Here is a 103,186-nt window from a genome sequence, read left to right on the forward strand (position 1 = left end):
TACAAGTTTCCCTACAGAGACAGTGGAATCCTGATGTTACGTACAAATTGTAATGCCTAAATCACCAGGTAAGCCAAACTGAGCGACAGACACACGGACACACAGACAGACTGACAGACTACTGTAACCGAGGCCGCTTACGCGCCTCGGGTTAATTATGCATTGAAGTGCTAACCCTTGGCTGTTTACACAAAATAATATATATAGCAACCAAAAGGGTGTTATACAATAAATACTGGGCAAAGCAGCAAGAAACAGGAGCAATGCTGAAACTTTTGTGTATGATATATGCATTGTACTATAGGGTCACAGCAAAGTCAGCAAAGAAGCCTGGAGTTTTATAAATAAGGCTCCTGGTATGTTTTGGGGGCTAGGATAAGTAAAGAAGCAAGCAAAGAAGCAACAACCACAATCATAATTCTAGCTTTTAGTGACCCTGTTCCATTGTTCCTGGTATGGGGTCACTTCAACTGTAAATACGTAGTCTACCTCGAATAAAGGCCGCGCGTAGCTAGCTGCTAGCGTGCAAGCAAGTTTTTTATTTTGCTCGACTTTTAATCTACCACTATTAAAGTTGTGTGGAGGCTATCCATGCCGTAAACGCTGAGTATAGAGTCAGATGTCACACACAAACAAACAAACAAACCAACGGATACCCGTGGCCGCTCGCCCATGCACCTCGGGTAATGATGACTAACCTCGTCTTTGCTTTGTAAGTCACACTCAGCCACTTGAAAAGAAAGTTTAAGCTCCTTCAGCAAAAATCGTATTAAATTTGGGCTACCAGTTGCAGCAGCAAAATGGATAGGTGTAATTCCATCGATGGCCTTCTCATTTACATCGAGTAGTTGGTGCTGTTGAATCTCAGACATCAAGTACTTTACTACATCGACGTTCCCACTTCTGCAGGCATTGTGTAGTGGAGAGCAATTATTGTTGTCCAGACTTGTGGGATCTACCAGCTGAATGCCGACAAGGTACTTAACGATATGCAGATGTCCATTGAGCGCAGCAAAATGAAGTGGTGTTTCTTTGTTTGTGGATTCAGTTGCCGCATTGAGTTTCCAGTCTTCAATGAAGTACCTAACAATATTGAGATGTCCATAAGCTGCAGCAACGTGAAGTAGAAAATGACCTTGCTCAACAGAGTTGCAGTGTAGAACTTCAATCAGGAACCGAACTTGGATTATTTCTCCATTGAATACGGCTGAATGAAGCTTGATTGGTGGTACTTCATTCCATTTGGCATGAAGCTGTATGTATGCTGGGAAGGTAATGCCTGATAGCAAACTTCTCAAACGCGTAGCTATATAGTTCAACTGCAGAAGAAAAACATAATTATGATCGACAAACATGGGTAGGTAAATATACCTCTGGGTCTGCGTCGAGGTCAATTTCAAATTCGGCATGTACTGTTGATGAGGTTTTGCTAGGTGGATGTTTTGATGACACAGTGCTATATCCAGAATCAGAATGAGAACTCTTTGATTTCGCAGCTATTGACTCATCATCGAGTTCCAGAGATGGCTGAGTGCTTTGATTGTCATCGTTGTCCGAGTCAGCATCTGAGAGTACAAGAACAGAAACCGTACAGCTGATTATATTCATGCCCAACAAGCAGCTATAGTATTAGCCTCGATCCCAGGCCGAGTTTTCGCTTTTATAACGGTTAGGTGAACAACTAGTTGTTCGCCTAACCGTTATAAAAGCGAAAACTCGGCAACCGTTATAAAAGCGAAAACTCGGCCTGGGATCGAGGCTACTATAGTATATAAAATTAAGGTATATCTGTCAATGTGACAAGAAATGTATGTAAAACTTACCACTATCTGAACTGTGAGAATTGGCATCCTAATTAAAAAAGAAAGACAGTAAGTACATGACTGATGTACATCATAAATATCGGTGATTGCACACAGTCACATGCATCAATGATAACATTACAGCACTGACAATATCCAGCTTTACATCTGAATGGTACATACCTGTACTTGGAAATGATAGTCCCCGCAGTCCAATTGGATCACCCCAAGATCCTTTAGTTCTGCTTCTTGATTGGGTGTGAGTGGGAAGATGTCAAGAGGAATGAAAGAGGGTACCTCGAACATAAGTTGAACACAACCCTTGTTAATTTCGCGAAGAAACAAAACTTTCATATCAACTTTGAGAGTTTTAGAGATTTTTTTTTGAAATTTTCTCAAGTGTTCAATCTCACATTTGTCATAAGTAGAGTCGAGCTTCACAATCATCTCAGTACTATCATTCCCGGAACCAGAACTAAACTTAGTCGGAAACTGAATCCTTCGTTTCGCATATTCTTTGAAATCTTTCACATACGCTATGAAGTTGTCCTTGTCTTCTTTGTTTCCAAGATTATCAGTGAGATACTTGATCAAATCATACGAAAAATAGGAAACATAGTCTCGAATAATACGCCATACAGCATGGATATTGCTTGCTGCTTCTAAATCTTGTCGTTTGTCCTTGAAAAAACACTGTTTTTCACCTTTGAACACTGGAGTGTAGCAACTCAGGTTCATTAAGCAAGACTTTAAATCCTCTAAATCAATTCTCTTGAAAGATTTTTGAAGGTTTGTCTGCAAACTTCCAAACTTGTCATCCATTTCTTGTGAGTCTATCAGCCACTCAGAAGAGAGTGTTTCCTGGGTACAGCCTCCTGGTACACTAAATTCTGTAAATAATAAAGAAATGAGTGACCGTGTGAAGCTTAATGATCTAAGAAGTGTGTAGAAAGATAATTATAGGTGCCACGTGCGACGTACGTTAATTATGATCTATGAGGAAAATTGGAAAGGAGCTTTCCGCTAAATTCAGTTGGGTCAGATGTTCTTGCATACACACATGTACAATTATTGAACCTAAATTAAGTAATTCCTTCCAGGATAGAGGAGGCCCTGATTTTAAACGGTGAGCAAGCATTTCACGAAGACAGGTGCTGTCATCATTAGCACACTGCTTTCTGGTGCTATCTAGTGTGACATCATCAACATGTAGAGCTTGTCCAATCTCAAACCATCTGTTCCGAGAGTCGTATAGTTTAGTGTGAGCTTCTTTTAAATCACCAAGTGTCAGCGTCTCGTCTGTATAATACAGCTGTTAGTGAGCACGTTATTATAAGTATTTACCTGACACGACAAATCCCTCAATTTCATCAGCCACGTCGCTGCGTCCTATTGTGACATGTCTAAGACTGTTGCACAAATCTCCCCAAGTCAGTGAATCTGTTGCCTTGATACAATGAGCCAACATTTCTCGGAGACAGTCACCATGGTCACCAGACTGCTTCTGACTAATAGCAGTAAGAGTGTCGTGATCGACTTTGAGAGTTAGCCCAATATTGAACCATTCTGTACGAGCCTTGAACAGCTTGCTGCAAGCGTTCTTCAAATGGCCATGGAGAGTCAGAACTTCATCTGTAAACAAGATAGGAAATTCAGTTTCCAGGAACGAAATCCACCTCTTCACAATTATACTAAATCTTACCCATTCGAGGCCCAGGATTGCTCTCAACATCTCCAGCTAGCAGCAATAGGTGGGTAAGAGAGTGGAGCAACACAGCAATGGCAATCCCCAGGACACCAGCATTCCTTGTATGTTTTAGTAAACGTGATTTATCTTGAGAGCTCAAAAACTTAAGAATATACAATAAAAGCAATCCTCCTTGAATCACTTTCGCAGTAGTACCCACTGTATCACTAAAGTGTAGAGGCTGGAGTTTTGTCGAGGGAGCTTTACTGTGTGGTCGTGATCCCCTCCCACCACTGAACAGCCCAATGCGAGCTCTCCACAACTCCACGGTGATCCCCATATACGTAGCTGCATAATGGAGTTTAATATAAAGAATTCAATGACAGTCTGTAGACCTATAAATCAGGTAACTAATGTGAGTGAGTGTGTTCACAGATACAGACACTAAATACATGGCATAGATCTATTATAATCAACCTGTTGTATATCTATCAAGGTATTATGATTAAACGTAAGTTCTCACCTCTTTGGTTGGATGTTTAACTAACCACGCACATGCACACACTTCCGCAACATTTCAGACAAGTACACAACGCATGGTTCTTTGTCCTTTGTCACAGAAAATTAGAGGAACAAAGAAAGAAAGAAAGAAGCGACGTCTCTTCCTTCTTTCTTTCTTTGTTCCTCCAATTTGTCCACTGCTGTGACAAAGAACAGAAAAAGGAGAGGCTGCGAAGGAGGCTAGTGCAATGTGTGGGTAGACAAAATTAATGTGTGTGGGGGGGGTACGGGTAGACTAGACTATGTGGACCTGGTCTTATGACGTTTTTTGCTACAACAATAATAATTATAGATCTACTCAGTGCCAGTATTGCTCTAGAGTCCAGTGGCGTAGCCAGGATTTTGGGAAGGGCAGAGCTGAAATCGGTTGAGCAGGGCCAGAGCAGGCGCTGAATAGCATGAAATTTTACCTAGGTCATTACTATCACGGTACGGTGATTCAAGCTGATCGATGAGTTGGAGTTGATGCAGCACAAAAGGGGGGGGGGCTCTAGCCCCGTCGCCCCCCTCTGGAGTCTAGATTTCCAGACTGAGCTATAAATCGTTGCATGCGTTGACCTTCACTGATAATAAACAGTAAACAGATAAAAATACTTTGTTGACACGGAAAAAAAAAGGAAACAGTCACAATAGTCTGTGTCGCAGTGGCATTACAAAATTATAGTCTCTGACAAACAGTCAATTAGTAGACTAGGAGTGTTCTGAACTTGACTGTGACCTCACTGAGAGTTTCCGATCATTGATTGTATCCTCCTGAGCACCTGCATACAACAAACATGGGAAGTTCAATATAAATATATTCTTCATGTAAATTAAAAAATGACTGTAATCTAGAGCGATAATTGTATAATAATTATTATATCTACAGTTAAAAAAATCATTATATATAGTACTAGTACTAGAAAAGTTTCTTATACCTAGTGCTTTCCTCTGAGATGATGAGCGTGTGGGGGAGGGTGGTGGATAGTAGGGGTCTTGATACCGGTGGGTGTGTCTGTGTTCACTGGCTTGACGAAATTCCTTCAACTATAATTATAAGAGAAAAATGAGTGGAACAAAAATTTAAATGGTGACAGACCAACTAGAGAACATTCTTTTGAAGCACGTAACAATAAAATACAATCTTGCGGTGTTGAGCTATTTAGCTGTACACAGGGGCGTAGCCAGGATTTTGGGTCGGAAAAGGTTAGGGAGTGCTATTTATAAATGAAAGAGGGCGTGAAGAGCCCGTTTTTTGAGCCGTGCAGTGTCTAAATTTTGTTGACCAGAAGCCCCTGGCTCTAGATCTAACATTGATCTGTACATGCATGCATGCGCAGTTACAGTGAGTGCAACTAGGTTGGTACCATGGCTAGTTAGAAGTTGCCATGAACATCAGAGGATATGAAATAACAATTGACATTTTTTAGTAAAAATGTACAGCTATAATTTTGCGACCCCTATAAACCTAATAAGTTATCCACGGCTCTGATCTGCCTAGTTGGGCATGGCCCAATCTTGTATCATTAGAGAAACCTATTAAGCTTTATAGTACGAAAGAGAACTAGTCTATAGATTTAGGCCAGAATAGCTCACAGTTTAGACTGAATAGTTTTACTTGCCTACTATAGCTAGCTAACTGCAGCAAGATATGGAAGAGAAGGGGGTGCTCAGCTAGATAATCAGATACACTAATTTCTTTGTGTTTTGTACTAAATCAGGTTGGCTCAAGCACCCCAAGCACCCCAAGCACCCCCTGGCACACAATAAAATCACTGTAGTTGGCCAAGCTCCACAAAGTGAAACTTATACAGTATAATAATCATTAAATTCCATACCATTATTTGCTGTTTAGACTTGAGTAGGGAGTTGTCTGAGAACTTGGGAACACCCCACCCTATCTCTCCCACCCTGGCCGTCTTTGGAGGTGGATAGGGACAATTCTGTATCGGGAAATGAGCCGTGAATAGAAAATTTCCAAGCCAGATAATGGAGGTTCTACAATAAAATACTGATGTTCACTAACAGTTGCAGCTCTGCAGAGGTACTTAGTATCACTAGAGGCCTCAGGGGACATGGAGCCGTGACCCACACAGAATTGTTCCTCAACATGTGTCTTGAAGTCACTGATTCCATCTGGACCTGTGGTATAAAAAATTATTTTAAAGAGGACATCATTAAGAAGGCTTTTCCTTGGATGATCAATTCTCACCAGTAAATAATACTGCTCCATTTGGTTTCCTCTCTGCACTAACTGTGCTCATTTTTGCTGTATGGATCTCATGAAGGTAACATAGCAACCGAAAAACGTTGCCTCTTCCTTTATTCCTCCGTACATTGTGCTCTAGCCTCGATTCCACGCCGCCCATAGCTTTACTGGCGGCCTAAAATCGAGGCATAATCGTGGTGACAGCTTGCACATGCGCATGAATTCAGTCCACTATAATTATTACCACTGCAGGCTGTCCTTAGTCCAGTCAAAGCACCTCTCCACAGTACCACTAGATGATAAGTCAGCCAGCATATCTGTGGGTCGGGTCAAAGGTCCCAGAGATTATTTAACACTCTCCGGAACCTCCGGCTCCGACACACCGACATGCTAGGCAGTTGCAGTGGATTTAGCGGCCATGTTAACATCTTCCCTGCTGATGGCTAGTAAAGTCTTGAGTCTCTGAATAATCTTTTTAATGAATTTCTTGTTATAGCTGTAGTCACGCCATTGACAAGCTGTTGACGAATGAAAGCGTATCGATTAATGATTCCACTGATATTGCAGTACATATATACTGTAGAACTATAAGCTGTACTTAATCAACAATCAATTCATGTTGGCTATGAACTCACCCGGTTACAGTGATTTAAATTATAGCGGCTCAGCTGAATTAAACTAGGATAAACAAGCTGACTATTTCCCTGCAAGGGTAAACCATAATAATATAGGTTTATAGGGAGTTAGGGTGTGTGTGGGCAAGGCACTCTATATGCCACTGTGACAAAGGATTCCTATAGCCACTGCATGCCTTTGTGTCAATTGTTGGATGATAATAGGAGTAGTTAGATGAGCCAAACTATATCAATGCAAGTAAATACAAATAACTCACCTTTTGTTGTTAACTTGGCTGTGTGAGATATTCGAAAAATCAATGACTTTTCATTACTGGTCGAAGACTTATATGCACAGCTTATATTGAAACTATACAGTCAGAAAGTTTGATCTAACTAATATATAGGCTATACAATAATAGTCATGCAAACTGCTCGTTTCATGTGGGTTGAGTTACTTTCATTTCCAACAACAACAATGAGAGAGCTTGGTGGGCGTTCAACACAAACAACTTTATCATTATAGGAACATATAAATGAGCTATAGACCTTTACATTTCCAAAACTCCTATGTTGCTACTATACTTAGCTTTCTAACTGACTATCAATACACTGTCAGATGCTCTGTTGGATTATCTTTCATTTTTGATTGCATATATACCCATCCAATGTCCATATGCTTACTGTTAGGCTTTCAATTATGTACAGAAACATTCAACAACTGGCACCAACTACACCATATGCAATGATAATACTTGAGTAGTGCTTACACAGTTATCTCAATACAAGCATGTATAGCAACAAGCTGAAGGCATTTGTTGTATATAGGGACAAGGGAAAGTACAAGTTTACCTTGCAACTGAACGCATCTTATACATGCAGCGCACATGCAACATTGAGTACATGCACAATTGCTTTCACCAACATAATTCTACACGTGCAATGTCATGTATAGCTCACCTTAATTAAAATATAGATTCTTCAATTTCGATCAATCTTTGTTCAGGCATAAAATCCATGTTACACTAGTCTACATATACAGTAGTACACTGATGAATATTGTGATTTGTCACAAAGCCTATAGCTGTGTGTATACAAACGACATTCCTGACAAAGAGGTATTTGGACTACATTAGGTTGGGCTTGGCGACCACATGAAGGCAAAACATGTCGACCCTAATTCCATAACAGCAACTCCCATGTTTTTTTTCTAATTCTACTGTACAGCTCCCCTCCGCAACATCATACCATACATTGCATGCCTATATATATGCATGGACCTTTCTAATCATCGTATAATATTATTAGCCAATTATTAATTGCCTAACTTGGCTACGAAATGTTTTGAGTTGGAGGGTTTACAGAAATACTACCGCCATATAGAACAAACCCACTCATTATTTTCCAGTTAAGAGCAGTATAATTGCACATTCATGTATACAAGAGAACCTGATTACGAAGACTTGCATGCACGATTGAATTCTGCACTGAGTCTGCTCAACTGGGCTACAGTATACTCATCCTCATAACTTTAGTGCAAAATATGCCATGTAATTTGTGATTTCCATGTAAGGCAATATTTATATCTACCTTAGCTTTCTAAACCCTCTGTGCTCAAAGCCACAAAACTGCCAGTATAGCCTCGATTCTACGCCGCTTGAATTCGCTTTCAATAAAACCGCGGTGTTTATCAAGACCGATAGGTCAAGGTTCACTAACACTGTCAATCACATGACAGTCATGAGTTCGAGTGTAAACAAAACTTGTGCTTAGTTCCAATGACTCACCAAATACAGTGACTGCAGTACTTTATAGGGTAGGTTATGATCTTAGCTCGATCTGAATAAGAAGACTTGTATTTCAGAGACAGGAGAAGAAATCATTGTGAGTGCCTGGTTGTATAATAATTATAATTATCTGTCTCTGTACAATTTAATTATAATAATATAGTCCTTGTCCTGGGTCTGTAAGACAGAACATGATTTACCATGGCGGGTTACAGTAGGTTTACTGTACTTAATATATTCCCATACTGTCCTGTAGATATCAGTACAGTACAATTTTCAAGTGTGATTACAAGCAAGGATGGCTCTAGCAGCACTGTTTGGTAAGAGGAAGACTCCTGAGGAGATGCTCAGACAAAACCAGAGGGCTCTCAACAAGGTAAGTACGTGTGGTGGGGAGGAAAGTGTGTGTACAAGTGCAGACGACAATCACTGAGAAGAGGTGCAAAGTATTTGATCATTGGTAACTTCTAGTGTCTATATTATAAGCTTTAAAGCGTTATTTTTCGGGGGGCAGGGTTTCATCTAGTGGGGGGGCACGGGTGAACCTTCCCCCCCAAAAAATGCTCAGCTTCCCCCCAAAATGTTGTAGAAAACGACATCATCCCGTTAGTACTGTCTATGATGTGTAACTACATCTACTGTGATGCACTAGCATGTAATAGGGGTAAGGGGTGTGTGATCAAACATTTTGCAGCGTGTTTACGCGTGCCCAAACCTTCTCCCCCAAACATTTAATCCTAGATGAAAGATTTATTTTCACCAATGTTGCTCAGAAGCAGAGATACAAGTCAGTTTTCTTGTGCTAGCCTCGATACCATGAGTGGCTTATTGAGATACAAGGCTCGCTTTGTGTTGACCTCGAGAACAAGCCGCTCACGGTATATTGAATATTGAGGCTAGGAAACAAAAATATTACCCCCTGAAACTACAGTACACTAATAATTATCTCGGCTAGAAGTAGTCTGAAAGAGAAGTTAGGAGACCAATTAGTTACCTTAATTAGCTAAGATCAAGTACTTCGCTCTGGATTAAGATTAGATTGTCGATTAATTTATAGTTTCCTCTTGGGACGTACATGGCACATGTACCTCAAATTCAATACCTCTGACTTGCAAAAATTAATCATTTTTTAATAGACCCTAGTCAAAAAAGGGTATCCTTGTAGTGCTAATCTTTATACAAAGGAATTGTTGGTCTACAGGCAGAAATTTTCCCTTGACGTTATTGATCTGCCCTGTTTCCATCACACACTCACTCTCTGAAATAACTGTTACGTTTGCCCGTGTGTACATTAGGTGATTCGTGAATTGGACAAAGAGAGGACGCAGTTGGAGAGACAAGAGAAGAAGTTAGTCACAGACATCAAGAAAATGGCAAAGAGTGGACAAATGGAGGCAGTGAAGATTATGGCAAAAGACCTAGTGAGGACGAGGAATTTTGTCAAGAAGTTCATCCTGATGAGGGCGAATATACAAGCAATATCTCTCAAAGTGCAAACTCTCAAGTCTCAAGCAGCAATGGCTAATGCTATGAAAGGTGAGTGTGTGTACAAGTATCTGGTACGGCCACCATTTATAATCATGGTAAAGTTCTTTCCAGTACTTTGTTGATTGTAACCATAATTATTAACCATCTTGCTTGCGTCCTTTTGGGGCTGGAGCCGAACCCCATTCTTTCATAGAATGTTTTTTGCACTTATATTTGGGAAATTTTCACGGGTGCAAATTTTCGCTATTTGGCTACAGAGCCTTCAGCAGAAATTTTCGTTGGTTCTAATATTCGCACTTCAATATCAGGAAACCACACCCACCAATAGCTTTGCATGTGAAATACCGGTGCGTAGGAGTTTCTCCCAGTTTTAATTTTCGCGTTAATTGCTCTGCCCTTTAAAAAACTCAAATTTGCACCCCACAAAAATTTCCCGCCATTTGGTAAGAAGTTGGGCTTTCTATGATGCCTGTACTGTGTCCCCTGCATTAGCTAGACTAGAGAAGTGGCACCCTAAGTATGGACGGCCTAAAGTACATGTAAGGACATCTCAATAACACTCGATCTGTACACATACGTACTCTGATTTGTAGTTCCCAAAGGTGGCTGCATATTTTACCACAGTAGAGCAATACACGATAGATATAGGATGCAGTGGTACTTAATTGTAATTTGCTGTACCTCGATATAATTATAGCTACACCTATATCCGGCTACATACATGTATATATCTAAGCACACACACGCACTGTGCAATGTTATGAGTGGCTGTTGATGTTACTCCTCTCTAATGCCATGCAGGTGTGACCAAAGCTATCAAGAACATGAACAAGCGTCTCAACCTGCCCTCTCTGCAGAAGATCATGATGGAGTTTGAGAGGGAGTCTGAGATCATGGACCTCAAAGAGGAGACCATCTCTGACACTATCGATGATGTCATAGGAGAGGGTGATGATGAGGAGGTGGGTGGGCGCTGTTTGTAGTGTCTAGATTGTATCCATCTTATGTACAGTATGTTGCAAGTTGCAAAGAGCAAAGCACATAATTATGTGGATGCTGTAGGCTTAATTTAAAAGTTTGCCCGCTTCGGGTAGCTTCGTGTAGCTTCGTGTAACCCTAACCAAGGAAGGCCTTCCTGAAGATAATGAAACTACGAAGCTTTATAACTTCATGAACCTTTGCAAGTTCACATAAGATATTCGTTAAACTTTGCAAACTTTTTTTCTTTGCAACGTACACTGTACAAACTAAACCTCTCATGTTGTTGAGGGACAAACTTCCCCAGCTTAAGTGCACTATGTACAACGTCATGTGCTTTACTATACTGATCACCCGTCTTAATATATTGGGTTTCCAATGCGTACTTAATCTTAATAAATTGCAAATGACATAATTGTTTGTAAAAGCCTTACTGCTTTTCCTCTCATGCTAATTGTATGCACATGGCATTGCTTTGTTCATTGCGAGTCTTTCATTTAACTACCTACATGTATGTGAACACTCGCAATTAGCAATAGAAAGAGTTTCGCATTCGGTATAATGATAGTATCGAATCTACTGCACGCATGAGGAATTTGAGTGCAAACTGAGTAAATTCTTCCATACTGCTGCTATGTCACACATGTACATGAACAACTGTACAATCATGTATGTACTATGTAATCGTGTGTGCTTTCCTCTTCACTGTAACTGTGCTATCCTCAGTATGCATGCTTTACTCTAACCGTACATGTAGCCGTACATCACAGTACAGAGTTGTTACATGTATCAGGAATTGAGTCCTTAGCTTTTGAAAGGAATTAATAATTATCCCTTGTACATGTATGTATTGTATAGCGCAAGAAATTGGGTCTTAGACATCATCACAGGTGCCTTTTCATCATTTATACGTGTAGCTATATCCGAAATACTATTACATAATGAGACATGCTTTACAAAACTGGTAGGTTACTTTATTGATTCACAACACCACTCCCCTAGCACTGTGTATACCACTTACTTATTCACCATCCCAACACACGTACAGGAGACGGACGTGATAGTGTCGCAAGTTCTGGATGAGTTGGGTATCTCACTGGATCAGGAGCTTTCAGGGATCACACCAGGACTGGATAGACCTCGCATTCAACAGTCCACTGGAGGAGGGGTGAGCATACGCTAGAGTCGGCTATGTACATGTAGACTATACGATTGTCATAATTACACTGTAAACAGGATGTACCAAACAATAAAATTATAATGGGTTTCGCGTTACACGGCAGGCACTCTCTACTTTCATGTATTGCCATACATTGTACGTACTTTACCATGCATATAGACACATTTGGAATGAAATTGTGACAATATATTATTGTACTTTTGTTGAGGGGTTGCTTATAATTATAGTACATGCACACTAACTGTTTGACCTGTGTCTCTGGCTGAGTTATAATTATTGCATGCAGTTGGCATTTCTTTACACCCCCCCTCCCACACACACACACCTTTACAGAAGAAAGCAGTTGCTGCCGGACCCTCAGCTGGAGACGACGACCTCCAGGCACGACTGGACCAGCTGAGAAGAGGAGACGATGACTAGAGGACATTAACTCATTACACAACTGTATAGTTGTTCGATGTCAGTATTATTTTATCGTGATTATAAAATTATCGCCAGTTTTATTCTTTGTGCACCTATAACGTTAATATTATTATGGTGGTTCTCTTGATTGTTTTATATTAAAGTGACATCATTCTGTAATGGCAAATTTCCCCGTGTATACAGTCATGTAATTACAATTATTATGCATGCATGTGCGCTGGGATTTATAGCAAAAATCTATGATTATAATACCAAGCTATAGCTAATAAGAGTTCGATCATTAGGAATTAAGAGTACAAACTCCAATAGACTGTATACATACATCACAGATCCTTGCAATTGTACGTTATGTGTTATTTTATTGCACACGTACATGTACAACATAAATGATATGCATAGACCATAGAAATGTAACATTATTAGGGGTGTAAAGTAATTAATATCGTCACTAACACCATGCAGTGCATGGCCTTATAATTATATATAATTATGTACATGCATGCATGAATGTAAGGAACAGCAAATGAATAAAATATAAAGTCAGCTTGTTCTCCTTCTCTTGTTAGGAGGGACATCGAGACAACTTCTAACGACTTCCCTGTATAGATCATTCTGGTCCTCCACTTCAATCCATTCTTCTCTCTCCATGAAAGCCGTCAACGATTTCGAGATCTCATTGATGCAAGCATCCTTTAGGCTGTCCCCATTGTACATGTGACCCTTGCAAAGCATGTCGATTGCATTGTCCGAGTTTAAACACTTGATTAGTTCACTACAACAGATTTCCTTCAGTTGTATTAGTTGGTATTTCTCAGCAGCATTCAACAGTTTTTCCGCCATATTTTCTTCACCAATATTGGGAGTAGTTCCACTGTAGATAAAAGTAAGCATTTCATGTACAACTTCTGGATCTATATCACTGATTCTGATCGAATTAGTTGCTTGCTCTAACATTTCTGAGGCCAGCATCGCTTTGAAAACTTCACAACGACTGGAAAGAATGATCCTATGTACTTTAAATTCTTTATCACCAGCGATTAGTTTGATATCGCTGCCCTCTCCACTTGCCAACAAACTAACCAGGTCATCTTTTAATTCTTTTTCTGCCCTGGGAGTGACATTGGGCTCTTTAACAAAGTGCAATGGAGTAGATTCTTCTTCTAGATTAAGAGTAACTGTCACGTCCGCCTCATCATAATGGCAAGAGAACAATTCAATAAAAACTGCGTTTTCTTTGTCAGGTTCGTAAACAAAGATGCGATTTTTCCGCCAATCTCTGTTTTGCAAATCGTAATCATCGTCATCCATGTACAGAAAATTAGAAGGAGTGAATTCCAATTTAAACTGAGACCATCTAGTCGTTTGTGATTCTCTCGAAATGACAATTTTCAGTTTGTTACCTGTAAATTCGTCATTGAAATCAAGGTTAGAATTATCTATGAGAATGTTGAGTTTCCATGTGGTACCACGACAACTAACAAAAGTCGGACTTTGAAGCTCTCGACAGTTTGTCGAGGGATGGAAGAAAATGTTGCCAAAGTCCTTGATCTCCCAATCAAATTTGGTTCGCTGAACCAGATTAGATGTACAGCTAACCTTCTTGTGGATGAGTTTGGGAATATCCTTAGTGGAAGGAGTAGTTTCATCAGTCATTTGTAATCGTACGCAGAAAGTTAAGTGGATTAACATGTACAAGTAGTTTTAATTTTATAGCTAGCTCAGCTAAAAATCAGAGGAGGTGCGACAGGAAGTGATGTCAAATTAGGTTCTCCAGTTGACTAACTTCGTTCTATTAAAGAAAATTCCGCTTGGGAACGATCCCAGGCCGATCCGTCTCTAATTGAACGCTAGGTCGGGCGACCTAGCGTTCAATTAGAGACGGATCTGCCTGGGATAAAGAGGCTAGCATACACCAGGAGTGCACTACTCCTGATACTACTAAGAGAGCTGCAAGGCTCTGCTAGGTCCCCACTCATTTTAGACTTGGACTTTTGACATCGAGAATGCTGGCAGTTTTGACATCTAGCCTTTATTGGAGTGAAATGCAGATATCCTTATAATTATGTAGTCTCGCGGGCCATAGTCCACAATCTGATTGTGGAGTATGGCCCGCGAGACTAATAATTATGCAGGTATACCTTTTAATATAGCATACTATAAACGGATATGCAGTAAATTTTACCGGTATATAGGTATAATTATATGACATTTTTGCAATGTATGAAGGGCAATGCAACATCAACGAACTGCTCTGATAGTTTTGATCACAAGCTCAAAAGCGTGCTGAGTGCATGGTGCATGTGCTTGTAGGTGCATAGACGTATAAATGAGAGCCTCCTGACTATAATTATAGTCTTCAAAGTGAAACAATCTATAGACTGCATGACGCAATAGATGCATGGGATTGGCAGAGTCATAGCTTCACGGTTCAGTCATGGAGCCTGGGTACAAATCAAATGTACCCTTCTAGGGATGCGTACATTAATATACCCTATATATGGTACATGGCTATGGTTATATAGCCTGTAGCCCTCCCACCACCTTTAAGGACCATCTCTTTTAAAGAAAAGTACCATAACATAAATTGTGGAAAATTGTGGAAAACACAAAATTGTGCTGGTGTTGAAGTTGTAAATCCATGGTACAACTATTACATGTATCATATCTAGCGTTTGGTTTTTGAGGCTTGAAGCAGTTGAGAGAGAGAGCAGATCGAGGTGTCCTATTGAAATCGTGTACATCAAGCACACCCACACTATCTCCACCATGCATGCATGCACCATCAGAGACAGTCATGCACATTATGCACTATATAGCCAAAGGTGCATGGCACTGCAGGCCAGGAAAGTGCACTTACTGTACTAATAAGCTTCATTCCGGTTATAATTATTACTAGAGAGTAAAACCAGTAGGTTTTACATAGGATTGGCAGTGGGTTTGCCTGCGTTCTTCACTTATTTTTAACAACTGTTCTATATATCTCTGCATGCAGGGAAAGGCCACATCAAAAAAGTGGCTGTATATAGCGCTTCCATACAAACACATGCATAACCTGGATTAAAAAAGTTCTTCAGATTTGCGATTGCTTCCACAAGGCAGATGACTTCTCAGGCTCTGGCAGTGATCGAGCAATTTTATTATTATTGCAGCTCTATAGATACTCTATCGTTGAGCGTTGGTGCATGCGTTGGTGCATGCAGTATACTTGGTGCATGCATGGTGTGCATGATTGGTCATTGACTATTATTAGTCATGCACTGCAATACTTTTAATGTCGTTTTGGTGGTTATTGTGAGGCATTGGATCAAACATATATAATTCGTGAGTTTACCTCAATACTTTGATATAGATCTATATAGCTTCGTCTCATCACCACATTTTTTCTAGTGGAACGCTAGGTCGATATAGCGTTCTAGTATAGATGAGGCTATAGTATAGATTTACCTCTTTAAATAATTACATGTATATGCAGGCAGTCGGATATTGGTGGTCTAAACAAACTCCCTAATCGTGGCTATGATTAGCCTCGATCCCAGGCCGAGTTTTCACTTTTATAACGGTTAGGCGAACAACTAGGCTATATGATTACATTCCTGTCGCTTATTATAGGCATAATTACACTGCAAACATTTTTATACCGACACATTTTATAATGCATGCGCATGCTGCAAAAGGCTGCATGCTATTCCGCGAAAACCTTTTTTACGGAAAGTTATACCCTTATACAGTATTCCTCAGATCACCAGGACCACTAGGAAATCATACCACTGACACCACACATAATTATCATGCATAATTATAGAGAGAGAGAGAGAGAGAGAGAGAGAGTAGAGTATCCCTATAAGCAATGCGGTTTATATCTTTCCAAAGGCACTTCCTCACATGCAGTGCAATATACCACTCACCGCAGTATCGGCTAACATTGCAAACAACTGACATTTGCCACAACACATAACTCTATATAAGTAAAGCATTCATATAATGGGTTACTACTTAGTACTATCTTTTTGACATTCTCTTGAGCAAGTGTTGAAATTAGGCCTTGGCAGATTTTGCTAATATATACATATAATTAACCTATTCTTTTTCATCAACCTGTTTCTTATATTCTATATACTACATGCATATGCATCGTCAATATTCTAATCCAACCGTAAGTTGTCTTCTATTAGCCTCGATTCCAGGCCGCAGGGAAAGGCGCACTATTGAAGGGGCTGGAGTCGAGGCTAGTCTTCTATATACAACCGCCCAACCATGACTGGGAAAATTGCCGCTGTTATTCTTATTGTTTCCGGTCCTGGTAGCTTAGCAATAAGCGATAGTGAGAAATGGACGATCATAAATGAATGCCAAACAGGGCTTAAATTCTGGGCTGACTAAGCTCACAATAATGGGGTTACAACAATCACTGCTTCCAACCCATCCTATTGCTCTAGCGCTCCATCTTGCCACGACAAGTTTGCTAATTACAGTATAGACTCTCGCTATTCCGGCTCTCTGAAGTACGGCCACCTCGATATACCGGCCATTTGGCTTGGCACAGAATGCTAGCTATATATATGTTTACTGCACAAAACTCACCCTGAAGTACGGCCACTCGCTATTCCGTTTACCGGCTAGTGCTGGCTGTGTCCCAAATAGGCCTGTGCCAAATATTCAAATTTTTCACCTATTATTCAAATTATTTATTCACACTTGATCAGCCTATTATTCAACTTCAGCAGCAAATTGATAACACCTATTATTCAACATACACAGCAGCGAAATAAACACCTATAAATTATATAGCACAGGATTAAGTCATTACTTTTTGCTTTCAGCAGTGAAATAACAAACTTTAGCACAAAAAATGTGATCAACACTGATTTGGAAACAATCATAGTTTACTGCCATGTAAAATGTGGGCGTGTTCTGAGCTACTGCGCATGTGCAACTCAATGAATATCGTTAAACTGTTTTCACAGTGCCTATTATATCAAATTGTAAAAAAGACTGCCTACCGTATAGCGCGAAATGTTCAAGGGGCTTAATTTTCGCGGATTTCGTGGGTTAGAATTCTATACGAAAATTAAGTCCACGAAAATTGTTCTTTAATTAGAATTACCTGTTATCGTGCAAATATTTAAAGGCGTGGCTTCCGGTAAGCAGTCATTGTGCAACGAAATGGTTTTTAGAGGCCAATCCACGAAATATAAGTGCCTCGAAAATTTCGCGCTATACGGTATTATTCAAAAAATTATTCCGGAATATTTGGCACAGGCCTAGCCCCAAACAAGGCTTTCAATGTAATTTTATATTACGGCCGGATATGACGTTTTGGGTGTGGTTTAGCAATGGAATGATTCATTATCCTACATTATCCTCGAGACAAGAACCGCAAAAGTAGTCATTAGATTCGAGGTAAGGTCGTTTTTAAGCCGCGGCTATTTACTGAGCTACAGCCACCTCGCTATTCCGGCCTAGATGGGCGTGGCCCGCCTCCAAAAAGGGAGATGGGTTGCAGCCCTATCTAGCATTCGTTCTTGCTGCAGAAAAACATGCAGCACCAATCAGATTTTGCACACACATCCTTTTACAGTATAATTATATAGGATCACCTTGGGATATAATAATTACATAATGGTTCTGCGAGTGGGCACCAGCTATTCGGGATAATATGAGGAATATGAAGTCAACCATATCAATGTGGTATTGGCCTCCAATTCGGCTCAATCAGCTTTTTTGGATTACACATTTGTTTAAATACTCAGTTGCGCTAAATAGAAATTTGTGTACTGCCCACGTGGTATTCACACTATAAAAGTCTCGCATCCCTCATAATCATTGGCCTTTTGAAAGCCTCAGCAATTAATGTGCTTATATAATCATAGGGTGGTGTTGGGTGGATGATTGACATCCAGAATCGCTGGATGACAGCGTTATTCGGGCCTCGAAAAGTTTGATGCACCTCCTTTGGAAATGTGGGGCTCATTTTTGGTTTACATATGCTTTGGGGTTAGGCTTGCTTCGGCTCCAGTATAACGATTGGAAATTCAGTGGTTATCGCATATCAAATTTTCCCATGCACTGGTTCTCTTCTTTTGAGTGTACTTGCTCCCAGAAACACTTCTTTGTCACTACCATAATCTTCTTGGCCAATGTTCTTCGTTCTACACTCCACTGATAATGGCCTCGTTTGCGGCTGGACATGCATTGCCTACGACAATCTTGTCTCTGATCATCTCTTCCTTCAAGGCTCCGTACTTCTCATAATTATAATGGAGTGCTGTTATACAAGTCATTGACTGTTTCGCCCTGATCTTCATGATTTTCACACAGATGTGAAAATTCGTGACTGACTATTGTGGCAAATGTCACACGCAAAAACAATTGACATTTGCTACAATAGTCAAAACATTTTGCGTGAAAATCCACACATCAGCTAGCTAGTGTTATATTATATAGGAGCAAGTGGATAATATTTGTTGGAACAACTATATAATAGAAGGTTATAGCATACCATCCTTATGCCATTCTCCTGAGCAAGTGTTAAACTATGCAAGTGACATCATTGAATTATAACCTGATCCAACGCTAGACTGGAAACTACTCCCTTCGCTTCTGGGCTCTGGGGACTGGCAAGTTTCCGTGTTGAGAGTTGTCCTGTTGGAATGCAATTAGAACAAACCACAAAATGCGCAATACGTGGGTGATATTAGTTCAGCCTCGATAACAGACCGCCAGTGAATGTACTTATACTCGAGGCCGGTAATATTTTGTGCAGTATAGTTAGCGTGTGGGCGGTGGCACATGAGTATTTGTGACGTATACATTCTTGTGGCAGCGTGACATTCCTCACGCACTGGGACAACTCTCAACACGGCAGCTAGCCAGTCCCTTTCTCCCGAGAGAAGGGGAGTGGTTTCCAGTCTAATCCAACGCAACGGTCACAGCATGTGCACGAATGCATGATGGGCTGCAAATCAACTACATCTAGTCAGTAAGAGTTGGTATATTATGCTGGCATAATTTGAGCACAATCGGCATGCATCTTTATAACAATTATGAGAATAATAATTATAGGCAGGTTTTGGAAATACAGGTATAGGCCCTGATAAATTATGCTCGGAATAATTTTAGCATAAAATAGGTGTCTAAAGAATAAATAGGCATCAATGTCCATTAAATTTTTTGGTAAAGATCAATACATTAAGTTTTGCATAACGATGTTCTCACGGCAAAAATGGTTGAAGGTGAATATTTAGTCTCGAATCAGCCGCCCTTCTTTTAGGAAGACCTAATTTTATTAGGGAATAAATTATTATGGATCAGTTCAACATTGAGTTATAGTGAGATAATTATGAGAATCATGAGAATTATATTAATTAGCTATGTCTCAAGTCAGTTGTTTATTTCTACGTCTTAACTTTACATTTTTTGGTAATCAGATTTTATGGAATAATCACAGAATAATCAGATTTTTTATGAGAATAATAGGCACTCTTTTCAAGAATTCAAGAATGGAGTAATGGGTGAAAAAAAAGCATAATTTATCAGGACCTAAATACAGGTCAGTATGAATCATAATTATAGTATAAACATGTGTAGGCCTGAAGTGCTGATGGTTTTATTTTATTATGGTGTTAAGAGATAGAGTCGTGTGGCTATAATTATTATTTTTATTCGCTACGTATTTTCTCCATCAGCTAGCTGTACATCTCTCGTGCATGAGTAATAACCTATTATACTGTACTTCTTCTATGTTGAAGGTACAGTGACACTGAGTATACACAAAATGATGTGTGACTGACTATTGTGGCAAATGTCACGCAAACAACTGACATTTACCACAATAATTATATAGTCAACACATTTTGAGTGAAAATTCCACGCATCATTTTACTGTGTGTATATATATATAGAGCAAGTTAGAACATTCTAGATAATTAGTTGCTTTGTTGAGATAACTAGACTTAAAACATTCATTGGTTAGGACCATCCTTTTGATATTCTCCTGAGCATGTAAGTGTTAAAATTATAGGCCTTGGCGGATTTTGCTCAATCGGTTATACATTCTTCTCTGTATACCTCATCAACCTGTTTTTCTCTATTCAATATTCTTCTACATAACATCCAGCTGTAATTTGTCTTCTAAACTGCATACTGACAGTTTTACATTTATGCCTATTTTTCTCGGCAAATCGAAAATGTTATATATTATACCTATTTTTCCAGCATTTTATCTATGTTCATAGGACTCGAGTATACCCATTTTTCCTAGCATAATTTGTCAAGGCCTAGTTGAAATTCAGGTGAGATAAGACCCACGCAATACATGACCAACATGTATATGATGGGGCTGCAATCATATATAATTATAGTTAGTGTGTACGTGACTTAATTGCTATAGCATAAATACATCACCTTTTTAACATGGAAATACAGGTCAGTACGAATCATATAGTATAAACATTTGTAGGCGTGACAGAAGTAATGGTAGTCCTTGGCATTCTAGTGAAATCATGCACGTGGCTATTAGATGTTATTTGTGTGACGACATGGGGTTTATGTTGTGCTTTTGAGGTGGGAATAATAGGCTGTTATTTACTCGAGCATAGATAATAGGTCATAATTTTATCTCGAGCATAATCTACCCAACCCCTATATACAACAAAAAAACAAAAAAAACAAAAAGTAAACTGGATATAATTATGTGCCCCTTTAGTCATGCATCAGGCACTTACAGTGCATCCAGTCTAGAGAGTAGAATACCAAAATAGGTGAGTATTTGTACTTAAATGTATCTCAAGATTGGAACAGTTCTAAGAAATGGTGCTGATACCATAACTATTACAACATTATTCAAAAATATTTCCCCAAAAGTTGTTGTATAGTGGGAAATAATTTTAGGTGATCATAAAAAAATGTATGTAACATCAATTATCTCTGGAACTAAAGTATTTCTGGACAAAATTTTCTTAGTTAGACAATTAATTTTATTTAAGCTTACTCTGTGTAATTTTTGGACATTATAGCCAAATCTCTCCCTAACCGAAACAGCACTAAAAACTAGCAATTTTGAGCACTGTAGGATGTGTACATATTTAAGCAACATCGAACCTTTCGTAAGATAGCCTATAGATGTTGTGACAAAGTCCAGACCTTAGCCGGAAACCGTTGGCCTTTTCTCTCCCTAACTGATTACCCACTATAACAACTGTTTACTGTTTTATTAATCACCACAAACCAACCACCTTATGTTGTTATGGAAAAGTTTTTGGGTATGTTGTAGCTTATATTCATTCACTTAAAATGGTATCAGCATGTTTTCTTAGAAATGCGTAAGATATTTACATTTAAGTACAACTACTCACACATTTTTGGTATTCTATACTCTCTAGACTGGATGCACTGTAGCTTGATTCTGAATCAATCTCTATACAATCTATTTCTCAATAAATAATTTACAATTAGTGATAGAGATGGTAAATGTGCCTTGCTAATGACAACAAGACATTTGAGAAACCTGGATACAATAGATCACATGCAGCTATATAATCTTTTTATTGGTGTAATTATTCAAACGACAATATGAATTTCTGCATGCGATAGTAAACCTCACTTCTAGACTATTATAATTATGTGGAACGGTACTATGTAAAAAAAATAATGCGTGATTTTCACGTGGAAATTGTCATGCATAACAACTGACATTTGCCACAATAGTCAACGCATCTTGCGTGAAAATCCATCATTTTACAGTGTATATATAGGAGCACCTGGAACATTCTAGGTATAATTTAGCTAATTAATTTGTTGCGAGTGGGACATTCATAAGCGTTAGTACCATCATTTGATATTCTACTGAGCAAGTGTTAAATGAAAGTGAATTACGAGCCTATCCTTTTACGCAATAGTCACGCATGACCAACAATGTGTATGACTACATCGATAGTCAGTGGTACGTGACTCTCATGGTAAGCGCACATAAATTATAGCTGTGGTGTTCCCGCTTATAGTCTAGATGATCATGCATGAGACACTTCACTAGCTTGCTCAAGTTTTTCTAGAATCCATTTCTCCATAAATACACAATAGTTATGGTAACTGTGGCTTGCTAATTATTATGCAGACAGAATGCAGTGAAATATATATAGGGATTGGTGCAATACTTTCTGCATTCAAAGGTTAAGCAGTTGGGCGGAGTTGTCCAACCAACGCGAATGCGTACTCTGTATGATAAGCCTCACTTCTATACTATAACTATAAATGTAGAACAGAGCACATAGGAGAACTTATAGTACAAAATGATGCGTGATTATTGGGCAAATGTCACACAAACAACTGATATTTGCCACAATAGTCAACGCATTTTGCGTGACAATTCCACACATTATGTTACAAGCACGTTGGAACATTCTAGATAATTAGTTGCTTTATAATTTGTTGGAGTGGAACATTCATAAAGGTTAGTACCATCCCTTTCACATTCTCCTCGGCAAGTGTTGATGCAAGTGACAAATAATTATATAAAACCCAACCCTTACGCAATATAGATCTATAGTCGTGTACGTGACTCAATACAGCTCTGGTATATCCCCGCTTAATAGTCTAGATGCATGCAATAGAGATTGTACCTGACTCAAGTGTATCTATATAAAGTACTCCTGATAATTCTTTTTTCACTATACATACAGAATTAGAATTCTTACTTAAAAGACCATAATATATACATTATAAGATGGTTGCTTCAGGAAGGGCAGCTAATTCGTGAGACTTACTCTGCTATCTTCTCGCTGTGCATGCCTTTGACTATACTTGTGTTGTAGTGTTGGCGGTCCCCCGGACATTCTATCTTACAGCTATAATTATATTATAGAATAATATCCATGGGCCTACATGCAGCTATAGTCGATTAAATAGTTCAGGCTGCTTATAATTGTTGATCATAGGCTGTGTATACATACATACGCCTTGTTGGTTTATAGTTATTATGATAATAGGCACATTTTTGTGGTGAGAATTGCGCTGTCATAATGGGTATATCCTACAATGAGAAGGCTTTGGAAACAAATGTCTGAAGCAGGCCAGATAATGATGGTAATATTCTGCATTGGTAATTTCTCGTAGTGAATTTGTATATAGCTAGAGGTTGGTACCTATATAATTCTATTCTTAGCGTACACCCTCGCCTATTCCTATATCCACCCTAACCTATATTCCTATCCACCCTCACCTATACCTATACCTATACTCGCCAAATGACGTCTTAGGGGTTTAAACTCTTTATGTAATTGAGCAACCCCCCACCCCTGTGCAGTGTGTATGAGCACTGAAAAGTTAAAAGTGCCAAACCAAGGCGGGGACGATGATCTCTTTGACATCCATTTACTATTTATATGCATGTGGCCCTTCAGTAATGTTATACTTATAGTGGCATCAAGATAATTATATATATCTAGTTGTGCTCATGGTGGGCCGGTTTACACCGGAAAATGTGGGAATTATAATAGGGAATTTGAAAAGTATAATAGGCAATTTGAAAAGTGCAATAGGCAATGTCTTGAGCATACTATAGCTATACTATGACTGTATATAGGCCTTGCATGCATAGTCTATGCGGCCTATAATTATATACACATGTATGCGTAAGTAGTTATTGCATTAAGAGAATAAATGAAGACTGATCGACAGCAACAAATCTATATTCATGTTCCACGACAACAAGCAATCATAGAATGAATGGATGAGCCAATTGTCAACTAGATCAAGTGACAGCAGCTGTATGGCCATGGAAGTAGCCCTTTTTCTACCTTTAACACACTCTACACTTTTTTGAGAGCTCATTTTAGAAGAACCATGCAGCTGGTGGTGATAGTATATAATATTATTATAGTTATAGATTCTAGATCTACAAAACTCACTGCAGAGCTCGAGACAATCATCAATTCATGTCTCTCTTCTATTATACCTATATAATTATATGCACTGCACATGTGCAAGCAAAATAATTATTATAGGGGGGGGGGGATTCTACCCTTACAAAAACTGTGCATGTCTATAAAAGCACGCTCTTCAGAGCTTTCTTCACTTTCTGAGATTTCAGACATCTTCAACAACAAAGGACAAGAAAAGCCCAACAGAAGGAAATGAAGTTCCTGCTGCTTGTGATTTGCTGTATGATTTCCACATCACTAGCTGGTCTGATTGACAAAGAGGCTAAACTGGAAACAGTGCTCAAGTGAGATTATACTTTCAATAATATTCAACAGTTTCATTATACCATGCATAATTATACTGAATTTTGCATGAATGTCTCTTTGCTTTCATTAGTGAAATTGATGAGGTATTGCGAGACCTGAAAGCTGATGATGACAAGCCTCAGCCTGGACCACTCGGAGACATTCAAAAACTCGATTCGATGCTCAATGATCGGTATAATAAAATATATTATGCGGTTACCAACATGTGCATGTTACGTACACGGTACATATGTGCATATAAGGACTGATATTGTTATTTGTACAGTGAACTTCAGGCAGTTTCGAATGGAGCAGTGATCGAGGGAGATATTTCACCAACATCCTACAGACAAGACTCACAAGGGTAAATTGCTGTCCGTGGCAGATTTCATTGTATAATGAAAGCAACGCGGGCGGGTGCTGATGCCTCAGTGGATGTGTCAAAGCTACATGCCAAAAGTAAAGCTAAAATGAATGGCTACATGGACGAGTTTTGCTACGCACTTTTCTGAAAAGGCTGCATGCAATAACGTTCCAAGTAAATAAAACTAGGCTAACTTGAGGAACAAAGAATTATTTTTTGCAATCAAATCCAAAAAAACATGACTAGAAGCCTATAGAGAGCACTTCAATGATCTATACACCTACACACACACATACAGACGCACACACACAAACACACTACCGTATACCTCGCTTGTGCATGTGCACCGAGGTATAATTATTACTCCATGTCTATACAGGAGTCCTGCCGCCATGGAAGAGATGTTGCTTCACACTGATAACATTGACAAAGCAACTGCTGAAGTGGAAGCTGCTGGGGGCCGCATTCTACTCCAACTTGGTCACAACCTCTTGGTTGCAAAAGTCCCCTCTCATATGGCCAAGCAGAATAGCTTCAGTCATGCTTCAGTCCATATTCCGAGCTCAGCATCAGTGCAAAGCTTGAGTCATGCTAATGCCTACTGGATGGCACGAGAGAATGAGCTGAAACCACAACCAATGATTCAAAAGTGGACAGAAAGAACGGCTCCAATGGCCTTTAAACGAGAATATTCAGACGAAAGTTTTCAGGGAGATTCACCATACCGCCAAACCATGACTGGGAAGATTGCGTATGCTATTCTTGTTGCTTCCGGTCCTGGTAGCTTAGCAATAAGCGATAGTGAGTTACAGAAGATTAAAAGTGAATGCATAACAGGGCTTAAATTCTGGTCAGAACAAGCTCAGAAAAACGGGGTTATTTTGTCGTTTGCGATGTATTGGGGGAAGGCAACAATCACTACTCCCAACCCATCCTATTGCTCTAATGCTCCATCTTGCCACGACAAGTTTGTTAATCCTACACTCCAAGCTTTAAAATTTTCGACTGGTCAAGTTGGAAAAGACCAAGTAGCACAATATGTGAAAAACGATGCTAAGGCTGATGGTGCTTTCCTTGCTTTCTTCTCTAAGTACAAGCAAATTCATTTTGCGTATGCTTACTTTGGTGGCGGACCTTTGTACATGCAGTACAGCAATGACGGTTGGGGTTCTGATCAGATTGACAGGGTTTTCGCTCATGAAGTTGGACATGTTTTTAACGCTCCTGACGAATACACAAATTGTAAGTGCTACACAAATTACGGCAAGGGAAGCTGCACTGCTAGAAACTCCAACTGCAATACCTGCACTTCTTCTCAAGGTGGCTGCATTATGGACAGCAATGATCTGGGCAACCTTTGCCAGAGCAGCAAGAAGCACGTCGGTTGGTGCTAAGAGATTTAAAATACTTCTGGACTGATTTTTACGGACTTGACCTATCCTAATAGTGTAGCTATAATTATACTCTAGCTTGTATAGTATTATAGAATTGTTATTAGTGTGATTGACATTATGACATTTTACCTATTGATTTTGTAGCTATGATAAACATTTGCAATTTGAAATGAGGAGTCTGAACGTATATACACACAAGTAAAAGTAGTGCCCAGACTACCTTTTGTATAAACATGAACATTTGCAATGTGGGTCTAAACGTGATGAAAATTCCAAGACAGACCTACTAGTGCTAACCGAAGTTGATCAAGATGTACTAAAATGAAGTACATGTGTCCAGTTGTTAAAGACGAGCTTCTTATGACCACATCCACCGCTACAGAGTTGTGGACTGCATGGGTACCCACGTTATGATTGGATCCCTCTGATGGCTTGTATTGATGAGCGTAATGGTGAGAATGCTATATCTGCATCATAGCCAGCGTTGTGTATTATTGTAGGTCAGATCCCATTTGGAGGAAAGCATGGAGGCTAGTTTCTTATAGAAAGTAGTGGCCTCAGCTTCCTAGCTAAACCTCCAGTAGCGGAGAGAACTAGTAGGGAAAATGTAGCATATTCAATTTCCCTTATCATGCTCTTTTTTGATTAGTTTAAGGATCCGTGTATCTGTTAGATAAGGCATGGGGTTAAAACTCTAAAGTCAAAATATGTACCCTCGACAAACACGGCCGTTATATAGCAGCAATGTTCAAACACTCCCGCTTGTGCGTTAGCACTCGCTCTTCTCTGGACCTCTCATGTCACTGGCTGAAGTTCCGGTTTGATGCATACATTGTTGCATACATCAGTGAGCATAATTATATATTTAGATCCCACTTGTGTGTGTTTAGCAGGGAATTATGAGCCATAATCTCATAGTTTCCCAGGGAATTATAAGCTTGAGGGTATAAAGTACAAGTATAATTTTTTTGAATGCACAGAAATGATAATAAAGCTGTAGCTAGCTGCATGATAATTAGCTATGGCTGTTCAGTTTTTTCACTACCAGTTTCTATAGCGTTTGCTGGGTTGATGGTAGGGTTCACCAGTATCTTTTCTTGTCTCTACGAGGAACACTAAGAGCGAATGATTATAACAGTTCTGGGTCCATTGTCACAAGCATGAAAGCATTTGTCAACTTCGTCCTCCTGACTTCTGTTTCTATCCTGCAGCCATGTTTCAAACAGGAGACTCCTGTGTCTTTTTGGAAACGATAATGCACTGTAGCATTGCTGCAAGCTGTTCCTTGCTAGCTAGCCGTACATATCAGAACAGTTTACTGAGAAGCTTGAGCTGGGGGTGGGGCTTGAGTGCAGAGAAAAGAGGAGGCTGGGCTCATTTGTTGCAGAGTGCTTCCTGCACAAGGTGGAGTCACTATAGTTGTCCATTCCAATGTTGAAGCAAGGCCAATGCAAAGGTTTTTTAGCAGAGAAGCAGAAATCCGGCATCTAGCTTGTCAAAACAGGACATTTTCAAAAATAAAGCTGTTGCTAAGGCTTGCTGCTTTTATAGATACACTTCTTGCCTGAGGCAGCCAATGAAAAGTGGGATCTAAATCAGTTAGCACATGTGCATTCGGGATCTATGGTTATAGTGTCCCTCATCCCTCGGGCAAAGCCCTCGTGATATGGGACACTATAACACATAGATACCTCATGCCCATGTACTATCTATAACTTATTTACTGATTCAGTCCGTATCCTAGGTGATGTCCAGTAATTATATTATATAATTACTTCCCCCAGGCACTATTCTTATAATCTACTTCCTCAGCAGATTTGAATTGATATGATGCATCTTGACAAAATTTGGTACATTGCACGCAATAAAATTCAAAAATGTTGTGTAAGCTTGACAGTATTGAACTGAACTAGCTGAAGCCTGTAGCTATAGTCAAATTCTTGCTTTGTGCTTTCTCAGTAGTCAAGGCTGTGGCTCAGAAGTAGAGGATTACAAGTAGACTGTGGTGTTGTTGACAATAACAGACTAGTTCAGAGCTACAGTACAGGTAGCTAGCTAGCTACATGTACGTACAAACCTCGCAGCTGCATTTAGTGGTGGGCGGGTCTGGTCAAAGTTTATGCATGGCTTCCAGCTAGCTGAACCTAGCTAGCTAGCTAGCTCATGTAGCTCCACAGTAGTACTGCTAGTTCTATGCCTGTAACTGTTCTAACTGCATAATTCTGAGGCTGTGAGAGCAAGTTTGACTGTCTCCACTGATGTTCAAATGACTGTTTTGCTGTTTTTGCAGTAAATAAATCAGTTGTTGACTGGTTGCCTAGTAATTATGGTTTATAAACAACCTCAGCCTCGGGCTGCGCCCTCGGCATTGGTTGTTTATAAGCCATAATAACTATAACATATATACAGTGCCTTCAGCTTTGAGAGTAAATTTAACCACAGAGTGAGTAGTTGTACTTAAATGTATCTCAAGATTGGAACATTTCTAAGAAATTGTGCTGATACCATTGTGTATAGGTGAATAAATAAGCTACAACCTTATTTGAAAATATTTCCCCAAAAGTTGTTGTAGTGGGAAATCATTTTAGGTAAAAATGGGGGTGATCGTAAAATATATGTGTAACATGAACTAAAGTATTTCTGGACAACTTTTTTGTATCAAAAGATAGAAAATTTATTAACAATTAATGTGCAACAACAATTAGACCCTTAGCCGACAAATTTGCTTGAGTTCTATCGCTAAGCGAAAAGGCACCTAAAATATCCCATAATTGAGTATTAATCAGTACGTGTACTTATGTAAGCTATACGTAACCATGCATATGTTAGCTAAACTATTCAGGAATGTTGTGCCAAAGTTCCATACCTTAGCCGAAAACAATTCATAGCTAAGCGATTGTCCACTATAGAAAAATGTTGGTGTTTTATAAACCACCACATACCCACCACCTTTGGTTGCCATGGAAATATTTTTGAATATGTTTTAGATAATTTGTTCACCAACACAATGGTATCATCATATTTTCTAGAAATGTTCCAATCTCAAAATATTTACATTTATGTACTAACACGTACCAAATTGCGTTATTTACTCTATAGACTAAAGGCACTGTATATGCTGTTAAATCATTGATCAGGATAGAACGTGCTCCACAGTGAATACATGTGCATTTGGTGGTGGGTTCAGGGGGTCCAGCCTACCACTGACAGTGGTTTATGGCTGGACCCCCCTGCACCTACCATCGAAGGCACAGCACCAGCTAGTGCGTCTTAATTGGAATGCTTGCTTGTGCAGAGTAAATTCGTTCTCTTTGAGTGGCAGCAATGTGAGCCAAGACGACGACCTCCTTTGCCAGTCTCACACAGATTTCTGCATGTCAACTAGAAGTTAATAGTTTAATTCAACTTCAGAGATTCTCTCTTTGTTCGAGCATCGCACATCCAGTTTCATTGGTCAGCAAATAATAGCTTGCCTATATACAGTGGTCATCTTGGGCTAGGATGTGACCCCGAAGGACCACTATTATATGTCTGCTGTAGTTCATCGTCTCACTCACCGTCATGTGACGACAGTCCACTTGTATTTTCCAATATTTACACTAATGTTAATTTGTGGTACATGTATATAGAACTATATATGTATCTAGTTAATCTGTTAAAGACCATGGCTACATGATTCAGTTCATCATAATTGTTCATCATAATTATTTTGCGTTGGAAGTCATTAATTATTGTATCATTAAACACATTTGGGGTAACGTAACCTCATATATATATAATTATACGGTATAACCCCCACCCCCCAATAAATGACACCTCCGAAAAGCGGACAAAACCTCCTGCACCAACCTGTCCGTTATTCGAAGATTCCACTGTAGTACCCCCCCTCTAGTCTGCGAACAGCGAATAGACTTCTTATAAGTCTATCAGTCGACGAGAATACTTAAAATGCAAGTCGAGTATCAACCAAGAGCCAGCTTGTTTTTGCTGCGAACATGCATAGAGCTATATATATATTATAGATCTATATAGGTGCACAATTATGATCTAAATATTTTTCGTCCTTGCAGCTAACCCTATAGGGGCAACAACGCACGGAGCGCATGGAGCCAGAGGGGCGGCATAAGGTAATTAACAATCATAAAAGTCAAGGAAGCAATTAACCCAGCATAAGTTATAGTCATTCATTAACGTGTTTTATACTACAGCACAGAACAGGAAATAAAGAATTCTAGTCTACATGGCAGTCATCTAAAACCTAAAAACACATGCAAGAATTGTACAACTACTATTAAAGTATGAGCTAAAGACACTGTTGATCAGCCGTAGTCTAATAAAAATAATTGCACAAGCTAGTACTATATTAAAGTACGAGCTAAAGTATATATATATAACACTGTTATCAGCCGTAGTTTAATACAGTTACACCTCTCGCGCCTCCTGTACAGAGATTATTTATGCTTAATTTGCATTATACGTGTAACTATTATATATGCACTTACAACCGAACACACATTACTTTATAATAATTATGTATAATTTTATGTATACTAACCGCTAGAATCACTCGCAAAACGTTAGCAGCAATCTCTTCTACACAACACACTTGCCATTATTTCAAAATTGCTTTAGCATTTTAACATGCAGTATAGTCTGTATGCATGCACTTACAACCAAAACACAAATTATATATACGTATACTCACCGCTAGAATCACTCCTAAAACATTAACAGCAATCTCTCCTTTTCCCAGTTTCAGTAACATCTCTAAAAGGTTTATATAATTATTATGTCGCATTGTATTTCTCTCCAGGATTGAAAACACCTCATCATGCCTGCCTGAGTATCGTTTTTTGCATCGTTTCTCACGTTTGTTTTATCAGCAGGGTTTCATCTAGTAGGGGGGGGGGGGGCGGGGGGGAAGCTTCCCCCCCAAAATGCTCAGCTTCCCCCCCCAAAAGAGAGGGGAAAATAGGAGAAAGAAGAGGGAGAAAGAGGGGAAAAGGCCGGGAATGCACATTGCCAGGAGTCAATTGCTAATAGGCACCAACAACAAACAATATAGGGGGTGTGGTAACCAAAAGTTGGCGTGGCCTTCAATTTTTTGCACTGGCGCGTGCGGTTTTCCCCCCCAAACTTAAAATCCTAGATGAAACCCTGATCAGCATTATTCAGTCCCATCATATCAAGAAGCAACTCCACATTGTCAAAATGGCCAGACAAGAGAGAAAAATGAGCTGCCGGAATTTCACAGTTTATTTGTATTTGTTCCACACTGTGTCTACTCATTAGCTCTTGAAGCGCTGCACCTGGTTCATAATCTGCATACGGAACGTTGTTATAATTATTTTAAGTCAGCAATTGCAAAGTGTAGCACAAAGTGTAGCAAAAAGCTAAATAACCTAATACAAAGTGTTAAGTAGAAATGTGTACGTCAAACTCACTTGATGCTTTGGGCTCTTTATTGGCTCTGGATCCTTCTGATGGTGCTGGTTGTTTTCCTGATACGGAGCAAATAAAAAGTACATCAAGCGGACGGATATGCAGTTTCAGTCAGTTATTATACTTAGGATGTTAGGTACTGTCTGGAGTTTATTAAAAGGAGTAGTGTCCAACTCCCACGCACATTCCATTCTATGTCTATAGGACTGAATTCGTCACTAACACAATCATGTAGTTGTGTAACTGTTAACCATGAATTGTGGGTTGGAGGTACAAACCACAGCATGACCATGCATGCGTGTGTGTGTGTGTGCTGCATGATATCTTCTTTACTAATTAACCACCACACCTATACGCACTCCCCTAAAAACCGTAACGTGGTTTCTACTACAACTGCCATTGTTGGATACCTAATAAACTCCTGGATTAATTTTTTATGAACCATGCACTATATCCAAGCCACCCCACCTCCAGAAATAGGGTTGGCTAATCCGAATTAGAACCCCGATTTGAATCACATGTCAAACACTGCTGTAGAAGTTCGAAAGAGTCGAACCTCGTGGAACACATGTGAAACTACATGCACAGTGGTGAACTTTGAAGAACTCGAATAATTATAAGTCGAACCACATCAAACACATGCATGTAAAACTACGCTAGTATATAGTTCGAAAAAGTTCATGTTAAGCAAACATGCAGTTTTGTGAGAATGCTGCACATGTTCGATGTGGTTCGACTTTTTGAACTACGGCTCAACTTAGTTAACCAGTTTTGTAAGAGTGTGTTCAATGAGATTATGCAAGAACACGAATTCTAATCCGGATAAGGCCTCGTTGTAAATACAAAATAGACATAATTATTTCCATGACATACCCATTGGCAAGCTAGAGGCGGTAGAGAATTCTTCTTTGAATGCATCATGGTCCTGTAAAGAGTATAGTATAGTTTCACAGTCAATGCTCACAGCAAAACAGTCAATGCTCATTGCTTGTACTATAACTATAGCATGTATACAAAAGCTTGCAAAACGTTGCAGGAATACAATATAAATTATCATCATAATAGTCTCATGAATCAGCCGCCCTTCCAGGATAGTGCCAGTGGTAGCCTCTATATAAGAGCTCCTTTCTTCGTTCCTCTGCATGGTATGGCATTATTAAGTCAATTAGTGCACTTTGACCTCGGCTAACCTTCTGTATTTAACGCCACTAGACATGCCGCCTGTGCCAAATATTCCGTTCGTTAATGGCTAGGATTGGTTACAGGTTTATGAGCAGTTCTGCTGCTAAACATCAACTTCACCTCATTTTTGTGGCCATTAAGGACACAGCACACTACGTTATAGTTGTGACACATGCACGAGTGCGGCCCTCGGGCCTACGTCACTACTGAGCCAATATATCCCATGTGCGCACGAGTGCTGGGTGTATAACAACTGATTTGTTGCATCCTGTATAATAGTTAGACACTGTTTAGGAAGTTTCTACATAATTTAGAAGCCCAAAGGGCTGGTTGTAGTATCCCGAACGCAGTGAGGGTTCTACTAGCCCTGAGGACTTCTAAATTATGTGGAAACTTCCTAAACAGTGTCTAAGATTTTAGATCATAGCAACCGTGAGTATTTAGCCAATCAGATTTGAATGTTCTTATCTAATCTTTGCTATATGATTTTCTAAGTGAAGTACATGATTTTATAAATAAGTACATGATTTTCTAAGTTGGATAGAACACTTTCTTTAGCCAATCAAATTGCAGTATTTATGGCAAACATGATCTAAATCCATATATATATGGTCTGTAAAAGCTTGTAACACTAGTTAAGAAACTAGATTTATCTTGCAACCAGTTCAGCTACTAGTGGCTAGTGAGCTATGACTATGTGAGCGATGGCTCTAGATTTGGATTCGCTACTAGTGCCACAAGATTGTTCGCTGCAAATGTTCCAGAGAAGTTAGTAAGCTGAACGTACACTGGTCATCGCAGTACAGAAGGTCTACGAGTGTATGAACATACTTCCATGGAACAAAAACAGTCAGTGTCTGATATCATTGCTTGTTCTTCTAAACAGGACTTCAATGTCATTGCAAAAGAAGAGACTAGCAGACTCACTAGCTCTGGAAATCCGAATAAAATTTCTTTTGACAACTCAGGTGAAAACTGCACTTTCAATGTACAAATTTGTCCAAAAACAGTGATTGTTATTATGTTATGTGTGCTTGATGGTTCTTGTTATTGAAAACCAATTGTTATGATTCAAAAATGATTTTAAAGTATAATTCACCGGAAGTCATGAATACTTAATGCAAACCACAAGTAACTGCAACGGTGTTATACTATAAAAGGAACCGTTTCAGGTTACTGGGTGGGCTTTAGGTAACTTAAGCCACACTATGCCAGTATCCAGATATTGGCACAGTTCACCGTCTGACCTGTGCCATATGGCAGATATTGGCACAGTGTTTCCTTGATCTGCCCACTCAAAATGCAACAATTACCTTAGCTATATAGGTGCTATAGGAACACAAGCATGAAAACGTGCTCTGTGTACCTCTAGCTACTTCACGACAATCATGATTATGCGTTCTTCATTTCCAAATAATACTCACCATCAGGGGGTATAATTATGTTTAAAGTGTTGGAGGGGTCATTGGAAACATGCATTTGATACAATAAGTTCCCACGTTAATTTTCGCAACAGTTTTAGAGGCGAAACACGGATGGTTTCAGGTCCATCTGTGCATTCAATATGTAAAAGCATCACGTGAACTGCCTCTGTTGCCAATCCCTCTCTTCAATCTATGGTTACATGAAACAACCCAATTTTGCCTGACATCTTTCTTGCCATGCACAGGGCCTTGTTGATATCATAATGAATAAAGGGTACAAAGGTCAATAATGGAAAGTGGGAAGTTGAAAAAGCATGCACGCTCAGGATGGGAAACTATAAGTTCTATGTTGGTAGCCTAATTAATAAAGGTTTGGTGCCTACACCGAGGCATCAGCACCCACGGTGCTTTCATTCTTCCTAACGGTTTTGAACTCACTTCAATTTATCACTGTTCATATCATTTATCACTGTTCAGCCTCATATAATAACGTAGAAAAAGAGACAGAAATTCTGTTAGTAGAAATGTCATACTATACATAAATTATTAAATTATAATGTGGAATTGAATATAATTATACATAGCCAAGGAAAAATAAACCAAGAAAGTATCTATTATTAGTTCTACAGCTAGAACATACAGAAAGAAAAAGTTTTATAATTAAACATCAAGAACTGTTACATAACATCACATCAACAAAAAACAAACAATCACTGCACAATTAATCGTCAAATCCCATGTATATATACATGACATCTTCTATCTATGATACTAACACAAACAGCTCACAGTTAACTCTGTTACAATAATGAAACTAAACTGTCAACTTAGAATATCAGACTAAATACTAGCTATTATGTGCAGTAGGAAAGAGTGGCATGTCCAGGCCAATGCATACGAATGTTCCCCAGAAAAACCAATGGTCATACGATGACTCCATTTTCATCATCCTTTTCGCATGTGCAAGAGCGTGAGAGGGTGGGACACCAGGTTTGCAAACTTCCTGGTAAAAATGAAATGAAAATCTAGCAGCGCTGTCATCAGCTAAAGGCCAGAGGGTAGCAATCACGGTTTGAGCACCAGCAGAACGAAACGCTTGAGCTATACTATTGATTGCTTCTCCATAAGAATAGAAACCATGAGAGGACACACAAGTCGAAAGGTACACAAGACGTGTGCCACTCAGTTCCATTCCACAAGCTGCAAGAGATGTCAATGTTCCTGTACCAGCAAATGGATGAATTCGTGATAGATTTCCAGCCTGATATGTATTTGCACCAGCCAGGCGAAGACCAGTTTCTATGTCATCTAAAAAAGAACTGCGAACGCCTCTGGGCTTGGGAAAGGAGAAACCATGTGTTGAAAAGTGAAGAATGAAAGGAGATTTGACACCTAAGACTGAGCTCAAGGTGGCATCATCTAAGAAGTGAGTACAAACCACAAGTGGAGCACCAGCACCAGAGAGGACTGCACAGATTTCATCAGCTTCTTGCTGGCTACCAGGCAGCATTGGGACCATTGGTTTTTCAGGTAAAGGTGATGAGAAAAACGAAGTAAGACTAGAAGCTATCCCCCAAAACACAGAATCATTTTCCGATAATGGCTTTTCCAGATTGAAATTTGGGTTCGCAAAAATAATACATTGTTTTATCTCTGATTCTTTAGAACTAGGGCCCAAGATATTCTGACCTCTAGGAATAGCCGCTATAAACATCTCTCGAAGAAGTTCTCTTGCCGAAGAGAGGTAGACGGTGTTGCATTTCTCGGAAAGCAGTTGCCCATCTTCAAGTGGCAAGAACTCAAGTGGCAAAACACACAGTGCACCATCTGGACAAATGAATAGCCGCTTTGTTTCTGATTTGCTAATTATCTTGCACACGTCAGGAGGAAGCAACAGCTTGCTAAGATCACAAGCAACTGTCTTACTAGCCTGTTCGTCTTTGACATTGGAGAGCATTTCAGACCATTTCTTGCACAGTGGAAAAATAATCTGAGGGTCGACAGGTCGGACTATTGGATCTTCTTCAGGTTGATGTAGTACTAAGAAGCCTTCATGGGCCTGTGGGTCACTGGATTCACCTTCTCTCATATCTAGAAGATATTCAAGAACAAGCTGATCAGGTTCCAATACCGATTGAAGTTGCACATAGTTTTGCCGCAGCAGGCAGAGAATAACTTGCTGGCCCATTTCCAAAACAACTCGGTTCATCTCCTTCTTGTGTTCCTCGGCAATTGCTACTATGGCATCATTTCCAAGTTGCTGCTCAGAGAGATCCATTCGTTCAATGGCTTGGAAGGTTTCGAGATACTTGCTTCCTATTCCAAATCGAATCAGCATAGTACGAAATTCTGAGTAAATGCATTTCCACCTGACCAATACATCAGCAACTAGGCTATCTTCTGTACCAATGAATGCTTTCACATTCATAAGAAGGATACTTTGAGCTGTGTGAAACATCATCCCAGCTTCATCGAAGCTAAAGCTGCTGCTGTTGATTTGCTCTTGGAAAAGCCGTAGATAGGCTGACTCAGCTAGCTGGAATGCTTCTACTGCCATTTCACGCATACCAAGTTTCAGCAGTCTATCTGTAATTGAAGTTGGTAAATAATTCATGTGCATGGGATATAAACTAGGAGAATGTACAACATTGTGGGGCGAGCGTGTGTTATACCGCTGTTTATTGATGAGAATATATATAGAGTATAATATCTAAGATCAGCAACCAAGTATTATCATCAATCACTGCTACCAGCGTTTGTAGAAGGACAACTATAATTATACAACTATATACGTGACAGACTCTTTTTCAAACCTATAGCTATAATTATACCAAAAATTAATTGCAAGTGAAGTAAAGAAAACAATTTACCTGCATGGCCTCACCTGGAGTATTGTGCTCCAGTATGGGCAAACACAATTATGTATTCTTAAAAAAGTTTAAAGAAAAGCAACTCGATTTGCTCTAAGTGGATTCTCACCATCAGAGGTGAGATTGGCCACGAGATCTAGCACTATATAACATTATAGTTTCTTAGTGATGATTTGCTAAGTGACTCGTTTTGTGGTGTTTGTGACTCTGTTTAGGGGTTGGTAGAGTCAGGAGCCCATAAATAAGAGAAGGAGCGGCTGACTACGGGGATCACGTTTCGTAAGTGGTTATGACCGCATTTCCATATATGCAGAGTCACTTAAGTGGTTGAATCCCTACACGTGTTATACACAATACAGGGCTGCGGTTTGCAAGCACTTAGTCGCTTCCAAACAAGGAAGTGCGGTTTCACCGGCAATTATGAGACGTGATCCCCGAGTATACGTTGAAGTTAGCCGCTCCTTCTCTTATTTATGGGCTCCTGGTAGAGTTAAGCTCAAGATATTGCTATTCTTTTATCAGAGTGTCATACAGGGGGGGAAAGGGGGGATCCTAGCTCCAATTCCCCCCCCCCCTTTCAAGTACTAGTTGTATGACTGAGTGTCCATAGCTGGTTACTTTTCTCGTTTCCCCCCCTCTACTTCAAAATCCTGTATGACACCCTGTTTATTATGTTCAAGTTAACAGCCGATTATTCTTTTCAAATCGCCTATTATTCCCACCATGTCGTGGCACACTGAAGTAACATCAAACAATATATAAACAATATAATAATAATGGCCATATGACTCTTTAGAAAATGCTTGTCACAAATGGTGCAATCTGATTGGTTACTGAGAGGTCCCTTATTTCACTTAGAGACCTCAGTAGAGGTCTTCGTTCATTATATGTACTTGCTTATGGAAATTTATGTCATAGTAACCATGATCGATGCAGCGCATCTTTAAAAAATTAATTTTTTAATTGTGTTCTGCAGTGCAGCTTTGCAGCTTTTATCTCACTCTTGCAGCTACCAATAGCTAGTGCTCTAGTGCAGAGCTAATTACTAAGTAGAATAGCAACTTTCTATTAGCAGTTTTTGCTATGCATGATTCTCAAGAGACGGAAATGGCCTTCAATGTGAGTTTTTTATGTAGACTTAGCCAGAGCGAAGCTTTAACGTTCCTTGAGGCTTGTAGAAACTCTAGCTTGGTTGCAGAGTCTTCTTTGTGTTAATGTTTTAGCTTGCTTAGCACTATTCAAATCAGTTATAGGCCTCGTCCAATGGTCATGATCATTATGGGATTATGAGACCCTCAGGCACTTAGTAGCGCCCTCGCTGCGCTCGGGGGCGCTACAGCCTCGGGCCCTCGGGGCCCATAGAGACCTTGGACTCACAGCTATTATAGAATGCCAAGGATCGAGATAGTTAACCACTATGCATACAGTACTTCCGTCAGGCCTAAATGTTGGCTCGTATTGACCTGTATACTTTCAAAACCTGCCTATTATTCTCATTTATGTTATAAAGGTAATGCCAGCATAATTCTCACTAAAAAAAGTTCCTATCATGCTTAAAATTATACCAGCATAATCTACCAACCCCTACTCTATTTGCAGTTTTACGATTTTTTTTTTACCTACAACCCTAGCTGGCCTATTCTTGGGGCATAAAAACCAATTTGGTGCGGCCCTAGTTATAGTATTAATAATAATGCTACTGCGAAATAAACGTCAAGCTCATATTTATTACTGCTGAAAAATTAGCCAAAATATGGGCATGGCTCCGATTTTTGATGATTTTCCTCGTGGTGCTGCAGTGTCTAGCAATTATAGGGCCAGTACATACACTAGTTGGGCCGGAGCCCAACCCTTCACACCTGCGTAAGGTTGGGAATAGGGATTGATTATGCTAGCTAAGCATATGAATATAATAGGGAGACTTCTAGGAACTAGCATAATAGGGGACTAAACTAGCTTGTTGCCCAGTGAGTGGGTATACCTGATGGCATGGTATATTTTTTCAGGTATTAACTTCTGCTATTTCTATGAATGAGAGTAAAAGCGCGAACATTTGTATATTCACAGAGAGTGAAAATTTATTGACAAACGATATGAATATCATTCACAACTTGACTACATGTACCAGCAAAATGGGGTGCATGGAAAAGCAAGAAACGGAAAACGGAAATATCTGATGAACGCCACTACCAAATTCTGTGCTTTTTACAATGAACATAAGAGCGGAGGTGTAGGAAGATGTATTTGTAAAGGGGTGCTGGGGGGAAGCTATACTATTGTTATTAAGATGCAGGCTCTCTTTCTCCCTACTACGTTCCTCAATTACGTGCATTATGGGTGCATGCAAGATCGTCTCAAGGCCACCCCATTAAATTAAACGTGCTGCCAATGGACCTAGTAGCCCAAGAATCAAATCTGCTCATTCTCATCTAACAATACTTTTAACTTTTAACTTTGAAAATTTTTGCCGTAAAAAAAACAAACTATTGTTATTCAAGTAACTAGGTAAGGTACTCCAGCACCTGTGCTTCCTACGCCCCTGGAGTGAATGAAGTGAACCTGTCTGAACATGAAACCTGGGTACATGGAAAAGCAGGAGGAAGGCATGTTCTTTCCAGTATCTGAGAACTGCAAATGTCAAAGGACTTAAGAAATTGAATACATGCAGTGTATTACTCCCATTCATCCAGGTTTCAACTGTTCTGAAATATGACGTTAGTATATAATTGCCCTTACGAACGCTGATAGCAGTGATTGCTTATATACGTGGTTGCCAATCTTTGGTATTTTACTCTAGTTATTTTCATATCAGAAGCCTCTGTTCGTATTATACTGTTTACCAAACGCCATCACTGTGTTGAATTTAAGAGTGCATGAACTTATGCCTGGTCTGTGATCTGTGGCACTGACCGCATGTGTGTGCAATTATGAGATCAGCATGCATGCATGCATGTGTGGTTTGTGGGAAGTGTTGGCTAAAATGTTTTTTATAATTCTACTAGCTATCTATGTGTGCGGTGGCATCCAGAATTCAAAATCGAACAACATGAACAATTGTATAATAGTATCATTTGCTTTACATTAATTTGTCTCTGTACAATGTTCTGTCTCTCTAGCTAGTTAGCTCTGTACAACATTTTGGCTCTCTGATCGAGGGTCAAAGATCAATCGCGTAGGCGATGTTGCTATAAAAATAGACACCTATGCATATAATTTGCATTCGATGATATCGAGTTGCATGCCATATACTGGCAACTATACAAAAATTATTTATGAGAGACGTGTAGGAATGATCTGATGAACAATAGCATACGATAATTATACCAGAGAGTATAAATTTTTGTGTTATTCATTGCATGATTAAGCATGTAGCGTGAACATTTATACCTACGAACATTAATAATGCATGCACCAAAACCGATACCGTATTACTAGAGTATTTTACGGGTGAAAACCCTTTGCGAATGAGCAGAAAATTTGACCCTTTGCGATCTAGCTATTGCGTTCTGGCAAGGACATGAAATTTCCGGATTAACGGATGTCATTAATTGATTACGAATATCATTAACGAAAACACTTTTATAAATGTATTATGATATTACTGTGGCCAGAAGGGAAGCTGCTAGCTAGAATTGTCTATTTACATTAGGTTTTGTGGATTTTATTGTTGCGAATTGATCGACAATCACAAAGTCCGCAAATGTTTGATGCTCGCAAAACATTCTAGTAATACGGTAATCCACGAAAATTGATTCCACGAAAATTTACACCCTCGAAATATATCCGCTATATATATACGGTAGTAATTAAGGTTTAGGAAAGGGGCACTAACAGGGGTGGATCCCGGAAAATGAAAGGGGGGGGCTAGTAGAAGAGGAAAAGCCCTGTACGAGGGTGGCGGAGCTACCCAGGGGGTGGGTACGGGAGGAGCTTTTTTAGCTTTTTACACTTTGCTCACAATTTGACCTTCGAAATTTCAGTGAATACTGAATACGAAAAAGTTAATACAAAAAACTCGTTCTAATCAACAAAAGGATTGTATGTACCGTAGATGTTACATGTACATTAAAATTAATGAAAGAATCACAATGCCTACCCAGACTGCACTGAGAATGAGAGGGGGTGAGGCTGCGGCTGCTTCCTCGCAACTGGCTGAAAAAGTCTGAGAACTGTGCTCCAGAATTCTATGTTGCAGTTGCAAACATTGCGCAAGGCTTAAATTAGTATGCTTTATAAAATATAGTCTAGCTAGCTAGCTAGGTCCAGCTAGCCTTTACTCTTAGTAGCTAGACCTGGCTGTTGTCTAGCATCTCTTAAGTCAGTGAGTCTACAGATGCATAATGCACTTGTCAATATAATGCCCCACCCCCCCCCCTACCGGGGATAGGTGGGGATTAGACCAATCACAAGATCTAATACCCCTACCTTTGGGCATGTTTATTTGGTCTAATCCCCTGGTGCAACATGGGGGTTATGTGGGGATTAGACCTGTATCACACTATAGCTATTTCTTCATGGTTTCACTGTAGCGAGAAGATAACAAGTACAGAATCACTATATAAATATTTTCTTACATTGACAGCTATAAGCTTACTCCTATAGAGCTAGTGAAGAGTCAAGGCAGAGATTGCTTCAGGATTAAATTTTGCTGTCACTGTATATGTGTTGGAAGGAAGAGTGTGGGCAGATATCATGTGATCTTTAATTGACCTTTGACCCAATGCATGCATCAGGTGATTTCTAAGTGATCTGTCTAAGTCCCCTAGGTAGGGGAGCAAATTCAAGTCTAATCCCCAACTAATCCTCACTTATCCCTGGTAGGGGGGAGGTGGGGCATTACTTTGACAAGTGCATAAGTATTAAAGGTTGGTGGCAAAATTGTTGCATAACCTCAGACTACATACGTAGTTTTTTCAAAAGGGGGGGCCTAAAAACCACCCCCTGGATCCACCCCTGCTTAATACAACCAAGAATATAACCTTTGATACATAATACTGTTTTGCTGTCTCTCTATACACTTACCAATGCAAAACAGAACATCCTGAGCATCTTGACCAACGAAGGGAAGTGGGCTGCCCAGTGGAGAGCGCACTGTAGCTTCCAGGTACTCAAGCCTCTCTTTAACGAATTCTGCAACTTCGTCAGGTGATGTTCCTACCATTCTGCTTACTGCCTTTCCATGCTCAGGAGCATATGACACAGGGTCAAATCCAGGCTCCTTTCCAAGCCGTATTTGAGCTAGAGCAATCGACACCATGACGAGTTCCTTGTATGACTCAAGTCGTTTAGGGCAGCGTTTTACGTATTCTTCCACTTTTTTGATAGAATGCTCAAGAAACGAAACCTCTTTTTTTGTGAATGCAACAGGAATCATAGCCCATGCTTCAAGAAACTCCTTGTAAATACCCAGAAGTTGCTCTGCATATTTTTCAGACGCCAGAAGTGACTTCTCAAAAAATGGAAGGCATGCTTGACACGCCACTTGGTTTACATGCGAGTCGAGATTGATGGTATTGAGTGTGATGCTGCGCACGGTAACAGCTACCAGAACAAGGCTAATGATGGGGCAAATAATCGGGTAAAGGATAGGATCCACTGATGTATGCAACCATGTAGCAAACTCATCTGAATTTGATAAGAGGGAAGTGACAGTTTTCACGGGTACTCGTGCTGTTGATGGATTTATCTTAGCAGCCTCGTTAAGGCATTCAACCCACGATTGCTGATAAGGACATGCGGAGTGTCCAAAAAGGTGCAAGATGCGATCAAGCTCAGTGGTGATTCGGTAAAGGTTTTTGATAACTGGCTCTATTTCTTTGTTTAAATTAGATCGGTAGATAAGTATATCAAGAAAAGCATCAAGATATATCTCTGAGAGGACTAAACATCCACTTGGCACGAGCTGAAGTGCTCCAGGAAACTTCTGTTCAACCAGAGACTCATGAATTATTTGGTTCACTTTCACCCATTGTGCCACACAATCACGCGATATTGCATCGCTACCACGTAGCTTGTAGCCTTCCTGAGCAGCAACCATGGCATCGTCGTATTTTGCAAGTCCAGTGAGTGCAACTGCCTTACGGAGATAACCCCTCGCAAATGTCGGTACTAGATTTAGACATTTTGTGGCATCTTGCAATGCTCTCTCGAAGTTGCCTACGCCACTGTAGGCCAGACTTCGGTTACTGTACACAGCATGACTTGATGGGTCGGCTCCCAACGCTGTTGTGTAGAAATCGATTGCTTGTGTATAGTTTTTCAGTTTGATGCAATTGTTTCCTTTTTCCTTTAGTTCATCGAAGGACATCTTCAGAGCAAACAGCAATAGAATCTTTTTGCACGCTAGTTCTGGTTAAGGTTACGGTAGGTACAGTCTACCCACTATTAATTAAAGTCTCTCGAAAGCTATTTCTTATTGGCTTGCACAGCGTATAAGCTATAAGGTATTACCCTGTACTATACTATACTGTGTATACTGGACCCTGCATACGGTGATCCCCCTGGGAAACTCCCCAACACATTGCGGTAGACTCAACTATAGTCTCATGAATCAGCCGCCGTTCTTTTGGAACCAAAAGAACGGCGGCTGATTCATGATAAGGACTCAACTACTGCCTTCTCTAGCTCGGGAGAAAGCAGAAAGAGCCCCTTGGCCGGCCGGCCAGAGCGAAGGGAGTGGTTTCCAGTCTAGACTTGAGACCTCGATATCTTACGGTAACTGTCTACTCAGAGGCTAAACATGACACAAAACTCTGCTTGTGTCGCAATCCAACAAAACATAGCAGACCTAGCAACTTCCATTGCTGTATGTTGTGAACCAAGAATGTTTTTCGATTTACTTGTTGAAAAAAACTTGGTCCCCTACCTTAGTTCGGTAGAAATAATAGATGTACAAGGTATATCCAACCATTGCAAAGTCAGTCGGCTTTTGTCTTTAGTCGCTGTCGAGCCAGATGCAAAAGAAAATATCTTCAAATTGATGGACATTGTAAGAGATCTAGGCCCAAGTCCGACTTGTATTGCTGACAAAGTTTTGCAGGATTATAGTAAGTCTGATCTGCCATCATTATTTCACCGAGGCTCCCCAAAACTAATGCATTACTTACATCCCTGCTTATAATAATTATTATTGCTGTACTTCTAAGTAATTATGGTACCACTTGTAAATACCTTTGCACGACTATAGTGTATATAAAACAAACGAATTTATATGGTGCTATAATTTATGGGTGAAACATCCAGGGGCACATAATTAGAAGGGGGAATTATTTAAAAGACATATTGTCACTCACTACATGGATGCATGGATAGCTACATTCAAATTACTTAATTTACTTGAATTACCGGTTCATGTTTGTTGTTTTTATTTCGCTGTTTTGTATTTCTGTTTACAGGAAGCCTTGCACAAGTGTGTCCAAGTAAGTAAGCTGAACATATCAGCATCATGTATAACCTTAATTGATTAGTGATGGTATTATGTTTTGAACAATTTATTGAGTGTTTCAATATACAGTTGAATCTCGATTATCCGAACAACTTGATTCCAAAGCGAAGGCCAGATAACTGAATACGCCGGATAGATATAAATTGATTCACCCACTTAATTGTGCAAATTTAGTGCATGTGGATTAAGGGACACACCCATTTTCAAGCCAGATAATTGAGGTTCTACTGTAGTAGCGAATATATACATGTACATGTAGGTAACCCAAGACGAGTGGGCGGCCACGGGTTATAGTTATTTGTGTCCATGATTCTGAGTCTGCTCCCTGGATGCCGTGGCGCTATACGTTGATAGCCTCAAAAGTTTAGTAATTTCAATAGTGGCAGATTTTGATATTAGGGCTTCGTTGTCGAAGAAAAGCAAGCAAGAAGCGTACCTTGCATGTTGGCTATAGAGCTAAGTATAGCGCTTTAACTCATTACACATGCATCGCACTACGTAGTGCTATTTATGCTGCCGTAAACGTGAGCTTATTCCCGTCCCAGTGTATCTATTTTTAACAACTCTGCGCTGTGATCCATTGAGTGACCATGCACACTGGCGCTTCAAAGCCTTAATTATTGTCCTAGCGTTCAAATTATAGTTTAGCTGGCCCCCATCAGTTGATACTAAATGTAGGTTTCCATGTTCATACATACAACTTCATGCTTAGCGCGTGCTTCATAGCTATTTTTGAATTCATTTCTTGTTTGTGGTTTGACGTTATACCATCGGCCCGCCCGCATAATAATATAATATAAGGAGGACAAGAAACAACTATAGAGAACTAAAGTGCTAAATTCTCGTCGGTTGATTATAGCATCACACAACCAATGTGGTCCACAATAATAATTATATTAATTTTGTGTACATTCAAATTTTTTTCCCCTGCTTAATTAAAATAATGCAGTCTAGGCATGCGAGCGGAGGCGGTAAACAACTATTCAATTACTATAGTCAGAGCCTAATGTTTTTAATACAGACTACTATAATTATATTATTGATGGTATACAGTCACTATAAATTATATACCAGGCCGCGCGTGATACATTCTAGTTTTTAGGGTTCTGTAGCCTTGAATTGATGCTAGATATGTAGATAGTGAATGCTACATGTATTATACACGTATAAGTGTGTTACAGAATATTCATCTACAAGTTCCTTAATTACAGATGAGGAAACAGCAATATCAGCATCAAACACAAAGGCCAGTTGCAACAAGCAAAAAGTTCGTGATAATTGTGCAACACGTGAAGCCTATAAGGAGCTCGAATATCAATATTCGATATGTATTCTCTCCATTGAGAAGCTGTTCAAGCAGGAAAAGATTCCTTTGAGTGACTTGAAAACGATGTGGTCCCATATCTGCAACAAGAAAAAACATCACAAGGCCCTCCGAAGCAAGACTATACGAGATTTTGTACGAATCGTGAGTCATGATGGTCGACTACCATCACTCCAGTATCGATCCCTTGAAAAGTTAGTTGTCCATTTTTCACCAATAAATGGTGCAAAATTAATCAAAGACTATAAAAAAAAGATTAAGAAATATTTGAAGTCTCAGGTTAGCTGTGGTGTCCAACAACTAAGGGTAAAAGTTAATCTGAGCTTTGATAAGTATGATGACATCCTAGATTTGAGGACTACATTAGGGAAGCTGTTCAAATTTTGTCCTGAAGAGGTTGCTCTGGTATCAGCTGAAGAGGGATCAATAGTCCTAACATATCTAGTACTGTCGTCGGTTGGTGTGAGTATAAACGCATGGAAGTTCAAAGAAGAAGACAGTGATGTCCTGCAAAAAGCCAATATTGAATTGATATCTGTTGAAGGGTAAGGACTTCAATTGTGTTTAGCCTCACAACCGTACTGTAATATGAGGCACTATTGTCGTTGTCTACAGTATTATGTTTTTTACATGTCAAAGGTTTCTATGAGCAAAGTAATTAATTATAATTATGTTTGCAGGCAAACTGTATGGGATAGTGCTGCTCAACGAGACGTAAGTATTTGTTTAATTTATGTTGTGGTACAGTAGATTTGAGGCCACGCCCATTTTTGCCTGCGAGAAGGAACTGGTAAGCCACCGTGTGAGAGTTCTTGTCCCAGTGTGGGAAGAATCTCACGTTCCCACAAGAATGTAAGTGCTGAGTTGCAGGAAAAAGGGGCGTGACATCCGGTCTAGGGGTACATAGATATTCTAGCCATTCGTGTACTTTACCATAATTATTTCCGTTCTCATGGTATGATGCATATGTGTATTTGCTGTACAGTTTTTCTGTTGCTTCCAAATAATTATGCCTCGGTGCGCATGCACAAGCGAGGTATACGGTAGTGTGTTTGTGTGTGTGTGTGTTGTGTGTGTAGACTGCTACAGCTGCTCAAGGATCAATGAAGTACAAGTAAGAGTTTCTATAGGCTTCTAGTCGTGTTTTCTTGGATTTAATTTGAGGATTTGCAAAATAATGCTTCGTTCTCTAGTTTTGCTTACCATTGCAGCCTTTTCAGAAGAGCACGTAGCCAAACTTGTGTTGCTACTCTACTTAGTAGTTAGCTCTGCACTAGAACGCTAGCTATTGCTAGCTGCAAGAGTGAGAAGAGAGCGCAAGGCTCTGCTGATGGCAGCTAGACCTGAACTTTGGCATCAATCGTTTTTAACAACAATCATGGTTGATCATTACCCACTCTTCGAGTTTGCATGCAGCAAATTGAAAAAATGTTCATCATGTGTATAAAATTAAGCTATTAGTAGCTTTGGCATCTCCACCGAGGCATCAACACCTGCGGTGCGGTACTTTCATTATAAGTTGTTTTGTGTACTAGCAAATTAGATAAACCATTATTGAGTGCTCCATTAATTTGTTGTTTGTTGTAGCTGAGTGTAGGTGTGATCCAGCCAAAGCCTGATATGCTGACATTAACGTAAGCTGAAGAAATATGTATACCATTATACGGGTATGTGTAAGCTTGTTCATAATGCTCTCATAACGGAACTATTAGCTCATTCATATACACCAATAACACCATCCTAGCAGGCTTTTTGGGTAAATGAACCTTATAATACATATAGTACGTAATAATTATCACAAAATGTTCCCATCTATTATAGTGCATCACTTGTGAAAATTGAAAGCGCTACAAGTTGTGTAGTCTGTAGTCAGTCACATGATATTATTGGAATGAAAAGTATTGTGATTTAACAACACCATAATTATTGTGGCTTTGTATTATACTTATTATGTCATGTTTTCTCGATTGATTTGTGTTATATAGGAAGTCGTCTTCAAAAGATGGTCGTACTCGTTCATATTCTGGCAAAAGACTAGTGTTTAGGGGTGGTAAGGTCGCACCTTCTTGCTTATGCACACATTAGAGTCACCAGTGATGAAAAATGAAAGTGTGTTGATCAATCTTAATTTATGCAGATCATGAAATACCTAAAGTCCGCTCTCAAAAGAAGTGTGGTAAGTGTTATAACAATATGGCAGATGCAATCTTCTGTTTACACGAGGCCTTTGATTTGGATTGATCTAAACGGGCCTATCAACCCACCTCTGGAGGTGGGTGGGTTGGTTTGTGTCAGAAGTGGATTAGCTGTGAGTAGACACAAAGCGCAATTGCAGAGGTGTTTGTGGGTGTTTTATATTTAGAGTGAGCCTGCATGTAGCTTCCTATCACTGGCTATCAGCAACTGTTTGTGGGCGTTTTTTACTCTGGGTCTGAGACAGAATGTTCTGACCCAGATTAAGCCTCTTGTAAACTGGAGTTTTTATAAACACCTTGGTATGCACATAAAATATTGTTTAATAATAATTATCTTGTTTAATAATCATCTATAATGTTTAAATAATTATCTTTGTATAATACCACACGTACTTTATATTTTAAGCATGAGCTCAATCTCGACATTTTTAAATGTATACTATTATTTCAACGTATTTTTTTCATCGTATTTTTCTATTTCTACAATGCAGAAACTATTCGACAACTGCTTGTAACTACATGTACCATTCTTCTCTTAGCAGTTGGAGTTACTTTTACAGCAGTGGCAGGTTAGTATGAACTGTACTGAGTAGATTGCATAATTATAAAAGTTGTTCCGGCATGGTTCAATAAAAACCCGGGTGTGTGCTGTCAAGCTATTTATTTGGTTTATAGTTGGCAGCTCAAACAGTGTTGTTGGGTGGATTGGATTCCTTCTTACTTCTGTTGGTGTTTTGCTGAGCTACTGTACATGTGGATCAAAGAGATATTTTAAGATTTTGTTTATATCATGTTTTGTATATGATTGTATAGCATTGTTAATGTTATTTTAGTTTCTCAAATAGAAAATGGCGCTAATATGAAAAGTATATACTTATACATAATTATATACTGATAGCACGTACAAATGCTGGCACTGCACCGATCATAATTATTTTGAATTTCAGTTTCAACTTTACCTGTATAATATGTTTTGTATAATTGGGGCGAGCGAAGCGAGTCCCTTAGTTAGTCATGCACGTGGTCCGGGTGGTGTATGTATGTATGTATGTAGTCCACCGTGGACCTTTGACTCCAGTTGCGTGGGGTGCCAAGAACATTTGATCTTTGACCTCATTTTCTGTCTGATCATTGATCAGCTTCAGGTACGTATGCTATTTATGCTAGACGTATGCACTGGCTGGATCTACCATAGGCCTCCATGCTTTTGCACTTGGAAGTACATCTACAGTATAAACATGGCTGCCATTATTTTTATCAATGACAGAATAAAATAATAATGTTTATTCCAGTCCTGTCTTCTCTTCTTGAACTTCTCTTGCTTCTTGGTGTTCCTCTTAGGTATTTCACTTTCATTATTGAGAAAAGAAGGCCGGTGAAGGAGCCTCAATTCCCTGAGTGTAGTGCGGCCTGGGATCGAGACTATTGAGGAGTATAATATACTTGTCCAACGACCACTTATATATTATCTTCAACAAGATTACAGGACAATGACAAATTAATCAACGTCACATTTATATGTACTACTGTAATGAAAAAAGAAAGGGAATCAAAACTAAAAAACATTTGCAATGTGAACGTTGCTAGGATTGCCCGGCAGGAAAAGAAAAGCGCGAAAAAGCGAAGAAACAAGAAATTCGGCGAGTGCATAACTCCAATCCGTTACAACATCTGTTCATGAACATGTATAGCCGAGTGGCCTACTGTTGATAATGATTTTAGAATCAAAATACAGGTTGGGTGAAAATGATAAGAATTCACAATCATCCACCTACACATCCAACACTTGCATGTTTGCTCAACACTGTAAGGGAAAACATCACAAACACATTATTATAGCTTGCTTATAACAATGAAAATTACTGAAGGATTGGCCAGGAAAAGAAAAAAAATATTGCTTCGAACAGTACATGTGAATGACGTTGTAACGGATTGGAGTTATGCACTCACCGAATTTCTTGTTTCTTCGCTTTTTCGCGCTTTTCTTTTCCTGGCAATCCTAGAAACGTTCACATTGCAAATGTTTTTTAGTTTTGATAGGGTATAGAGTTACAGTACGTGGCATGGGTCAAGTACCTGTAATCTTAGGACTAGTTCTCCAATCGCTTCAATATGATTTGTGGCACGATAGGCTGCCAAGTTGATATGTATATAGCTTTCAGCTAAAATGAAGTTATAAATCCAAGGTATACACACTGGAGGTCCTAGATCTTTGAGTTTCTCCGTATTAAAATGTATTTCTATAGTAGGAGTGAATATTGTGGTATGTCATGAATTTGTATAATTATAGTTCACTCTGGCTGTGTTAATTGTGTGTAGTGTATACATTAATTGGTTGTAGTTTAATGAAATTAAACGTATTTAACGGCAAAGGGGGTTACCCAGGGTACTGCTGCGGCCGCGCATGCGTATTAGGATGACCAGCCTAGTGCGACCACCTGTTTAATATCACACGAGAGCGGAGTAGCTGCTTCAATCATTTTGAATCCTGTATCTAAAAGTTGTCTCCCTATCATTGGACTATGAAAGACGGCTCTGAGAATACTCCTCCACCAGCACCCCCGTTCACCCGGGATATGCTGAAAACCCTACTACGGGAAGTGATTCGGGAGGAAAGCGAGCATGAAATGAGGGAAGGAGAAGCCCAGAGAATCCAGCGGTACAGGTGAATAAGTTTGTTGGGTCGTTCTTGGTTTGGTAGAGTAGAATATCCAAGTGTATAGCATCATGTACATGGTCTTTGACACGGCTGGCAGTAGCTATGAGGTGAAGCAAAAAGTGTACGTAGGCCTCGTGGATGCTCCTCCGAGCTGGGGTAGGGCTGATCCCTTTGGATGCTCCTCTGAGCTGGGGTGGGAAAAAATGTATAGGGCATGGTCCCCGTGGAAGCTCCTCCGAGCTGGGGTGTAGGCATGGTCTCCTTCCTCTGAGTGGGGGCTTGAAAATATAGGCTATGGTCCCCTTGGAGGCTCCTCTGAGCTGGGGTGTAGCTAGGGCATGGTCCCCGTGGATGCTCCTCCAAGCGGGGGTGTGAATATGTAGGGCATGGTTTTTGAGGTGGTGGAAAAACGTAGGCCCCCTATGGTGGGTGGATGCTCCTCTGAGCCGGGGGAATGGGGGCTCCTTCGAGTTGGCTCTGGTGGGCTCCTCTGAGCCCGGGTGGGATAACGTATGGCAGGGCGGCTTGCAAAACTCCACTGGGAGCGATCCCACGGGAGGGGAGGTTGAGGGTGCCTGTGTTCGGTGGCGTGGATGATAAAGACGAAGACACATCGGGTCCAAGGTGACCCCAGGAGGGGGAGCTCGAGTGAAGGAGTCCAGTGTCATCTCGGAGCCCCGGTTTATACTGAGCGAGGGCCTGCCCCCTGTTCCACCCAAGTTACAGAAAAGAGACTTTGTGGACACGGCAGAGCTTCTCTGGGAGTTAGGTAGGAGACAGAACCTGGAGGCGGGTCGAGGAGGTGGAGCTCACATCTCGCGCAGGGAGGTTCATGAGGCCTGCCGGTGCGGAGGGAAAGGTTGGCAGGTGTACGACTCGATGTTTCGCCAGCAAGCAGCCAACAATCCCAAAGTGAACTGGTCAGTGTTGAACAGTTTCTTGTACTCCACATCGTTCCTGGCCATGCGAGGGAGGGCATGCCAGCACTGCATGGAGACTGACCACGCCTCACAGGCTTGTGCCTTGGCCCCTACTCTCGTCAGCAAGACAGGCCAGGGGAAGGGTTCTCCAGGGAGTACGGCGACCAAAGAAGGGAAAGAACAAAGATACGGGGAGCCTGCTTTGATTGGAATGAGGAAAAATATGATCTTCCCTACTGTCGCTTTAAGCACGTGTGTACAAAGTGTGGGGGCTACCATCGGGAGCATCAGTGCCGAGGTGCAGCCATGAAGGACCCCCCATTCCCAGGACGGCCACGGGAGGTGGGTAGAGACTTAGGGACGATCAGTTACGAACCATTATAGTGTACGTATTTGTTGTTGTTGTGGTGTTCTTTCCTTTTTCTTTGAAAAGTGTAAGGGAAGCAGGTACGAACCATTAGTGTACATGGTTACGCGGTGCTCATGAAAAGTGTATAAAAATAAAAAATTTTGGGTTATGAGCATGCGGGCAGCAAGTACGTCACGGTTATTTCCGTAGGTACCTGGATTGACGGAGCAGTTGTGCTAGGTCGTTACTCGTAAATGGCGGACCTACGAACCTTGAAGAGTAAGGTTTCCCCTCGGCTTTATTTCCCACAACTGGCGCAGGTGAGCACCCCCCTCGGAGCGGAAAAGGGGGAGTCCATGATCAAGAGTTTGCTCGATACTTGTTGCAGGGAATCAAGGAGGGTTTCCACATTGGCTTCGATAGGGACTCGGTAAAATGCTGCAGCGCTCAGCGAAACATGCAGTCTGCCATTGTCAACCCGTCCGTAGTCACAGGCTCCCAGCAGATAGACTGGCAAGACTACAGTTGTTGATCAACCAGTGGAGCACAAAAACGGTCTGCACAAAACGGGACCTGCTCTCGTTGCTTGGCCACCTACAACACGCTTGTAAAGTGGTCCCATCTTGTCGTAGCTTCCTACGGCGCATGATTAATACCTTGACCTATGCAAAAGAACTGTACCATCATATTCGTCTCAATCGGGAATTCCGTTCGGACCTTCGGTGGTGGCTTTGTTTCTGGCAGACTGGAATGGCACTCGGATAATGTCCTCTAGATCCAAGCTATGCCCGGACGTCATCCTCACCTCGGATGCGTCAGGTTCCTGGGGGTGCGGTGCCTTCACGTCGCACCACGAGTGGTTTCAGTATACATGGCCCCCCCCTCTTGAGCGGGAATCCACATTACGGTAAAGGAATTATTGCCGATTGTGATGGCTTGTGCTGTGTGGGAGAGTCAATGGTCCTCCAAGTCAGTTAAGTGCTTCTGTTAATTTTCTACCCTATAATTATATAAGCTAACTTGTGGTTGGTTCCCTCCGGGGTGAAGATGTATCGATCGATGGACCAAGTTTGTTCTGAGGGGGAACAGTATCGAGAATCATTGATGCATGGAAATTACACTCAGTCTGGCCTGCGCTAACAAGTGCGTTGTAATATTTTTTGTCTCCCGGGTGCTATAATAGTTATAAGGAAGTTGGTTTTTGCAATCTCTCACTAATCAGATTAGTGGACTCGGCAAGTTACTTTCGTGATGTGAAAATGTGTAGTTTTGTAAATTCAAAATTTTCTCCATCCCCCCCGTCTCCCACATGTAGGAATTTTTTCCCCACTCCACCTCCCCTCACTTAACCATGCATCCACTCCCCCCCAGATACCATACCAACCCAGTGGACACGGATTGGTGTTGGAAGATGGACTATGCGGATACCATTCTAAAAGAAGCTCTGGACAATCATTGCCAAAATGGTCAAACAGTTCAAAGGTCAGATTAACATACACTAACTGACTGTACGGCTAATGTCAACATACACCGCACATACGTAATACAAAAAGTGTTTTGCTAAGTAGCTAAGTCTGTGCACGGTAATTTCAAAAAGCAAGCTTTCAGGCTTGTATCTGTTCAATAGTTTTGGTCAAATCGACAGACTCAATTTTCCCAACCAGCTGTGTCCAATTGCCGTCTCCCTGCTCGTAGTACGAGTGTGATGTCCTGCTATATCCAATTATCCCTGTGTTGTGGAGGTTGTTGGCTGGGTTGGCAGGGTCAACGATACGGGGGAGTGTGGCTGGAAACAAGTCTGGGTAGTCCCCTGGTTTGTAGTAGTCAACCCAATAGATACTGTGTGCATGGATAGGAAAAGGTCTGCCTAAGTGTAGGAAAAGCATAATTCGACACATATTTAACTATGAACTGATTTGATTTTTTTAGCGTTCATATTCTGTCTCTGTGTTTTATACCAGATGTAGTGTGTGGTCACATTTTAGACTCAACGTACTCAGCTCTTAGGTGGGATTTCACTAACTGCTTCAAAAGGGCTGTTGTTCTGTAGAAACAAAAATTTTTAATACTATATATGTACACAAGTGAGTTCCCCATACCGTTGCTCAATGGTTCTACCATAGTGCTGTTTCGATGCCAGCTCATAAGCTTTAAGCACCAGAATTGAGACGAGGTAACTCTTTGGCCTTCCTGTGAGGTCTGTCCCCTCGGGCCATTCTTTGTTCCTCCACGCCTTAGCACGGCGAATAAGCTCTTTAGCCTGATTTATATGCATTGAATAATTTATAGAAATACATTTTTAGTTTGTGTGCCTTACATGTACTCTTGTGCTTACCTTGTCATCCTGCTTTTCTATAAATTCAACCTGCCATTTTGAAGCGTTCACTGAGAACCTACAGTACATGCATGCATGTAACGTGGTTATGTAATAGTACACTTGCTACTATAATTGTGTGTTATTTAGCTTACCGGAAGATTTGATTAGAGGTAGCCCCGTTACGTTTGGCTGCCTGCAGGTAATTATAGAGATCTGCAGGATTCTCCCAGTTTGGGCTGACCAAGACGTCAACGTCTATCGATAGCTCTCGATCTTGCTGGTCAAATGTCTTGTATTTCATTGACACAGACATTTTTAGTGGTGGTTGTAGTTGTACTCTCCATAGACCTCCTAAAAAGCTACGCAGTTTGTGCAATGGCATAGTATACCCTTCATTTAGGACAGTGTCTGGATCCACACCTGCATGCACGTAGAATATTTTGTTTAGTCTTCTAGTACTTTTGTTGTAACAGTTACAGAAAGTGCAGTCTCATACGTGTAACTATTTTTCTTGAAATCATTTGTTAGTGTCTTTATGTAATGAGGAGTCAATTATTTGCTAGCTAGTGTCTATATATAGCTACCACAAATTGTTGACTATTAACTCACTCTCTGAGTAGACCACCAGGTCCACATCGAAGTTGCCTGGAATGGCTGTGTACTGACCAAGTGAGCCAGCCTTGAGTACCTGGACTCTGCTCAGGCCATGTCTATGATGCTATAGTGTATGTGCTCATACTACAGTTACCATGTTAAGTGTGATATCAATACTTACTTTTATTTCTCTTGCAAGCTCATCTACAACTCTCATAGCATCATCAAACGTGATGTCCTTGTTCCTTGCCATCTTTTCTCTCTCTGTCTTCACTATAGTTAACTTCTACCAGTCATCTTTTATATAGGTTAGTCAATGGTGGGTTTTCCCAATTTCCTACTGGATAGTATTCATTTTTGGCTAATTTTAGAATTCATTCATGAGCATGACGTGTGCAGACGGCCATAGGCCATTAATTATAGTCATATAATTACCTTTTAATTTGTATATGCACTTGTTGCATTTTGAGTGGGCAGATCAAAGGAAACACTGCGCCAATATCTGCCATATGGCACAGGTCAAGCCTTGAACTGTGCCAATATATAGATACTGGCATAGTATGGCTGAAGGTACCTAAAGCCCACCCTCCACCCAGTAACCTGAAACGGTCCCTTTTATAGTATAACACTGTTAAAAAGATTCAGTGGTAGGCAGAAAACGTTTTTCATGCGTCTGGTGTATTCCACAGCCACCACAAGTAGTTGAAACTAGTTGTCCTATGAGTGATGTGTACACGGAAAGGAATGCACAAGGAATGCAACAAATCAGTTGTTACACAGCTCACTCGTGCGCACATTGGATATATTGGCTCAGTAGTGCACCTGCGGCCCTCGGGCCTAAGTCACTACTGAGCCAATATATCTCATGTGGCACTCGTGCATGTGTCACAACTATAACATGTGGTGTAGCATGCTTGTACATGTATGCATGTATATATGTACTGCAATTTACAGAATCTTTGCAACGCATGAATAAAAATGTTGAGCACCTGTGCATTCCGCAAATACTTATAATACTTAGGAAATACTCATACAGTAGTAAAACAGACCACGTGTAAACAAAATCTATATAAGGAACGCGTAATGCTCTACGCTTTAGCCTCGATCCCAGCCCCTCTCACTAGAGGGCCTGGTAACCACCGTTTGGGTGTGGGTGGATTCAATTGTAAATTTATGAGTAAAACTCTTTGTAATTTATCACTTAACCTTTTGTACTATGGTCACCCACGTGGTTGATTAAACTATTAGTGTCAAGAGAGAGAAATCGCCATCACAACTCTAGGCTCATACAAGGAGCACTGATCTTACTGAGATGGCATCAAACAAGCGTCTGGAAGCAAGTAGACTTGCCAGAGCCGGTCGGTATATACTAACTGAAAAACACCCACTATACTCTACCACAGTACAAAAGAAGACAAAACCTGACTTTTCAACACTGGAGAGAGCTTGAGCAAGAGCAGAACAGGAGTAGAAGCCATCACAACAAAACTAGTCACTAGTGTAGGTCATAAATGTTGTAAGTAGCTGTGTTATGTTATTAAAACTGCTGTGATTTGTGCAATGACATCATTGTAAAATATACAATATGCTGACTAATTTACCAAGATATCTCGATCCCCAAGAATCTTGGGGCAATTGACGCATGCGTAGACAGTGTATACCAGGCCGTCTTTCTCAATTGAGAGCTGGCCTGGAATCGAGGCTACGCTTTTATTGGTGTACGTGTTGCAAAGATTTTGCAAACTCCAGAGATGAGTATGTATATGTATGTATGTGTATATAGCCTGGATTTTGGGTTTGTTTGTTTGAACTGCTACTATGACTTGCAGAAACTTTCAATTGATATTTTCAGGGAAATTTTGATGCAGATGAATTTACTACCAGTATTCATAGCCTGCATGTGGTAGCTTACAATGAATAATAAACTACATTCATTTTGAACATCCGTGCAGCTATTCTTAGATGTAGGGGCTTTATTTGCCCTAAAAAATATGCCATGTCATTCAGGCACTACTGTATGTGTCATCTTCCGTGCGCAAAGCATGGTAGTATACAGTACGTTTTACCTTAACTATACTTATTGCTGATTGTATAATAATTATTTCAAAGATCAAAATTCAAAGATCTTGACCTTATGGACCAATCAGATTGCAGGATTCTACCAGACTGCATTGGGATTCGTCATGCATCAATGCACTCAATGCAAGCTAATAGGATGGTTGGTGGTGCTTTATAGGTTGCATCAGTCTGCATCCTGAGTAATATCAAGTGTACATTGACCACATCCTAGGTGATATTGCAGAGGCACGTAATTGGTTGTTTTTTCTAATGTGTACAATTTGACTGCTCCCCCCGCACCCCTCAGCTTTAATGACCGTAAAGAAACACATGTCATGTTATAGCTGCCTAGATATAGCTACATAATGCATCTTTTAGTTTATAGTTCATCCAAACTCAATTTAAATGCCTCCAGCTCCGCACTCACTAAATAGCACCTTCATGCTCCAGCATCTTTTGTGCTGAGATGAAAAGTACCTTCAGAATATTCATTGTTTTGAGGTTATAACCATCATGAATATGACAAACATTATGGTATTCCTAGTGAAGTTTTCAGTTGCCAGTTTCTATAGTGTACTACACATGCATGAACTGCTAACCATTCGCTAATGATCAGTATTACACCTATACATGCATGCTCATTTAAGCTTTAATATTCCACAGCTTTTGTGAGATCGATAGTGTCAATGTTAGTGACGAGCTGTGTCCAGTTCCCATTTATCCCAGTTTTATACAAATTGTTTGTAGGGTTTGCCGAATCGAGAATTCTTGGCTCTCTTTCACTTGGTATATACATCCAGTCGTGGATAGAGAGTAGGTCCACCACTAAAAGTATAGTACTTCTCCCAGTGTATACTGTAGTTTGTGTGATTGTGGCTATATGTAAGCATGTCAATTAACTTACTTGACATTTTTGTGATCCCTAAAAATCTTCTTTAGCTCAACTTCTGTCCTGCGTGCATGGTTGGGTAGATACACATAATCAGATACACACAATCATGCATTATAAACTTCAGTGGTTAAAATCCTGCTTTTGCTGAACTTACTCTCTAGCAATTATTGAGGTGCTTGATGTGCTGACACCACGCTTTCGTGCGTTTTCGTATGACTTCAGTACGAGAAGAGAGATGAGATAAGATTTTGGTTTGCCCACATTACGGTGTATAGCCACTTTTTGTTCCTCCAAGCCTTAGCACGCTTGATAAACTCTTTCGCGTACATGTCATGCTATTAATATGTGCATGTCTTATTGTTTGCTTACCTGACTTGGAACCTCACTGAAATTTTTGACTTGCCACTTTGAGGCATTCACTGAGAAACTAAAACAGATGCATTACGACATGCTATATATATTACTGTACTCACTCGAAAAGGTATTCTCGGTCAACATCTTGGAGAAACGTCCAAAGTGCACCTAGATTTGGCCAGTTTGGGCTAACCAGCAGATCCACTTCAATTCCATAGTAGCAGAAATTCACTGCATGTGGTTTGGTACGGTTGAGCGTCACTCCTGCACACTGCCTAAGAAGCTCCTCAGTTTGTCTAAATACTTCCCATAGCCTGTGTCTATATCTCCAGAAGGTGTGCGCTGTCTTTTTGCCCTGGTGTTTTTTATTTCTCTTGCATCTACATCTACAAAAGTACATGGGAAATGGGCCAGCTTTTAGCTAAGTTGTATATACTTTATAATCATTTTCTTAAACACTCAATGTCGGCTTAAATACCTGAAGAATATATGACTAAGTCCAAGTCGAACTTTCCTGGAACTGCAGTGCCGTGTCCCAGAGAGCCAGCCTTGATCACCTCATTCACAGTTATGCCGATATCTCCATGCTATAATACGTATATATATATATATATGATAGTACTATCAGTAAACATTTAAGCATGTTCACTTATAATTATGTATATAACCGTTGAGTCATGCAGGTATACTGGACTCTGGACTCATGTCATATAATACCTGGAATTCAGTGACAAGTTCATCTACTTTAACTTTTTCTTCCTCTATAGTGAGTACTGTATTCACTTTATGAGCCATTTCAGATATACTATGATATAGAAAGATCTATATGTATGCAGGCTCTAAGTCTTTATAAAATATATAGACACTGTTAACATGTTGAGGCCATGCAGCTAGGGGGTAGTACCTAATTTTAGAAGTGACATATTTACTAGTACTAACATCCTGATGCACACATTGTTGGCTGGGTCAATCAGCCACCACGAACAGGAAGGAGGCAAATCTACAAACTTTTGTCTCTAGGTTCACAGCAGTTGCACGTACAGTACCTGTAACCTAGGGAGTAGAATACAAACAGTTGTACTTAAGTGTATCTTGAGTTTGGAACATTTCTAAGAAATGATGCTGATACCATTGTGTAGGTGCATGAATAAGCTACAAACATATTCAAAAATATTTCTCTAAAACATTGTTATAGTGGAAAATCATTTAGGTGAAAACGGGGATGATTGTAAAAAAATGTATGTAACATCAATTATCTCTGGAAGTAAAATGTTTCTAGAAAAATTGCTTCTACCAAAAGATAGACAATTTATTAACAATTACATGTGTAAAAAAATTAGACCTTAGCCGAAAAATTTACTTGAAATCTCTCCCTAAGCAAAAAGGCACCCAAAAAAACACACATAATGGAGTACGAAACAGCGTGTGTACTTATGTAACCAATTTTAATTCATGCATATGTTAGCTCAACTATCCACTGATGTTAATGCCAGAGTTCCAGACCTTAGCCAACAAGGGTTGGTGATTTTCCTCCCTAAGCTTTTGTTCACTATAATAATTTGTTGCTGTTGTAAAAGCAACCACATACCCACCACCTTAGGTTGCCATGGAAACATTTTTGGATATGTTGAAGCTCAAGTATTCACCTACACTTTGGTATCATCAAAATTTCTTAGAAATGTTTTAAGGTCAAGATATTCACATTTATGTACCAAAATGTGGTATTCTACTCCCTAGGTTACTTGCACTGTATATTACAGTAAAAAGATACTCCCAGTCATAAAAGTTGTCCTAATCTGTTCTATATGCATGGTCACCCTGTTGTATAGAATCTAAACCAGGAATTACATGATCAATTATTCATTACTTAATGGTATAAGCTCACCTCTTTCTCTCTCTCTGCATGGTATATACCTCATAGTAAGCCTTGATAAGGAGCAAATAAATGAGTTGGGTCTTTAAACTTAGTTACAGCCCTCCTTACACTGCTGCAAAGAAAGGAATAGGAAGAACCAGGAGCCACAAGTGAGACCACCGCATCCCTCAGCAACCTTCATACCCGGTCACTGTCCTCAGGTCGTCTCTCCATGCTTTTGCCCTCTAAATATAGGCAGCCTGCTTGGAGAAATGCCCTGAGCAGTACACAATATAAGTGTGAATAGTAACGCTTTTACAGATACCATATAGCGGGGGGACAAAATATTCGTGGTCAGACCTCCAACCACGAAAACCACGAATATTTTGCCCCACAAAAATTATCCGCTATACAGTATCAATGAGTGTTGCGTAATGCTCACAGATCACCTCCAATTGATCAGTAAAACTCTGCCTCGACAGTTGAAACTGACCAACCAGAAGACCCCATGCATCATCGATGTCGAAATGACTGAAAAAGCTCCAAATGAATCTGATGAAGAAAATGTTAGCATACCAAGTGACCCAGAAAACCTGTTGAATAGTCTATAGAGCAGCATCTTCTGGATTATATAGAACATAATTATGCCTCGAGGTTGAGTGAAGAAAGAAATTGTGAAACGATCACAACTCCATCAATAGTGTTTTAAATTTTAGTTCTTCATATACCCAACTGTCAATTTATTAAAAAATGGAGATGTGTAAACTGAATACGTATTGTTCACTTTCTAGCTAGAAATCTGTGCTGAACCAAATGGCTGGTATATCGAGGTGGCAGTACTTTAGAGAGCTGGAACAACAAGAACTGTATAATTATGATATACCACATGCACGTACGAGAGGATATGTACCCATAAATAATATCATCTGCATGGTACTGGGTTACTTTGAAGACAAGCATGCGTGTTGTACGATTTAATGGTTGTTCCTATGTAAGAGGAAGATGAAGTGAGGAAATAACAGAGGGAAATGGTGACCCTCGCCCTGAGGCAGTATCTTGCCAGCATGGTGTGTGTGTGGGGGTGAGGTGAGAGGGGTTTGTGAGTGTGATTAGTTATGATATTCAAGAGACGGGCAGGCGGTCTAAGAGCATTGTTTTGTGTGGACTGTCTCCAATTCTGATACCATAACCAACTTTCTATGGTGTCAATTCTGCCGATTTTTAGAATGTTCTAGTACTTTCTACTAGCTGTCACGGAAGTTCAAGGCTGCTGAACCATGCAATGCCTATACATGATTGTATTTTACCTCCCTATTTGTATATCGTGTGGTTAACCATGGTTCTCTCCGAGGTGAACATGCATGTGCATACCTTATACAGTATGGACAGAAATCAGGCAATGCAGTAACCACACCCAGTTTGGCCTGCACTAACAAGTGCGTCTTCTGTTAGAGGTGAGAATTGTGTATGCTATATACTATAATTTTGGTCTCTCCATAAATTATTGTGACCTAGCGATTAGGTTGGCTTTTGCCATACAAATTCTCTATAGCTGACTAATTAGCAAGTAGTTTTGTAAATTCAAAATTACCCCCCCCCCTCCCACACGTACACTTCTTATTTCCCCACATACTCACTCCATCCCACTGTAAAAGTGCACTTTTAATTAACAATACACTCAGTCACTGATTGTACGATGGCTAATGTCAACATACATCATATGATAGATATTGACGTATACTCCTCCATTGCGACAACCTAACCATCGCCTATACCCTGCACTCTTGGCTATGATGGACCATCTGCCCCTACGCACTGGACCTACTCACGATCCAACAACACACGCACTGCTTCAGGTGCGGCCAGGCGGGACTCCTCTCTCAAGGTAATCACAGGTGATGATTCACACCCCTTAAGGTTGCCTATATATCGTAGGTAAGCCACCAACATGCACACACGCATATATTGGCTTTGTTTTTGGTTGTTGGGCCATGCATCCCAGCTTTTAGTGTTTGGCCGTTGCATCCCAGCTTGAGGATTTGGGCATGCACCCCTTCTCCTAGGTAAGTGGTTGGTACTTGTTGTTGTGCCGTGCATCCCATCTTCAGGAGTTGGGCATGCACCCCTTCTCGTATAGGTAAGTGTTTGGTCGTGGTTGTTTGGTCATGCACCCCAGCTTGTGGATTGGGCATGCACCCCTTTCCTTTGGTTTGTACACTGAGCTACCTTGATAACTTGGGCCCGGTCACAGATCATTTGCGAGGTTGGAGTGAGTGTTTCCCTTGTCTAATTTGGGCCGGGGTATCCTTTTCTCACACCACCAGCTCGGGTTTGAGCATAGCATTTATTGTGTCCCCTCTTTGTGATCTTTAGGTGAGGCATATAGCCTCTTAAGGTTTACCTATTCGGGTAGCTTGGTTTCACACGCCTATAGGCACACTACTGAACAGGTGGTGGCTTTACATCGCCTTGTATTTGGGCCCAAGTTATCGGTTTATGGGTTGGTGCTCACCTCTTGCCCAGTAGTCTGACATTAATCTGACTATAAACATCAAAGTCCCGACCTTAGCTGAAAACCGTTTTTTCTACAATTTTGTGTTGTCAGTTCTCTTAACAAACCCATGCATGCATGCACCATGCACCTTATATGCATGTTGCCATAAAAATATTTTTGGGTATGTTGTATAGCTTTAAGTTCGTTCACTTATATACATGCACACGGGTATACAGTGGAACCGGTGTTAACAACCACCTCCGACTAAAGGCCAGCTGCTATATAACGGCCAGGCACCCAGGTCCCAAATGAACAGTTTGTGTACAAAACAACCTGAGTCTCAACAAAGGCCACCTCTGCATGTGTAAAGGCCAAAACATTGTTCCCCAAAAGTGTCCGTTAATGAGGAGTTCCACTGTGTCAGCACCATGTTCCAATCCTTATACAGCTTGGTACAACTATGCTCACAAAATTAATTTGTGGTATAATCTACTCAGCCTCTATAGACTGCATAATTATTTACATGCAGATGCACTGTATATAGTGAGCTCGGTCTGCAGGTGGATAGTGTTGTATACATAATCATAACTCTCATAATTTCCAGCTTTCTATTAAACAAACAGTTTTAAAAAGTGTATATAAATTTGCAGTAGTCGTTTTCGTGTATAATTATATGCTTATAGATTAAGTTTGGAGCCACTATACTGCTAGTATAGATAAAAGATATTTTTGTAGGTTCAAATTGTTAATCTCCCTTGCAAATACATATCTCCCACCTCTTCTTGCTACCGTATAGCTGGTAATTTTCGTGGGGCAAAATATTCGTGGTTTTCGTGGTTGGAGGTCTAACCACGAATATTTTACCCACGAATGAAGCGACCTTGCCTACCTTTACCTACAATCCAAGCAGCAACCACGAAAATATTATCCATGAAATGTCTCAATATTGCTGAACCACGAATATTTTGTCCCCTGAAAATTACCCGCTATACGGTATAGAATCATCTTTCTGTGGCTCAATTTGACCGAGACCTTGTACATAAAGGTTCCTAAAGGGGTTGGCCGGGTCAATGATGCGAGGCTTTTTCGGAAGATATTGTTCGTACTTGGCCATAATTACAGGGTTCTCCCCAGGGACGTGAAGGCTGCATAAAAATTAATGGCTGCAATGATAACAATGTATTTTTAGGCTTATGCTTACTCAAACTCTTCATGAATTACTCCTCACTGTGACGAGTTTCTTGAGGTCATCTGTGATCCTGTTATGTGTTCAAATAGCATGCAGTTTATAGTGTGACTATATATACACACAACTCAGTATATATAACTCACCATGCGGCATGGTTTATCACTCGCCCTGGAGGACCCAATTGTGACCGACCGTGTGAAATGAGCACAAGCAGAGACAGAAAATACGATTTTGGTCGGCCATTACCATCTTCACCCCATGTTTCATTCCGCCATGCTTTAAAGGCTATGATAAATCTTCTCACCTGTGATTTTTATGTTGTTTATCAAGTGCATTATTATGCCTCGGTGTGCATGCGCATACGAGGTATATATACAGTAGTGTTTTGTGTATGTGCATGTGCATGCATGTGTGCATGTGTGTGCATGTGTGTGTACGTGTCTGTCTGTTGTCTGTCTGTGTAAACTGCTACAGCTGCTCAAGGATCAATGAAGTGCAAGTTAGATTCTATAGGCTTCTAGTGATGGATTCGTGGATTTGCAAAATAATTCTTCATTCTCGAGTTATGCCTATATAATACATGGAATGCCATTGCATGCAGCCTTTTCAGAAGAGTGCGTAGAAAACTTGTCCATGGAGTATTGCTACTCTATATCAAGGGTGTATACGCCCTTGACTCTACTAGAACACTAGCTATATTGGTAGCTGCAAGAGTGAGGAGATGGCTGCAAGGCTCTCTGCATGCTGATGCAGTCATTTAGATTTGAACTTTTGGCATCAATCGTTTTTAACAACATGGTCAATCATTACCCAGTTTCCTTGTGATCCTGGATTCTGCCTGCATGCAGCAAAACTAATCATGATTATAAGGTGTGCATATATGAAAGACACGTGTACTGACCACACCCAGTAAATAGATACTAAAGTTCTAATGCACTTGTCAAAGTAATGCCCCACCTCCCCCCTACCGGGGATAAGTTGGGGATTAGACTTGAATTTGCTCCCCTACCTAGGGACTTAGACAGATCACTTATAAGAGATCACCTGATGCATGCATTGGGTCAAAGGTCAATTAAAGATCACATGATATCTGCCCACACTCTTCCTTCCAACACTGTACAGTGACAGCAAAATTTAATCCTGAAGCAATCTCTGCCTTGACTTCACTAGCTCTATAGGAGTAAGCTTATAGCTGTCAATGTAAGAACATGTTTATATAGTGATTCTGTACTAGTTATCTTCTCGCTACAGTGAAACCATGAAGAAATAGCTATAGTGTGATACAATGCAGGTCTACTCCCCACATAACCCCCATGTTGCACCAGGGGATTAGACCAAATAAACATGCCCAAAGGTAGGGGTATTAGATCATGTGATTGGTCTAATCCCCACCTATCCCCGGTAGGGGGGGGAACCGGATGGGGCATTAGATTGACAAGTGCATAAGTGCTGTTCTAGAGTTTTTTTCATTCTTATAACGTGCAAGCGTGCTGGTTATAACTACTACAATAGGTATAGATCTTGTAATACAAGTGAGTTTCCCTGACTGAGAAGTTTATTATGCACTGTGTGTAAAAATAGTAGCTTTGGCGCTTGTTGAGACTCGATTAAACCGCAGCATAACGCGGATCAAGGGTGCCTTTGTTTCCAATCCCTCTGACTCTTTAAAAAGAGAAGATGGCATGTCAGAAGGATAGAGTCCAAAATTCTATTAAAAATCCTATCTTTTGCCCTACATCATCTTTATGTCTTACATTATTTTATCTTGCTATCAATTGCAGTCCGTAGCACAAATCCTGAGGAACATTCAGCTGAGCCGTATAGCACCCTCCAGCTCACTTTTGAATTGGGAAGTTGCTTCTTCCATGATTGGATATGATGGTAGCCTCGAATCCACGCCGATTAATTACGTATTTTAATCGGATTGGATACGATGTTAGCCTCGAATCCACGCCGATTAAAATACGTATTTTAATCTGCGTGGATTTGAGGCTAATATGATGGAAGCAAGCTTGGTTGGAACATACCTAAAGAGTTTAATGCCCTGAACCGTAGACACCTAGTATACAATACAAGCACTCGGAGAATTTGGCATTAAGAATGGATTTATTGGGCGGAACGTCTGAAATCGGCTTGTACCCAGGAATTGAGCCCCTATTGCTGGACCAGGATGGAATTAATACCTGTAAAAGAAGGCTGAGGAAGAATACCCGGTACATCCTCTATCCACAATTTTCTCTAGGGCACTCTTACACAGTGGATTTTTGTATCGTAATCTCAAAGATAATCGTATGGCCAATGATAATGAGAGTCTTGTCCCTCCTATTATCATTTAGCTAGTACTCGCCTTTATCTTACAGCATTGCAGCTTCATAAAGCCCATTGTTGGATTGCATGCTTTTTTGCAGGGAACCATGAGGATTCCTCAAGTACTTGTGGAGGTCAAAAAGTCCGTGGTCACAGTCCCTCAACTGGACGAACAACACCTGGCACAGATGTTCGTCCAGGGCTACTATTGCATGATTGAAAACTCTCTTGAACACGTCGTTGTGGGACTATGCGATCAGATGCAGTTTCACTTTTTCGGATTGTCAATTGTTGAAAAGGCAGAAAACGACCCCATTTCTCCACTAAGCTACTAAAGTTTATTTGTGTTGAGGTTTACCATCATACTGTTGTTATAACTTCGTCATATATACGATTCCTTTAAAAAGCGCTTCTATCTATGCTGTAGAGCTGTAAAGCTTTAAGAAGTCCAGGCACACTTATAGCCTCGAGACCAGCCGTTCGTTATCTGAAAGAACGCGTGGTCAAGTTCCAATGTGCAACTTGTCTAGCTGAGTCAGCGTTTTACAGCATCATAATGATATTCATGGGTAATACACCTTGTGCGGGCAATTATCGGTCCAAGAAATTCCTGGACCACTAGAACGAGTGCTACATTGGAACTTGACCAGGCGTTCTTTCAGATAACGAACGGCTGGTCTCGAGGCTAGCACACTTATAATTATGTCAATCACATAGCATAAATGAAGCTATAATTGACCACATAACTTCTGGGGCCGAACTCAGCGCAAATATACTTTATCTATAGTATTGCTACACAAAATTAATGATAAAATGCATGAACATTTTTTGATGCACAGGGAACGTACTCAAAGAGTAGGCTATGATAGTTAAAAAGGATGCCAGAAGTCCAAAGTCTATACATGGTCTAAAAATAATCGCTACATCAGAGGAGCGAGGAACTACTTAACCTTAGTTAAAAGTATTGTTATACTTGTAATTATGTAGTTCAATGTTCTTCAGTGGAAATTCCTGAAACAATCATTGCAACGATAACACGGATAGAGTATCCGAGATTCTGTATATGCATACCGTACACAGCTACCGTATATGTACGGGTGAATGAGTGATCGATAACTGAAGCTCCCATGCAGTATACTGAATTACTGATTCTCTGTGCAGGGAGAGCCAAGAGATGTGTTCATGATGAAAGTAGAGATGCAGGATGCATACATATGAACTCAACAGATCGAGATCGATCTATAGCTATATACATGTACACTGCTGAGTTTAATTTGCAATGCAGCTGTACCCAAATTAATATCCTATAATTATGCAGAGGAAGCTTTGAGCGAAGATGGTGTTGTGTCTGACGTAAATGACATGTTTGCATGTCTATAATAATGATAAAATGACAATCCAGAGATTACCAAATGGCCAAGTGTTGATTGCATTAGCAAGCTCTATTCCAAACACCTCGCTGAAGTTGTCATCACCTTCCGGCGTTTAAGTTTTCTATTTGTTAGCCCTGCATGATTATTCGGCTGTGAGAGAATGACAAATTAAGTTAATTGTAGATGAGGACGCGTACGGTGGCTTCATATCCATTGAGGTGACAGTAGCTAATGAGGTGGAACTGGCCAATATATCTGACTATAGTTCTGACACCCGTGATCGCTCTTGAAGATTTACGTCTCTACCACCCACCACTCCATATAATATGCACGAGCAAATTCTCATAAGCTGTAGTTTGTGATTATTGATCCAGACAGTACCATTTCTTTACTGACCCCATCCCACTAACGTTTTGGGTTGATGGGCCAATTCTTTTGACTGGAAATGCTCCATATGAAGGTATAAGCAAGAAACGGTTGTTTATAATATATCATGCAGTGCATAATTTATGATAGCTTAGACGTACCTATAATATGCACTGGAAGCATCTCCCACCATCACTGGAATACATTCTGGACCTGCATTATCACAACAGTTCCTCAGAATTGGAAGGTCCCGCAACAGCCAGTATCATAGCCAGCATCAGTGAAGCATCCAGTACATGAATTGGGCTTAGCTGCAACCAGTATCATTTTAAGGTGATGTCTTTAGCAAATGGAAAGTAAGATGATTTAAAATTATTTTGCCTATTATTCTTTTTCAAAAAGTCAGCCTATTATTCCAGTTTGGTGTACCAGTTTAAAGACAATGAAAATACAATTTATTTGTAGGTGTATTGATAGCACTACCTGAGGTAGCCTCGTTCCCAGCCTCGTTGTCTCTAGCTAGTATTTTTCAACTTAAAAAAAACGGCCGGGACCGAGGCTATACCTGAGGTAGCATTACAGAAAGTGAAATATAATCCTCCGTGCCAAAAGAGAAAATACTCATCCATGCCTGCTTAGTGACTAGTGCTTACAGTACAGATCCAGTCTATCTAGCTACATTATAAGTAGCGGCCTCGATCCCAGGCTAACTTCCTTGAAGAGTGGAGGCCAGTGAAGGAGACTACATTATAAGATGTGAAATCAGACTCTGAGGGTCAAATTATATGCTACCCTATATTATTCTCAATTAAGTCTCCCTATTATGCTAACTCAGGCGTAGTCTTGCTGATTGTGCGCATGTGTCTTGTAAGATTTGGTAAAGATCACAAGTCCCAAAAGCAAATTATTGTGCCGGTCAGTCCCTCGTGACACCATGTACCAGGAGTGCATGAATATTCATGACTGTACGTACAGACTTTGATTCAAGACTAAGCATTGTATCTTTGCTGAACAGAGATACTTTATTAATATTTTCATCATGAAGATTACCATCTTACTGACTGCTGTTGTATACTTGGCTGCAGTGAGTTATTTCTGTGTGTGATATTAGACTATAAAACTACACATTCACTGTTGCTGCTGTTAAAGTATTTCAGCTACAATACTCTCTTTCCAGGCAAACCCACTGCAGAATGTCTCCACCCTGCATTGCACTGGTGAATGTCAGCAAGGAGGTATGTATAATTATATATAAGTTGGTGGCAGCACGTAATACCACATGCATGCATGCTTAATCCATGACTCAGTGCACTCTAAGTTACAGCATTTGCATTGTGGTTAGAATCTTGCCTTATTGTTAATACTGCTTGTTTTTTGAGCAATTAATAATTATTATTGTGTAGTCACCCACTGATATTGTAAGCAGAAACTTTTTTAAGTTATGCTTAATAATTTATTGTCATGTGTGCATGTGCTTATAATAAATTGTCAGTTTGTATCATTTATTTTAGCCAAAGCCCCTCTGATGAATCGAGTGATGCGTCTCAAGCTCAAAGAGCACGAGGAGTGTGTGAAGGAACACCAATGCCCTACTGTAGCACCAGCTCTTAGCGACACACCGTGTGTGAGTGGAAGGGCAGGGGAATACGAGTGCAGCAATGTGGATCTTCTCTCTTTTGTGCCGCTGAAAGACATGGGTTGCAATGGAGACGGAAATGATATCTGGGGCTGGACTGACTCTGATACAAAGAAAGAATACGCTATTGTTGGCTGTCAAGATGGTACATCGTTTGTGGATATCACTGAGCCCACAAAACCAGTAGTGATGGGTTTCATGAAGACACAGACAGTTTCTAGTTTGTGGAGAGATATTAAGGTAATTGAGGTTTGTTGTTTAAGTTGTAAGACAATACAATAAACACTGTCTGTGGGTCATTGTTCAAATTATTCATTAATTTTATTATACCCACACACAACTTGGTCATGACTCTAATTAGCACTAACATGTGACCAGTACACACAGCATTATGAATACTGCATGCATGCACTGACAGATTTCTTAAGCAGACTTTTTTAGTATATATAATTACTGTGTAGGTATTCAAAGACCATGCCTTTGTAGTAAGTGAGGCACGCAACCATGGAATGCAAGTGTACGACCTAACAGAACTCAGGAATCTCATTCCTGGCCAAATTTATGAGCTAACACCCACTGTATACTACTCAGAAATGGGTAACACACACAATATTGTTGCTAATGAAGAGACAGGTTTCATGTATGCTGTTGGTACAAGTACTTGCCGTGGAGGACTTCACATGATTGATGTGAAAGATCCAAAAGATCCGAAATTTGTGGGCTGTTTTGCGGGAGATGGATACGTTCATGACGCTCAGTGTGTGATCTATAAAGGACCAGATGAGAAGTACACTGGCATGGAGATCTGCTTCTGTTACAATGAGGACACTCTTACTATCGTAGATGTAACTAATAAGAATGAACCGAAACAGCTAGCAACAAAGCCCTATGCTGGCTCTCAGTACACACATCAGGTCAGTGCTGCATGCTTTGTCATTAACAACTGTACTATATAAGTACGCCTTTGGCATTGGATGTTTGGACGGTTCATTCACAACTTATTTTTCAAGGTATACTGCACAAGAACCAGTAATGAAAGAAACCGCTATAGCTTCAGTATAATTGTAGTTTTATGGACTCTCTTTCTTGTTAACTTTAGGGATGGCTGAACGAGGAGCAGTCTCATCTTCTTATGAATGATGAACTGGATGAAATGTACGGATCCAGAAAGAATACTCGCAGTATGATTTGGAACGTGAAGGATCTTGCTAATCCGACGCTTGTGGATAGTTTTTATTCAGAGAAGGAGGCAGTTGATCATAACCTGTACATTAGGTGAGATAATTATACTGCATGGTATAATTTATTATTATAATTATGCATGCATGCATGATCAATGTATCGTATATATGAAAATGTGTAGTATAAAATGTGTGTGTTATATCATCGTCGGGTTTTGAAATCAAGATTCTTTCTTGTCACAATTGCGAGTTTTTGAATAGCTAGATCGCAAACAAGAGACACGCAAAGAGTGAGCATGTGCATGCAATTCGCAATACAACCAATGCAAAGCGTTTAATTGTCATAATTTGCCGATTATAACTACGAATTTTCAAATACTTAAGTTGTATGTTGTCACATTCTTTTGTTTTTACAGGGGAAAACTGGCTTATGAGTCTAACTACAGTGCTGGACTGCGTATCCTAAACATCGAGACTATAACTAACACTGATCCAAAGCTAGAAGAAGTTGGATTCTTTGATGTGTCCCCAGAGCACAATGGAGTCACATTTAATGGTGCCTGGTCAGCGTATGTCTATTTTGAAAGCCAAAGTATCATAGTGAGCAGGTGAGCATGATTTAGGGTCCAGAGTTTTGTGGCTAAAGCATAATACCGTATAGCGGGTATATTTCGAGGGTATAAATGTTCGCGGTTTTCGCGGATTGAGCCTGTACCGCGAAAATTTATACCCACGAAAATTTATAATAGTAGGCATGTTCAGTATTATGGATTCGAGGCTAACAGTGTGGAGGTACAGCTGCATGTTGATGTGCCAAAAGGCTGGAACTCAGACCACGAAAATAAAATCCACGAAATCCTTTGTAATGGTCCATGGATCCGCGAAAATTTATACCCTCGAAATATACCCGCTATACGGTATGACTTACATAATTATTATAATAATAACATTACGTTTTGGTTAGCATATAATTATAACCAGGAGCACATGCACACATGAGGGGATGGAGCGTCTTACTACGCGGATTCTGTATTGTCTGGCTATATTATGTACAAATCATGCCATACATGTATGTCAAACCGCTATATAAGTGCTGCTGACATTGTTCATTGTACTTCAATCAAACGTGTTATCAGCCACACATCTAGTACAGAGCACTTAGCATACGTTACAAACAAGGAAATGTCGTATAGAGGATAGTGAATCCGCAATACTATGGATAGTAAGACTATGGATAGTAAGACGCTCCACCTCCTCATCTGTTCCTAATTATAATGTATAACGCGAAATTTTCGAGGCACTTATATTCGTGGAATGTCCTCTAAAAGTGGATATTAAATTAAGCTCCTCGAAATTTCACGCTGTACAACATCCAATAAAACTGTCGCGTGTACTCGTGGGTAAGAATTATGCTGATGTAATGGCCACTTATATTATAAGAATAATAGACAGCTAGGATTTGGTCAATAGTATATATGCTTGGTTCTTGAGTTATGCCTAGTTTTACTTACTTGGAATGCCATTGCAGCCTTTTCAAAAGAGTGCGTAGAAAAACGTGTCTATGCAGTGTTCCTACTCTACTTAGTGGTTAGCTCTGCACTAGAAAGAACGCTAGCTATTGGTAGCTGTAAGGGTGAGAATAGAGCTGCAAGGCTCTGCTGATGCAGCCATTAATTTTAGACTTTTTAAACAATCATGGTCGATCATCCCACTCTTTGTGATTCTGGATACTGCCTGCGCAGCAAAATCTGATCATCCTCTGACAATAATAATAAGCTATTAGTTAGTATAGCTTTATGTTATTGTTTTTCTTGTAAACCGTATCGGGTTTTACCACTGTTGTGGCTGACGAGGGTCTGAAGGAAGCTTGAAGCTTATCGAGTCAGATCTCCCGGGACCTCCCCAGCTTTACATCTCATCCGTCAGGATGCAGTGGACAGTAGTGAATATACTGAACACCTATACTTGTTTTTCAAGCCAGAGTGAACTCCTTAGAAATGCATGTGTTCGGAGGCTAATACTCCTTGGAAAATGTTTCCTCTACTGATAGGACTCGAACTCTCAACCTTCCGATCTTGAGTCTAGTGCTTTACCCACTGGCCGTGCATGCACCAGTAGCTCTTTAACACCTCCACCGACGCATCAGCACCCGCAGTGCTTTCATCCCATTAGTCTTGCCTCCCACTACTAGTCTAAAGTGAAGAACCCTCCCTTAAAGAGACAGTTGAGTTATTGGGTGAGAAGGTGGGGCTAAGTAAAAAAAGCAGATATAATCCACTGCATTTACACACATGCAGTGCAACATGCTATCCATGGTAGTGATGCCCTATATAGCTATAGAGCACTGGTTTACTTTGATCTACCCACTCACTGGGCAACAATGGGCTATTATTTTGGAATTTGCATGCATGTACCTATAGCCCGTGATGGTTTATGAAGACATAGTATTATTACTGAATCCAATCGCATTGCTTGCATAATTAGGGGAGTATTGTGATTAATTGTGTGTATGATTTTTCCTCCTATTATTTAACTGACCATGGTGATAATTCGTCACTGCAGCATTGAGAGAGGACTGTTCGTGCTCAAGTACACTGGGCCAGAAGCTATGTAATTACTATTACTGCAAGTCTTGAGCAGAAACTGTATAAACTATATAAAAAAAACTCTAAACTATATAAATAATACTACTGTTTTTTCACAGTGCATGTAATTGATTTTTGCAAGTATAATTATGTATAGACGTCTATATAATTACATATACCTATACATATAGCTTTCTTATTCTAGTGACAACTATAATGATGTGTGTCTATACTACCCATACTGCTTTGAAACTTCTATTTGATTAAAATGCGCTCATGATGTTTCAGTATACGAATCTATTAAATCATGCACTTAACCTTATGCACATGAGCAAAAATAAATTCCATCAAGATACAATCATTATACAATCAAACATGCATGCATAATTATAAACTACGTGTCGGTATAATTATTGTTTGTCCACAATCTTTAATACAGCAACCATTAATCAATATTATTGTGCTTCTTAAGTGCTTCTTGGAGAATTTTTTCGAGTTCAATACTATCATCCTCTTGAGCATCGGCGGGCAGGTATGTGCTTAGGAGCTGCTTTCCAATTTCCCTAACCATTGGATTCTCTGCAACTGTCTTAATTCCACTGTAAACCTTCTTGCCAATGTCTTTAACTTTACTGATAGCATCTTTGAACCATGATTGAAATCTCGCATCTTGTAGCATAGCTTCGATTTCAGCAATGCTTTCATCATCGTTGTTTTGCATCATTGCCATGAGTGCAGCAACATCGTTGTCATCGTCATTTTGAGCATCGGCGGGCAAGTATGTGCTTAGGAGCTGCTTTCCGATTTCCCTAACCATTGGATTCTCTGCAACTGTCTTAATTCCACTATAAGCCTTCTTGCCAATGTCTTTCACTTTACTGATAGCATCTTTGAACCATGATTGAAACCTCACATCTTGTAGCATAGCTTCGATTTCAGCAATGCTTTCATCATCATCGTTGTCTTGCATCATTGCCATGAGTGCAGCAACATCGTTGTCATCGTCATTTTGAACATCAGCGGGCAGGTATGTGCTTAGGAGCTGCTTTCCGATTTCCCTAACCATTGGATTCTTTGCAACTGTCTTAATTCCACTGTATGCCTTCTTGCCAATGTCCTTCACTTTACTGATGGCATCTGTGAACCATGACTGAAATCTTGCATCTTGTAGCATAGCTTCGATTTCAGCAATGCTTTCATCATCATCGTTGTCTTGCATCATTGCCATGAGTGCAGCAACATTGTTGTCATCGTCATTTTGAGCATCAGCGGGCAAGTATGTGCTTAGGAGCTGCTTTCCGATTTCCCTAACCATTGGATTCTCTGCAACTGTCTTAATTCCACTGTAAGCCTTCTTGCCAATGTCTTTAACTTTACTGATAGCATCTTTGAACCATGATTGAAATCTCGCATCTTGTAGCATAGCTTCGATTTCAGCAATGCTTTCATCATCATTGTTGTCTTGCATCATTGCCATGAGTGCAGCAACATCGTTGTCATCGTCATTTTGAGCATCAGCGGGCAGGTATGTGCTTAGGAGCTGCTTTCCGATTTCCCTAACCATTGGATTGTTTGCAACTGTCTTAATTCCACTGTAAGCCTTCTTGCCAATGTCTTTCACTTTACTGATGGCATCTGTGAACCATGATTGAAATCTTGCATCTTGTAGCATAGCTTCGATTTCAGCAATGCTTTCATCATCATTGTTGTCTTGCATCATTGCCATGAGTGCAGCAACATCGTTGTCATCGTCATTTTGAGCATCAGCGGGCAGGTATGTGCTTAGGAGCTGCTTTCCGATTTCCCTAACCATTGGATTCTTTGCAACTGTCTTAATTCCACTGTAAGCCTTCTTGCCAATGTCTTTCACTTTACTGATGGCATCTGTGAACCATGATTGAAATCTTGCATCTTGTAGCATAGCTTCGATTTCAGCAATGCTTTCATCATCATCGTTGTCTTGCATCATTGCCATGAGCGCAGCAACATTGTTGTCATCGTCATTTTGAGCATCAACGGGCAGGTATGTGCTTAGGAGCTGCTTTCCGATTTCCCTAACCATTGGATTCTTTGCAACTGTCTTAATTCCACTGTAAGCCTTCTTGCCAATGTCTTTCACTTTACTGATGGCATCTTTGAACCATGATTGAAATCTTGCATCTTGTAGCAGTGCTTCGATTTCAGCAATGCTTTCATCATCGTTGTCTTGTATCATTGCCATGAGTGCAGCAACATTGTTGTCATCGTCATTTTGAGCATCAGCGGGCAGGTATGTGCTTAGGAGCTGCTTTCCGATTTCCCTAACCATTGGATTCTCTGCAACTGTCTTAATTCCACTGTAAGCCTTCTTGCCAATGTCTTTCACTTTACTGATGGCATCTCTGAACCATGATTGAAATTTTGCATCTTGTAGCATAGCTTCGATTTGTGCAATACGGTCATCATCATCGACATCTTGAGCTTGCACATTGAGAAGGCTCTCTAGTTGAGCATCATTCAGGTTGTTGAGGAGAGCATCCACAGCAGCAAGGTTGGAGGTTGGAGCAGCATAGCTGCAGGCCACTAGGGCAAGCAGGGTCAGGAGAAGGAAGGTCTTCATTGTTGTCGGTTGAAATCGGTGTGATGTCCTGATGAGAAGTAAATGTTTTTATAGTAAAGCTGAGGTATAAGGAAGTCTACTTCCTTGCTTATGGTAAAATAGTCACTAGGTTTCAATAGTGCTTTAACCAAAATCCGTGCATGCATATAGGACTCTTGGTACTGGAAAGTTTGCAGCAACTCAACAGTAAAAAAGCGTAGAGCTTTATGCGTTCCTTAATATGGAATGTGTATACACACTGCGGTCTGTTTTACTTATAATTATGAGCATTGCATATGAGAAACACCCCAGAATTCACTCAGTCACATGAATGTTGGTTACGACCCTTTTTTAAATTTGAGACGTTTTATATCAATAGTAAACTTTCTTGCTATAATTATAGTGGAAAGAGCTTTGCTGCCGTCATGAAGTGAATGTGTAATAAGCACCACGCATACAGCTTAGGCTAACGAGTCAAACAATACTCAGTATGAGAAATGGAAAATGTAGAGTTTATGTTATTCATTTGGCAAATTCTGTTTTCATGAGGAAATCATCGTCTTAAGCTTCGCCATGCAGCAGAGCTACACAGGATGATAGTCAGAACAGGAGCACAGAATTATGCTCATAACCATAATTGCGTTTCCTGAGTCCTCTGAAAACATAGATAATTAGCTAGCTCATGAAGGTTTCTTTCCTACATTTTGATGGACATTTTTGATGGACCGCGTGTATTAAGTGTGTGTTGGGGTGCTCCCTAGCTTATCTACCATGGCCCTTATAGCTATATTAAACTGTTGAATGTCCTCTGTTATAACCACAATGGAATGCTTTCCTCTATTTGAGGTTTATGAAAATAACCCCTATAACTTAACATCACATTGATGTGGTTGCAAAAAACCATAATTCAGCTTCTAACCGCAAGATTTCCTTGTACTACTACCACGGTATCATTGGCTTTGATATATTTCACTTCCTTTAACCTTAATCTCCACATGGATTCAGGGTGTTATAGACTGGCCTGCTTGGGTGTTTGAATGGCTACAACCACGCTGTTTGAAAACACTATTATACTTATTATACTCGACAATGGAAAACAAAGAATTTTTTAATTGCCCTTTTTTCAATATAATGTCAACATGCAATTGCTTGCATGCATAGGTGTATTTGCTATAATTGTAAACATGCTGTTGTCAATTTATAGTCAATAGTGTGAAAAGAAAGCTGTATAGGTCACGTGGTGCCTGGCACCACATGAAATCGGAATTAAGCTGAGTAACAATGTAGCCTTGTATGATCCCAGGTCGAGTTTTCGCTTTTATAACGGTTAGACGAACAACTAAAGGCAAAAACTCGGCCTGGGATCGAGGCTACGTACTCTCCGTGACTATTCAAATGACAGTTGATGCATGTTCACCACTAGCCTCGTTCCCACGCCCACTTAACCGCACCCGCTTCTCAATTATTAATCGAGTCCTTCAAGAGGCCTGCGTATACATAATTATATAAGAGGATAATTCACCACAAGCATGCACTTATATTGCATGCATGACGGGCTCAGTAAATTCAATTCAAAAAGGAAATAAGCCTTCAAATTGCATGACTTTCACCAGCTATACTGGATACTACAGGCCTAATGGTTAACCACACTTCACATTTTCTGTCTGGTTGCAAGTAGGGTTTTTTCTCCTCATAATACTGTATACTGTCTACTCAGTCTGCCGAATTGCACTGTCTGCTTGCATTATAGATTGGTGTATCAATTATGAATTCAGTGATGATCAAATAATATCTGACACAAGAAGCTTGAAGAATTTAAGACTTGGTGGTGTGAGCGAGGTGTGGCAATGGGTCAAAAACTGAGCATCAATTAGTGTAACTATTGTGGGACCCCTCCATGAGCTTTATACATGCATCACATTCTAACTATTGTCTATATAGCTAGCAAGTCTGATAGTACACGCACTGCATGACTGTACTGCTTGACTATAGATCTACAGCCGGTCAGTGGAAACTCCATAAAATGGACACGTCTTTCTCCTTTGATATATATAGCGACCTGGGATTGAGAACTAAAAAGCTGCTCATAATTATATTTCCTAAATACGTCCTTCATTGTCATTGGCATGGGTGTTGTCATACTGATATGACCTCAACGACATCAATGCAACGAACTTGTTTTGTACCGGCCCATGTCGAACCTCCTCTGCATGGGTTGCGATGCCCATGGTATAATAATTGTCATGCAGTTGCATGAGGTGATCGCAACTCATGCATGCAGAAGAGGTCCGACATGCCTGCACGGATCACTACAAGTTCAGTGCTGCATTGATGCGGTTGTGGTCATAATTACGATAACACCACATGCCAAACAATTCTCCTCGAGGCCTAGCCGCACAAGGGATATGGTAAAGCTGACTGTGTGTGTGTATGTGTGTGTGTGTGTGTGTGTGTGTGTGTGTGCATGCGTGCGTGTATTCCAGCCGTACGTAACTGCTCAACGGTTGCAATGCGACGAAAACTAACTGCTTCTAGATACTAAAGAGCAAAACTGAGCATAAAATGCTAGCACTGGCTGCCACCATAATTAGATAAAACACTGACTAATCAGTAATGCAATGGTGGCTCAGGGCTCATCAGGCCGATTTCTCTCTAACGCACTACTAACAACATCGTTTTATTACAACAAAATCGGCCAGGGAAGCGCTTATGTGTGTGGTAAGACGTCGTCAAACAAGAAAGCAATAAGTCATCATTCACGTGCAAATATTAGATCTACACCAAGCAGTTCTTCAAGCATGGCTATGAGTGTCCCTGATCCTTTCTCCTCTTATGAAGGAGGCATGATGGCCCCCCTCTGGACGGGAGGTCCCACCCCAGGCTCTCTCTATCATTTTCCAAACTGTAAGAGCTCTGCAGAAGCTCAGCCAGTCACCCATACCTTGTGAGTGTTTCCCAGTCGTATTAATGTTTTGGTTTATATTAGTTGACCCCCCCCCCTTCAGGAGACCCATGGTAACGGGAACATCAGTGGTGGCTGTGACATTTGCCGATGGTGTCATGATGGCTGCCGATACTCTAGGTGAGGAGGTATTACCATATTTCTTCTAAATAAGGCACTGCTTTTATGTTTTCGAGGCTAGTGTACGCAAAACAATGATATGGTGCGACAATTATGGAAGAATCCAGGTGGCGCATATTAAATTAGAAGGGGGCCTTATTTTAAGAAGTACGGCACCTGTGTGAGGTACATGTACAAAGTTACTATAGTGAATTGTATCTTAAAACTGTAGTAGATTCAAGTTAATATTCGGCGTTTCACTGACTAAATATGAAAGCACTGCGGGTGCTGATGCCTCGGTGGATGTGTCAAAGCTACATAACATATTAAACGGTACTAAATCTACCGACTCCATGATTGTTGTTAAAAAGGATGCCAAAAGTACAAAGTCTAAAATTAATGGCTGCAGAGCCTTGTTGCAGCTCTCTTCTCACTCTTGCAGCTACCAATAGCAAGCGTTCTAGTGCAGAGCTAACTACTAGGACAAGTTTTGCTACGCACTCCGCACTCTTCTGAAAAGGCTGCAATGGCACTTTAAACCAAGCTCAAGAACCAAATCAACAAATTCAATCCGTTACTAGAAGCCTATAGAAACTCTACTTGCAGTTTATTGATCCTCGAGCAGCTGCAGTCTACATAGACACACAACACACACTACCGTATACCTCGCTTGCACATGTGCACCGAGGCATAATGAACACCCTTAACACTTATTAATTAAATGAAGATCAGTATCTGGCCAAAAAAATCCACTGAAAACAGTCTCGAGTTTGGAGCGAGCGATCTATAATTGTCGAGGAGGTTTACATTACACCCAGGGCTGTTAGTAACCATTATTGTTCATTCCCTCAGGTTCATACGGATCACTGGCTCGGTTCCGAAGTGTGTCCAGGGTCAGAAAGGTCACAGAAAACTGTGCCGTGGCTGCCTCAGGGGATTATGCTGACTACCAATTTCTGGAGAGACTTTTCGATTATTTGACGTAAGATTGCGTTTGTCACTAAAGGTTTAGGGAAGATATTCCTCAGTGCTTTATGAATGTATTATTATTAACAGTGGTCACTTCTAACATTCAGTAGCTGTGAGAGAAGTGTATTGCACGGTATGCTTAGATCAAATATTTGTGATGGGTTAGGGTTATTTGTGTTTTTTTTACTGAAGCTCTGCATTAGCAGCTAGGTCACTAATCATTTTTTGTCGTTTACGTATGATTATCCCAGGGTTTTAGCTAGCAGAACAAGAAAGGAGGGAGGGTATTAGACTTGAAATAACTAGAAAGCTACATGTAAGCTAATACTATTTTTTAGCAGGCTCATAAATAGCTACATGTGGTCAACTGTACAATACTGAAAGGGGGCGGATATAGGTTGCCACGCCCCGTTTTGCCCTTTTAACGAGAACTCTGAAGTCCAAGCATACTCAACATGGAACAGTTATTTTAATACTGACAATTAGGCTTTTAGTAGACTAGTGTGTTGTCCAATTGACAATTTAGGTGATTCATACATGTACACATGCACGCACACAGTATCGAGTCTGATTCCCTAGATGACGGGCACAAGTACACGCCCACTTCCCTCTACTCCTGGCTTAGTACGTACATGTACGACCGACGCACCAAGATTAACCCTCTCTGGAATACTATTGTTGTTGGAGGATACCATGACAACAAACCGTACGTGAATGCTTATAATTATAGTTTCCAAGAGCTAACTTGCTTGCATGCTTGTTACACCCTTCACTACTCTGGCCAGGTCTCCCCTATAATTCAGCCAGGTTTACGTTACTAGGTCTCAAAGTTTCCATATCATGTGTTTCAAGCGATTTTCAAGCCGCCTCGTATTACAACAATCTATGTACTAGATAAATTTTCATTTGAATAGGAATGCTGCATCCACCATAACTGTAGTAACAGATTTCTATTGCGGGTACATTGTACCTTCCTTTTCTCTTGTGTTTCTGTTTATTACGACAATCCTAATGTGCAATCCTAATTTGCACCAATGGCTGGGGTTGCTTCAGTGTTCCTGTGTTTTATATACATCTAACTTTTTTTCAGGTTCTTGGGTCAAGTGAACTCTCAGGGAACAGCGTTTAAAGCCCCCACTCTGTCCACTGGGCTGGGCAGCTACATCGCTCAGGTGGGAAACACAGTTGTTAGTAAATCTACTGTGAAGCCATCTATAATTATCATGTTTGTGCTTATCATGGCATTTATAAAAAAGATTAATATTCATGAGCAAACAGTTTACAGTAACCCAAACTATAGCTGCATGTCAGTAATAGAAAAACTTCTGCGTAGTTATACATGTAGCTGTTATATCTAGGTACTTTGTATTGCTCGCCTGTGTTCGGCTTCTCCCCTCTGTGTGAATGTGTTCCCCAGTGGCCCAGTCGGTTAGAGCGTCGTACTTATGAGCAGTATTGACTGAGTAATTCGAAGGTTGAGAGTTCGATCCTCTCCTGCATGGTAATAAAAATGTTCCTTTTGGAGCCCATAATTACCCTTATTGCAATTCTGAGTACTTATCAATGGTTCAAGTTGAGTTTTACCTTCATAATTTGTCATAATTTATAATGTTGTTATAACTCTGTCACTCCCACTGAAATCAAAAATGTCACCGTTGTTAAAAAGTGCTTCTATCTACATGTATATGCTTAAGGACTTCTACGTGTTAACTGCATGGTTCAGCTCTAAGTCCCGGCCATATTTTTAACCACATAAAGTATAGTAATTGACCACAGTTTAGGAAGTTTCTACGTGATTTAGAAGCCCATTCAAGTCGAACTTAACGCAAATAGATTTTAGTGTAACACATGCTTCCCCCTACAGCCACTGCTTAGAGATGCTTACGAGAAGAACCCGTCCATGACCCGGGATGAGGCCAAAGACTTGCTGGAGAGGTGCCTCAGGGTGCTCTTCTATAGGGACTGCCGGGCACTCAACAAGGTGAGGAGGGGATGTCTACAAGGAAACTGTGGTGTCTGTGTCTGTGGTGTGTGTCTTTAAAAGGACGTCTAATTGTGACCTAAGCTCTCCTTGTAGCCGCCCTCTGTTTTACCCTCAAGGTTTCTTTATAGAATTTATTACATGTATATCCACTCTGCAGTATGAGATAGTGACAGTTTCGGCTGATGGAGTGGAAGTGGTGGGTCCATTGGTTGGCAAGAACGACTGGACCATTGCCTCTTATGTCAGGTGAGCTGTGATCTTGTTTGCGCGCATAATGGTTTGCCGAAGCACTTTAATAAAATAATGAATTTACCATGATTATGCTTTTCAAGTGCCGGTTAGAAACCTCATTATGTCCTAATCTCAACGTATTCAACTCGTGTCTATTTTACTTTTCTGTAGGGGCTACGACTGAAACACACTCAAACTGGCTGTATCATTTTACATTAATTTTGCTTTATGTGCATGTCCTATGGTATCATTGTCATGATTATTGCATAGTACTTTATACTATCACATTAATTGACACGTACCGCAGTGATACGTGGTCGGGTGCGTGGGAGTATCTGGCAATGAGTTAATAATTAATTTTGCCCCACCTCACCTCAGCAGTACTCTTTGTTACCAGTCCAGCATGCACCGATGTAGCTGCATGATCAATGGCACAATAATTATTAATGATTTAAATCCATTTTCACCACAGAATTATTATGTTGCCTTCCAATCACCACTAGGCCCTGATAAATTATAAAATGTTAGCATATCCATTTTTGGTAAACATCATTACATTAAGTTTTGCATAGCTACATTAATTCTCATGGCAAAAAATGGCTGAAGGTGAATATTTAGACTCGCAAGCCGTCACTGTGCAGGCGAACAGTAGACTGGTCAAACTCCGTGTTGAGACTCGTGTTGCACAGTCAGCATATCAGAAAATATTTTAAGTGGCTGCGGTTTTCGTGACGTCAGTATACTGCATGTGATACGTAGAGTTTTCTAGTGAAACGTCACTATCGTTGATCTTGTGGTAACCGCATGCGGTTAGTTGCCACAAATATCGTGGCAAACGTTACACGAGTCTCAACACGGAGTTTGACCAGTCTACTGTTCGCCTGCAACAGTGACGGCTTGCGAGTCTAGTGAATATTAACAATGGATCAGCAAGATAACTAGTCTGGGGACCAGACCTAATCATGCAGCAGATTATGGACCAAGGACCCCCCCCCTGAGTGTGGTGATTAGGGTAGACCCATGCATGCATTGTGGTGCACCACCCACCATGCATGCTCGTGTATACACGCAGTATCGAGTCTGATTCCCTAGATGGCGGGCACAAGTACACGCCCACCTCCCTCTATACTCCTGGCTTAGTACATACATGTACGACCAATGCATGAATCAAATCAACCCTCTCTGGAACACAATTGCAGTACCAGCCTGACATATAGCAGCAACATATGCAGTTAATAGAGATGCATGTAGTGTGGGAAATTCCAAGATGATGTCAGCTGTATTGAAGTTATGTATATATATACTCCCACACATGCATGCAGTCTTGGTGATCTATCAGTATATAGGTGTCTCACTGTTTTCCTGTTCACTAGCCATTAATTCAAGAAGATGGAGTCCACTATTCAGCTAGTTCCATTCATGCTACTGGTAGTAGCATTGTTTGCATTAATGGTGAGACCATCAACATCCAGCCAAATACCCCGAAGCAAGAGTCAGGCACCAAATCCTGGGTTCAGAACGGCCATTACTAATAAAGGACTGAGCTATGGTGAGTTTGGTTTCATAATCTATGATAATACAGTCTTCGTTGATACAGATCTACATGTATATAGATCACTATTTTTAGCACATGCAGAACTGGCAATTTAGTGGAAATTTTTCCTTTTACTGCAGTGCTCCAAGTTGGTCTGCCTATCCTGAAGCAAGAGCTCTCTTCTGTGCATATCCCTGATATCTCTGGCAGCACCCATGTGAACGTGGTGGGGAAGGTGGAGTACTCTTTGAAGAAGTGTGTGCATAAATAATTATTACTCATAATTATAACACATTATTAATTTTGGGGACTGTAATAGTTTATATGGACGTAATTGAGTGCATATGCAAGCTGCAGCCGAGGATTGAATATTTGAGGCCATAATTATAGCGCTGTGATCTAATTATCCATAGAGCTTATAAGGAAATATGTTTATCAAGCAAATATGCTTTGCATTTGATTAAAACAGCTAGGTTTCTTGCAGACTTGATCAATAACTTTTAATGCAGTATCCACCTAAATGACCTGACATTTGGTAAGTCCTCACTTGTGACGAAACGAGGCGATGGTTTGTTGCTGACCGCCTCCCAAATCAGCCTTCAGGGAAAAGCAGACTGGCACTACAAGATCAAAGTTTTGTGAGTTGTATTGTATGTATTTGTTGAGCTCGCGAGAAAATCTAAAACTGTGGAAGTCATAATAATATATAGCAGGTGGTGGACATGCACACAAGTAAAAAAACGAATCCCATAATGCAAACTGAATGGCATTCCCCTCAATGTATATCATGTTCTGTTTTCTTATCTATGGCCTACTTTCTGTTTACGCTACTGTGGTTATCATTATGAGCTGTTGTATAGTGATAACAGTTATTCTTTCAGTCAAGTAATCAACCTTTCACTATCGAACTGCTTCACCTTATCGTAAACTATACATACAAGTCATAATTATGTCTTCAATTATATACAGACGCAAATTGTTGTTGGCACAGGTTTCCTATCTCTGACTCTGGCAGCATGGACCTGTCTACGAGTGGGGTGTCACTAAGTGTGGGTGTGGTGATAGGATCAGACCCCAAGGGACACGCCACACTCACCACTAAAGAGTGCTCTTTCAGTATCAGCCATCTTCATGTAAAGTTCCATGGGGGAGCAAGGTAAAGGGAACATGCATGCAGTTGTATCTAAATTCCAATTACTTTACGAAACGGATCTTTGATATCTGCTCACAGTAGAAAGTTCATGCAAGGTTGAGCGGTCTGTCGCATGACTTAAATTAAAACCTAATGTCGACTTAATGAAAGCCAGATACCATGCAATGATGTAATATCTATACAAGCCACTGACTACATAATTATAGTAAACCTATAGCACTACTTGCATGCATTAATAAACTTCTTTTATAGCTGGCTCTACAACCTGTTTGATGGTCAAATAGCCGGAGCATGCATGCATTAATAAACTTTTTTCTCTCTTTTATAGCTGGCTCTACAACCTGTTTGATGGTCAAATAGCCGGAGCCATTAAGAAAGGCCTCAATGGACAGGTAACACTTATTTCCTGCATGATATACATAATTATATTAATTGACTGTGATTTATGTAATTATGTTGTACAAACATTTTAGATTTGTGATGTTGCCAGCAAAGCTATCAATGATCAGGGAAACAAGGCACTTGAGTCACTACCAGGTGATTATCCTCACTGTGTGTGTTTTTGAAAGGGGGGGTGGGTCGTATATTTGATTTTAGCCACACCTAACTGAGTATATCGAGTGACAATGAAGTATTGCTTGTGTAATATTCAATGACACCTATATGCATGCAGACGTGCTGCTGCTCATTGTATTGATTTTTGTCATTGGTTCTGTGCAGTAATTGTGCCTGTGGATAGTGTGGCTGCTATAGACTACGCTCTTGTTAGGCCTCCTAACTTCACCGACTGGTATATTGAAACTGACCACAAGGTATGTATATATATGCACCTATAAAACAGTGCATCGCTATAAAATTATATGCTGTGAGTCTTCATGTCTGTGTTTTGCTGTCAGAAACCTGCGTAAGTGCATGGGTACTTTCCTTTGCTTTCCTATGACAGTTCATGCAAGTTTGTAAAAAAGACTGACAGGTACATATTTTTATAGCGATGCACAACAAAGATCATGCAGCTATTAGTCTAATCAGAGCTGTTTCTATTTATAATCGACTGCATATATACTTTATAGGGCGAGTTCTTCCCAGTGTCTGACACAAAGAAGGAGTCTCCATTCACCCCGCCTCTTCTCCCGCCCCTTTCGTCCCTCGTCAACTCCACCTCCTGCAAGATGATGTACCTATGGCTCACTGACTATGTTGCCAATACAGCTGCTCTGGTCTACCAGCGAGCCGGCAAGCTCCATTACATGATCACCCCTGATATGGTGAGGAGAGTTAATTTGCATGGGAATGATGAAGTATCTAGCTAATCAAAGTCAGGGCTGCAGTTAGCCTCGGTCCCAGGCCGATTTTTTTTAATAGAACGAAGTTGAAAAATACGGCCTGGTATTGATTGTATCTGGGCGTGGCAGGAACCGGAAACTAAAGCAGAGATTCTTCACATTTTGTTTCCTGCTTTTTTTCTAAAGGTGTACGTAAGGCATTTTACTCCCGTAAAAGTTACAGTATAATGTAGCTCCGTGTCATGTTCTCAATTTATAGCTAGCTAGCTAGCTATGGCATGCAACGCGTTGTCTTGTTTGAAGTAAGATGGCCTCACTCTCATGACAGAACAGGCCCAGGCTCTCAAGCTCCTGTTTGAGGGAAGGGACGTGTTTATCTGGTTCCCAACGGGGTATGGCAAGTCTCTCTGCTATATCAGTTGCTACCCTTTTTAATGGACTACAAGCTAGGTAGGACCAAGGCTCCTCCTGTTGACAAAAGTGTTGTTCTTGTTAATTGTCTCTCCCCTTGTATCTATCATCATGAGATTCATGATTGACCAGGTCAGGAGTCTAAACAATAGAGGTGTTTCTGCTGCCATCCTCAGTAGCAATAAAGGAATCGACAAAGATTTGGTTGCCACTGCCAAAGAAGTGTCTTCTGGGAAGTATTTCCTGCTGTATACTGCCCCAGAGGCTGTTGTTGAAGACCACTATTAGAGGATTCATTTTTTGTTGCACCACAGAGTCAATTTGTTTTATGTATTAAAAAACCACGCCCAGATCACGCCCAAATACAATCAATACCAGGCCTAGTAGGCGACCTAGGGTTCAATTGGAGACGGATCGGCCTGGGGTCGAGGCTAGGCTGCAGTAAGAGGGGGTAAGTAGTCAGTAACGATTTGATTACGATACGATTCAGAATGCACTTAACGAGGAAAGGGGGGGGGCGAGGATCTGGAAGATTCATTACTAGGCATTAAATGCACCAGAATCAATCTAAGGCTCTCAAATGTCCATTTTTTTCGGGGAAACATGCCCCCGGACCCCCCCTAATTTGGTGTGCACTGAAACATAATTATGTTGTCGAGGGCTTTGCTCCTCCGACATTGTTCATTTTCCCAATTTGCCCCCCTGACGCAAAATCCTGGATGCAGCCCTGAACGCAATATTGACTCACTCCTTCCCATATAGATTCCGTCAAATTCATTTGTGAAACTGGACACTCAAGCTATTGCCACTTTTCTTGGAGCTCCAGGGGTAACGACAATTAGATACTTACATCACACACAATACTATATTGATCACTGTGCGCACTTTCAAGTATTTACCAGCTTGCAATGTTGATATTATTTTGCACTAAAACTATATTAATTCCATGTCCTTATATTAATTATTTACACCTTTATGACCTTCCTTCCCAACCTACCTCCTCCTATAGCTAAAGCAGAAGTACCCTAACATGAGCATGCAAATCTTACTGAACACCACCATGCATCCGTTCATCAATATCAGTCGATCTGGGGCCAACTTCTCAGTGCCATCTGAAGCTGTGTTCTATGTGAAAACCAAGAACAGAACTGTCCCAGCATTCACGATAAGCATTGTAAGGATAATAATTATTGTTTGCTGTGTGCATGCTGTACTGTCATAATACATAATTACAAATGTGTCTCAATCAATTTTAGTCAAGTACCTGCATGTATAGCTAAGCTCTTCTGACTACTTTTAGTTGCCCTGAAATCTGTCGTATCAGTTTGCTAATTGATACGCATACTATTTACATATTATATTATTTTATGTACTGCAACAACTGAGTGTGCATTTTCATGGACCACTTAACACTGACCCCATGAATACACTCAGATTGCCATCCTGGATGCTAAAGCCAAGTTGGTGCAAGCTGGTGGGAAAGAAGTGATTGTAGCCAATGCAACATATGTCAGGTATATTCTCAAAATGTATTTTGCACTGCATGCTCTTTAAAAATAGTTGATTTGCTACAGCGCATCCTTCGCTGTAGCCACTTCCGACATCGGGAAGATTGATGTGAGTTGCTTTGACTTAAGCTATAAGATATGACGGAGCTGAGAAACTAGTGTCTTATGTCAGTTTTAATATATACAATGTCATGTACATGCAGCTTGCAAATTTTCAAGGCCTTTTCAACAATCTGGCTAATTCTCTTGTCATCAAGCAAATAAACAGTACGTATTCTGAATCAGTGATTTAGGAACTCATCAACATAATTATAATTATTCTGCTTGCAATTTACATCTAATGGCTTAATTGATCTCTAGAATTTCTAAACAAGGGTCTTGCACTACCAACTGTCGATGGAATATCGTTTATGGATGCTAACATTTCATTTGGAAAGGTAAGATAGATATATAATTATAGCTCACAATTCTTGTGTTTATCTTCATTGTTCTTGGTTTTCAGGGCTATGTGATGGTGGCTACAGACATTATTTACAAGCCTTAATTCGATCCCTCTGTCAGCTGGCAAATGTATACTTCGAACAATTTTAGACATTGCATAAATTCGTTTCAGTCAGTTTTTCTCATGCTGCAATTTTAATTGTACTGTATGTATTGTATAGTTATGTAGAAGTCTCACATTATAGTCATTAGGGCAAACAATAATTGGTTGTACGTCGATTTACGTCACTCCTGAAATCCTTGTATCATACTGCATGTGACTCAGGCACTCAATTATAGACCTATAATTATGTTTGAGATTATAATTATGATTATTTGTTGCCCAATGAATGGGCAGATCAAGCAATCCAGTGCTCAGTATATGGCATGATGCATCACTGCCATAGCAACCATAATTATACCTAGATCTATTACATCTGGCTAGGGATTGGTAGATTATGCTGGTATAATTTTGAGCATAATAGGCACATTTTTTGGTGAGAATTAATTATCTACACCTTTAATAATAGCAGAATATCTGCACCTCAATTGAGGCAGTATACAGGTCAGTACAGTACGGATCACATTTATAGGCCTGATGGAAGTATACTGGTAGTTATAATTAATGATCTCCTGGCATTCTACCGGTATTGAGGGAAGAGATTTTGTTCAGTAGAAGTTAAAGGACATGGTCGGTGCGAAACTGGTGCCTGCAGTCGTGTGTGTGTGGTAATTAGTATGGGCACCAACAAAAGAACTATAACTCGGCCTGGGATCGAGCTAAAAACATACATGCACGTTGGAGTATAAATATTTTAGTGTGTGTCTGTTGTTGGACCACAGACCAGAGAATCCTCCAATTTGCTTCAATCTAATAGTATGGTTAGACTGACATGGCATATAGACAGCCAAAAGAAGTTACCTCTGGCCAACAGATTCAATTTCCAGGTATCTAGATCTACCTAGAAACCACACAATGGCACGCATGCGCACTTAGACTAGTTGTAGTATTATTTTTATGATGACATGATGACAAGCGATGTGACAGCAAGTCTGGTCTGGCATCGGCATCCAACCTCTAGAAAAGCTGGCTTAAATACAACAAGCTGCTAGAGTGAATTAAAAAAAGGTGTTCAAGAAGAGGCAAATTAATAGGTAAGAAGCTCTTTTGGGTCTCTGTTAATAGTACATAGATCTAGTACAGGAAAAAGGCAATGAAAGGGGTACGTGTGGGCACGGTGCACTTCAACTAGTTATAGCTTAACCTGTCCTCCAATCTTGCTCAATAACGGTTAGTTTAATTCTACTGTACGATACAAGTTCTATACGAAAGAAGCATGAGTTGACTCAGTTAGTCAATGACCGCTAAATAAAACCGCTAAATAAATATTAATTTTGGTTAACTTGAAGCATCCACATTCATTAATTTAGACTGAGATATACATACCAATATAAGGCAAAATCCAGAGGTTGCTTCGTTTAGAGGTTAAACAATTATCTTGAAGTCTGCATGGTGTCGCATATTTAACTACAAGCCTATTATATAGAAGAGGGAGTAAAAACTAAGCTCGAGGGTTTCGCATGTGTAGGGAGGTTTTACTAGCCTCCTTCGCAGCCTCTCCTTTTTCTGTTCTTTGTCACAGAAGAAAAAATTGGAGGAACAAAAAAAGAAAGAAGGAAGCAACTAAGAAAAAGGAGAGCCTGCCTTGCTAAGTCGCGTGATCCCCTACTGACGTCGACAAATTTTAACGAGCGTGGGCGAGAGAAAACCTCAATAACTGTCCTCCCACACAGTACTTGGAGCGCATTTACCAGGAACATAATCTGTTATGAACAGTACAGTACAGTGCAGTAGAGTCAGCCTTCGTGAGACCTTTAGTCAGTAGAGGAAGTATGAAAGACTAGAGTAGAGTAGACTATACTGCTGTAATAATTATATCTACTAATCAAGTGGGTCTGTTCTGAACTCGGGAAAAAAAACTGAGCTAAATTTAGATATTTAGTCTCTTCAGTCTTTACTAGGTAAGCTCTTGTCTACGATGTCTCCACGCTTGATTCTGGCTTACTATCTACGATGCTAACAGCTTTTATTTAGAGTTTGCAATGCGTAGGCATGCTGTAGCTTTTTGCTCTGTCAGGCTCCGCCCAGCTAGTGATTGCCCACGTTCATTTCACTCGTCTACCACTCGTCTACCGTCACGCGACTTAGCAAGGCAGGCTCTCCTTTTTCTTAGTCTCTTCCTTCTTTTTTTCTTTGTTCCTCCAATTTGTCCCGTATTTTATCTTATTGAACTACAGTGACAAAGAACAGAAAAAGGAGAGGCTGCGAAGGAGGCTAAGGTTTTACAGTATAAGCAAATTCACGCAATTATCTTCGATCAGTTTATCAACCACTACAACACATTCCTTAGTGGTTGTGGCTTTGACAAATTCTTCATGAAGCCATTGCAATGTAGTAGAATGTTTTGTGAGTGTTGAAAAATAAAATCGCAAAAACTACTTGTTCTGGTATGACTTGCCAGAACGTAATAAAATAAGATAAAGTTTCTGCTGTTGGCTGATTTAGCTGATTTGCAAATGTTTTTCATGCGCAAAATATTCTTAGTTCCACCCCACACTGTTGGGCCACTGACACTTAACGGTTTCTTTTATATATGTACGTACAGAGTATGGATTTGACAATTAAAGATCTACAAAAAGTGTACGAGAAACTGATAACAGCAAGCCCAAAGTGGTTCAATCTGGGATTGGCACTAGGTCTAAGTGATCACGATCTCATCAACATAAAGATCAAAAATCATGAAGATAATGACCCCTGCCTGCGCGATATGTTGACTGAACTCCTACATACCCAGCATGTAACATGGGCCCTCCTGTCAGACGGTCTCCAGGGGCGTAGCTACCATTGTTTCCTGGTTGCCCAGAAACCCCCCCAGGAGCTGCTGAGAAAATTGGGCAGGGCTCCCTATAATTGAAAAATCATGCAGCCCTGCCCATCTTTTCACACGTGGCTGCAAATCAATAATCAGAGCAGCACCGTGAAGCGTTTCACTTTGGCTTTGTCTCAGCTAGTTAGTCTCAGCTAGCTAGCTACCTCAAACAAAGAAGACCAAGACTTAAGTTCTAGATCTAGTATCAATCCTGAATGCTCCAGTATTCTCAGACTCAGCTCTAAGCACAACTTTATTCAGGAGTTTAGAACAATCTCAGCCACATGAAACCTCTCAGGTAAATGACATTTAATTGTTGCTCAGCTAGACTAGCAATACACAATTGGCACCTGCATGCCTAGTATGTTACGTCTATAGCTAGCTAGCTAGCTTCTCACAAACATGTAAAAAAGTCATGAACAATAGTCAATAACAGTAGGTGTGCCCCAATCAAGAGGGTGTGGTACCGGAAGTGGGCGTGGCCACAAAAATTTCGCGGCGCTATCGCGCCGCTGATTTTTCTGCAGAAACCCCTGTCTCAAAATTCTGGCTACGCCCCTGGTCTCAGAGCAAATACAGTAAAGTTAATTAATTTGGCTGAGACTGTTGCAGGTATAACAAGTTTTATTTCATATTTTCTGCACTCAGCTGCTGTGTATTATGTAATGCTAGATTGTGCCAGTGAAAAGGTGGCAGTGACTTCTGTAGTAAGTGTTTGTGAGGTAGGTAGTGCAGATTATATATAATGCACTTGATTTGAATCGTGAATGTGTAGGGTGAACCAGCTGCAACGAGTCAAAGAGATTATGAAGGTATGATTGTATGAATGGATTCTGGCAAAAACATGCACATAATAATAATCTCTCAGAAGAAGTGCGGCCCGGGATCGCAGGTGAAGCTCTGGCATCTGTTTGTGAATTACCGCAAAATGTTAGTAAGGAAAAGTTGGAGCAGAAGTCATATGATATGGAGAAAAAGTTTAACTTATTGGTGATACGATTGCGAAAGTCTTTGAAAGAACAAAAAAGAGATCCTGTAGAAATCACTGGCTGCCTTTTAGGGATTAACTGCATGAAACAAGTCTATGGTGGAGAAAATCAGTGTATGTTTCGTAAAAAGCGAAGACAATTGGAGGAATGCTCAACCATTGATGAGATATGGCGTATACTTCGAGACTACTTTTCCTTCTTTAACTTTGACATAATTGAACTTATTGCTAGTGAACTTGGAACTAAAGATGACCAAGGACATATGGACAAATACAAGGAGGATTTCAGAGACTACCTTAAATGCCGTGTTTTCCCACTAAATATTCTTCACTCTATTTCTCCCAGAGATGACAGTAAAGAATTAGTGTTGAAGCTTGACTGTTCTTTCGATGATTGTGATCTTGCCCACCTTGAAGGTCTCAGACTACGTGTTGCAGAAATACTGAACCTTGAATCACATATTATCCACCTCTCTGAAATAAAGCGAGGGTGTATTCAACTTGTGTTCGTTATACCAGAGTTTGTCTTCATTTCACCACTTACTGCTGATGACAAATGTAAATTACAGCAATTGAAAGTAACCAGATTGGATTGTGGCACTTTTCACTTTGAATTTCACGAAACAGAAACTCGAAGCCAAAGAAATGGTAGGTTGTACATTGTACATTCACCAGTGTTATAATTATAGACATCAAGAGTCACAGTATTTAATACTGCATATAAATGTATATCTCATATTACATTTTAATACTAGTACTAGCTACTATACTATACTCGTGTCATTTTGTCTCCGACAGCCCCCCCTGGTAAGATGGACCTGGGTGGTGGAGGGGGAGGAAGTAAAAAAAAGAAGCAACCTCCTCGTCGCCGCGTTGGCAAGACTCCTGTCACTCCTGTCACCCCTCTCGTTACGACCCCACTCACCACACCCACACCCACGTGAGCCACACACACACACACACACACACACACCATACACCATTCATACACAGTACACATCTATTATGGGATTGGTACCTTAGTGCTGACTCATCATTCACACACATGTGGTATAAAAGCTCCAGGTTTGTCCCCTTGTTGTTATATTAGAGTGCCCTGAGGCAGTTGAGTCATTCTGTGTGTATAGGCAGTATCAAGGGCGTATGAAGAGAAGAGGGCATGCAACTACTATCTATCAGAAAACAAATGGGCGGGGTCTTATATCAAAGAATGCATTGCACGTGCACCGTTTTTGTGCGTGCACGGTGAAGATATACGGAAACTTACAGAGAAAGTAGCTATTCCAGCTAAGCTAGCTAAGCTAACATACTGCAGATGATTGTAGCTCTCTATACTAGTAGTAAATGATGCTAACAATGCTCAGTGACACTAGAAAGTGCGTAGCATAGTCATACTAGAAGCAACAAGCCAGAAACCACAAACTTTGAGTTGTTGCCTCAAATCCTTGGTTTCTTTGACTCCTGTCTTGATGTAGCAGGTATAGCAATCATAGTGTTAAACTACTACGACTCATAGACTAACAGGAAATGTTATACAAGAGAGATAAACGAGCTAATCGAAGAAAGTAGATAAAAAGAGCCGACTCAGCAGTTTGGATGGGTTTGGAGTTTTTACATAGAAAACATAAGCTCACGTGAATCTTAATTAATCGTGACCAACCTCCTCTAGTGGGCGGTTGGCTAAATATAGCATATTTCCCACCTACTACACTTTTGCCATGTAGTCTAGTGGGGTTTAACTGTCATAAATTGGCACCTCAGGGCTACAAGGGAAAATATGGCTCATAAATTGGCACCTCAAGCATATGCAACTAATAATGGTGTTTTGATGAATGAAGATGAATGAAACGTCTTGCAAGAGAAACAAAATGTCATAAACGAAACACATAGAGTCGGGTGTAGTCTGTAAGACTAGTTCATCAAAAATTCTGCTGTGTGCTTGCAGAAGGAGCTGCTTTAGAGACACTCTGGGAGACTAGCTGGCTCAGGCAGACTTGCTCACTAGCACTAGTACTGCACACACTGCACTAGGCCTGTTCAGCTTCTGTATTCAAAGAAAAAGAAGCCAGTTTAATAATAATATAGGAGTGGCTATTTTAAGCTTACCTTTGCTTGCCTACTAGCCTGGCATAGCTGAAGAGAGCTGGTCTAGACACCGTCTAGAGCTAGCTGTGTTGTTTCTTCTGGCTGGTTGCTGCGCAGTAAGTGGAGGGAGGGGCTGACTAATTGAACAGAGAGGGGGAGTGGCTCTGTACCGGTCGCTTTGAGGGAGGGGCTGGCTGCTCGTATTCTGTCCAGGCTGCGCAAGGATTTGAGTGTGGACAGCAGCCCTGGTGTGTGTGGACGAGCTCTCTTTTCCTAGTTGTCTTCTTGTTTGAATAGTGTTGCTATGTGGTAGTCATGCAGCTTGATGCATAGCAACCAGTCAGCCAATCAGATGGGACATATATCAATTAATGCACAGTGCCTCGGGGTTTATGACAGTAAACCACACCTCCCCCTCGGGCTTACGCCCTCGTAGTCGGGAGGTTTACTGTCATAAACCCCTCTACACTGTACATTAACTAATACATATCCTGCTTACTCATCAGTTTTTTGACGCATACACAGTTTACATTGTGAGTTGCATGCCCTCTTCTCTTCATACGCCCTTGGCAGTATAGCCTAGTCACTGTGGTAAGTATTTGTGGTGGAGGGGGACTTGCTGTAGTTGATGCTGTCACCACCACTGCTGGGACAAAGCTATCACCTGTGTTGCATGGTGGCTTCTTCAACTTGAGTTTTCGTAAGATTGTATTGTATATAACGATATAATGATGTTAGGTTATAGCTGTGAACTTTTTAAGGAGAAAAAATTCAACACACACACACACACACACACACACACACACACAGTTCTCAATCACACAAAGTCATCCCCAACATTCCAGCAAGTATCAAACTAGAAGAACTCACAATTCAAGAAGAGGCAAGTGTTTTGTAACTATAACCATAATTATTGTTAACTCAACCTCTAGCTCTGTTTATATCTGTACATGCGTACGATTGACCCCCATGACCCCTCATCTCGCTCCTTGCAGAAATACTCCTTCAAGGCTGAAGATTTGGAGTACCAGGGTCACCTTGGAGATGGGGCCTTTGGTACTGTCACCAAGATGCTCTACCCTCCTACCCAAACTACCATGGCTGTCAAGGTGAGACACAAAATCAATATTTTCCTTTCTATGGCACCATTAGAACAGAAGATAGTGAAAGCATTTTTGTAACCACATTAATTCTGAAAATAAGTTTTAGCTTCTAAGGGAAAAGAATGGTTAATATTATACTGAAACAGTTCCTGATCATAACAAATTAAGAAGGTGCTCCACCCCGATTAAAACTGGCTCGTGCAAGAATGCAAGTTAGTTCAAAGTACCGCAGAGTACATGTATGGGAAATTTGCTAACTTGTGCTTATTTAATGCATACATGTACATACCATGTACCCAAGCTTGAACAAATAAGGTGCTCAGATTCCATGGTATGTACATGTCATTGTACTATATTATTATTTCAGTGATTACCCAGAATTGTTAAAGTGGTGGCTATTTTCAATCCTCAATCGATTCATTACATAAATTATGTAGTAAACTAGGTTTTTAAGTGGTGGTTATTTTTGTCTAGTGGCAGCTCTTTTGTCTACCACCACCGACCAGTGTGGGAACATCCCTGTAATGACACGTACTTCACCACTATTTTTTATTGAGGATTAATTACACACACACACCCACCCACACACACACACACACACACACACACACACACACCCACACACACACACACACATACACACAGAAAATCCCGATGAGAGACCTCCATGCCACTGAGAGTATTGTAGAGCTGGCCATGATGATGAAGCACGGGGCGTGTCCTTTCATCGTTGAGTTCTATGGCTGCCTCATCAGAGATGTATGTTAACGTAATTAAGGCATGTTCATATTCTGTTATCAGAGGAGGTCCGACATGCGTGTACGAATCACTACAAGTGCAGTGCATTGATGTCACGTGACAACGTTATGGCCAATACACTAGCACTTGTAGTGATTCGTGCGCGCATGTCGGACCTCCTCTGGGTCAAGCGAATTAGAAACTGTACTTTCAAATTTATAATGTTCTGCTATAATTATAGTTTGCCACATGTTCAGTGAAACCTGTTTATAGCGACCAACGGTACATGTACCGTATAGCGGGTAATTTTCGGGGGACAAAATATTCGTGGTTCAGCAATATTGAGGGATTTCGTGGGTAATATTTTCGTGGTTGCTGCTTGCACTGCAGGTAAAGGTAGGCAAGGTCGCTTCATTCGTGTATTCGTGGTCAGACCTTCAACCACGAAAACCACGAATATTTTGCCCCACGAAAATTACCCTCTGTACGGTATGTGGCCTGCTGGTCTGCTATAACACACATGCTTATAGAGAGCCTTGTGGCCCATTAACCTGGCTGTATTATAGTGGGTGGCCTGCTAACACACTTACTTAGATACTTGTGGCCCACTGTATTACAGTGGGTGGCCTGCTAACACACTTACTTAGATACTTGTGGCCCACTGTATTACAGTGGGTGGCCTGCTAACACACTTACTTAGAGACTTGTGACCCACTGTATTACAGTGGGTGATAAAGTGACCACAATAGAGACAGTAACTTTCACTATACATGTTATTGTATTTTTATGACGGTGTTTTAGATTGGATCCACAGATAGTTAAGTTGAAAGGTAGCTCCTTCGGTTTTAGCGTGGTCACAACGTTTGTTTTCCATGAGATGGTAAACTGTAGATAAGTAAGTTTCAATTCCACTGCACTTATTTGTGCGCATTGCTACCCCCCCCCCAGGGAGATGTGTGGATCTGTATGGAGCTACTGGATGCTAGCATGGACAAGATATCAAAGAGAGTGGACGTCCTCAAACAGAGCATTCCAGAGGAGATTATTGGCAAGATGACCGTGGCTGTCATCAAAGCACTCCACTACCTCAAGGAAGAGCTGCTCATCATACACAGAGGTACATGCAGGCAGTACTTCTTAGTGGCTTTTGTGTGTACATGTACACTGTATAATTATACTGCCTGAGCAGGTGATTAACTGTTACAACCACTCTCATGGTCATCATGGCTGGAGTTCTAGAACTCTCGTGTTTAAGTATTAGTTAGACCACGTGTAGTAGGTAGTAGGTTTCTTAGCTGGATAGTAAACCTGAGGAAGTGTAGTGGCTGAGGCAAGTCACTAATTGACGAGGCCAGCGAGGACAATTAGTGGCTTGCAGAAGCCACTAATCACTCCCAAAGGGTTACTATCCAGCTAAGAAGCCGTACTATACACATGGTCTATCTCGCTTAGAAAATGCATTTTTGTGGGTACTAGTTAGAGCCCTGCTAGCAGGTCACTAACTCAGATAGTGACCTCTGTTAGCAGGTTTCTTAGTTGGATAGACACCTCATTAGCAGTGGCCACTTCAAAGCTTGAATATACAAATTTTTTCTAATATACATTGTATCAGGAGTACAGATTGTATGTAGCATTGTTGCATTTTAAGTGGGCAACAAAGGAAACACTGTGCCAATATCTGCCATATGGCACAGGTCAAGCCTTGAACTGTGCCACTATCTAGATACTGGCATAGTATGGCTGAAGTTACCTAAAGCCCACCCTCCACCCAGTAACCCTCCACCCAGTAACCTGAAACGGTCCCTTTTATAGTATAACACGTACTGTTAAACAGATTCAGTGGTAGGCAGAAAACGTTTTTCATGTGTCTCAGTCTGGTGCATTCCACAGCCACCACAAGTAGTTGAAACTAGTTGTCCTATAAAACGAGTTATGTGTACACGGAAAGGAATGCACAAGGAATGCAACAAATCAGTTATTACACAGCTCACTGTGCGCACATTGGATATAAAATTATTGGCTCAGTAGTGCCTTTGCCCTCGAGGCCTCGGGCCTAAGTCACTACTGAGCCAATATATCCCCAGAGGAGGCTGGAACCACTTGACCTTAGCTAATTAAGGTCACTAATTGGATTTATCCAAACTTCTCTTGCAGACTACGTCAAGCCTAGTTTTTTAGTGTCTATCAGTTTAAAACGTTATTTTTCGGAGGGGTCAAATTTTATTTTTGCCAATTTTGCTCAGAAGCAGAGATACAAGTCTCAAAGCCAGCTACACAGTGACCTCGAAAACAAGCCGCTCATGACATCGAGGCTATTACAAGAGCAAGGCTTTTGATTGTATCTCTGCTTTTGAGCAAAGTTGGCAAAAATAAAATTTGACCCCCCCTGAAAAATAACGTTTTAAACTGATAGACACTAAAAACTAGAGCACTAAAGTGCAAACCCTCGGCTGGTGACATGATAATAAAGATAATGCAGTGCATGTAGCATGTATGACCAGCACAGCAACTCAATAGCTAAACACTGGAGGCATGGCATGCTGAAACATTGAGTGGTACATGTCACATGAGACATGCACTGTGGACTGGGATCACAGCAAAGAAGCCTGGAGTCTTAGGCTTAGAGAGTCCTGCCAGGCTGGAGCATGCTGAAACATTGAGTGGTACATGTCACATGAGACATGCACTGTGGACTGGGATCACAGCAAAGAAGCCTGGAGTCTTAGGCTTAGAGAGTCCTGCCAGGCTGGAGTACGAGTATATACAGTCACAATTTTAGCTTTTATTGTTCCTGGTACAGGATCACTTCAGCTGAAAATACGTAGTCAGCAGAGGTAGATAATTCTAGCTTTCTACTTTAGTGACCCTGTTCCATTGTTCCTGGTACAGGATCACTTCAGCTGTAAGTAACCCATGTGGAAAAATCACAACGTAACATAGGGTATCTCGAATAAAGGCCGCGTGTAGTTAGCAGCTGCCAACAGGCAAGTTTAGCTTTTGCTCGCTTTTATTCGACAAAGAAACTTTAACATCAAAATCTGCCACTATTTAAATCAAGATACTGTTGTGTGAAGGCTATCCATGCTGCAAACGCAGCGCTATGGCATCCAGGTGAGTAGAGATTCTCGTGACAAACAAACAAACAGTCAAACAAACCAACAGACTACTATACCCGCTGGCCGCGGCGGTCTCGGGTAACTAGGCTTGAAGTAGTCTGCAAGAGAAGTTTGGATAAATCCAATTAGTGACCTTAATTAGCTAAGGTCAAGTGGTTCCAGCCTCCTCTGATATATCCCTAGCCTCGATCCCAGGCCGCACTTCACTAAGGGAAGTGGGGAAGTGGGCCTGGTATCGACTGCTTGCGCATGCGCTAATATCCCCCCCCCCGGTATCTGGGGGTTTTGGATAACATCGTCTATGCTCAGTAAAACTATGACATCACAACGAAAGGAAGTGGATTGAAGGAAGTAGATAGAAAGTTCGATTGAAGGTTTCTAGCCCATCAGATAGCATTCTCTGATAGCTACCCTTAGCCTGCTATGTTAACAAAAGACTCACAGCCTGCAACAGTGTGGATGACGATCGTCTGAAAGGAGTGACGGCTGATAAGAGCCTATATGGACAAGCCACGCCCATTTAACACTAACTTTGGTGAAAGTCTACTATACTACTGCTACTGATTCTATCAGAAGAAAATAGCAGTACAACAAATCTACACAGCTCTGTCTCTAGCTAGCTAGCTATATACCGTATAGCGCGAAATTTTCAAGGCACTTATATTTCGTGGATTGGCCTCTAAAAACCATTTCGTTGCACAATGTTCGCGGAATGACTGCTTACCGGAAGCCACGCCTTTAAATATTTGCACGATAGCAGGTAATTCTAATTAAAGAACAATTTTCGTGGACTTAATTTTCGTATAGAATTCTAACCCACGAAATCCGCGAAAATTAAGCCCCTCGAACATTTCGCGCTATACGGTAGCTCTGTGTATGACTTTTAGGATATTTTCTCTGATGTATCCAGTATTATAGGAATATTTACGGGATAAAATCCAATAACTTGGCGCATGCGCAAGCAGTCGATAGCAGGCCTTCTTTCAAAGGCCGGTGAAGGAGGCTAATATATCCCATGTGGCACTCGTGCATGTGTCACAACTATAACTTAAATGAGTTATAAAACCCAGGAGCTAGCTACCGTACGGGTAGAAAATTTCGAGGGTGTAAATTTTCGTGCAATTCAATATTCTGTCTTATTTGGAAAATTTCGCGGGTAGTAAATTTTGTGGATTTAGGGTGTGTCACTATCTCGCATGCATAAACAAAGCCTTTCGCGGGTTTTAATTTTCGTGTTCTGCAGCCACCCACAAAAAACTAAAAACACCTCGAAATTTTCTACCCGTACAGTATAAGCAACTAGCTAGTCAGACATGCAGTTATAGAAGCAAGCCTACTGTAAGCTCAGAGCATATAAGATGTGGTAGTTGAATGGCTAATAGTTGTACTGACATTCATTTGGATTAAGAATGCAAACTTTCTTATTGAGTATTTGAAGCTGTTTTGGAAACAGTCCCTTCATTTTTGTGTACATTGTAGAGAGCAATCGAGTGGTTTCTCTGTCATAACTAACCTCGTGTTAATCACAGTAATGTATATATGTGAACACAGTACATGTATGTGACATTATATACACTATGTATTTAGTGATGATATTAATATTTGTGGTAGCTACTGTGTACTTACCCCTCCCCCCTCTCCAGATGTGAAGCCGTCCAACATCCTTGTGAGCAGGAAGTGTGAGTTCAAGCTGTGTGACTTTGGTATCTCTGGGCGACTTGTCAACTCTCTTGCCAAGACTATAGAAGTGGGCTGTCATCCCTACATGGCTGTAAGTGGGGGGGGGGGGAGTATTGGTTACCACGGCCTTTTGTATTTTGATCCCTCTGTTAAGTAATGCACATTGTAGTTGACCTGTTTACTGTATGGTCTTACATACTGTGTATTCAGATATTGGTTTCCCTGAAAGCTACTGATTGTTAATAATTTATTTATAGCCTGAGAGTATTGACCCTAAGAGAGCAGAGCACGGGTACACCATCCAGTCTGACGTGTGGAGCTTTGGGATCACACTGGTGGGTGTGGCACACACTACACCAGCTGCACTTTATACACACACGATTACTAATAACAATTGTGGGGTTTTAGGAGTGTTTTGTGTGTTCGAAAATGTACTTGCCTAAAAGGATGTGTTTGTCACTGTTGTGTACAAGGAAAGACAGCAGCTTTCAGTTATGTAAGGGTTTGTATCACTACCAAATACCAGTTTAATTACCCCCTCCCCTCCCCCCACACATGTACAGTTGGAATTGGCACTGGGCAAGTTCCCCTACAGTAAGTCGGCCACTATCTTTGAGAAGCTGAATGCTGTGGTGAACGGACCTCCCCCAAAACTGCCCAGTGATGGACAATACTCTGCTGATCTCCTCGAGTTCTCTGCTGCCTGGTAAGACCTCTACTATGTAGCATTCAGCATGCGTGTGCATGTGTTATGACTACTAGCATTCAATGTATGTGCATGTGCGCACTTGACAGCTGTACATACATACATACGTATGCCTCTAGACTCCCACTCATATTACCTAAGGCAACATGTATTTTATATAGGCCTCTCCTAAATTGTGTTGAATAACATTTTTAGTTGGTCAAATTTGATGGTTTTCTGTTTGTTTTCGCAGTTTAAGGAAGGACCACCTCCAGAGGCCCGACTACAAGCAACTTCAGGTGTGTTGTCCTTAAATCAATTGCTTATTGTGTGTGTGCACTTTGCAATGTACATTGTTCTATAGAATAGTGTAAGCTAGCCCACATACCATTGTGCACTCAAACTGTAATTACGCCCACCCCCCCCCAAACGCAGGAGTTGGTGTTCTTCAAGAAGTACTCCACTGCAAATGTGGACACGCTGACGTGGTACAACTCCATTAGAGAATCTTAATTGAATGATAATTATTTTTCTGGACAGAAATTTCCAAAATTTAATTAGCTCTAATTTGCATCTGTATAATTTATGCTCACTTGTCTAAGCTGCTCTATAAGAAGTCCACTTGTGTATAATTATTGCTTCTGTCTTAGGAAAATTAAAGTAGCTTTTAATATATAATTAGTATTTGCACATATCCCTAATTCCTGTACGTGTGCCAAATAATATTAACTATTCACTTGTTAGTCAATTAAACAATTCTTTGAAGAAATAATTTGTAATTAAACCATAATTAACCGTAACGACATAAAGCCATTTCATAGCATAAATTATAAGTTCTGCTCTAATAATAATTATAAATAAACGTACATCATATAATTATAAATTGTGCATGGTGCCTACATGTACATACAAAAAGATCATGATTAGAGCAGGTGGGTGATTCTCTTCGTGCATGTTCATCAAAAGTTCACA

At 40.5% G+C, this 103,186-nt stretch overlaps 11 protein-coding genes and 4 long non-coding RNA genes across 28 annotated transcripts; 7 read left to right on the forward strand and 8 right to left on the reverse strand.

The window, feature by feature from the left end:
• Positions 1-4,599: 4,599 nt before the first annotated feature.
• Positions 4,600-6,364, reverse strand: LOC135336687 (protein SPMIP2-like). Its single transcript, XM_064532545.1, has 5 exons — positions 6,242-6,364; positions 6,056-6,171; positions 5,868-5,972; positions 4,968-5,076; positions 4,600-4,811 (listed from the first exon to the last, which is right to left on the reverse strand). The coding sequence occupies exons 1-5, from the start codon at positions 6,291-6,293 to the stop codon at positions 4,741-4,743; spliced, it is 453 nt and encodes a 150-aa protein (XP_064388615.1). The 5' UTR covers positions 6,294-6,364; the 3' UTR covers positions 4,600-4,740.
• Positions 6,365-8,574: 2,210 nt separating this feature from the next.
• LOC135335823 (charged multivesicular body protein 2a-like) lies at positions 8,575-12,874 on the forward strand. The gene is made up of 6 exons (XM_064531400.1): positions 8,575-8,736; positions 8,896-9,015; positions 9,935-10,175; positions 10,929-11,089; positions 12,154-12,273; positions 12,619-12,874. Exons 2-6 carry the CDS (start codon positions 8,938-8,940, stop codon positions 12,703-12,705), a joined length of 687 nt encoding a protein of 228 aa, XP_064387470.1. The 5' UTR covers positions 8,575-8,736; positions 8,896-8,937; the 3' UTR covers positions 12,706-12,874.
• Positions 12,875-13,086: 212 nt separating this feature from the next.
• Positions 13,087-14,431, reverse strand: LOC135335820 (speckle-type POZ protein-like). The gene has a single exon (XM_064531393.1). The coding sequence runs from the start codon at positions 14,395-14,397 to the stop codon at positions 13,249-13,251; it is 1,149 nt and encodes a 382-aa protein (XP_064387463.1). The 5' UTR covers positions 14,398-14,431; the 3' UTR covers positions 13,087-13,248.
• A 5,121-nt stretch (positions 14,432-19,552) lies between these two features.
• On the forward strand, positions 19,553-25,122 carry LOC135335826 (uncharacterized). The gene is made up of 3 exons (XR_010394629.1): positions 19,553-19,687; positions 24,794-24,928; positions 25,021-25,122. It is a non-coding gene; the product is annotated as an uncharacterized LOC135335826 (long non-coding RNA).
• A 116-nt stretch (positions 25,123-25,238) lies between these two features.
• Positions 25,239-26,687, forward strand: LOC135336360 (uncharacterized). The gene is made up of 2 exons (XM_064532122.1): positions 25,239-25,293; positions 25,673-26,687. Exon 2 carries the CDS (start codon positions 25,686-25,688, stop codon positions 26,685-26,687), a length of 1,002 nt encoding a protein of 333 aa, XP_064388192.1. The 5' UTR covers positions 25,239-25,293; positions 25,673-25,685.
• A 5,160-nt stretch (positions 26,688-31,847) lies between these two features.
• LOC135335814 (uncharacterized) lies at positions 31,848-44,087 on the reverse strand. The gene is made up of 4 exons (XM_064531380.1): positions 42,628-44,087; positions 33,003-37,321; positions 32,132-32,188; positions 31,848-32,008 (listed from the first exon to the last, which is right to left on the reverse strand). The coding sequence occupies exons 1-2, from the start codon at positions 43,910-43,912 to the stop codon at positions 35,583-35,585; spliced, it is 3,024 nt and encodes a 1,007-aa protein (XP_064387450.1). The 5' UTR covers positions 43,913-44,087; the 3' UTR covers positions 31,848-32,008; positions 32,132-32,188; positions 33,003-35,582.
• An 81-nt stretch (positions 44,088-44,168) lies between these two features.
• Positions 44,169-62,437, forward strand: LOC135335817 (uncharacterized). Of its 13 annotated transcripts, none has more exons than XR_010394623.1 (12): positions 44,178-44,651; positions 45,000-45,023; positions 46,261-46,918; positions 47,054-47,087; positions 47,961-48,007; positions 48,359-48,423; positions 48,511-48,549; positions 49,060-49,137; positions 53,868-53,978; positions 59,395-59,477; positions 61,947-62,020; positions 62,294-62,437. XR_010394623.1 is itself a non-coding variant. In XM_064531385.1 (10 exons), exons 1-10 carry the CDS (start codon positions 44,199-44,201, stop codon positions 49,399-49,401), a joined length of 1,332 nt encoding a protein of 443 aa, XP_064387455.1. In that variant the 5' UTR covers positions 44,169-44,198; the 3' UTR covers positions 49,402-49,434. The 13 variants fall into 13 exon arrangements, 8 of the variants coding, with proteins under 8 accessions (XP_064387455.1, XP_064387458.1, XP_064387457.1 ...); XR_010394622.1 differs by lacking the exons at positions 61,947-62,020; positions 62,294-62,437 and adding exons at positions 49,244-52,489; positions 52,707-53,639 and having other exon boundaries at positions 59,395-59,572; XM_064531385.1 differs by lacking the exons at positions 53,868-53,978; positions 59,395-59,477; positions 61,947-62,020; positions 62,294-62,437 and adding an exon at positions 49,244-49,434 and having other exon boundaries at positions 44,169-44,319; positions 44,544-44,651.
• Positions 53,971-55,731, reverse strand: LOC135335822 (2'-5'-oligoadenylate synthase-like protein 1). The gene is made up of 7 exons (XM_064531399.1): positions 55,589-55,731; positions 55,423-55,531; positions 54,966-55,233; positions 54,832-54,889; positions 54,596-54,756; positions 54,493-54,540; positions 53,971-54,335 (listed from the first exon to the last, which is right to left on the reverse strand). The coding sequence occupies exons 1-7, from the start codon at positions 55,658-55,660 to the stop codon at positions 54,101-54,103; spliced, it is 951 nt and encodes a 316-aa protein (XP_064387469.1). The 5' UTR covers positions 55,661-55,731; the 3' UTR covers positions 53,971-54,100.
• On the reverse strand, positions 57,957-59,390 carry LOC135335824 (uncharacterized). The gene is made up of 4 exons (XR_010394627.1): positions 58,831-59,390; positions 58,512-58,784; positions 58,370-58,417; positions 57,957-58,320 (listed from the first exon to the last, which is right to left on the reverse strand). It is a non-coding gene; the product is annotated as an uncharacterized LOC135335824 (long non-coding RNA).
• A 156-nt stretch (positions 62,438-62,593) lies between the features above and the next one.
• On the reverse strand, positions 62,594-64,630 carry LOC135335825 (uncharacterized). Its single transcript, XR_010394628.1, has 3 exons — positions 64,393-64,630; positions 64,262-64,319; positions 62,594-64,205 (listed from the first exon to the last, which is right to left on the reverse strand). It is a non-coding gene; the product is annotated as an uncharacterized LOC135335825 (long non-coding RNA).
• A 3,489-nt stretch (positions 64,631-68,119) lies between these two features.
• On the reverse strand, positions 68,120-69,087 carry LOC135335827 (uncharacterized). The gene is made up of 2 exons (XR_010394630.1): positions 68,949-69,087; positions 68,120-68,606 (listed from the first exon to the last, which is right to left on the reverse strand). It is a non-coding gene; the product is annotated as an uncharacterized LOC135335827 (long non-coding RNA).
• Positions 69,088-69,218: 131 nt separating this feature from the next.
• Positions 69,219-73,968, forward strand: LOC135335819 (uncharacterized). The gene is made up of 7 exons (XM_064531392.1): positions 69,219-69,379; positions 69,473-69,530; positions 69,807-70,171; positions 70,393-70,845; positions 71,031-71,206; positions 71,529-71,720; positions 73,675-73,968. The coding sequence occupies exons 1-7, from the start codon at positions 69,335-69,337 to the stop codon at positions 73,724-73,726; spliced, it is 1,341 nt and encodes a 446-aa protein (XP_064387462.1). The 5' UTR covers positions 69,219-69,334; the 3' UTR covers positions 73,727-73,968.
• A 55-nt stretch (positions 73,969-74,023) lies between these two features.
• Positions 74,024-76,350, reverse strand: LOC135335816 (uncharacterized). Its single transcript, XM_064531383.1, has one exon. It carries the CDS (start codon positions 76,294-76,296, stop codon positions 74,143-74,145), a length of 2,154 nt encoding a protein of 717 aa, XP_064387453.1. The 5' UTR covers positions 76,297-76,350; the 3' UTR covers positions 74,024-74,142.
• Positions 76,351-79,008: 2,658 nt separating this feature from the next.
• LOC135336361 (bactericidal permeability-increasing protein-like) lies at positions 79,009-88,953 on the forward strand. The gene is made up of 23 exons (XM_064532123.1): positions 79,009-79,219; positions 79,281-79,357; positions 80,189-80,318; positions 80,865-81,011; positions 81,396-81,477; positions 82,170-82,286; positions 82,447-82,535; positions 83,593-83,659; positions 83,910-84,069; positions 84,195-84,309; positions 84,564-84,692; positions 85,046-85,210; positions 85,536-85,599; positions 85,681-85,744; positions 85,928-86,019; positions 86,278-86,472; positions 87,664-87,729; positions 87,911-88,075; positions 88,336-88,415; positions 88,476-88,518; positions 88,613-88,676; positions 88,770-88,846; positions 88,912-88,953. Exons 1-23 carry the CDS (start codon positions 79,074-79,076, stop codon positions 88,951-88,953), a joined length of 2,376 nt encoding a protein of 791 aa, XP_064388193.1. The 5' UTR covers positions 79,009-79,073.
• Positions 88,954-89,896: 943 nt separating this feature from the next.
• On the forward strand, positions 89,897-102,970 carry LOC135335815 (uncharacterized). 2 transcript variants are annotated; one of them, XM_064531381.1, is made up of 16 exons: positions 89,897-90,044; positions 91,556-91,771; positions 92,380-92,431; positions 92,492-92,541; positions 92,595-92,631; positions 92,688-93,455; positions 93,606-93,747; positions 95,703-95,775; positions 95,888-96,001; positions 96,641-96,754; positions 97,682-97,850; positions 101,493-101,620; positions 101,787-101,864; positions 102,093-102,235; positions 102,468-102,513; positions 102,650-102,970. In XM_064531381.1, exons 2-16 carry the CDS (start codon positions 91,559-91,561, stop codon positions 102,725-102,727), a joined length of 2,205 nt encoding a protein of 734 aa, XP_064387451.1. In that variant the 5' UTR covers positions 89,897-90,044; positions 91,556-91,558; the 3' UTR covers positions 102,728-102,970. The 2 variants fall into 2 exon arrangements, with proteins under 2 accessions (XP_064387451.1, XP_064387452.1); XM_064531382.1 differs by having other exon boundaries at positions 92,691-93,455.
• The last annotated feature ends 216 nt before the right edge of the window (positions 102,971-103,186 follow it).

This window comes from Halichondria panicea, chromosome 5 (assembly GCF_963675165.1).
Source record: "Halichondria panicea chromosome 5, odHalPani1.1, whole genome shotgun sequence".
NCBI classification, from domain to species: Eukaryota; Metazoa; Porifera; class Demospongiae; order Suberitida; family Halichondriidae; genus Halichondria; species Halichondria panicea.

Bases quoted from the DNA above. Each gene is read 5' to 3' on its own strand.
- LOC135336687 (XM_064532545.1), bottom strand. From the start codon at position 6,293: ATGAGCACAGTTAGTGCAGAGAGGAAACCAAATGGAGCAGTATTATTT. The intron at 6,172-6,241 runs GTGAGAATTGAT...TTTATACCACAG, and splicing joins TGGAGCAGTATTATTTACTG to GTCCAGATGGAATCAGTGAC. The intron at 5,077-5,867 runs GTATGGAATTTA...TTATAATTATAG, and splicing joins AGTCTAAACAGCAAATAATG to TTGAAGGAATTTCGTCAAGC.
- LOC135335823 (XM_064531400.1), top strand. From the start codon at position 8,938: ATGGCTCTAGCAGCACTGTTTGGTAAGAGGAAGACTCCTGAGGAGATG. The intron at 10,176-10,928 runs GTGAGTGTGTGT...AATGCCATGCAG, and splicing joins AATGGCTAATGCTATGAAAG to GTGTGACCAAAGCTATCAAG. The intron at 11,090-12,153 runs GTGGGTGGGCGC...ACACACGTACAG, and splicing joins GAGAGGGTGATGATGAGGAG to GAGACGGACGTGATAGTGTC.
- LOC135335820 (XM_064531393.1), bottom strand. From the start codon at position 14,397: ATGTTAATCCACTTAACTTTCTGCGTACGATTACAAATGACTGATGAA.
- LOC135336360 (XM_064532122.1), top strand. From the start codon at position 25,686: ATGGAAGAGATGTTGCTTCACACTGATAACATTGACAAAGCAACTGCT.
- LOC135335814 (XM_064531380.1), bottom strand. From the start codon at position 43,912: ATGTCCTTCGATGAACTAAAGGAAAAAGGAAACAATTGCATCAAACTG. The intron at 37,322-42,627 runs GTAAGTGTATAG...CTTCAATTACAG, and splicing joins GGATGTTCTGTTTTGCATTG to ATAGACTGCTGAAACTTGGT.
- LOC135335817 (XM_064531384.1), top strand. From the start codon at position 44,345: ATGACACAAAACTCTGCTTGTGTCGCAATCCAACAAAACATAGCAGAC. The intron at 48,424-48,510 runs GTAAGGTCGCAC...TAATTTATGCAG, and splicing joins AAGACTAGTGTTTAGGGGTG to ATCATGAAATACCTAAAGTC. The intron at 49,138-49,243 runs GTTAGTATGAAC...TTTGGTTTATAG, and splicing joins TACTTTTACAGCAGTGGCAG to TTGGCAGCTCAAACAGTGTT.
- LOC135335822 (XM_064531399.1), bottom strand. From the start codon at position 55,660: ATGGCAAGGAACAAGGACATCACGTTTGATGATGCTATGAGAGTTGTA. The intron at 55,234-55,422 runs GTGAGTTAATAG...ACGTGCATGCAG, and splicing joins CCTGGTGGTCTACTCAGAGA to GTGTGGATCCAGACACTGTC. The intron at 54,890-54,965 runs GTAAGCTAAATA...CATGTACTGTAG, and splicing joins ACCTCTAATCAAATCTTCCG to GTTCTCAGTGAACGCTTCAA.
- LOC135335819 (XM_064531392.1), top strand. From the start codon at position 69,335: ATGAAGATTACCATCTTACTGACTGCTGTTGTATACTTGGCTGCA. The intron at 69,380-69,472 runs GTGAGTTATTTC...CTCTCTTTCCAG, and splicing joins CTGTTGTATACTTGGCTGCA to GCAAACCCACTGCAGAATGT. The intron at 71,207-71,528 runs GTGAGATAATTA...TTGTTTTTACAG, and splicing joins GATCATAACCTGTACATTAG to GGGAAAACTGGCTTATGAGT.
- LOC135335816 (XM_064531383.1), bottom strand. From the start codon at position 76,296: ATGAAGACCTTCCTTCTCCTGACCCTGCTTGCCCTAGTGGCCTGCAGC.
- LOC135336361 (XM_064532123.1), top strand. From the start codon at position 79,074: ATGGCTATGAGTGTCCCTGATCCTTTCTCCTCTTATGAAGGAGGCATG. The intron at 85,211-85,535 runs GTAAAGGGAACA...TCTCTTTTATAG, and splicing joins AAGTTCCATGGGGGAGCAAG to CTGGCTCTACAACCTGTTTG. The intron at 87,730-87,910 runs GTAACGACAATT...CTCCTCCTATAG, and splicing joins CTTTTCTTGGAGCTCCAGGG to CTAAAGCAGAAGTACCCTAA.
- LOC135335815 (XM_064531381.1), top strand. From the start codon at position 91,559: ATGGATTTGACAATTAAAGATCTACAAAAAGTGTACGAGAAACTGATA. The intron at 97,851-101,492 runs GTACATGCAGGC...CCCCCTCTCCAG, and splicing joins GCTGCTCATCATACACAGAG to ATGTGAAGCCGTCCAACATC. The intron at 102,514-102,649 runs GTGTGTTGTCCT...CCCCAAACGCAG, and splicing joins CCGACTACAAGCAACTTCAG to GAGTTGGTGTTCTTCAAGAA.